The following is a 140,564-nucleotide window of genomic DNA, read 5'->3' as shown; positions in this document are numbered from 1 at the left end:
GTGCAGTGTGGCAGAGCAGTACCGCACTCCTAGTCCCCCTGGGCTGTGCAGTGTGGCAGAGCAGTATGACACTCCTAGTCCCCCCTGGGCTGTGCAGTGTGGCAGAGCAGTATGACACTCCTAGTCCCCCTGGGCTGTGCAGTGTGGCAGAGCAGTATGACACTCCTAGTCCCCCCTGGGCTGTGCAGTGTGGCAGAGCAGTACGACACTCCTATTCCCCTGGGCTGTGCAGTGTGGCAGAGCAGTATGACACTCCTAGTCCCCCCTGGGCTGTGCAGTGTGGCAGAGCAGTATGACACTCCTAGTCCCCCCTGGGCTGTGCAGTGTGGCAGAGCAGTATGACACTCCTAGTCCCCCTGGGCTGTGCAGTGTGGCAGAGCAGTATGACACTCCTAGTCCCCCCTGGGCTGTGCAGTGTGGGAGAGCAGTATGACACTCCTAGTGCCCCCTGGGCTGTGCAGTGTGGCAGAGCAGTATGACACTCCCAGTCCCCCCTGGGCTGTGCTGTGTTGCAGAGCTATATGACACTCCTAGTCCCCCTGGGCTGTGCAGTGTGGCAGAGCAGTATGACACTCCTAGTCCCTCCTGGGCTGTGCAGTGTGGCAGAGCAGTATGACACTCCTAGTCCCCCCTGGGCTGTGCAGTGTGGCAGAGCAGTACGACACTCCTAGTCCCCCCTGGGCTGTGCAGTGTGGCAGAGCAGTATGACACTCCCAGTCCCCCCTGGGCTGTGCAGTGTGGCAGAGCAGTATGACACTCCTAGTCCCCCCTGGGCTGTGCAGTGTGGCAGAGCAGTATGACACTCCCAGTCCCCCCTGGGCTGTGCAGTGTGGCAGAGCAGTATGACACTCCCAGTCCCCCCTGGGCTGTGCAGTGTGGCAGAGCAGTATGACACTCCCAGTCCCCCCTGGGCTGTGCAGTGTGGCAGAGCAGTATGACACTCCTAGTGCCCCTGGGCTGTGCAGTGTGGCAGAGCAGTATGACACTCCCAGTCCCCCCTGGGCTGTGCAGTGTGGCAGAGCAGTATGACACTCCCAGTCCCCCCTGGGCTGTGCAGTGTGGCAGAGCAGTACGACACTCCTAGTCCCCCTGGGCTGTGCAGTGTGGCAGAGCAGTATGACACTCCTAGTCCCCCCCTGGCTGTGCAGTGTGGCAGAGCAGTATGGCACTCCTAGTCCCCCCTGGGCTGTGCAGTGTGGCAGAGCAGTATGACACTCCTAGTCCCCCCTGGGCTGTGCAGTGTGGCAGAGCAGTATGGCACTCCCAGTCCCCCCTGGGCTGTGCAGTGTGGCAGAGCAGTATGACACTCCTAGTCCCCCTGGGCTGTGCAGTGTGGCAGAGCAGTATGGCACTCCTAGTCCCCCCTGGGCTGTGCAGTGTGGCAGAGCAGTATGACACTCCCAGTCCCCCCTGGGCTGTGCAGTGTGGCAGAGCAGTACAACACTCCTAGTCCCCCCTGGGCTGTGCAGTGTGGCAGAGCAATACGGCACTCCTAGTCCCCCTGGGCTGTGCAGTGTGGCAGAGCAGTATGACACTCCTAGTCCCCCTGGGCTGTGCAGTGTGGCAGAGCAGTATGACACTCCTAGTCCCCCCTGGGCTCTGCAGTGTGGCAGAGCAATACGGCACTTCTAGTCCCCCCTGAGACACATACTTGCACTGAGTGGGTGGTGGGGGTGCATCTCTGGTTAGTGACTGTGGGCTTCTAACCCTTAGATTCAACTTTTGGATGTTTTACTCAATGTGGGAACAGCACCAGATGTCAATATTACCAAATCTTTCAAAACCATGAGACAAGAATGCCAATTTTATCAACAGAGGGAGGGAGGTGGTTGGGAACATGAGGGTGTCCTCTCCCAAAATGGGCATTAGGGTGGCCTGGCGAGGGGACATGGGCTAAAGGCAGTAGCTGAGTTGTTTTCAGTCCCTTTCAATTTGCTAACTCAAGCCCTTTGATTCCAGGAAGCTGACCTGCGTTACTGATTTCTTAATGTCTCCTCTCGGCTTCAAGGCTTCTGGGGCTGACTGGTGCTTTGATGGTGAGACCTTTATTTTCCATTGTCAATTCCTTTTAGTTCTGTTCTTTCTTGGAGATTTTGTTGGCTTTACTGTCTATTCCCTTTGCTACATTTTTGCTGTTGTTATGACTATATTTTTAACAACCAAGTTACAATTAAATATCTTGCTTTAAAAATCTTTGAAATGTCTCTGGCTCTTGCATCTCTGAAGGTGGATTGTGCTGTCTTCATTGTTGGCTTTAGTTCACAGTCCTCCCCGCGATTTGGGCTTCGACTTTTACATTATGTGCACATCTAAACTGGGGCCTCAGGATGGTGGCGGGAGAGTTCCTACAGGCAGCTGACTTGGGTTCTACTGAGGGGTGACCTGGAAGCCAGCTGCTGTGTTCCTCGGAATCCCCAGCTGGTGGTCTCTGAGGCCACGTCCTCCAGGGCAGGTTGGTCTCTCTAGAGAAGGGACATGCCCTGCCTCCTTGGCTGGGGTGGGTGCTGCTGGCATTTGGGGCAAAAGGGCAGGACTGGAGAGTCTCCCTGTCCAGTGCACCGAGGCCTTACTGGCTGGCTTCAGTCTGGCCTCTGTTGTATCTCTCTCTGCCCATGTCCTTGCAGCTTTGGATCCTCTGGTCTATTTCCCATCTCCCAGGGTGGGTGGGTGTGCAGCCTGGCGGGGGGCTCCGTGTGCAGGTTTGGAACCGTGCCCCAGTGGCAGGTACCCCAGCCCCGGCCTGGTGCAGGACCCACAGTCTTTGGCCCCGCACCTCCAGTTCTGTGGCCTCCCTGAGTCCTGCAGCAGCCAGCCCTCCACTCCTGGGCCTCCCTCCTGGGCCTCCCTCCCACAGGGCCTCCAGTTCCAGCTTCTCTTACCCCACCTTCCTCGCTCTCCCTGCTTCCTGCCTTCATCTTGTGATCTGGTTAGAAATCTTCCCTGGCTTCCCTGGAGGTACGTTTTGGGTCCCTATAGCCCTGCTCTCCTTGCTGAAAGGCGGTTTTGGGGAGAAGATGGAAATGGAAAGTTTCTGCTCAGGAGCTTAAAACTGAAGCACTTCTTCTTCTTCATCTTCTTCTTCATCATCTTCTTCTTTTTCTTCTTTTTTTTTAGTTTAAAATTTAAACTAGGATTCCCCTGGAATCCTCCCTGCTTGGAGGGGGTCTACCGTGTTCCAGTCTGGTCTTGAAGTTCAAGTACAGCGGCTCCTTTCTTCCTGGATCTGGGCAGGTGACCGCCTGCCATGTGGGGCCACCCCCAGGGCTGGCTGAATGTCTGCTCCGTGCGGACTCAGAGCACGAGGCCCTGATCGGCTCCTGGTGGCTGCACAGTTGGCAGACGACGTCTGGGGCTGGCAGGCTGCCGTCCACTCCCATGATGACCCAAGACCCAGCAAGCCAGTCTGGGTCATGGGCATTGTCCACCAGGGTCCTAGGTCCTCAAAAACTGCTCTGGGTAGGGGCCCTTTTCTGATTCACCCACTTTGATTCTGGGGATGCTTCCAGGGATGGGCTCAGGGGTCTAAATCGCCCCCAGCCAAAAGTCCCTCCTCTGGCCCTCCGTACCCCACTCTCTGAGTGTCCTGTGGCCGTCAGAACCAACCACTGCAAACTTGGCAAAGTTCAGGTCCTCCAGAGTTCAGGGTCCAGAAGGCTCAAGTTCAGGTACGGGCAGGGCTTGCTCCTTCCAGGGGTTCCGGGAGAGAATCTTTCCTGACTATTTCAACTTCTTATGGACCCAGTGCTCCTGGACCTCTGGCCACAGCACTCCAATCTCGCTTCCATTTCCACATGATTGCTCTCTTCCAGTGCCAGTGTGATCACTCTTTGTTTTCTCTTTCTTTTTTGGTATTGGGAATTGAACCCTTGGGCGCTTTACCACTGAACCACATTCCCAGCACATTTTGTTTTTTGTCTGAGACAGGGTCTTGCTAAATTGCTGAGGTCTTTGCTAAATTGCTGAATCTGGCCTCACTCTCAGTCCTCCTGCCTCAGCCTCCTGAGTAGCTGGAATTATAGGTGTGCACCACCACACTCTCAGGCTCTTTGATCTCTTATGAGGACAATGCTTATTGCATTTACGATCTTCCTAGGTAATCCAGGAGAATCTTGCCTCAAGATTTGCAAAAGCCCCTTTTCCAAGTGAGGTCACATTCTGAGGTGAGGGGATCAGAATATGGACATATATTTGTGGGGTGCTCTTGTTTGGCCCACCACACTCCCTAAGCTCCTGGAAAATCTCCTCTTCCCACCTAAATCCCCGTGGAGTGGTGTTCCACAGAGCCTTGTGGATGAAGATGAGGGGAGACATCCACCATGTTGGGTCTCCAGGGACTTCCACGCTCCATGACACTAAAAGGAGGGGTAATAAACTGCGAAGGAGGGACCATCTCTCACTCTGTATTCATTTAGTAGGCACAGAGGGTCCCTGATGATAAGTTTTTTTAACTTTATGATGATGAAGAGACACACGCTCAGACGCATGCTGAAAGTGATACAGACTTTGAATTCTGACGCTGTCTTCTCCAGGCTAGCAGTATGTGGTCTGATTCTCCTGTGATGCCAGGCAGTGGCTGCAAGCACAGCTCCCAGGCAGCCCTGCCACCACGAGGGGTTCAACCACAGAGCACTGTGTGGCTAGGCCAGGGCCTTCTGCAGAGGAGGTGTATTAGATGCGCTTTCTGCATGCCGTGTTTCCGACTTGAACTGGCTGCCTGCGACCCTGCCGTCAGTCGGGGAACTCACTCTGTGCCACGTGGAGTGTCGTGGTAATGGGGAAGCTTCTTTTGGACACACGTCTCCACCTCCCTTTGGGTGATGGTGTTCGAAACCATCTCCAGGCTCTGGAGATGGACCCTTGGCTGGACCCTGATGCTGACCTTGATCCCTCCTGGGTCAGTCTTATGGGGTTGACCTGTTGTCTGGCCACCATTGCTATTGTTTCTGACCTCCTGCTACAGCTGACCCAGGGGCTGTCCCTTGACTGCCCAGACCCTGGTGAAGAAGCAGGATGCTTGCTCCTTTAAGGTGGACATTTCTATAGGGCACAGCCCTATGCCAAAGAAGGGCCCAGCATGCTGACATCAGGCAAAGGGGTTGGGATGCTATAGTAATAAAACGCACAGGACTATCTCAAAGCAGTAGTAAAACTAAAGCAGCAAAGACAGTGGCTGAGGAAAGGGGTGTGGGCAGCGGCAGCTCTGCCTTGGTCTTCAGGAGCGCTAGCGTTTTCTGTTTGGGGCCTGTTGCCTAGGGAAATTCCACAACCGGGGCGTCATTCCTACTGGATTCAGACTTTTCCAAAAATCTCATGAGACCAAAGCCTTCTACTATTTTAATATATGGGTCAATGGAAAACAGTTGGAAATCTGGTAGTTGGTTAAAATTTCACTGGCCCGGCCCTTGTTTGAATAGACACGTTTATAATTTAGTTAATGCTCTAATACATTTACACTGTAAGGAGTTCATGAAATTTAACTCAGGATTTTTTGGGGGTGGGTTGGGTGGGGAGTGAGGAGAAGCAGCGAGATCAGAAACACAGAGCCAGGAGGAAACTTAGACCCTCGGGCCCTTCCATGCCGGCAAGCAGGTGACGGGATTGAGCCTTCCCCTTCCCCAGTGGAGGTTACAAGGCCCATGAAACGTGTTTTGTTTCAAACGGAATTTTCTCCAACATCTTAAAATTCATTTTTCACACAACGAGTGAGGTTTTTGGCTCCTTCTGAAGTGCCTGTTCTCTGCAGGGTGACAGGGTGTTCTCTCTAGGTCCTCAGAGTTCTTCCCGCACCATAGCCACGGGGGAGGGGACCTGGAGGGGGAGGCCAGCTGAGGAGCCCCAGACCTGCCCTGGGAGACATGGGTATGCACCCCGCCCCCGACACACACCAGTGTGGATGCCGAAGACTGGGACGTGAAGCGTGTGACCCATCAGCCCAGCTGCCTGGGCTTGGATGCCGTGTGGACCCTCAGGGGCCAGGAGAGCAGGAGCGGGCCTCCTTGGCTCCCAGCTCTGCCACATGTCCGAGCTGTGGGGAAGGGAGTTAGGACCTGGCCAGCTCTGAAGGTCAGGCCTTAGACGCGCCCCTGAACTCCTCCGGGTTCCAGAAAGCTAAGAGATGCCGACCTCAGTCGCTGAGGGAGGAAACGGCCCAGCGGAGACAGTTGAGAGCTGGAATCTGAAGGTCCCCATACTGTGCTAATCAGATGGCTAATTGATTAAGACGTATTTCATGGCGGACTTCCTTTTCTAAAGGGACCCGGGCCTCCTCACTCTGCACATACACACTTCCTCCAAACCGTCATCGGAATAAGGGGAGATGAGACACCCGCTGGGCAGCATGTCACATGATGGGGCCCTGAACGGAGAGGTGACATCTTGAAAGTTGGTTATAGGAAGAATTCTTACAGGGCATCTGAGACCAAGCTGTGGTTTGGACGTGTCTGTAGACAGTGGCCTTCCTTCCCCACTTGCCACTTGGCCCTGAGCTGGAGGCTGAGAACTTGGCAAGGAGCACACTCCAGGGCGAAGCCAGGGAGTCCCTTTGTTTGAGGGGCCTGGGGGGCCACAGGCGTGCAGCTGCCCTGAGGGGTACCTCTGAAAGCCCCCATCCTGAAGAATTGGAAGACAGGAGCTTATACGATATTTTAAAATTCTCCTATCAGTTTGGGATATTAAAAGTAAATTTTAAAAAAAGGTGCGTTTGTTTTACACAGGTGCATCCTCGAGGGCAGACCTAACGGTTCCGTGCTCTTCCGGATACTTTTTGGTGAACTACCCATTAAAGCACCTTCCCCTGATAGGATTGTCAGGTGGGGCAGAGTGGACGGTCTGGGCAGCTTGCTGTCCGGGGAAGCTGGGTCTGTGTGTGTCCCAGCAATAGAGGAGAGGAAATCTTCAGGTGCCTGGTCAGCCAGGCTGAGAGTGACTAAAGTCTGCAGGCGTTGTCCCTCCATCTTTTAACACTAAGCCACCCTGGCAGGGGCAGCCTTGGCTGACGGCACAGAGAGCAGTCCCCGAATGAGGACTGCAGCCCGCCCCATCTGCCTCCTCCCTTTCTAAGGGTGGCTTTGCATTCCTATGGATTCTGCTGTGCATGTCGCTTCCAGTCATTGTGCATGTGGATGTAGGGGAAAAGGCCCAAGGTCCACGCCGCACCTCCTTTGTCCATCCTGGGTTTGGTTCTGAGTTCCACCAGCGCGGGGGCCACGTGTGTGGTTCCCTTGTGCTGTGGGCTCCTGGCCTGTGCTGGTTAATGGTAAATGCTCAGGGAATGTTCAAGAACTCATGGGGGCAGCTCCTTCCCAGCTGGAGAGCCCTCTGGAGCCTGTGAGGGCTGCCCCTCTGGGGACGCCCAGCTGTCATCACTGCCCGGGTTGCATCCCCCAGAGGTGGAGGCACATGCCACTCCATCTGGGGGGCCAGGGAAGAGAGGCCTGCAGCACTGTCCCCCAGGGTGGGCCCCACTGCCCTGTGGCATGGGACAGCCCGGAACCTGCCCTGGGGACCTAGGGACGTGAGTCCCACGACCATACAGGAAAGCAGCCCTCTCTTTGTCAATCTGCATTTTATCCCACAGACAGGTTAGGTTGGACAGAGGGCAGTGAGGGAAGCTTCTAGAAGGCACTCTGAGTCTTGGGAAGACTTGTGAAGTCCCAGTGGCCCCATGCTACGTGGAGGGCTTCACTCATTATCTCCCAGGGTGGTGCAGGGGGATCCCAGGCAGAGGAAAGACCCCTGGAGAGCTGGGGACCGCTCAGAGGCCCTCTAGAACCTACCAGTGTGGCTGTGTAGCAGATGCCCATCGTGGGCATCCACTCACCTTCCACCCGTTTTGTCTCAATAAGGACCTGCCACCAGCCTCCTGTCCCAGCTGCCCCCAAGAGTGTGGGGTTCTCCATACCCACCACATGGCTCCGGGGCCCTCCTGCCCCAGGGCCACGTCTTCACTCACACAGTCTCCTCTGCCGAGGCCCCAGAACTGCCTCTCCACGTGGAGGACTCCTAGGCGTCTCCTCCCCAGGAAGCCTTTCAGGGCCCACCAGACCTGCCTGGCTGAACTGGGGTGGGGAGGTGGGCTGGGACGGCGGGGAGCAGGGTTTCAGTAGGTCCCTGGGTGGTGCACGGGGAGGCCCGGGCTTGTGGCCCTTGCTCTGCTCAGAGCCTTTTGCAAAGGCTGCTTCGCTATCCCTTGAATTTTGCAGGCTCCTTCAGTTCTTCCGCTGTTCTTCCTACTGGGACCCTTCAGCCCCAGATCCTGGAGAAGGCACCCCACAGTGAACCTGCACTCCTGCCCCCCAGGTAAGAGAGCAGGAGCTTGGCGCCATCTGACTACAGTGGCCTCTGGAAGGAGGAGTGTGGGGAGTGCATGTCTGATGGCAGCTCAGGGCCGACCACCTGTGATCACTGGCATCTTCAGGCACTTTGATGCCCGTCCCCTGTGCCCTGGGAGACATTGGTAAGGCAGTGAGGGCCTCAGGCAAGGAAAGGGCAGGACCAGGACGGCGGCCAGGGGTTCAGGGGGAGAGCAGCCACGAGGGCTTGCACGTGGCTCAGAGCCTTGTAGCGCTCTGCCCTCTGCCTCTGCCAGCCTTTGCCTTGGGCCTCCCCTCTGCAGGGGACATAACTTCCTGGCTCTTCTGGGGAGGTGGCTCTTATTGCTCCGGAGCATCCCCCAAGGTGAGGCTGCAGATGTGAGCCTTTACCACTAGCAGCTGGGAGATGGGCTCTCCTGACCTGAAATGGACCCCCAGGTCTGGGTGGCCCAGTGGTGTGCTAACCACAGTTCAGCTCTGAGCCTAGCCTAGGCAGCCCTCCCAGGGGCGGCTTCTGGGTTTTGTTCTGTGTTGCCGACTCTGGACAGGTAGGCATGGGCGGCACGATTACAGGCACGTTTCTGTGAGGGTACTCCTTGGGACTTTGAAGGTGATAAAGGGGGCAAGGGATCCTGAGGCTCCAAAAGCCCCTCTTCCACATCGAGGACCACGTGCAGTTGTGCGGGTTTGTATCCTTTGCCCTGCAAGTCCGCACGCGGTGCCCTCAGGGAGGACTCAGGTGTCTGAGCAAGTGAGTGATGAATGGAGGAAACCCAGCAGCCGCCAGGCCCCCAGCCATGCTGCTGCCCAGAAGTCCTGCGGGGGGACCAGGCTCCCTACCTGCTCCTCCTCAGTCTGTCTGGGAGACAGGCTGCAGACAGGGGTGTGTGGCAGGTTCACTGCACGTCTGTGTGTCTTTCCAGGTGATCCTGTTTGCTTCCTGGGGGTGGGAACTGCAGGTGAGAAGTCAGAGGGGGTGCCTGCCCAGGGCGGGAGAGGGGCGCCAAGGAGATGCTGAGGTGGGGATGCTCGCTCATGGTTACGGTCACTGTTTACAGCATTGTGGCCATTCGTGACTGTGGCCAGTGGAAAAAGAACTTCACCGTTGCTTATAAATCCTGACTCAGTGGCCGCCCTTGCTGGCGCCTCTCCCGTGGTCATCATTCACCTCGCGGCTGGGGGCGGGGCTGCGGGAGCAGCTGGAACAAGGTGCATCTGTGCCAGTTCCTCCGAGTGCTCACTTCACCATGCCCGCTCGCCTCCGCCCTGCGCTCCTGCCCCTCCTGTCTGGCTGTGGTGGCCGGGTGGGACGGAACCTGGCCCTCCTCGGCTTGCTTCCCGGGCAGTTACTCAGTGCTGTGTCATCTACCCGGGCTTGTCCCCACCCACCTGTGGATGGACTCCCTGTCCCTGCAGTCACTGCAGAGAGCCCACATTCCTGTCTGCAGCCTCCAGGAGCCGGCTCTGTCTGTCCCTGGCATTCCCCCTCAGCGTCCTCTCCCCACCTCAGCGTCCCCTCCCCTGTTCTGCACGAGGTTGCAGGAGCTACTGTCCTGTCCACGAGGGGCTCAGAGTCACCCCACAGTGCACAGAGGGGGCCACGCATGAGCAGAGAGCCCAGACCTGCTGGCTGGCGGAGGTCTGCTCTGTCCCGGACACCAGGGAGGCGACTGTGCAGAGAGCTCCAGGCAAAGAAGGCAGGACTCGGAGAAATGCCAAGGCTCCCTACGTGTGGCACCTGCTTGAACGTTCTGTGGCCTCCAGAACTCTTCTGCTTACGCCTTTGAACCCATCTCTGTGACAACCTGAGTCCAGAAAGGTGGGGTGTTATTTCATTGTAGAGAAAATTGGGCCTCAGATGGAGTAACCAACCCAAAGTCCCAGGGCTAGTCTCTGAAGAGCCGTGTGTACAATCCAGTCCCCTCCTCAGGCCAGGGACAACCCCCGCCTTGCACCTGCCCTGTGCTTCTCTGCTGTCTGGTGGATAGACAAGATCTGCGTCACGTTGTCACCTTCTCTCTCCTCCCTTCCCATCCGTCCCACCTCGTTCTCCCACCCCCTGCCCCAGCTCTGAGCCGTCACTAGTCTTTCTGCCTCGGTCGAGTGGCCTTCTCAGCCAGGCGTGTAGCGAGCACTCACCGTATGTGGTGGTTTCGGGGTTCATCGTGCTGTTCCGTGTCACCGTCCTGTGACCCTCTGCGCAGCCATCCCATGCCCTGTGCCTCCTCAGGGCTCGACGGGCATTGGCTGTTCCACTCTTGGGCTATGAACATGTGCGTAGAAGCTTTGGTGTGAACACGTATTTCCAATTCTCTTGGGAATGTGTCTTCCTAGGAAAGGCCGAGGCACTCAGTAAGTCTCTGTTTGACCTTGGGAGGAACTCACTGTTTGGAGAGGTGCGCTACTGCTTCCTGTTCCCCAGCAGAGTGTGAGGATCTTAGCTCCTCTTCCCGCCGGTACTCACCGTGTGATTGTCCCAGTGCAGGTTCCGTGGTGTCCCTGTGGCTTTGATCTGCCTTTCCCTGGGGCTGGTGATGCTCAGGGTCTGTTCATGCACTTATTGGCCATCTGCATATCTTCTGGCACTCCTCCCATGTCTTAAGTCAGGTTATCTTTTTATTGTTGAATTGTAAAAGCCAGTTGTATAGGCTAGCTACAAACCCTTTATCAGATCTATGATTTGCAAATATTTTCTCCTGTTATGTGTTTCTCCTCACTTTTCTGAAAATGGCTTGTGAAACATGACTTTTAAATTTGATGGAATTCAGTTTATCTATTTTTTTCTTCAGTTGTCTCATCTAAGGTTGTGACGATCACCCCTTATTTTTCCCCTCAGCATATTATAGTTTTAACTTTTTCACTTAGGTCTTTGGTCCATTTTGAGTTGATTTCTATTTGGCTTCCATTTGCCTTTGGATGTCTAGTTGTCTCGGCAATATTGATTGGAAAGACATCTTTCATTTTGGGATGGTTTGGAGCCCTTGCCAAACACAATGTAAGGGTTTTTTCCTAGACCCCGTTGGAGTCCATTGATCCAAGTGTCCCTTAAAAGGCAAGCCCCTCACTGCCTCGACGGCTACTGATCACTGTAAGTTTGGAAACCAGGGAGACCTTGTTCTGCTTTTTCAAGATATCTGGGTCCCTGAATTCTTATGGGTTTTGGAATCAGCTCGTCAATTTCTGCCCTGAAGTCAGTCTTCCTTCTTGGTGCGGGTCCGGGTTTCTGGTATCCTGGTCTTCTCCAGCCTGGGGGATAAGTGGGGGCTGGCAGTGGAGGAAGCACCAAGAATGTCAGATGCTGTGGAGACAGAGTGGGGAGCGAGGGCCGGGCGGGGGAGCGACGGGGCGACGGGCTGCGGTGGTGCCCAGGGGCAGGCTGGCTTGGGTTGGGCACGTCCGTCCTGTGATGGGGTGGATTAGGGCATCAGCGCCCCAGAGTCTAGCAGGGACACTCAACTTTCTATGCTGGAAGTTGCCACTAAGCTGGGACAACATGCTTTGGGGACTAGTGGGGAAGAAAATTTTGTGGCCAACCCTGTGCAGAGAGCCGTGGGGGCACCGCTGCCCTGGACACGCCCCCCGTCAGCAGGGCACCTCCTGTCTCTGCGGTTTGTGCAGGGTTGGAGATTGGCTGGACGGAGGTGTCCTGAGACCAGCACACGGCACCTTCTTTGGGGCTGTTTGATGGGTGTCAGCTCCAGTATTTGAAGACACCAAAGCTGCAGTGGGTTTCCTTGAAAAAAATAGACATACATTTTGGAGCAACTCTTAAAATGATCTTTTGGACTATTGTAAACAGAAAGAATTCCAGAGAACATAAAATGGCAGTTCATTTAGAACTGATCAAGCAGGTATTTACTGTGATATTTAGAAGTTTCTGGAACCTTTCCTTCATTAAGGCCCCTGTCTCGGAATGCTTGAAACAGCTCTGAAGGCGTTGTGGCGTGGCACAGGCCACCCTGAGGTATGACGGGTCTCCGTGGTGAACACCCGCGTGTATGCTGTGCAGCACCCCATGCCAGCCCCCAGCATGCGCAAGTCACCGAGGGCCAGGCTCACCTACCTGTTTGTGAAATCCGTTCGGCAAAACACAGTCTGTGTGTTCCCACGGCGCCACTCAGCTGTGGAATAAAGAAGAAAGTTTTCCATGAGGGCTCTTCCCGCAGCAGGCTTCCTCAGGGCAAGCCCTGGGGACCCACAGCCAGACAGGGACTCTGCCTGGCCACCCACACCGTCCCCTCTGTGGCGGCTTTGAAGGGTGCTGTGGATTTGGAGAACATGCCGGGCTTTTCCTTTCTCCTTCAAAGGATGAAACTGGAGCAGGCATGCATATACAAATTGATCCCTGAAAAATTTTAAGCCAAAAAAAAATCTATTTCTCCAAAGTGAAAGTAGGACTTTGGGACAGATAAGCTTGGTGCCATCACTGGAACCCCCTTTTCAATTTCCACCCTTTAATCATCTTCAGAAAATTGAAAATGAACAGTGAAACCAGGAGCTACATTATTTGATTTTAGTGAGTTTGGCTTTCTCCCTTTTCAGAAAGGGATACTCTGTTTCATACATGCAAACCCACATCCAGCAATTCCACCCGCCTTCCCAGGCCACTTCCAGGCTTCTAGCTCCTTCTGACTCTATCTCGTGGGATGCGCGCCTCTTCCATTCTGCCTGTTATGAGCATGTTCTGACATTCTTCTGTGGACATGGGGGCTTCTGACTTAGGCCAGCCCCTCCCGCTCCCTCATAACCGAGCCACGAGTTTTGGTTAAATAACCTTCTGTGTTCACCATCGTGAGTGTGCATCCGTGCTCTGCATGATCCCCAGACGCCTTTCCCTCAGCATCAAGCACAGCTGTAACCTGTTTCCTGAACTCCCCAGCCTCCCTTTGGAAACCCTGCCCGGCCTGCTGACCTGGACTTTGACCTTGAACTTGACATTCCTGAAGGTGCTGTGGTCTTACCATCTGCCCGGAAGCCTCTTTCTGCACTTCCTGTGGAGCCCAGCTCCTGGACTGGTTTCCCCCTCCCTGGTTTCTCCCTCAGTTTGGCGGGATGCATCCTTTAGTGGACTCCTGGAATGTGGCGGCTAGGAACTCTCTGGGCCACTCACCAACAGTGTCTTCATTGCACCTCTGCGTCCAGTTGGGGATACCACCCGGCTCTCAAGGCACTGTCCGCTCATCCCTTGCCTCTGGTGCTGCCTCTGGCTCCTAGGCTGTCTCACTTCTCATCCTGTAGGTGCCCCTGCCATGAACGAGGGGTGCCAGTGAGGGAGGCCACACACTTCCTGCCCTTCCACCATGTCAGAATTGATCAGGTGACAATAAACGGACAGGCTCAGCCACTTCAGCAGCTACAACTACTGAGTACTCACGGGGCATCGGAGAGCCATAAACCCGGCAAACACAAGATTTTTTATTCCAATCTTAATTTCTAATATCCACAACACTCAAGTAACACATCGTCCTGCACACAAGGGTATGTTAAGAGGCTACTGACAAACTAAGGGAAATTTAAAGTGGCCGCAGGGTCACAGGATGCTGACCAAGAGCACGGGCAGAGAGAGCCGAAGGCAGAGTCAGCGCCACGGCAGGGGATCAGACGGGGCTTTAACCCATCAGTTCTGCAGAGTGGCCAAGGCAGGAGTCCAGATGGACACTAGCTTCAGTGTCAGCTCAGGTGTCAGCTTGTAATGGGCCACATGAGGTCTCCAGGAACAGGAGAGACCACACTCTGTGGAAGCCCAGAAGGACAGGGAGCAGGAGGGCTTTTGCTGGGTGATTTTCCTGGGCAAGGCTCGTGATGAGGGTCCAGATGACGGGGTAAGAGGGTCGCTGTGTCCTGTTTTGGGGGCTCTTCTTTTTATGGGTCTCTAGTGAGGAGGTTGAACTGGTGAGGTTGATGAGCTCCAGTGTTGGTGTTCCCCATGTGGCTGACCAGGTGCTCCTTGATTTAGTTTGAAAAGGTGGTACATAGAAGTTAATTACCCATTCATGCCTGCAGTGGTGTGGGGCAGAGGGTGGTTGTTCACTTGGACAAACAAGGTGTGGTGTCATCTACCTCAGCACCTGGACTCGAAGTAGCTCTTGACAAACTATTGCTTTATGAGATGGAGGAGCTCAGGATTACACCCAGCCTGAGGACTGCTGTTCCACACACCATGGAGTCACTAGGGCAGGCGCAGCCTGAGGACTGCTGTCCTACACACCATGGAGTCACCAGGGCAGGCACAGCCTGAGGACTGCTGTTATACACACCATGGAGTCACTAGGGCAGGTGCAGCCTGAGGACTGCTGTTCCATACACCATGGAGTCACCAGGGCAGGCACAACCTGAGGACTGCTGTTCTACACACCATGGAGTCACCAGGGCAGGCACAGCCTGAGGACTGCTGTTCTACACACCATGGAGTCACTCAGGGCAGGCACAGCCTGAGGACTGCTGTTCTACACACCATGGAGTCACCAGGGCAGGCACAACCTGAGGACTGCTGTCCTACACACCATGGAGTCACCAGGGCAGGCACAGCCTGAGGACTGCTGTTCTACACACCATGGAGTCACCAGGGCAGGCACAGCCTGAGGACTACTGTTCTACACACCATGGAGTCACCAGGGCAGGCACAGCCTGAGGACTGCTGTTCTACACACCGTGGAGTCACTAGGGCAGGCACAGCCTGAGGACTGCTGTTCTACACACCATGGAGTCACTAGGGCAGGCACAGCCTGAGGACTGCTGTTCTCTACACCATGGAGTCACTAGGGCAGGCACAGCCTGAGGACTGCTGTTCCACACCATGGAGTCACCAGGGCAGGCACAGCCTGAGGACTGCTGTTCTACACACCATGGTGTCACCAGGGCAGGCACAGCCTGAGGACTGCTGTTCTACACACCATGGAGTCACTCAGGGCAGGCACAGCCTGAGGACTGCTGTTCTACACACCATGGAGTCACCAGGGCAGGCACAACCTGAGGACTGCTGTCCTACACACCATGGAGTCACCAGGGCAGGCACAGCCTGAGGACTGCTGTCCTACACACCATGGAGTCACCAGGGCAGGCACAGCCTGAGGACTGCTGTTCTACACACCATGGAGTCACCAGGGCAGGCGCAGCCTGAGGATTGCTGTTCTACACACCATGGAGTCACCAGGGCAGGCACAACCTGAGGACTGCTGTTCTACACACCATGGAGTCACCAGGGCAGGCGCAGCCTGAGGACTGCTGTTCTACACACCATGGAGTCACCAGGGCAGGCACAACCTGAGGACTGCTGTCCTACACACCATGGAGTCACCAGGGCAGGCACAGCCTGAGGACTGCTGTTCTACACACCATGGAGTCACCAGGGCAGGCACAGCCTGAGGACTACTGTTCTACACACCATGGAGTCACCAGGGCAGGCACAGCCTGAGGACTACTGTTCTACACACCATGGAGTCACCAGGGCAGGCACAGCCTGAGGACTGCTGTTCTACACACCGTGGAGTCACTAGGGCAGGCACAGCCTGAGGACTGCTGTTCTACACACCATGGAGTCACCAGGGCAGGCACAGCCTGAGGACTGCTGTCCTACACACCATGGAGTCACTAGGGCAGGCACAGCCTAAGAGCTGCTGTTCTACACACCATGAAGTCACCAGGGCAGGCGCAGCCTGAGGACTGCTGTTCTACATACCATGGAGTCAGTAGGGCAGGCACAGCCTGAGGACTGCTGTCCTACACACCATGGAGTCACTAGGGCAGGCACAGCCTGAGGACTGCTGTTCTCTACACCATGGAGTCACTAGGGCAGGCACAGCCTGAGGACTGCTGTTCCACACCATGGAGTCACCAGGGCAGGCACAGCCTGAGGACTGCTGTCCTACACACCATGGAGTCACCAGGGCAGGCACAGCCTGAGGACTGCTGTTACACACACCATGGAGTCACTAGGGCAGGCACAGCCTGAGGACTGCTGTTCCACACACCATGGAGTCACTAGGACAGGTGCAGCCTGAGGACTGCTGTTCTACACACCATGGAGTCACCAGGGCAGGCACAGCCTGAGGACTGCTGTCCTACACACCATGGAGTCACCAGGTCAGGCACAGCCTGAGGACTGCTGTTCCACACACCATGGAGTCACCAGGGCAGGCGCAGCCTGAGGACTGCTGTTCTACACACCATGGAGTCACCAGGGCAGGCACAGCCTGAGGACTGCTGTTCTACACACCATGGAGTCACCAGGGCAGGCACAGCCTGAGGACTGCTGTTCTACACACCATGAAGTCACCAGGGCAGGCGCAGCCTGAGGACTGCTGTTCTACATACCATGGAGTCACCAGGGCAGGCACAGCCTGAGGACTGCTGTTCTACACACCATGGAGTCACCAGGGCAGGCACAGCCTGAGGACTGCTGTTCCACACCATGAAGTCACCAGGGCAGGCGCAGCCTGAGGACTGCTGTTCTACACACCATGGAGTCACCAGGGCAGGCGCAGCCTGAGGACTGCTGTTCTACACACCATGGAGTCACCAGGGCAGGCACAGCCTGAGGACTGCTGTCCTACACACCATGGAGTCACCAGGGCAGGCGCAGCCTGAGGACTGCTGTTCTGCACACCATGGAGTCACCAGGGCAGGCACAGCCTGAGGACTGCTGTTCCACTCACCATGGAGTCACTAGGGCAGGCACAGCCTGAGGACTGCTGTTCCACACACCATGGAGTCACTAGGGCAGGCACAGCCTGAAGACTGCTGTTCTACACACCATGGAGTCACCAGGGCAGGCACAGCCTGAGGACTGCTATTCTATACTCCATGGAGTCACTAGGGCAGGCACAGCCTGAGGACTGCTGTTCCACTCACCATGGAGTCACCAGGGCAGGCACAGCCTGAGGACTGCTGTTCCACACTGTGGAGTCACCAGGGCAGGTGCAGCCTGAGGACTGCTGTTCTACACACCATGGAGTCACTAGGGCAGGCACAGCCTGAGGACTGCTGTTCCATACACCATGGAGTCACCAGGGCAGGCACAACCTGAGGACTGCTGTTCTACACACCATGAAGTCACTCAGGACAGGCGCAGCCTGAGGACTGCTGTTCTACACACCATGGAGTCACTAGGGCAGGCACAACCTGAGGACTGCTGTTCTACACACCATGGAGTCACTAGGGCAGGCACAGCCTGAGAGCTGCTGTTCTGTACACCATGGAGTCACTAGGGCAGGCACAACCTGAGGACTGCTATTCTATACTCCATGGAGTCACTAGGGCAGGCACAGCCTGAGGACTGCTGTTCCACACACCATGGAGTCACTCAGGACAGGCGCAGCCTGAGGACTGCTGTTCTACACACCATGGAGTCACTAGGGCAGGCACAACCTGAGGACTGCTATTCTATACTCCATGGAGTCACTAGGGCAGGCACAGCCTGAGGACTGCTGTCCTACACACCATGGAGTCACCAGGGCAGGCACAGCCTGAGGACTGCTGCTCTACACACCATGGAGTCACCAGGGCAGGCACAGCCTGAGGACTGCTGTTCTACACACCATGGAGTCACCAGGGCAGGCACAGCCTGAGGACTGCTGTCCTACACACCATGGAGTCACTCAGGACAGGCGCAGCCTGAGGACTGCTGTTCTGCACACCATGGAGTCACTAGGGCAGGCACAGCCTGAGGACTGCTGTTCCACACACCATGGAGTCACCAGGGCAGGCACAGCCTGAGGACTGCTGTTCTATACTCCATGGAGTCACTAGGGCAGGCACAGCCTGAGAGCTGCTGTTCTACACCATGGAGTCACTAGGGCAGGCACAACCTGAGGACTGCTATTCTATACTCCATGGAGTCACTAGGGCAGGCACAGCCTGAGAGCTGCTGTTCTACACCATGGAGTCACCAGGGCAGGCGCAGCCTGAGGACTGCTATTCTATACTCCATGGAGTCACTAGGGCAGGCACAGCCTGAGAGCTGCTGTTCTACACCATGGAGTCACTAGGGCAGGCACAGCCTGAGGACTGCTATTCTATACTCCATGGAGTCACTAGGGCAGGCACAACCTGAGGACTGCTATTCTATACTCCATGGAGTCACCAGGGCAGGCACAGCCTGAGGACTGCTGTTCTACACACCATGGAGTCACTCAGGACAGGCACAGCCTGAGGACTCTGTTCCACTCTCTATGGTGTATCTCAGGATGAGCCTATTCCTCATACCCAAGGTTGTTTGTCTTTCTTGTGAACATTGAGTAGAATTTCAGGGTCCTCTCTTGCTCTCAGTATTGTAACGTGCCACAGTGGTGTGTCCTGTTGGGGGTTCTCCTCTCTGCGTTCCGCTGTTTGGTTGGAAACTCATGCCCTCCTCTCAAGTCCTGCTATTTCTTTTCATATTATTTGCCCGTGATTTCCGCGGTGTGTTTTCTGTTCTCCTCTCTGTCTCTCCTGGTTCTCAAGCGCTCACCTCCTGATGCAGTTTCCTCTGTTTCCTGCTTTATTATTTCTCTTTGACTTCTTACTATTCTTTCTTAGGGAATTTTTTTTGTTTGTTTTAGTGAATCTTGCATAAACTTCTATTGATTTCACCTTTTGCTGTGGCGAGTTTAATATGTAAAATTTCTCATTCTTGTTAAAGTCCCTTCTCTTGTTCCTGTGTGCAGTACCTTCTTTGGGTCCCTGGTGAGTGTCCCTCGATTCACCTTGCGTTTCCTCTGAGTTCTCCTCTCCCTTCCTCCCTCCCTTCTTTTCTTGCTTTTCCTTCTCTCTTGTTTAGGGATTTAAGGATTTTATTGAATGAATTGATTGGCTTCTCATATTTAGGAACGAGGCACCAATGTGATCACTGGAGGCTCGTCATTTGTGGAATCATCTGTTGGTGAGCAGGTTTGCAGTCAGGTGAGGACATGCCTAGATTTTTCTGGTAGACTATCTATTAGCACCTTCTGTCTTTTCTTCAGGCCCAGTCTGTTTCCTATGCTGGACAACTCTTCCATTTCTGCTAGAAGGGTGTTCTGGATGGAGTTGTGTCCTCCCAAACATGTGTCAAAGTCCTGACCTCCCAGTACCTTGGAATGTGACCTAACTTGGAGATGGGTCCTTGTAGATGCAATTACTTAGATGGTGAGTGGGGTGGGCCCTCATCACATATGACTGGCTTCCTAATGAGAAGAGCAGGGACAGACACAGAGGGGAACACCACGTGACACAGGCACATGGGAGAGGCCCGGCAGCAAGGAAGACAGAGACGGGCAAGAGGGAGCACAAGCTGAGAATGGCTGGAGCCCCGGGTGGAGGGGCTGGAAGCACCCTCATGTGCAGATTTAGGGGGTGTGGGGCCTGCTAGTCCCTGATGTCAGACTCCCAGCCTGCAGAACAGTGAGAGCACAGGTCTCACCCGTGGGTGGTGCTCTGTTGCGGCAGCCCTGCACACAGTGTGTTTGCTGCTTGTGGATGTTCCTGTGGGCAAGGGGCCTGCGGCAACGTGACCTAGCCCTTCCTCCACTGCCCTGGTCAGGGTAGGATCTCACCCTGGTCCTTCTGTGGTTGGAACATCTCTGGGTTAATTTCTCTTGAAATTATGGGGTGCAGATCTAGGGTCCTGTTCTGCCTACTTAGACTCCCAACTACTTGAAGTTTTGGCCTCAGGTCACTCTTGAAAAATAATCAGAATCTCCAGTGCCGAGCATCTGCCTCTTGTCTCTGCATTTTAAATTTCTATTTTCAAGGCCTTCAGCCAAAGAAGCCCCTTAATTCAGGGAGCCCCTTAATTCTCCCAGTGGAGGTGGCCCCCTGAGCACATGCACTGCCTTTGCCCAGGCCTCCTTAGCCCCGTCTCCCAGGATCGCAGCAGACCCTGGAGAAGAGTCTCCATGCCCATCTTCTCGGCATCACCTCCTCCTCCTAGGCCGCTCTTCCCCACACAATGGCCCCTCAGTGCACATTTGGTGAATAAATGGAGGGATGAAGGAACCGAGATGACTTTGAAGCTAAAATGAGTAGATGTCTGAGTTGATGCTAAAGGAAATCAATCCCAAGGCTAAATTATTACAGAAAGAACCGGTCCACCCATCCTTTACAAATGGAAATTTATATTTCAAACAGAAAAAAAAGAAGATGGAGTTGGAGCTTCAGCGTAGTCCTATAATTATATATTCAAACATCTTGTTCACATTTTTGAATTCCAATCAACTACAAAAAGTTGCTTGGCTCTTCTTACATTTGGGTTCCACATCCTTAAAATTAATCAGCTGAGCACCATTTATAGCTCACAAAATTCTAGGAAGAAGGCTGTATTTTTAACCAGGCAAATTTACACCAATTTTCCTAGGGCCAGCTCAGTGCTGACGTATTTCTTCTAGCTTAGTGTAGTCATCTCATTCCACCCCCATGCGGGGAGGGGTTAATATGTCCCCCAGTGTTACTGATTCAGGATAAATGCAGAATTCCGCGTTAGGCTCTTCTCTGCAGAATACATGTTGTTTTACATGAAGTCACAGGTCCACCTCACCACTCCCAAGTCCTTACTCTGTCTCGCTGTTTGATGCTTTGGGGAAAGCATCTGACCTCTGGTTTACATTTCAGGTTTTCATGTCCTTGGCAAAAAAGACTTCACTTCCTGTCTGTTTTGATTAGAAAAATAGCTTTAAGGAAAATCACCGTCGGGGGGCGGGGGACATATTTACTATGGCAGAATTAGTCACAGGATTTCAGTGGGGACTATGGTGATGGCCTGGTTGGTCTGCCAGCTCAGGACTTACTTCAAAGTGTGGCCTGTACACGCTTCTGTGAGTGTGTCCACCAGCACTCTGCTCCAGGTGTCAGGAGCCAGACTTGAATCATGAAGACAATGCATGGTTTTTGGCTCACAGGACTGGAGGCAGAGTTGGATGGAACCATAGGCCAGTCTCTGGGGCCGGTCACCAGGGGGTTGGGACTGGGGAGGTAAGAGACCTTCTCTCTGTCTCCAAGAGGGGGCAAATATGGCAGTTCCTGGTACCACAGTGGAGAGGGCCCAAGGCTGGCCCAGGGTGCAAGTGGAAACTGGGGGAGGGCTCTGACTGGGTCACTCCTGTCACATGTCCATCCCTGGACCACCCAGTGGCCCCGTGGAAGGGTGCTGGAAGGATCTGCTGGAAGATGGCAGCTCTCTTTGAGCCCTTGATGAAAGTAGGTGGAGCATGTTTCTCAAGTTGAGGGAAGTAGGTCTGGGCACGTGACCCAACCCACACCCACTCACTGCTGGCACCTGGGGTCCCTTCCTAGCCTGCTGGGCTCCAGGAGCTTGAGGTGAAATGCCATTTGATGGTCCTCCCCAAAGTGGGAAAGTCCAGCATGACTTGTGCAGCAGAGTAGAGAAAGATTTGCACCAACACGAATGTGCCAAGTGCTTAGGGAGCCGGAGCGGGCAGCTGACCCACGGTATCTGTGTCCTTGTCCCTCAGCCAGGTACAGCTCAGTCCAGAGGTGGAGAGAGAAGGGAGGGGTGAGGAATGGTGGAGGAAGCCCAGACCTCGGGGTGGGAGAGGGTGATGCCAGGCTGTCCGGGTCACAGGGAGCCCAGCTTCCTCTCACTCTGTGCATGGGCACACTGCGTCACAAGCTGTCACTGGCATGCCTGAGACCTGGGCTGGTCAGCAGTAAGGCAGGCATGGGGGCCTCATTTCCAGACAGCCCGTCAGTGTTCCACCTGCTACTTGGGGAGGCTCAGAGCACCAAGCAGATCCGTTTGGATCACTGTGCGTGCGGACCTGCTAGGAAACGGCATGTGGTGGCCTCAGTGCTGGGGATTGAACCCGGGACTTTGCACATGCTCAGCAGGTGCTCCACCGCTGAGCTGCATCCCCAGCCCAAACTGGGTCCTTCTTGACCCTCCTGTTCTGCTGTGGTCTCCACATCTGCTCGTTCTTTGCCAAACCTGTTGAAGGACAGGGAGGTCCTTCAGGTGCCAAGCCACATCCCCAGGCTGAGGTTCCGTGTGGCTGTGGCTGGAGAAGGCCTTTTGAATACCAGAGGAGTCCTCTTGTATTCAGGAAGGGACCATGAGCTCAGAGCTTCAGGTCCCCAAGTCACATATCCCTGACCTGGGGACAAAGGTCACAATAGTGGTATTTGTCTCCCATCGATTCTGTTAGTGTTATCAGTGCTTATTATGGGATTTGGGTTATTATGGCAACGGTGCTGGTGGTAGTGGTGAAGAATGACCTGGGGCAGCATTATTAAAGATGTGAAGTGGAAAAGGGCCTCGATCATGTGGACTTCCGGAAGCTTCTTCTCATGAGCTGGTGATTCATTCAATTCCTTACTCCCAAGGTGTCTGCCAATAACATTTCCCAAGGCTCTCACAAGGTCATGGTCTCCATTCAACCCAGATGCCATTTACAACTTTGTAGTCACAAAGAGGACTGAAGGGCACAGCCCGCCTCCCCTCTCCATCAACGTAGGCTCATTATGCCGAGAACATTAACGGATGATATGCTGGGAGAAATCAGTCCGCATCTCTTTGAAGAATGGATTCAAATTCCGTTTTGGTGCATTCTTCCACGTTATCTCCTGGCAGAGATGAAATGCTGCCATTCACCTAACGAGTCTGCATCTGTGTGGGTCGACTGTGCGTCTGCTAGTTTGATTCAGACCGAAAACAAAGCCACACAATAGAAGAACAGCGATAGCAGCTGGCTTTTTAGGAGAAGCTCAAAGGTGAGAGGCTGGGCTGAGGCTGGGGCTCAGGGATCAAGCGCTTGCTGAGCAGGTATGAGGCTGGATCTGGGTCTGATCCTCCGTACCACACAAATAGGCAAGATAAAGGTATCGTGTCCATCTACAACTAAAACAGTGTATTTTTTGGGGGGCGGGGGGAAGGTGAGAGTCATCTGGGCGCAGAGAACCCTTCACACGATGGACCCAGATCTGATGAAGCGCAGTGTCTACAGGCCATTAGGGACCTCTCGTCCCTCTTGGTCAGCTCTGTGGGAGTTTTAAGCATGGGCTGGTAGAACTGAGGCAACTGCAGCGCAGAGGTGACATGCCTGTGTAGCCAGGGCTCCCAGGAAAGAGACACACTCTGCTATTGTGAGCACCCGGCTTCATCACGGGAGCTGGCTGGGAGCCTGGAGGCGTGGGCTTGAGCTGGGCCTCCAGGGACAATTCCCAGGACACCACAGCACTGCCCGATTCTGGAAGGTGGGCCAAGGATTTGCCTGGCTTAGCCGGGTCCTCCACTTGGGCTCTAAAGTGTGAAACCCGTGCGCTGGTTGGGACTACTCTCCTTTCTGGAAGTTGGGGGTCTTCACAAGGCTCCTGGAGCTGTTAGCAGACTCCAATGTCTCTGCCTCCCCGGGTGTTGGCTAGGGGCTGCGCTCAGCTCCTGGGGGCCCGTATTTCCTTCCTCTCACAAGCTGTCAGTGGACCTCTTCAAGGGCAGCCTATCTGGACTGCTAGAGCAGACCTCCGCAAACGGGGAGGCGCAGGATCAACAGGATCCTCTCAATCTCTTGCAGTTCCAGGGACTGCAAGTCTGTGATTGACACCGGCAGACTGGGCATCCGGTGAGGCCTGCTCCCTGGTTCATAGACGGTGCCACCTCCCTGTGTCCTCAGGTGGCGAAAGGGGGGAGGGACCTTCCTCTTTTTTAAGGATATAATTCTCCACCCTAATGATCCAATCACCTCCCAGAGGCCCCACATCCCAACACCACCTTGTGGGGAGTTAGGATTTCAACACATGAATTTTGGGAGGATGCAAACATTTGGACCGGAGCAGCCCGCAAGAGAACCGCTCTCCCCAGTGCTGTCTCGGGGGACATCAAACGTCACTGGAGTGCCTCTCCCCCTACTTTTGCCGTGTGGGGTGTGGGGGAGCCAAGTCAAGAGAGGAGCACCCGCTGCCTGTGCCGTACCCCATGGGCCAGGCCAAGCTCAGGTCCCACCTGCACGTGGGGGCCAGACAGGGGCTCCCTCAGGCTGCCACGCTGGGCTCTGCTGTCCACACCCCGCATCTCCCAGCGTCCACAGGCAGGACCCCAGGGAAGGCACGGGGTGCGCCACTGTGAAGGGACACTGGGAAAGGTGCCTAGGCTCGCACACTCTGCCTGCCCCCAACAAAGGCCAGGCACAGCGGAGAGACATGACCAGGGCCTCCCGTCCACCTTTCAGACACCACGGCAGTGCACCAGAGTGGGGAGACCCGATCCCTGTCGGTTCTCCGGCTCCAGGGAGCCTGGGAAAAGGGCTTCTTAACTGTCTAACTCTGCAGCTCAGGACGGGACCCGGGGCAAGGGGACGACGACCAAGGGCCAGTTCAACGCAGCATGAAGGGACACTGCGCTCAGAGGCTCTGTGCCCCACGAGGTCCTTCAGGAAGAATTTGAGAGCCCAGTGGCCCATGAAGTCCCAAGGGTGGCCAGTTAGGTGCCAGAGGTGGCCTGTGATCTCCCTCAGTGTCCTGTGATCTCCCTCAGTGTCCTATGAGCTCCCTCAGTGTCCTGTGACCTCCCTCAGTGTCCTGTGATCTCCCCCAGTGTCCCGTGACCTCCCTCAGTGTCCTGTGGTCTCCCTCAGTGTCCTGTGGTCTCCCCCAGTGTCCCGTGGTCTCCCCCAGTGTCCCGTGGTCTCCCCCAGTGTCCCGTGGTCTCCCTCAGTGTCCCGTGGTCTCCCTCAGTGTCCTGTGACCTCCCTCAGTGTCCCGTGATCTCCCTCAGTGTCCCGTGGTCTCCCTCAGTGTCCCGTGGTCTCCCTCAGTGTCCCGTGGTCTCCCTCAGTGTCCCGTGGTCTCCCTCAGTGTCCCGTGGTCTCCCTCAGTGTCCCGTGGTCTTCCTCAGTGTCCCGTGGTCTCCCTCAGTGTCCCGTGGTCTCCCTCAGTGTCCCGTGAGCTCCCTCGGGTGTCCCGTGAGCTCCCTCGGGTGTCCTGTGAGCTCCCTCGGGTGTCCTGTGCGCTCCCTCGGGTGGCCAGGCGCAGACCCAGGGGTTCTTGACGTCTAGGCCAGAGCTGACTTTTGAGATGCTTCCTCCTGGGACGAGGTGGCCGACAGAACCTGGAAATTTCAGTGAGAATCTCAGATGCTGGTGACTGAGTGAGAACACCATAGGAGCCAACGTTCTCGCCAGCACAGGAAGATTGGCCACCACTTTCCGCAGTTTGGAGAGGGCCTGGATTGTGTTATGAATGTTAAGAGCTCAGCTCCTCAGGGGCAGGGGGGCCTGTCTTTACGTCTTGTTCTCAATGGCTTTCCACCCTCGCCATTTAAATAACAGTGACTTCCAGGACCATGTCCAGGCGCTCCTGAGGGGCCCATCCCACACCTGCGCGGTGGAGGGAGGACTTGGTGGGGGCACTGCTGAGCCCCTTGCAGGGAATGCTGTCCCACCACGGTCACAGACAGTGCCTTTCTACCCTGGGACCTGGAGGTGGTGGGCAAGGCAACCCCACCATCCAGGTCTCCATTTCCGCTGCCCACCCCGACATCCTAACTGGACAGACAGCCTCCGGGAAGGAGGGATGACTTCTTCTCTCTTCAAACTTGACTTTGGAAGGATTTCAAAAATGTCAAAAATGTCCTTTGGATATTTTAGCAGACTTTTCACGCGGTGAAGTGAGAAGTTTGGGGCTGTCCAAGGCTCTAGTCTGAGCTCTGCTGCTAACCCCAGGGACCATGACGATGTCACTCACCCAGTCTGCAGATGGCTTTTCTCTTCTGTAGAACGGGACCACAGTTCCACCTATGGAAAAGGCATGTGCCCATCAAGGAGGGTTAGGATTGCTGAGGTTCATGATGTGCTAGCTAGGAGAAGGTTGGTTCCTATGGTTTTCCCACTTAATCACCAGTATTTGAAAGGGCTGCCGACGTCTATTACTGTGGTTTGAAAGGTGGCAAGCTTTGCAGGAACTCCAGTTGTCCTTCAAGAGCTGCGTTTCCCTGATATGTGCCCAAGTGAGACCCAGCTCACAGCTTTTTTAAAAATGTAGTTTCCTTTTTTGGCAAACAGAGCTTTGGTCAGCAGAAAACTGAGGCCGTTTTAGTCGCCAGTTTTTATATTTGAAAGGGGAGATTATTAGGAGAAGTCTCAATTCAGAAACTTCAAGAAGAAACAGGAGGGTGTGGTGAGGGTGGGGGGTTGCATTTCCTGTTTTCCTTTCAGATGGTGTTGGAAAACACGGCAGGAAAACCATGGAGACCTACAAAAAAAATTCCAAAATTCATTCTTTTTGCCACCAGGGGCTGGGCCCAAAAGGTGATGGGTAGAAGTGGTCATTTTTTTTTTTAAAGAGCTGGGGTTTGCAGGAGTCCAACTAAACGCTTGTCAGGCGAGCGCCCCGTTCAGGGGGTGACGTCAGCTCGCAAGAGAGGCCAGAAGCAACAGAGCCTGGAGTCTGGTTTTCATTTACAGTTGGGCCAGTTCTGCAGTGAGGAGGGGGAGAGGAGGGGTCTGGAGGAAGGAGGAGGAGGAGGAGGAGGAGGAGCTGAGGAAGCCTGACTGTACCCCTGGACCCCGTCCAGTGTGGAGCTCAGTCTTCTACCAAAGGCCGTTCAGCTCACAGGCTCAGCCTCCACAGGCACCGCCAGGAGAAGCGGCCTCCTCTGCTCCCGGAGCCCCCTCGGGTGGAGAAAGGCCGGGAAGAGGCCGCAGAGCGTGGACTATGCATCTGGCCAGACAGAACTGACTCGGGAAGCGCAGGGACGTGAGGCCAGGTTTGCTCAGGGTAAGTGCGATTTCCCCGCGTCCAGGGGCAAGAGGGAGAAGGCTCTGTAAGCAGGAGGTGGCTGCTTCTCGGTGGTCCGTGGCTGACACTCACTCTGCTCACCCGTGTTCCATATGTGTGTCAGGTCTCTGGAAGATTCCGAAGATCTCTCTTTTTCACTGTGGCCACTGGGTTTTCCTAACGTGGTGAAGGTCGTGGGTTGCCTGGGAGAACACGGTTTCCTTTCCAGCTGGGTGTCTGCAGCTGTCCACGCACCCTGCTTGTCCCTCACAGAGGGCTTCGGCTCACGGTTGATTTGGAGTGACTCCTCCTTCAAGCCCAGCTGGAATCTGCTTTGTTTGCAGAAGTGTCTTGCTGGGGATCCAGAGCTACCTGTTGAGCAGACCCATCCATCGGGGTATTTTCTCTGGCTCTCTGAGGAGGACACCAGGTCAGGGTGTGCCCAGGGACCTTCTGCTCTGGGCCACCATGCAAAGGATCTTGCATGGGGTGACCCTGATGCCTGGGCTCAGAGCCAGTCCACAGTTCCTCAGCCACGATCAGGGATTCTTCTTTTTAGGAGATTTTGTCCTCTGGGGTTGCTTGAGGGGCTGCTGGGGTCAGAGGAGGAGAAGGAATTTGGCCGAGTGGATAAGGCAGGGCTCCTGGGGCCGAGGCCGCCTGTGTTGTCCAGATTTCGAGGTCAGGGCCAAGCTGGGAGGCCCCAGGGCTATTCCCTGGGTGGGAAGATGCCGGGTGGGGTGACCCTCTTTCATTGAGGATGGCAACTATCCACTGATGGTGGCCAGCCTGTCTGGGGACCCAGTTCAAGCCAACTATGTTAGAAAATCCACTTAGGCAGGGGTGGGGTCACCGAGAGGGCCCTGTGGAGTGTTGGGGTGTGGTCAAAGGAAAACCAGAATTTCACTCTGAAAAATCAGCAAGCTTGGGGGCAGATTCACAGGCTGGCCTGGACCCCAGGAACAAAGTGCTCTGAGTCTGGGGGAGTACCTGCACCCCACACCAGCCAGCCTCCCTCCCTAACCACGGGGACACTGATGAGAACCACAGGGACTCAGAGCCTTAAGGGGGCTCAGGGCACATGTGGATGGACAGTCTCCAACTTCCAGAGGACCTATTCTTAATGCTGCAAAAAGCTGAACAGAAACGGCTTTGAAATCAAAGTTCTATTGCTCCCAAACACAGTGGTCTTGAGAACGGGTTGGTGGGCTGTTGCTGGTGTGATCAGACCTTCCAAGTTCTCTGCGGGGCGGAAGGTAACGGAGAGATCCGAGGCTGGAAGCCTCTGGGGCACCGCTCGCTGGCTTCAGAGAAGAGGAGGCAGAGGCTCCTGGATGCTGGGTGGCTCGTGAGCCCCGAGGGCACCGCTCACCCAGAAAGCCCAGCGCACGGGGGGGCCCCACCTGGTGTGTGTCGAGATTTGGAAGGCGCTGCCTGACTGGTCCCCATGGGAATTCCTCCTGTCACGTTCTATCAGAAATAGCAGGGACACTGGTTTAGGCTCCCTAAGGGTCTGCCGGCTAAGAGAAGTGCAGTGGACGGCAGGGGGGTGGTGGCCCTGCCTGGACCACCCTGGCGGTCCTCCTTCAGGCCATCTCTAGGTGTGGAGGCCTTGGAGGCCCGAGTTTGCTCCGTTCTGGGAGGGGCCGACTGTGGGGCTGAAGGCGTGGGGCTCCAGGTGCGGCGCTTCTTTCACAGAAGAGAGACTGTGTCTGGGCGTCTTTGTTTAGACAAGGCGTTTTGTGGCTGTGTGTCTTTCTCTCTCCCTCACTCATGACACTGAGCAGCCACTGAGTGGCCTTTGGGTGGGGAGGAGAGCTGGGGGGGACACCACGCCTGCTTGGGTGCTGTCGGTGGCTCTCGGGGATTTTTCCTCTCTGGGAATTGGGGGGTGTGGCCAAGATACCTTCCTGCGGGGGCAGGGCATGCCCTAGTGAGGCGCCAGGGGCCAGCACCCACCTGGAGTCTTCATGATACTTTTGAGAAGAGGCAAGTACCTGAGTAGGAGCTGGCCTTACGTCTACATTTTGCTTCATTCCCGTGCATCTCCCTGACTTATGCTCTGTGCCTTTTTTTAGTTCTGACGTTAGAACTTAACAATCACTTATGGTAAAGAGGAAGAAGGTCCTCTGCTCTCTTGCCTAGTGATCATTGATTTCGGTTCAGACAAATCATCTTGATCTTGGTTCTGGTTGTGGAGCTTAGAGCCAGTTTGAAATGAGATTTCCTTCATCTCTGGAAGCTGGTGGAGGGCTTTTGCCACGGGGCCTTGGCTCGTTTCCTTGTCGCTTCTGAGCATTTAGTCACGGGGTGAAGTGCAGCTGTAATAGTGGACAGTGCCTCCCCCCACCCAGTTTTGTTGTGAAATTCCACATTTACGATTTAAAATGCTCCAGCAAGTCATGGATTCTGTTGTGTGAGACTTTCTTGCAGGCATACTAACAACTTCCGTAATAATTTTACTCGAAAATTAGTTGTCACTTCTCTGTAGAAGAAGCTGGGGAAGAATGGCAGGTGGTGTCCCTGTCTGAATGGGACATTGTGTCCCAGGCGGGCTTTCCCGTACTGACCTTCGGGGGAGCGAACTTTACACAGTGTCCTGTCTGCGGAAAGCAGGCAGTAAAAACACACCGCTGTGGCACAAACAGTTGATGATTTGGGGAGTGACCTGACATTTAGAAATTCTATTATTAGCTAAGGAAATCAAAGCCCTAAAAGATTCAAATTTTAAAGCAAGGGAGCTTCACAAGGTTTCCATCAATTCGGACAGCTGTACCCTAAAGGAAGGTTATTTCTATTCCCCGGTTTGTAGATGAAGTTTTCCTCTTTCCACTGTAAAAATCCTAAGAGACAAATCTACACTTTAAATACAAGACGTGCTTGCCCCGTCAAGCCCATAGTAATGAATGGCTTATTCTGAGTGGGGACAAAAATTTTGTAAAGAGAAATTCATTATTTTTTTTTTTTTTTTTTTAATGTGATTTGCAAAACATTCTGGTCTCACAGTCTGTTCTCGGGAGAAGATGAAGTTTTGAGTAGGCACAGGGACAGCAGGGCCTGAAGGTGTAGTTTGATATCTTTCCTCTAGAGGGCGGTGCACTCCTCTACAGGCCAGAAAAATCTGCTGGTGTATGGCGTTTCTTAGGGTGGGGTTGTGCAGGGAGTCAGTTGATTCACACCCCTGCAGAGCTGTGGGCAAGCTTAGGAAAGGCATAGAACCTGTTTCAATATGTTATTACTGTTATCAATGTGACTGTTCATACTACCTGAGGTGGACATAAGTTTAGAATTTTATTTTTCACCTATGCACATGTGTGAATGTATAGCGATGAAATGGTCTTGGAAGGAGGTGCTCTGTGCTCAGAAGCCACTGTGCTACCAGAGCACTGAGCAAAGGAGAGCTTTTGAAGGAAGCATTTCACTCGCATCTCATTACAGAAGTTTAAGTGAACGCAGGTGCTTGGGAACCAAAGTGTATTTGCATATTTACATCAGATGCTGTTCCCACATAGAGCTATTACAAAGTTTAACACTGAAAGAGATATTTAAATTAGCCAATCTTGTAAAAATTCCTAAAACATTCCTTTCCTGCCTTTTACCATTTTCTCCAAATGGGCAACGAGTTTTAACATTTTTAAGGAAGTCACACAAGCTGTAATTATGAATGTTCCCATTTAAAGTCTTTGCTAATTCAAAGATGTATCACTGAAACTCAGACTTAAGACTTTAGCCTGAGTTAACTGCTTTAGGAACCCGAGGTACAGAATTCCAGCTTGGAGCAAAGCAACGTGCCTGGCGTTGGTCTGTGTGTTCTCATAGTTATTTGGCTTAGTAAGATCCATCGGCTCTTAGGGCACTAGTTTCAAGATCAGGGGAGGGGGAAAAGTGACTGAGACGTAGCCCTTGCTCCTCAGGTTGCTTGATTTCTGCTTGGTTATTTGAAATACTGAAAATGATGGTCTTGGTGGGTGTTTCCTCCTTACATTTATACTCCAGGCGAGAACTTGGGCTCAAGGAGGCACATGGCTGGTCTCAGACCCAGTAAGTAGCAGAAGCAAACCTAGCATTTCCTGAGTGTTCTGCGCTGTCTGACGTTGCAGATATCTGGAGCTGGTACCCTGATTAAGAGTATGTTTTTGAGTATCTGGTGGAGAAAGGTACTCTTTGCGCTTACTAGTGGAGCAACATCTTTTAAATTGATTGAGCAGAGGAGTAACTGTTGTTTAAAAAAAATATGGAAAGAAAAAAGAAAAAATTGAAACAAATACAAAAAGTTCTGCCAAACCCTCTCCCACAGGCAAATAGTCTTGAAGGGGTCTGGCTGCATTTAGCAGAGTGTAATCCGCGGTTCTCTGAAGTTTCCGACGCAAGGAATACAGAGAAACGCTGGAGAATTGGGAAGGGCAGGGAAAACTTCAATAGGAAGTACTTCTGTGAGATCCGCTGGTGTGTGCCACACAACCGATTGCCGTCGGCCCGGTGTATCAGGAATTGGCCGCTGGACAGAAGACCCATGGGTCAGTTTAACTTCAGAATTAAAACTTGAACAGCAGCTGGAGATGACTCAGTGCTCAAGGGAAACCATTCCAGGAAACCGGTTTTTTACTTCTGGAATGTTCATTAGTTGATTCAGCAGTCCAGCATCCCCAGAGCTGCAGCCAGCTTAGCTGAACCCACAGATGGCCCTGAGCGGGCACCAGGTGGGGGGTGGTGCTGGTGGTGAGCTGGGCAGAACACCCCAGGGCCTGAGCCCCTGGCTACAGAAGGAAGGTAGAAAGCTCAGGCCCTCTGCCCGATCCAGTGATGGGGCTTAACGGACACATGAAAGTCAGGCTGGGAGAGATCAACGGGCTGTTACCTGCCGAGACAATAAGGAAGTAGAATTTTGCAAGGTCTCTATTTTAGAGACGAATTTTCTCTTTTGCACTTGATTATGAATCAGAGAACAAAAATGTAACTTTCTCATATGATGCGGGAGACTTTTAGCTACTTCACTTTAGTAATTTATAAAAAAACACCATGGTTTCCAAGAGGCCACTGCCCCCTAAATTCTTGGTCAAGAAAGGCAGAGGTGGGGGTCAGTAGGAAAGCGCCAATCTGAATCCACAGCCGGGGGTGTCCAGGTGGGAAGGCAATGGGTGTTTGTGCCGTTGCTTTTGAATGGCTGGTGCTCTCTCTTACGGATTGAGGTCTGCCTCGTGGTTATCGATAGCAGGATAAATGGAGAGCGAGTCTTGTGTGGCTGCTACGTATTTAAGAATGCAGAATGCTTTCGACATCAGCTGGTGTCTAGCTTCTCAAGCAAAGCAGCCATGGGCTTTCTGTTTCGTGGTCATTATCTTGGGTGCTGGGAAAGTGTTTTTAAGCAAATTTTTGAATATCTGGGCAATTAATCTGAAGCCTCTTGGGCTGCCTCTGTAGAGAGAAGGACACTCACTGTGCAGGACCTGTGTCAAGGCACAGCCATCTCCCCCATGGGGAGGCTCCTCTTTCTGCGTGGCTCTGTGGTGACACTGAGTTGCTTCACGTATCACTGTATGGGATTTTACCAGAAAGAGTGGAAGGTCTGGAGTCAGCTACTCAGTGTTTAACAAGAATGCCAGTAGGGGACAGGGTGGTGAGACCACCCTGCATGATCAGAAGAACTTTTAAGTTTTGCTGTCACAGGACATGCACTCAGAGCTGGAGTCTGTTTCTTTTCTTTATTTTTTCCCCCTAGAGTGATTCCATAGGAGAGAAATGCAAGACCCTAGCTTTAAAATAGAAGGTAGAAAACCAGCTTCTGACGAGTTTCTTTGGAGAGGTTTTCCTCAAGTCCTTCCACATCACTTGCTTTCGAGGATTCCCCAAAGGTCTGTCAAAGGGCGAGCCGTATTGAATTCCATCCTTCTCCTCCCTGCTCTGGGAGAACTCATGTTCTCCTCTGTCCTTGTTGGGACTCAGGCAAGAGAGAATGGGAAAGAGAGAGAACCAGGGGATTGCCTTCCCACAGCAGAGAAAGGCATGTGGCAGAGACGAAGGTTCTGGGCGTCCCAATGAACGAAACCCGAGTTCTCATTTGCAGTGGGGGTGTGTGTCTGGTGTGGTCTTTGTTTCTGCGGCCCCCATGTACACAGGGCAGGCAGGAGTTAACCCCACGTCTAGAGAGTTGGACAGCCTGGTTTTAAAAATCGGTGCTGGGAGGAAACCAAATAAAAGTCTTCAGAATGGGAGCTCTGGATGCATTTAAGCCTTTGTTTTAAAATGACTTCCTCATGTGCATGTGTGGGTCTCCTTCTTTAAAAAGATTTCCAGACGGGGAAAATGGCAAGCTTTTGAGTAGGCTTAATGAAAACTAATTTCACAGAATTGCAGAATGGCCTGGGAAAGTCTTTGGAATATGATTGAATGTGATTTCAGGGCTAAGGGTGACCTTCATAATAAGAGATGGCTTTCACGTTCCAGTGGATAGCAGCTAAGTGGAAAGAGCTGCCCCGAGTCTTTCTGAGAACGAGGCAGGGTGAAGATGGAGGAGTCAGGGGGCCCACTGGGAAGACGGGTCGTCATGAGCTTCTCTTCCTGAATCTGCTGCCTGGGGACAAGGTCTCCTCCTCCTCCTCCATCTCTGTAAGAAGAGCTCAGACATTCGCCACCACCAAGGAGTCTCTTTCCCCTGGAGACCCCGGGAGCCTGTGGGTTTCCTGGCTTCTTCGCTTGGGCTTTGGAAGTGCAGCTCTGGGTCCGGGTTCTGCTTCTGTCTGAGCTCTGAATCATTTTGCCTCATCTGGTTTTACAACTGGGTCTTGGGGGGAGGCACGGAACCCCCCTTGGGGACAGAAGCCCAGGCTGTGTGGTATGTTCTCTGTCCTTCCGGGGGGGGGGCGATGGGGGAAGGACATGGGAAGGGGAAGGAGGGGGATGGCTGATTCATTCCCCCTTATTAACTGGGTGAGCTTAGTGATCATTGGGAGGGTGGTTTTTGACATCTTTTACTAATCTAAAGGAAAAAATTCTCCACCATTTGTTGCCAGGAAGTTTGGTTTTAAAAACTGAGGTTCCAGGACATGATAAACAATAGAATAGATTTAATTGCAAACAAAAGCATTGACAAATATGCCTCAGCTGGGCAAGAGCCCAGGAACCGCTCGGGGGGGCTACTCAGACGGTGGTGGGCGTTTCTCCCACCTGGGAGCTCAGCAGCAGCAGACCAAGTGGCTTGGTCATCAGTGGGCCGATGACTCAGAGCCACAGGGGCCTTGGACCTGCCTCTCAGCTGGAGCTGCTGCACCCTGTCCTCCTTACCCTACCCCCCTTTCTCCCAGGACCTGGGTGGATTCCAGAACAACGATTCCTGTGTGTTGAGTATTCGTCTCATTGCTTTGGGTCCAGTGGGAAGCCCTTGGCTCAGGGAGCTGGCTACTCTTCTAGAGATCAACTTGGGGCAAGAAGCATCTTCACACGTGAATACAGACCCACGTGAAATTCACTCTCCTTAGAGAACAGTTGAAGTAGGTCGTGGCTTAGCAGGATTTTACAGATCTCATCCTGTTACCGGTTGATTTTATTGAGCACCGTTGAAGACTAGGAGAGTCTGTACAGAGCCACGCAAGTCTAACCTATGACAGAACTGGTGGATTCAGCACGTGAGGTACAGGGAGGGCTAAAAACCCAGGAGTGGAGACTGCTCTGTGCATGCTTCACCCACATGCTGTCCACACTGCCTGCAGAGGCTGTGCTGTGCTCCCGTCCTGCACCCAGGTCCAGGGTGATGGCCCAGGGCCAGGGTGGTCGCCCAGGCCCAGTGTGGTCGCCTAGCCCTAGACCCAGGGTGGTTGCCTAGAGTCAGGGTGATGGCCCAGGCCCAGCATGGGCACCCCGACCTCATGTTCTGTTTTCTCCCACACGGATTATTATATAGCACAGTGCTTTGTAATGAGACCCTATAATATTCTTGTGTCCTAATTCTTGAACAAAAATGCTACTTAAAATCTTGCATCTCCTGCATGGGTGAAATATTTTAAAATAATTGAACAGGATCTCCCAAAAGATTTGCATTAAAATCTTCAGATGATTCTAAATTTTATTTTATTTTTCTATTTTTCTTTGCTTTCTTTTTGGTGCTGGGGCCTGAACCCGGGGCCTTAGGTTTGCTAAGCCCATATTCTACCACTGAGCTGCACCCCTAGATCCTTGCCTTAAAATTTTTGACTGGAGTTATGATGCTTAAACTTTGGGGTAGGTGGGCAGATAGTAGCATAGTTGCCTTTTAGAGTCACAAATAACATGGATCCTATGCCCGGGAAACCCCTCATTCACAGATAACAGTTTTGTACACAATTGTGGGAGAGTCACAGATGCTTTGAATCTGTGGGTACTATATTAAAACATTGGTCTAGACCAATTACAATGTCACAAGCAATTTTGGAAAGAATAGACTATATTCCTGGGAAGATCTCAGCAAGATGCTTATTCATGACCAAAAGTCAGCAACTTAGCGAGGCCCTGTTTCTAAAAGAAAACCTGATGATCATTTTTTTTTGGGGGGGGGGTATTGGGGATTGAACCTGGTGCACTTAACCACGGAACCACAACCCCAGCCCTTTATACGTTTTATTTTGAGACAGAGTCTCTCTAAGTTGCTGAGGCTGACTTTGAATTTGCCATCCTCTTGTCTCAGCCTCTCAAATTGCTGGGATTACAGGCATGAGCCATGGCGCCCGGCCTGATGATCAGTTTTAACAGAAAGAATCAAGACTAGCACAGAGTGCAGTGTGCTTTCATGTTATTTAAAAGTGTACATCATTCATTAATTGAGGGCTCACAAAAAGCACAGACATTCTACTTTCTTTGGGTTTTTGAAGAAACTCTCAGGAATGGTGTCTAACAGAGTGTGGGGAGAGCGGCAGAGCCTGAGGGAAAGGTCCAGAGGTTCCCAGGCCAGAGCGTGGGTATGAAGGGTGTCCAGAGTGAAGGGGCACAGACGGGCTGTGGGCATGGTCATTGGTGGTGGAGGGAGAAGTCCGCCAGCCATGCAGTGGGCTCTGGGCTGTGTGTGGGGAGTGCCTTGGGCCCACGGTGGCTGGGACATCGCTGGAACTCAGGATGGCTGCCCCGCCAATGTACTGACCTCCGGAGATGGGGCCGCTGCTCCTCTGTGTCCTACGCATCTGTGCCTGACAGGCCTCGACCGTTTCAAGCCAAGGGTTAGGCTGAGCCTTCCCGTTATCACCACTCACTGCTGTCACTAACTGCAGGAAGAAGCATGCTCCGTGGGTGACTGCTTCTGAGCTTGTCGGACAGCTTTCCCTTCTCCTCACCGATTCGGTTCCAAGAGGAGGGTGCCTTGAAGGGGCTCTATTTCGGCTGCTGAGAGGCTGAGATCTTGCTTTCCAATTCCCGAGTTGCAGCACAGGGAAGGGTGGTTTCACCCCAGGGGTTGCCTCTCCTGGGAAACCCAGAGTCGCAGCGCGTCTTGGAATTCATTCGCTGTTCAAGGTTCATTCTCCGTCCCACCAACTCTGGCAGGTGGGGCCCAGGCCTGCTCCCTCCACACGCTCTTCCCTGGGGGGCCTGACTGCACTCAGGAGGGGTCGATGGCAAGTCCGTGGCTGAGCTTCAGGATTCCTCTGTGCCTGCTTTGCCCCTGTCCCTGGGTGGCAGCCTCCCTAAGGGGCTTGGCCCTCCCTAAACCTCCCTGCCATCCTGGTAGCAACCCATCTGGACCCCAGACTCCTGCCTTGCTCATGGCAAGCCACATGGTCATCCACCAGTCACCCATCCACCTGCCATTTCTAGATGGCCAGACGAGGACACGAGACTCGCTACCTTTGGCCTCAGTAACTGTGTGGGGAAATGGCACTCTTGACCACTGGGATCACAGGCCCCAGGGACCTGTGGTGGGAGGAAGTAGCTGCTTGGGCTTGGCTGGAGCTGTTCCCTAGCTCAGGGCTGCTGGTCAGGGCAGGCGCGGCCCTGGCAGCGGGTCTGAGTCTCCCCTTCCTAAGGCTCAAGCCTTGACCAGGCCTCTCCTCTCCCTCCCCCAGGGTTACTTAGAGCAAGAACAAAAGTGGAATCAGAATCCTGTTTTCTCCTTTTAGTTCTTAAACTAAAAACTAAGCTCCCAACACCCATTCCTGCTAACTCGGTGGCGGCATGCTAGGGTCCATACTTACCAAGCTTTTGAAAACTGGCAGGTGGTTTCCTGGGCCTTATCTTTTCATTTACTCCTTTCATTGTAAAAGCACACAGCATAAAATCTGCCATTTAACTGCTTTTCAGTGTACAGTACAGTAGCATTAGCTGCATGGACCACAGATCTCTGGGCTTTCTGATTTTGCAAGATAGTTCTATGTGCAGAGTAGCAGCTCCTTTGCCCCAGGCCTGGGCAGCCACCATGCCTTCTGCCCCTAGGAGTCTGGCTACGTCTCAATACTCTTATGAGGGACCATGCAGTGTATGACTTTTGTGACTGATGGATTAGCACAATGTCCTCAAGTTTCTCTGGTGTTCTAGCCTATGACAGGATATCCCTAAGGCCGGGTGTGTCCATTGTGCGCTCACCATACTCTGTCTATCTGTTGACGGGCAGTTAGGTCATTTCTACCTCTTGGATATTACAAATAACACCACGGTGGACACGCATGTGGGAGCTGCTCTTTGAGATTCGGTTTCCTTTGGGCATATACTCATAAAAGGAAATGGCTGGACCATATTTTTAGTTTTTAAGGAACTTGCCAACATTTTGCATAGCAGCCACACCATGTTGCATTCTTGCCGACTACACCAGACTTCCGGCTTCTCCCCGTCCTCATGGAGATATATTTTATGTTTTCTTCTTTTGATGGTGGCCATCTTAATGGGAGTAATATCTCCATGTGGCTTTGATCTGCCTTTCCTGATGACTGATGTGTGGAACATCTTTTCATACACTGGTTATCCATCTGCAAGTCTTACCCATTTACAAACTCTAGTTGTTACTCCTGTTGTTGTTGAGTTCTTTATATATTCTGGATATTAAGCCCTTAGTAGATATATGGCTTGCAGATATTTTCTCTCCTGCTCTAAATTGTGTTTTCAGTCTGTTGATTCTTTACTGGGCAGAAGATTTTCAGTTTGATATAGTCCCACTTTCCATTTTCTGCTTTGTTGAACTGCTTTTGGTATTATGTCCAAGAGCTGGTGGCCAACCCAGTGTCATGAAGACACCCCATGTGTCCTTCTAGGAGTAGTATAGTCTCATTTGGGCCTTTCATCCATTTTGAGTTTACTTTTGTGTGTGGTGGGAGGCAAGAGTCCAGCTTCATTCTTGTGGGTGTGGACACTCGCTCCTCACGGCTCTGTTGGTTACAGAGACTGTCCCTTTCTCCTGCATCGCCTTGGTGCTCCATCAAAGACCCTTTGACCCTTTGTGGGAGTTTCTGTTTCTGGGCTTCTGTTCTGTTCCATTGGTCTTTATTCCAGTGCCATATTATTTAGATCCCTTGAGCTCTGTAGTATGTTTTAAAATCAGGAAGCGTGAGTCTCCATCTTTGCTTCTCTCTCTTTATTGCATTGGCTATTTGAGATCCTTTGCAATTCCCATTTTAGTATTTTTTACTGTTTCTGAAAAGTTCCTTTGACACTTTGATAGGGATCATGCCGAGTCTGATTACCTTTGACTTTGCCTGGGGTTTTATGGACATTTCCACATCATTGTGACTGAACATGGGGATGCCATTTATTTATATGTTTTTAAATTTCTATCAGCACTGTTTTGTGGGTTTCAGGATACAATCTTTTGCCTCCTTGGTTAAATTGATTTCCATGTATTTTATTCCTTTTGATGCTGTCATAAATGGGATTGTTCATTTTCTTTTTGTATATTTTGTTGTTAGTGTATAGAAATGCAAATGATTTTTGTGAATTGGCTTCATATTCAGCAACTTTGCTGCATTCTATTACTAGTTCTAGCAATCTCTCTCTCTCTCTCTCTCTCTCTCTCTCTCTCTCAATCTGTGTGTGCATGTGTTTTTGCAATCTTTAGGGTTTTCTGCATATAAGGTCATGTCATCTGTGAACAGAGATAATTTTACTTCTTCCTTTCCAATTTGGACGCATTTAATTTTATTTTCTTGTCTAGAGCAGGATTTCTCATATTATGTTAATAGAAGTTGTGAGAAAGGGTATAATTGCCTCTTTCCTGATTTTAGAAAGATTCCAGCTTTTCACCATTGAGTATGATGCTAGCTGTGGGTTTTTCCTACATGGACTTTATCATGCTGATGCAATTTCCTTTTATTTTGTTGAGGGTTTTGTTAAATTATTAAAGGTTGCTCAATTTTGTCAAATGCATTTCTGCATTAATTGAGATGATCATGTGATTTACACCCTTAATTCTATCAATGTGATGTATCACCTTGATTTTTATGTGTTGAACCATCCTTGCATTCCTGGAGTACAGCTTGCTTTGTTATGATATATAATCCTTCTAACACATCCTTGAATTTGTTTTGCTAGTATTTGAGAATTTTTCATCAATATTCTTTTAAGGATGTGGGTCTATAATTTTCTTTTCTTATAGTATCTTTGCTTAATTTTGTTTTCAGGGTAATGCTGGCTTCATAAAATAAGTTTGGAAGTATTCACTCCTCTTTAATTTTTTTGGAGGAGTTTGAGAGGGTTGGTGTTAATATTTCTTTAAACGTTTGGTTGAATTCTCCAGTGAAGCCTTCTGCTCTTGGGCTTTTCTTTGTAGGAGGCTTTTGATAACTGATTCAAACTCCACCATAGTTATAAGTCTGTTCAGATTGTTAAACAAGTTTTTCATGATTCAGTTTGATGGAGAGTATATTTCTGGAAATGATTTCATTTTTCTAGGTTACCCATCTTGTGGGTGCATTTCTGTCCTCACTTCTTCCAGTTACTGTTGAGTCTTGCTCATCTTACAACTTCTCAACAGTGGGAATGCTGTGCCAGCCAGTTCCCAGGCCTGATTTACTCTCATCTCTCAGCCTGCTCAGGAATAGTCACAGCATCTTCCAGATGGGGATGTTAAACAAGGGTGCAGGCATTTGGGATTTGGGGATACCACAATTTTAAAAAGTGCAATTGAAAATCCAACAGGTATTTGCAAACCAGAGAGAAAGAATTCAGCATCAGCATTCACATTGATGCTGAGTGTCTTTATATATTGTAATTCACTACAAGACCTTCTTTAAACCTTCATACTGTAACAATGAAATATAAATTGTGATGGTAACCCAATCTCCTTAGAGTAAATGCATTTCAGTTTCTTCAACCAAATGGAACTTCTTATGTAACTGTGATCTACCTCATATCATTTGCAGTATCAGTGTGCCCAGTATGGGAAAAAAGTGCTCAGTATGAGAAAAAAAGAAATGAGAGTTTTAATGGATGCATGATGCTGATGATGAGATTGGCTCTGGCCTCTCCTCTGGGACTCTTTGGAGAAACTATGGCCATCTTCAAATTCCAGCCCCCTGGCTTGGTCACTGGGAGGTGGTGAGCTCTGCCATCAAGGGACATGGGTCCACACTTGCAGTTAATGGAGTCCAAGAAACCAGCATGGCCCAGGTGCAGTAGATGCCAGGGCGGATGGGGAGGACTTCAGCTGGTGCTTCACAGAAGCAAGGACTCAGAAAGACCACACTCAGTCATGAAGAGACCGCTGCTCCCAAGCTGTGCACCTGGTTGCCTGGGATAAAGCACGTGTTTGGTCAATTCTGAGTTTAGTGAGTGTGGATTTCTTTATGTTGTCTCTTACTTCTCAGAGCTGTTGTGTGTTCAGAGTATTGTATTCAGGGCATTCCAAACTCTGTTGCCTTTCCCCCTAGAACATTTCATGGATTGAGGTTCCATGGCATCTCCTTTTGGAAATGCTGAAAGAACCTGCCTTGGAAGAGAATGGTTCTTACTACTCTTCTGCATCAGGCATTTAGTAAGCAGGTGGCTGTATACTCCTCACAGGAGCGGTGTTAGCCTCGTTCCTGAGTTACAGATGGAAGATGGAAGTTAAGATGGAAGTTAAGATGCGAGCAATTAAGTGACCTTTCCAAGGAAGAGTGTGGTAGATCCAACGTCCAGATTTATCTGATTCCAGGCACCTGTCTTCCCCATACCATTGGCTCCTTATCTGAATCCTAAAAACCAAAATGGAGGCTATTAAACTAGACTGACAGCTGTCATGTAATCATGGAGTTGCCATGGAGAAAAAAAGAACCACTTTTTTCTTATCTCCATCTCATTAATCTTCAGATGCCATTTACCAGGTGGCTCATTAGTTGTGTGACTTTGGTCATTTAGGCTCTGAACCCCAGTTCTTCACGGTAAGCTCGGGGGTAGGCATCTACATAGAAGGATCAGGCGAAGATAATGAGGTCAATGAGGACAAGTTGGCATGTGGTGGCTGAACGACTTTGATAACATTCAAAACAGTGGCTTGATGACATTCCAGACTGTGGGTGTTGCCAATGCCCTTCTCCCTCAGCACTGTCACCTCAACTCCTGACCAGGGAAGCCCTGACCAGTCTGGGAAAGACGTCTCTGTCATGCAGGCTGCAGGCAGGATCAGCTTCACAGCTTCTGGGACCAGTGCCCAGTGGGAAGGAGGGTCTCCTCTGAAAGTTCTTAAGAATTTCAAGACAGACACAGCCAGGTGTGAGGCCAGGTCCTGGGGCCTCTGAGCACAGGTCGACAGGAGACACCAGAGCCTTGAGCTGAGAGGAGGAGAAAAGATGTGCCGACCTGGCCAGGGCACTTGAGCCTTGGCAGAAAGAGCAGGCAGCTCTCTGGAGGGGAAGTTCTCGGCCCCCTGGACGTTCTCTGGACTGGGGAGAGGAGGACGAGGGCACCCATGCGAGGCCTTGAGGTAGGCGGGAGGATGTGGGCAGGGGGTTCTGATGACACGGCTCCCGAGGCCACATGATCCCGAACGTCGCTGCCTGGGAGTCACAGAGCAGCCACCAGCTGGTGCGCGGTGTAGGAGACTGTGGCAAGCAGCTGGCCCCCGGGTCTGGCTCTGCAGCCTGGTTAATTGAACCTCGCTGGCTTGTTCCACTGTGCGGTGGCTGTTGGCGTCCAGCGGGGCAAGTGCTGGATAGCCTCAGGGAGAGGGCAAGGTTTGAGACCATCCCGGGCCATGCTGGGCCTTGCTCACGCTCTGACTTGGACAGAGCCCCTGCTCTCCTGAGCTGCAGCGTTCCTCAGTGACTCCTTTATACATAGTTTATAAGCAGAAGCTGCCGTCACACCCTGCCACCTTTCTGTGAGTACCTGTGCTCCTGACCAGGTAGGAGCCTTTTCTTCCCACCGTTTGCTCAGGAATATGCTCTTTCCAAATTCTGCCTGCCTCGGTTTGGGAGGAAGAAGGCAGACTCCTTAACACAGTCAAAATAATGTCATCACTAGGTTCAAAGACGCCCATTCATATGTGTAAATAAAACTGCTTTTCACAGTGGGAACAGTCTGGGTTCAGTGTTACTGATGAGTATAAAGAGGGTGTGCTTTCAGCTTGTGGTGAAACCACTGTCGGCGTCCATCAGAAAATGGGGCCGTGCACCTCACCCTCTGTAAGAACGTCCAGGCAGGAAGTCAGCAGCTCATTCCAGGGGGATCCGTGACCCGTCTGCAAAAGGCATGAGGTCTCCTGGGACAGAGCTCCACCTGGTCACCTCTACACGCACTGCCCTCCCTGCCTCCCTCCTCTCTTAAGGCTTCCAAGACAGAGATGGCAAAGCGTCCAGCTCTGGTCCCTCCCTGTGTGTGCCTGCAGCTGTATGTCCCTGAGCCACGAGGTGCATGACTGTGTATCTGTTTTTGTCCATCCGTCCGTCCATCCAGCCATCTACTCACCTACCTACCTATTTATCATCTGTCTATTCTTTGCTGGTTAAAAAAAATGGATCAGATACAAAGCCCCCCTGGGAGGTCTAAAAGGACCTAAAAAGTACCATATTTTGGGAATTTTTAAGCATGAGAATTAGAAAACTCAACCATTCTCTTCTGCCCTATTTTCTCTTTTAGGTTCAGACTTGGTGCTTAGACAAATCCACAATGAGGAAGCATCGGCATTTGCCCGTAGTGGCCATCCTTTGCCTCTTTCTCTCAGGCTTTTCCATGACCTATGCCCAACAGCAACAAGCAGGTAAGGTGCAGAAGTGCCCTTCACTTTATAAAAAGGAGTATCCTGTTCGGATTTTAGATCTCAGCCATCACAAGCTCCACAGAGAGCTCAGGCCTGTTTGTAGACCAGCCATTTGTCGTAGGAGGTGGATTCAGCTTACAGACCCCTTGGATGCTCTTCACCCTTTCCTAAAACTTGAGTTTGATACCGTGGAGGTGGCTTGAAAGAGGCCTGCTCTTCCTGAGCGTGAGCGGAGGTTGGCGTCTCAGAAGTCCCACCTCCGGGGGAGCACATAGGCAGGGAGGGGACAGACACTGAGGGGGAGAGGCTGTCCCTGGGGGAGAGGCAGAGCCCTCCCGGTATCCCTGGGCACAGAGGGAATTTGCCTCTGGCATCACGGGATCTTTACACATCTGTTTCCTAGAGCCGTTTCTTATGAGGTCCATCCTAGAGATCCTATTCAGAGTTTGCTTTAGAGTCTTAGAAAAGTGAGGAAAGCGTCCTGCATTGCCAGTTGTGAGGCACGGACTGGGTCCCCTTCCTTTGCCTGGAGAGCAGGCCTCTGACGGGCCTCTCCCCCGGGGCCAGCTGCTCTAGATGGGCAGGTGAGTGCCCCTCCATGGGAGGGGAGTGGCTGGGGCCTCTGATCAGCCCCAGATCAGCAGAGTCCAGGAGCCTGCCTGGTGTGTGGGCCAGTCTCTGGGCCACTGATGGCCGGCTGCCCCGAGTCCCTACCCTCGAGGAAGAGCCAGATCCCCCTGTGAACAAGATCAGTGCCCTTCCGTGTCTGTGAAGCCTTTTGCACAGTAACTAGTTAGAGAAGCTTTCTCCCTGCTCAGAAATCTGAGAAAAAGGAGCCTTTTCCCTCTCTACATTTACACAGTTCTTCGCTACTTAAAAAAAGATGTACTTGTTTATTTTTTGCAAATTAACCACAACATTAGGGGTCAGTTCAGGTAAAACAGTGTAGTAGTCACATCACCTCCTTGTCAAGGCCCGATTTTATGCCCCAGACGGAGGAATGAGCCTATAAGGCCACAGCTGGTCACCATGGTAAGAGGTCCCTTTGGTCTGGTCAAGAGGGTCTTGGGGGTCCAACTGTGGCGAAGCTTGTGCTTGAGTTCCAAGACACCTAGGAGGTCTCTCCCACTCTGGAGCAAGCTGCTGGCCCTGAATGTGGTCACTCAGTGTGGAACTCGGGCTGTGACCGGGCACCACAGCTGTTGATTCCATGGGGCTGGGGCCCTGCTCCCCAGGTAAGTCCACCTGCCTGAATGGCACCAAGTGTGAGTCCTTCAGTAACAGCAGAGCATCAGCTGGATTGTTGAGGAAGTTTTGCACTGATAGGAAGTGATTTAATTGCTTGAACAGTAGAAAAATCTAAACCAATGTCTTTTTTTAAAGATGTCAAAAATGGTGCCGCTGCTGATATAATATTTCTAGTGGATTCCTCTTGGAGCATTGGAAAGGAACATTTCCAACTTGTTCGAGAGTTTCTATATGATGTTATAGAATCTTTAGCTGTGGGAGAGAATGATTTCCATTTTGCTCTGGTCCAGTTCAACGGAAACCCTCATACCGAGTTCCTGTTAAACACATACCGCACTAAACAAGAAGTGCTTTCCCATATTTCCAACATGTCTTATTCTGGGGGAAGCAATCAGACTGGAAAAGGATTAGAATACGTAATTCAAAACCACCTCTCTGAGGCTGCTGGAAGCCGGGCTGGTGACGGAGTCCCCCAGGTTATTGTAGTGGTGACCAATGGACACTCAGAGGACGGCCTTGTTCTCCCCTCAGCGGAACTTAAGTCTGCTGACGTAAACGTGTTTGCCATTGGAGTTGAGGATGCAGATGAAGGAGCGTTAAAAGAAATAGCAAGTGAACCAGTCAATATGCATGTTTTCAACCTAGAGAACTTGACCTCACTTCATGACATAGTAGGAAACTTAGTGGCCTGTGTGCATTCATCCGTGCGTCCAGAAAGGGCTGGGGACACGGAAACCTTTAAAGACGTCACAGGTAACGGCAACATCGCCGAGCTGCTCCTGTCCTGCTGTCCTTTGCAGCTGAGCTTGGCAACCGCTGGCCTTAAAGCAATGCCCTGGCTAAGAGACGGTGGGGAGTAGGAGAGATGACTGTTGATGGGCTTAAAAACAAAGGTTTGCGTACCTTCTGGAGCCGCTTTCTCAAACACGGCACTTGGCCACATCCAGAGGAGGCCTTTGTTTTTGAAACAGCTGATATTTTAGCTAAAAGCCGAATTCCAATAGATCACAAAAGAGACCTCAGCTTCCTTAGAAAAGCATCTGGTGAATAGCACCCCCAAAACTGCTCTGGGCACAGTGACCTGTGTCCCCAGAGGCAGCTCCATGCCAGGAGGGGCATGAACAGAGAGGGAAAGAACGTCCACCTTCTGGTCCAGTGGAGAGCAGAGAGCTCCTCTGTTCTGCCCTTTTTCTGAATTCATTTCAGAGAATTGATAGAATCCGAGTGGGAATAACCCTAGAAGGGATGGAGTATGAATATGTTTGGAAGAAATTGAGTCCTAAAGGGCAGGGGGCATGCTGGGGAAGTCCAGCCGGGGCAGCCTCGGGCTCTGGCCCTGCCTGGAGGGTGTCTGTGTCCACCATGCCGTACCTGTGGCCAGGCCCAGAGACGCTGTTTGGGTTCTAGTGGCCCTCACTGGCCATCCTGGAAGAATCCATAATGCATGGATATCACCTTGCTGTGCTGTTCACAGTGACGTGGCAGAGCTCATTGCCACCAGGTCGTTGAGCCCATTAACTATCCTTCCAGTGCTAAGTGCCCTGAAGAAGGAATTTGATAAGTGAAATTCCAGAAGGTACCACAGCAGCCCTGATGAGTGAGTGGGACTAGGTGTCTGCAGTGGGGACAGCAGGGTGGAGGGACACCCTGCATTAGAGCAGAGTCCAGAGTCCATGTGGCCCTTTGACAGCCGAGAGCTGAGCGTTCTGGATGGAGCAGACGGGGGTTAGCGGGGAAGGAGGGAGACATGCAGCTCCACACGGAGGGCAGGGAAGAGGAGGGGGCTGTGTCCTAACATTCTGAAGTGGCAGCGAGTGCCAGCAGGGCTGTCGTGGATCACCCCCATGAAGGAGAGGGTGCAGAGGGTGGCCTTGGGCTTGGGTGCTGGGAGGGCTCAGGGGTGAGATGGGCCCACACGATGCTCAGGAAACAGGTGCGGACTTGAAGTGTGGCCGAGTTGCCGTCAGAATTGCTGGCTGAGGGACCCTCCGTGTGCACCCCGTTAGCATGGACCCCTCGGCGGGGTACCTGACTTGCTGCAGATGCCGCAGGCCCTCTCAGAATCAAAGGGGTTCCCAGGTTTGGAGCTGGCAAAGAGGGAAAGGCAGAGAGGAGGGGAGAACACTCTCTGGGGGAGGAAGTGCAGGGATGGCTTGTGAGCTCCTGCAACAGCCGGCATGGCGTCCTGGAGAGCAGGAGCAGCCAGCAGGAGTGCGGAGAGCCACCTGTAGAGAGGGGACTTCTGGGGCAGACAGTGGGACTGGTGGGGTTTCAGGTGATGCGCACAGTGTGGCCACACATGCAGAGACGTGTAGACAAGCCCACTGGGGAGAGGAGGCTGAGAGACTGGGGCTTAGTGGGGTCACCCACACGGACTTCAGAGTCTCTGGAGATGACCTGAGAGCAGAGTGGACACTGGTGGAGCCTGATGGATCCGCGGTCATTTAGGAAGATGGGGAAACTCTTGAGTGTGCCTAGCTACAGAGCGAGGGGAGCATTCTCGAATAAAGAAGGAGTGAAGGGACAGCGGGGAGCAGGTAGGCACAGCATGGAGAAGGTGGCTGGAGGAAGGGAGACCAAGGGGCAGATTCCTGCTCAGCCTTGGAAAGTGGTCACCGCAGGAGGGCTGCAGGACAGGGACAGGGCCGGGGGAGGTGACCAGGGGCAAAGTCAGTCTCCTGTCCACCAGGGTCCTGGAAGCAGCAGGAAAAAGAGAGATGAGGCTTTAAGGCACACGTCATACCTCCGGGGGCCACGGGGGGAACTAGGGCAGGGCAGACGGAGCAGAAGAAACCTGGAGAAACGCAGTGCTGTCTTTACTGTGGTCAGAATCACGGGGCAGCTCTAGGGAAACATCCCAGACACGGCTTTTCATAGCAGACTGGGAGAGAGATGGAGGTGAGCAAGCAGGAGAGCTTGGGTGACCGGGGGCTTCAGAGCCAGCCAGCCCTCAGCCTTCCAGAAGGCTCTTCTCACACGGCCTGCCCTGTGGTCCCCAGATTTGGACTTGGTAGGGGGGAAGAGGAGCTTCCTGGCGGTGGGTGGGTCTGCTTCCCAGGAGAAGGGATAAGAGAGTTGGAAGGTCCTCCCTGCCTCCGCCCTGGTGGTGGTCCCAACAGTGGTCCTGCTCGGTGGCAGGAAAAGAGGGTGGTGTCCTCAAGACGACCCCAGCGGAACGTCGGATTCCAGGGGCATGGCAAGGGCACCTTGAGCGACCTTCGCTGCCGCAGCAGTCAATGTACACTCACGCATCTCGCGAGGCGTACAGGGACGCAGCAGCCATGTCCAGGGCAGGCGGGGATCAGTGGAGAAAGGGGCACTTTTTAAACTGATGCTTTGGCAAGCTCACGAGAAGGCATAGCTGAGTTTGCCGGCATGCGTAGCTGTTCCGTAGATGGACAAAACCCAGGTCACCACAGCAGAGGCCGAGTGGGCCCCTCACACGGTGCATTTCCACACAGAAGAGAAAACCTTTGTTTTTACGCCAAGCAAGCATCTCTGCCGTCTAGTGTCTTAGCCCCTAGCGGCCCAGGTGGACTCTGGATCTGTTTACGTCGTCTTTTCTAATTAACTGCACTCTGCCACGCCTCTGGCATCACGCCCACCGCATGCTCCACAGCAAAAAGTAGTAAAAATTAGAGACCTACAGCGTGGGACTGTCTCCGCTTACCGAGCTGGGAAAAGGCCCGAGGAGGGCCTTCTAGGCCTGCTAGCAAGCAAGGGCTTTTCCCTCATTTCTGGTCTATTTGGGAGCTTTTCCTACTACGGTGTTCTTGATCATGAAATAAGAATATTTTATAGGTAAAATGTTAATGGTTGCCACTTTCTAGATGAATTCTACTCAGTTAATCGATCTTCACTGGTTATGTTTTAAAAAATCCCTTCACCAATCTTTTTAGAGCCCGACTAAAACAAAAGCTGAAGGCAGCAGTGAGGATTTCAGCATAGAATTCTTTTTTTTTCTGCAAAATATGAATATTTCAAAACTTCATGAAACTGAGCTACAATTTCATGTTTGCTTTATAGGAAATAAAAACGTGGCTTTTTTCTTAGAAAGGGGAGCATCACATGAGCTAAGAGAGGCACTCTGCCTGCAACACAGTGCTCAGGAAAACTGTGTCTCCAGTTGGGCAGAAGGAGCCAGGGATTTTTCCTTGGAGACTGTGAAACTTTTCCAGAGAAAATGCCATCAGGGGTGGGGATCCATGAGCCATAAAGACGAAAAACCAGACATGCTTGAATTTTCAAATTGTCGATAGGTCTGACTTCTCCTGGAGTTACTGTTGGTTGTTGGTATACCTTACTCTCCGTAGTGCCCAGGGCTCCTGGGTCTGCCTGAGGCTTTGGCTCTCCAGATAACAAAGCATGCTCTGTGTGTCCCGTTACCATGTGTGTAAGAGTATGGGGTTTTATTCAGTGATGACAAATTATCCAACGTTTTTATGACCTGCTTTTGCAGACGTTCAGTCTCTAGGAGAGAAATTTTCACTTACTTTCCCCCAGGGATCATTTCTCTTATTAAACTATTATGAGTGGCAACCCAACTAAGTAATAAATGAAGAAGGAAAAGTGTCATGCTATGACTTAGGTGTCATTTTTTTTTTATTTGCCATACCGATCACAGGTACGTTTCTTTCAAATGCCACCATGTGCTGAGTAAGTGGCAATTCTTTTGGTGTCCTGCAGGGCCATGGGTTTCAACCTGGAAACGTTGAGGAAGCTTGTGAGGTGATGTGCAGAGCATCTGCTTTTTGCAACCACCCGGCCATTTCTGTGGCCCGCTAGGTGGTTCATACTCCCTGGCTCTGCCCCTGCCCAGGGGCCTTCAGGAAGCTTTTGCTCGACGGCCCAGTCTTATTTGATGATTTTGTGCAACAATTTTGGAAAGCACGAGATCTTCATACATAGCAAAACAGCTCTCCTCTCCTTGTATCTTAGGAGTATTTCCAAGTTACCACAGTCACCTGTGCAGAGGATAAACTTGCAGGGTGCTATCAGGCCCTCGTGAATGTAGGGAAGAGGAGCAGTTCCAGGTTGGGCACTTCTGCTTTGGTATGGCCCGTGGGCAAGCTTGGGTAGAGCATCGTTTCTTTAGAGCAGAACACTTCAGTTCTATGAGACAGGATTTGCATCCTTTTCCACAGTGAGGATAAAAACAATTCCACTGCACAAGGAAAAAAAAATTAAGCGTACAGTGTTCATTGGCATTAAAATGATCAGAACAAATGGTCTTCTATATAATATTACAATTATATCCCTAATATAGCTTTCTAGAACTCCAGAATGTAAACATTTATGCACACATAAAGTCTCTTCCAAGTTATAGAAAACATTTGCTAGAACAATTTTGCTTTTCCTCTAGTTTAAAGCAGCCTGATTATATGTTTTAAATGAGATCTTGCAGTATTTAGCTCTGATTGGAAGGCCCATTGGTAGCCAGTTTTTGCTCAGTGCTTCTGTGTAACCCCCATTCTCCACAGCAGAATGGAAGGCTCACGGCCGCCGTGGTGGGGAGAGGAGGAGGTCTTGGTCAGTCCTTTTTACATCCTTTAAATGATTCCAGAGCTAATTCTGAGTAAGGTTTAGCAGATGCTTGTGGTCCTGCTAGAAATCAGTTTAGGATGTCATAAAAATAAGGTTGGATAATTATGTCATGGCTGGTTTCATATCACTCTGCTTAACATTATTCTGCATTATATGACTGAATACAGAGGCAATGGCAAGAATAAATGAGTAAAAATCCAGCCCAATTCCAGGTCTGCATTTGAGTTTCATACAGATAAATGGCTTCAGGGCAAGAAAATCAAGCCCCCAATCTATCAGAGTATTTTAAAATTAAAACTCTAAAAGCAGTTTGAATTCTGACCCACAAGGTTGCAGGTGCTCCGCCATTTTGATTTTAAGGGAAGAATGATCAGTAGCTATTCAAGGAATCACTTAACATTCCAGAAGTTTGATTCACAAATTTGTGAAACTGGGATTCTGTTTACGGCTGTGGATTCGCATAAAAATCCTTATCCCTAGAGGAGGCAGGAGAAATAACCAAAAATTGAGAAGTCATCTTTGGATTCGTGACTCAGCTCATTAATTTTCTCCTGCAGGGATGGCAATCACAATCCCATGCTATTACATTTCCCTCCAAATTTAGTAGAAATTTCCAGAAGATATAAATGAGATTTCTTCCTCCAAAAAGTACATAGGATGTTTTGAAATTTAATTACAAAGATGTCACAAATGAGAATTTGTGCATGTTCTACACTACTAGTTCCAAGAAGTTGCCTCTTATCCATTCAGAATGCAGAACTCAATTGGAATTTCACGTTCCTTAATTGACATGTGGTTTGTTTGTCTGTATTTCGTGTTTCTTATTGGTTTCCAAAGAAACATGTGAGAACACCGAATGATGCATGTGTCACTTGTTCTAACGCTTTCACGTTTTTTTTGCATTTCTTTCTTTTAAAGCACAAGACTCTGCTGACATTATTTTCCTTATTGATGGATCAAACAACACCGGAAGTGTCCATTTCGCAGTCATTCGAGACTTCCTTATAAATCTCCTTGAGAGACTCTCAATTGGACCCCAGCAGATCCGAGTGGGGGTGGTCCAGTATAGCGATGAGCCCAGAACCATGTTCTCCTTGGACACCTACTCCTCCAAGGCTCAGGTTCTGGAGGCAGTGAAGGCCCTGGTGTTCGCGGGCGGGGAGCTGGCCAACATTGGCCAGGCCCTTGACTTCCTGGTGGAGAGCCACTTCACCAGGGCAGGGGGCAGCCGAGTGGAGGAAGGGGTCCCTCAGGTGCTGGTTCTCATAAGTGCCGGGCCCTCTAGTGACGAGATTGGTGACGGGGTGGTAGCGCTGAAGCAGGCTAGCGTGTTCTCGTTCGGCCTCGGAGCCCAGGCCGCCTCCAGGGCAGAGCTGCAGCACATAGCTACCGAGGAAAACTTGGTGTTTACTGTCCCGGAATTCCGTAGCTTTGGGGACCTCCAGGAGCAATTACTGCCCTACATTGTTGGCGTGGCCCAAAGGCACATAGTGCTGCAACCGCCAACCATTGTCACACAAGGTACGTATGCTCTTCTGGCCCTCTGTGCGGGGTGGGAGGTGCTGTGGGTCGGTTTGATAGAAGTAAGGTGGGCACCAGTGACTCCCCGGAGGAGAGCTGTAAGTACCCACGTCCTGTCCTGCCCCGCAGTGAGTGGGAAGGTCTTCCTAGAGTGGGAGGCACGGCGACAGTGCTTGGAGAGCTGGGAGCTCATGGTACTCTCCACTCTCAGCCTGGTCATCCTGAGATTGGATCTGAGGTTTCACCCGACTCTGAGAAAGCGTTGACCCCTAAGTCAGCTTTAGAAGTGTGTGCATAGGCAGTCTTTTTCCACAAAGTGACAAAGGAGCGCCATGTCCCTGAAGTCCTTCTGTACCAGGGCATTGAGAAGCGCACTTACGAAGGTAAGGGACAGCACAGTGTCCATCCTGTGGACTGTTTCTCAGACATTTTCCCCTGCGCTCATCAAGATTATGATATGTACTCAAATGGAAGGCGTTTGGCAAGACAGCCACCTGGAGTCATTTTAAACAAAATCCAAATCATTTAGGAAATGTACATTCAGTCACCATGGGAGACACCTCAGAGGCCAGACTTCCCCGTGTCAGCCCCTTGTTAGACGAATCTACTTCATGACCTTGGCCAGGCCAACCGGATGCCGTTCAGCAAACTGGGGCACGCTGGCCCCCAGTGCCTTCTAGAAACCCCCAGGCCCTTTCCAGCGTCACCCACACACTGGGAGGCTCTCATAAGAAGAGTCTTTGGATAAAAGACCTGCCCTCATTCCCCTGCAGCGCCTCAGCAGAGGACAGGCTAAGGGAGAGTGGGCTTGGGTGGCCGTCCCAGTCAGGGACGGAGACGCTCCTGTGTGGCTAAGTGAAGGCACAGGTCTGAGGCTGCAAGATGACCGTGGTGATAAAACCCTGCTTACCTGTGTCGCTGGGGCACGAGGTGGGTTTTCCTGGGGAAAGGAGTGGCTTCTGGGGCGCAGGAAGGAAAGGAGGCCGGGAGGGGAGGGCGTGCGGGTGGAAGCACCAGGCAGCCTGACCCTGCCACAGAGGAGCGTGGCCCCTTCCCAGGACCTCCCACGAGCCGCGTGCCTGGAGGAGAGCCGCGGCCTCACTGTGGGCATCCCAAGGGTGGGGCGAACGCCAGGCAGTAGGGGATGACACATATCTGGGTTCAGATGACACATATCTGAGAGGGAGGAGGCTTTGGGGTGGGCGTGGCTGCAGAAGGAAGGCCTGGGGACCAGCCGCCAATCACAGCTGGACAGCTGGGTGACAGAGGGGCCTGGGAGGCCTAGTCAGCACCCGGGAGACACAGGGGTGTGGGTGACAGGTCAAGGAAGGGGTGTGGGCGTGGGGAGGGAGACGCTGACAGTGATCCAGGGGACCAGGATTAGCCATTGGACGGTCCTGGTGGAGGGCAGTGTCCTGGAGGTATTCTGGAGGTGGAGACGGGGTGCTGGGAGCAATGGCAGTGTGGTGGTGGGGCGGGAGGAGACCCAGCGAGGATGGGGTGGCCTGCTAGGAGGTGGAGACGAGGTGCTGGGGGCCGAGGGGCTCCCTCCCCTTCAGTGGTGGTTGAGGTGACATCTCACAAGGCAGTCGCAGAGGACTGAGCAGAGAGAGGGGTCGGAGATGACCTCTGGGGAATGGGAAGCGTTGGAAGGTGCAGGCTGGCACCGGCTGCCCGTGTGCCTTCGGGGCACCGGGTGTGGAGTGCAAGCTTCCCTGTGGGGGGATTTTTCCAGGAGCGCCATCTTGCTTGGGTGATGCCTGGAGAAGAGAGGGGGACAGGGTGGAGTCTTTCTCAGGGAGATGGGAAAATGTGGATCAGAGAGCCCGCAGAGATGGGCGCAGGGAGAGGTGTGAGTTAGCAAGGGCTGGATGACAGGGTGAGCATCAGAGACCTGAGAGCTCGCACGGTAGGAGACGTGTGCAGCACTGGTGGGCTGGAAGGACGGGGGCTGGGCAGTGTGGGTGTGTGAGATTGCAGAGGTGGTGTGATCTCTGGTGGCCCTAGAAGCAGTGCTGTGTGGACAGGAGGACACACTGTGTGGGAAGTCCTGAGGTGTTCAGGTGACTGGTGTCTCCGAGTCGCTGAGGTTGTCAGGGTAGCACGGACAGGAAGGCAGCTGGAGGAAGGGTGGTCTGGTAGGATGCTTCAGGAGGGCTGTTGGACACAGTAGCCTGGAAGAGTGAGGACACCCCAACTCCTGGGCTCTTGGGGTACAGGGGAGGAGGCCTCCTGGGGGTGTCGGGCTCAGTGTTGGAGATGAGGGCTGAACAGTATCCAGCAGCAGAGCTGACTGATTAACAGGACCTTCAAGTGCACCTCCCTAGGAGGCACGAGACCAGCAGAACCGTGCCATAGAGCAAGGACGGCTCTGAAGAGCTGGCATTTCAGGTCAGGCACAAGGAGACACTGAGGCATCCATGACGTGGCTTCCCATGAGGCAGGCGTGAGAATCCCGGTTTGTATGATGGGCTGAGGAAGTCCATGAACAGCCCTTTCATCTCACAGAAAAGCAAGCACCCGACCAACCTGGAGGAGCTACCTGATTCTGTGGGGGCTGGGGGCTCGTGGTGGAGCCAGGAAACCCAGGCAGGAATGCAGCCAGTCTTGGAGCCATGGTATTTTTCTGTGTGGCTGCCCAGGCAGAGGTCCAGGCGTTTGAGTTCCCAGGGCCTCAGACACAAGTCGAACCTCAGTGGCCTCTTGCTCAGGGAAGGGGACTTTTGGCACAGAATCAAGAGTCCCCGCGTACATTTGAGTTCCCAAAGACAATTCCCAGCTCTCTGGGTTCCTTGTCTGCCACGTCCGGACATCTGTCCTTCCCACAGGCCCGTTGGTGGGATGTCGAGTGACACTGTGGAAGGAGGTGTTCAAATTCGTACCACACTTAAAATGAGGGTGAGACATCACTCCCCCATTCTGCATGCTGTGCCACTGCTGTCACTTATGAAGAATAACAGTAACTGGGGCCACTAGCTGCAGGGAGGCACCTCCTGGCTGACGGCTGTCATGAAGACTTGTCCATTTACCTGCTGTATGTGATAGACGTGATCAGTGCATGTGACCACAGATGTGGGGCATCCCATGTGGACTACGTATGTATGTGTGTGTCACCCACAGCACCCCCGATGGTACCAGGGCATGAGAACTCCACTAGATAGCTACCCATCCAGGTTTATCCGCAAAGATATTTCAAGCCAGAACCAGAGGAGCAGCTCAGGGAGCTAGCAAGTTCTAACCTGAAGGAAAAAAAGCAGGCCCGAGTGGCTCTCATGACCATGACCAGGTCAGTGAGGAGAGGTGACATGTTGTCCCGCACATTTATGCCTGAGGGCAGCTGAGTAACTGCATAAGTCATTGGTGCCCCAAGTGTGCCCCTTTCTGGGGCCAATGAGGTGTGGCTGTCCTAAAACCATTCCTTAACATGTGCCAACCGTTCTGACTCTCGCCATCACGGTCCTGGCATCCAGTCCACACACCCGGGAATGAGCTGTGTTCCACACACAGCGTCACCTTCATCCCAAACCTTTCCTCCGCTGGGTGTCACAAAATCCACCTCCCACACAAGCTGTCTGATGGAAGGAGTGACGGGGGCCCTTTTGCCCCCCCCATCAGGTCCCACCAATGGCACCCTTACCCATCTTGGACACCCACCAGGCTCCTGGCGTGGTCCCTGAGGTCTAAGAGAGTTCTTTGCCAGGGGAGCAGGTTGCACTCCTTCTGAAACAGCAGCTGGACCAGAGTTCACAGGCAGGGGTCCCGTGGAGGTGTTTTGATTTGTGGTTGGTCTTTGAGTCACCATCGTCTTAAGATGTGACTCCAGACCTCTGCCACCCAGGTCTCCTGAGTGAAAACTTGTGTGGCACTTGCTGGTATTGATTTCCCTTTTTAGGTTTTATGATGTCAAGTCATTTTTTTCCCCTGAAAAAGGACTCCTGGAGTAGAGAGCTAGAGGGACTGAAGATGTTTATTTTCATAGAGCCTTCACAGTTGGTGACGTGTGATTTTGAAATTAAGACTGTGATCCAGAGGGCTCTCTGAGCAGACGCAAGTTGTTTCTTCAAGCTCTGGCTTTATTCTGGCCAAATTAGTGACAGAATGCTAAGCAGGTGGTTGCTGAACCTAAATTTGTTTTTGTGCAATTATTTTGTAAAATGATTAGGAGTAGCAGGGTGGGAGGGGAGCCAGCCTGCTCCCCGGTAGGAAGCTGATGTAGCTAACGTGTGTGTGTGTGTGTGTGTGTGTGTGTGTGTGTGTGTGTGTGTGGACACATTCCTCCTGAGGTGTTCTCTGACATCACATTGGCCAGAGCCAATGGGGAGCGTCCTTTGTAGGCGGAGGTGTTTGCAGAGAGTCGTTGTAAGGTGTGCTTGGTGAGGCTGTTCCACTCACCTCTCCATGTTGCTACCTACAGTCATCGAGGTCAACAAGAGGGACATAGTCTTCCTGTTGGATGGCTCTTCCAAGCTGGGCCTGGCCAACTTCAATGCCATCCGAGACTTCATTGCCAAGATCCTCCAGAGGCTGGAAATCGGACAGGATCTCGTCCAAGTGGCAGTGGCTCAGTACGCAGACACTGTGAGGCCCGAGTTTTACTTCAATAGCCACCCCACCAAAAGGGAAGTCATTGCGGCCGTGAGGAAGATGAAGCCCCTGGACGGCCCGGCCCTGAACACGGGCTCTGCTCTGGACTTTGTTCGCAACAACCTGTTCGTCAGCTCGGCCGGCTACCGGGCCACAGAGGGGGTTCCCAAGCTCCTGGTGCTGATCACAGGTGGTAAGTCCCTAGATGAGGTCAGCCAGCCCGCCCAGGAGCTGAAGAGGAGCAGCATCATGGCGTTCGCCATCGGGAACCAGGCTGCCGACCCAGCAGAGCTGGAAGAGATCGCCTTCGACTCCTCCCTGGTGTTCAAGCCCGCTGAGTTCCGGGTAACCTCTCTGCAGGGTGTGCTGCCAAGCCTGCTGGCGCCTCTGCGGACCCTCTCTGGAACCACTGAAGGTATGGTGGCCGCGCTCAGACGTGTCGCAGGGTCGCTGCAGGCAGAGCCCTTGAGAGAAATGGCGTTGTTGGAGTTTAGTTGAGAGACGCTTGTTCAGTGGTGAAAACAGCTGTAGCCCATGAGATTTATTTAGACTTCCTTTTCCCCTGGGTTGAGAACGGTGGGGTTTACGATGTTGAACAATCCGCTTGAGTAACCTGAACTTCAGAGCCAGGGCCACCTGTTTGTGCGGCTTCTGGCCAAGGAAGTCACGTCTCAGGTCTGGGGCCTAGTGTCCTTCCCTTCCTACTGGTGACCAGCCTCCTGTCCCCCTCCACCAAGGGGGAGCCTGGGTCCCTCCTTTCCTGACTGACCGTGCTGACCCTAGGGGATGCAGCGGCCTCACCTTTTCACCCTGTCTCCTCTCTCCCCTCAGGACCCCCTCTGCTGGGAAAGCATGCTGAGTGGGTGGGTGGGAAGACCAAACCCCACGGGTCCTCGAATCTCCCAATTAACATGATCCCCAGTGCAGATGTTGCTAAAGACAACATCAAGGCCTTGGAGCCCATGGGTTGGGCCTATGCAGTCCTCTGATTTAACAGAGAAGATGAACATCTTGGAAGCCAGCTCTCCCACCTCCCAGCCTTTCCACGACAGGGGTGCTGGGTGCATGACCCCTGCTGCATGGTGCCTACTTCTCCTCCAGACTCTCCAGCTCCGGAAGTCCTAAACACCTCTCTCTTCTGTATTCCCAGCACTCCTGATCCCCTCTTTCATAGCCAACGTTCAGCTTGATGAACATGGAATAATATTAGTTTAGATTATAGTGAGGCTTTGGGGGTAAATGGGAAAATATACCTGTGAAGTCTGTTGGAGAAGAGCAATCATCTCTCAGTATCCACGAGGGCTGGGCGGATACCCAAATCCTCAGATGTCAAATGTGCAGTGTTTGCATATAATCTATGCCACACTCCCTGTACTTTGTGTTCTCTCTAGATTACTTATAGCACTGCACATAATGTAAATGCTGTGTGAATACCTGTTCTACTTTATTGTTCAGGAAAGAATGGCAGGAAAAACAATCCATACTTTGCCCAATACAGACATAATTGTTTCCAAATATTTTTGATCTGAGATTGGTTGAATCCACAGATGTGGGACTCACAGATTTGGTGGGTCTATGGGGCTCTCATTTAAGAATGTGGCTTTTAATTGATCATGTGTATAACTTCAGACAAGTATTTTCCTGGTTGCCCATGATCCTGTTGTTTTTTTTGGAGGAACTACCTGGGGGCATGTGGCTGGATTGCTGTCCCGTGCCACTGGGACTCCCTGGCAGGAGAGGAGCTCAGTGGAGAATGACAAATCATGAGAAAGGCTTTGGTTGTTTGCTAGCTTAGGAACCCACCTCCTCAGGTTACGTGAGCTTCCTGCTCCTGAGCTTCCATGGGGATCTCCCTGTAGGAGCCAGAGGTGAGCTCCGAGGACCCAGGCCTGCACACATAAGATGAGACACGCAGCAGCCAGCCCCTTGTAGAACTCATGTCCAGGGAAGAAACGTTCTGTTTCTGGGATTCTGATGACTTTGTGGTTGCCAGCACTCTACTCTGGCCCTGTGTCTGTGAGTCCACTTGGTTTTGTACACTTGGCTGTCAGTGTGTCTCACCAACTCCAGCCTCCGCTAGAGGGAAGTACACAGCCACCTGCCGTCTTCTCTGAGAGGGGCACGCTTCGCCACGCTGACGTCCTCTGTGTGCTAAACGTTGGCATGTGTGTACTCGGCAGGCACACATGGAGAGCCTTCGTGTTGTGTATGTCTCACTTTGTTTTCTGTGCTTCACCGCAGTTCGCGTAAACAAAAGGGATCTCATCTTCCTTTTGGATGGATCGGTCAACGTTGGAAAAGCCAATTTCCCTTATGTGCGCGACTTTGTCATGAACCTAGTTAACAGCCTTGATGTTGGAAGTGACAATATTCGCGTGGGTGTAGTGCAATATAGTGACACTCCCGTGACCGAGTTCTCACTAGACACATACCAGACCAAGTCAGATTTGCTTGCTCACCTGGGGCAGCTGCAGCTCAAGGGGGGCTCGGGCCTGAACACAGGCTCGGCCCTGAGCTATGTGCATGCCAACCACTTCACCGAGGCTGGCGGCAGCAGGATCCGTGAACACGTGCCGCAGCTCCTGCTCCTGCTCACGGCTGGGCAGTCTGATGACTCTTATTTGCAAGCTGCCAACGCCCTGGCGCGCGCAGGCGTCCTGACCTTTTGTGTGGGGGTCAGCCAGGCGGATAAGGCCCAGCTTGAGCACATTGCTTTTAACCCCAGCCTGGTGTACCTCATGGACGATTTCAGCTCCCTGCCAGCTTTGCCTCAGCAGCTGATCCAACCCCTTACCACATATGTTAGCGGAGGTGTGGAGGAAGTCCCCCTCGCGCAACCAGGTAAACCCCTTCCCCACCGGCGCGGCCCCGCCCTCCTCACATGCCTCCCTGGCCGGGCAAGGCCATGGACAATCTGAACTCGGAGCGCTGTGAGCTCCAGAAAGACACTGGCCCACTTTGGTTGAAATGTTTGGAATGGGGTTTAGGACACTGTACCAGCCAGTTTAGGAGGACAGTTAATGAAGGTTCTGTCCATGCCTTTCAGCCTTAATTCAGAAGCACCCCCCCCCCCAAAAGCCTCGGAAGATTCTGGAGTGAAAACCCAGGTGGCAGACTGGGAGGGAGGGTAGCAGGGAGGGAGGGGAGAGAGAAAAGAGAGAGACCCTACATGAGCATGGGGCATGCCTTGACATTTAAAAATTGAAATTGTTTTCTCCATATGGTATCTGTGTGTTCAGACTCTGCTAGATCCAAAAAGTCATCCACGCACCTTGGCTCACTAGAAGGCTTCCCAGAGGAAATCTGCATCATTGTGTATTATTGCAAATTGTCGTGGCAGTGAGACTGCACATGTTTGATCCGCCAGCCTGCTGACGTCACAGAGCTGCGTGCAAAATCAAACCACTGGAGACCCAGTCTAAACAGAACCAAGGGCTGTTTGAACTGGACACAGTATTTATGTGATGTGGAGTAGCCTCCTGTGGGCTGTCACTCATATTTCCCAAGGCCCAGGGATAGCGCTTGGAAAGCACTGGCAGAGACCTGACCCACTCAGGAACGACCAGCGCTATTTAGCTATTAACTATCCCATAAACCCAAAGACACTGAAAAGACAATCCAGTTAGAGCAGGTACATGGCCACCCAGGGACCTGAGGTGCCAACAGGGGATCCTCTGTCACAGACAGGGCAAGTTGTAGCAAAAGTACAGTGAGGACCACCTTTCCCGTAGTAACAGTGTGAAATGGTTCTGTTCTCCTGCAGGGGCCCTCTGAGGCAGAAGAGGGTTTTTCAGGGCTTTGATGAGGAAGCTATGCGGGGTTGAGTAGACCAGCCTAGTTTTTTTCTTTTGCGAATGTGCAAAAGAGTCGCACCTTTCTGGACAAGTGGTGCAGGTGTTCTCTTCTCCTGCGGGTACGGTGACCCTCAGGGGAGTCTCACGGGCCCACAGGTAAACGCTGGCGGTGTGACACTGCCAGGATTGCTTTCCTCACTGCATCCCGATCTACTTCCCTTGCAGAGAGCAAGAGAGACGTTCTGTTCCTCTTTGATGGCTCAGCCAACCTCGTGGGTCAGTTCCCTGTTGTCCGCGACCTTCTCTACAAGATCATCGAGGAGCTTGACGTGAAGCCAGAGGGGACCCGGATTGCAGTGGCTCAGTTCAGTGACGACGTCAAGGTGGAGTCCCGCTTCAATGAGCATCCAAACAAGCCCGACATCCTGAATGTCGTGAAGAGGATGAAGATCAAGACAGGCAGAGCCCTCAACCTGGGCTACGCCCTGGACTATGCCCAGAGGTACATCTTCGTCAAGTCCGCGGGCAGCCGCATCGAGGATGGGGTGCTGCAGTTCCTCGTGCTGCTGGTGGCTGGGCGGTCCTCGGACTCCGTGGATGGGCCAGCAAGTAACCTGAAGCAGAGTGGGGTGGTGCCTTTCATCTTACAAGCCAAGAACGCAGACCCTGCCGAGCTGGAGCGCATAGTGCCATCCCCTGCCTTCATCCTGGCTGCCGAGTCCCTCCCCAAGATCGGAGATCTTCAGCCACAGATTGTCCATCTCTTGAAATCTGTGCACAGTGGAGCCCCACAACCAGGTAGGGCAGAGCATTGGGGGTGGCTTCTGCAGCTGGACTCTCCAGTGCCCAGCCCAGGGTCCTCAGATAGCCTGGAGCCCTCCTGGGGCCACGGGAAAATGGGAAACCACAGGTGGCCTCTGCAGGAGCCAAAGAATATGAGTCTTCTTTCCACACTTTACTCTTTTATCTGTTTCGTAGGGGAAGACAAGAGAATTCAGGTGATTATTTTAAAGGGCATCAGAATATCTCATAATAAGATGCATTATGAAGCTTCAGATATCAATAGTTAAAATCCCCCTGCTTGAAATTTTTTTACTATCCGCAGAATAGAAGCCATATGACATGGTTATATCAGAGCTAAAACTGTCTTTGTCTTCCTGTTCCTCCAATGCCGGTGTCTAATTCCTTCACTGTTTTAATCCCTTGACTTCATTCATTCAAAATTGAAAGTATTGGAAGAGGCAGATAAACTCCCCCTGTGAAGGCTGCATTTGAATTTTCAACTGCTGATTTACATTACCATGGCTTTGCATTCAGCCACTTTTTTATTTGATGATAAAAATGCAGCAAGAAAGAGTGAGTAATTGCAAAAGTATCCCTTTGGTTAAAAACTGAGTTTTTGGAGCATATGCACTGGTGGTCGGGTCCTGCCCACAGTGGATTTGGGTGGCTGCTGACTCCTGGGCTGTGTTTCTTCCATGATCCACCTGTACCTGGGCCCAACCACCTGCCTTCCCTCCTGCACGTGCTCCGGTGATGTGGCCCTGCAACCCCCATCCCTGTTCCTCCTCTGCACCCAATCCTCTCCTCGAGTTCACCTGTGAAATTAGGAGCTCTGCCCGGGTGGAAGGGCTCTGTACAGTGGTGTGTCCCTCTCACTGCTAGCATGGCAAATCAGCTCGTGTTTAGTGGCTTCTGATAAAATGAATTTATTATCTGACAATTTGGAGGTCAGGAATCGGAAACCAGCATCCCTGGGCTCAGCCAAGATGTGTATTCCTTCTGGAGGAACTTGGAGGTCATTTACTACCTCACCGTCTCCAGCTGCCAGACGCCACCTGTGTCCCCTGGCCCATGGCCACGTCTCCATCCTGGGAGCTGGCGGGGGGTGTCTTCCCTTCTCTCTGACCTCTGCTCCATCCTCTCCTCCCTCACTCTCACCTCCTTCCTGGTTCTGTGCAGAACCAATCCTTCACTGAATCCCATGGCAAAGTTCTGTTGCCCTCTCAGGACTTTGGAGTTGACCCTTCTTGGGGGCAATGTGCAGTGCCACATGGGTGTGAAGCTGCTGCTCCCGTCCCCGGTGAGCCATCAGATGTCTCCCTCCCAGTTTTAGGTGAAAAGGACGTGGTGTTTCTGATCGACAGCTCTGAGGGCGTCAGGAGCGGCTTCACCCTGATGAAGGAGTTTGTGCAGAGAGTGGTGGAGAGCCTGGATGTGGGCCCTGATCGCGTCCGCGTGGCCCTGGTGCAGTACAGTGACCGGACCAGGCCTGAGTTCTACCTGAATTCCTACATGGACCAGCAGAGTGTCATCAGTGCTGTCCGCAGGCTGACCCTGCTGGGCGGGCCGGTCCCCAACACCGGGGCCGCCCTGGACTTTGTGCTGAGGAACATCCTGATCAGCTCTGCAGGAAGCAGGATAGAAGACGGTGTCCCCCAGCTTCTGATCGTGCTCACGGCCGAGAGGTCTGGTGATGACGTGAGGGGCCCCTCGGTGGTCCTGAAGAGGGGCGGGGCAGTGCCCATCGGCATTGGCATTGGCAACGCTGACATCTCAGAGATGCAGACCATCTCCTTCATCCCAGACTTCGCTGTGGCCATCCCTACCTTCCGGGAGCTGGGCACTGTCCAGCAGGTCATCTCTGAGAGGGTGACCCAGCTGAGCCGTGAGGAGCTGAGCAGGTTGCAGCCGATTTTCCCGCAACCACCGAGCCCAGGTTAGTGGAGAATTCTGTGGGCCCTTTTTCCTTGAAATCATCAGGGATCCGTGTTTAGACTGTGGGCCACAGGGTACTTTCAATCTTCCTTCCACCACCTCATAGAGTGACAACTAGAGTCACGTGAAAAATGAGAAGCCATGTGCCTTTTTAGGTCTCATGGGAGAAGCCAAGATTCATGTTTTTGGCCAAATAAAAGTCTGCAGGAGGACGTATCCTGGCTGAGGCTCAGACTCCCTCATCTGCAGGCCGCCCCTCTGCAGCTGTCTGAAGGGGCTACGGCCACACCAGCTCAGCCTCGTTCTGCGTGGTCCCCAGGAGCCTGGGGGCAGCCCTCCACTCTCAGAAGACAGTCTGGTCACAAGCACTCTGCTGTCAAGTGTGGGCAGAGCCTCTGCCCTATTGGCCTCTCCTGGGCCAGAGTGCAGACATTAGTTTTGAATTTTTCTTAAAAACGAGAAGCGTCTGGACTGGAGGGAAGGCCCCCTGGCCCCTGGGCCAAGGGGTGTTCTATTTCTTCCTCGCCAGACCTGGTACAATAAGCCTGAGAATGGCGGGAGCCCTGGGGGCCGAGAGGAAGGGGACTAAGAAGAATCCTCCCTCAACACAAGCCCGCCCAGTGCCTGCTGTCCCTGCTCCTGGGCAGGGGCAGTCACAGTGCTGAGGGAGCAGAGTGTCCCTGAAGGAAGGTGGGGTGAGAAAGAGACAAGGGAGCTGGTGGCAGGGTGCCTCGTCCTGCGGGGAAGGAGGGAGGGAAGGGAGGCTGGTGGGCACGGGGTCAGCTTCTGTAGGACAGCAGAGATGCAATAAGATAAATTTGGGAGACAGTGGGACAAAGTGAGATGGTTTCCTCTCTCCGACTGGAGCACCTGTGCATCTCCGATGCAGCAGGCGATGCACATTCCAAACCTTGACTGCAGGAGTCTCTGTTAGGGTGCCCCCGAGGTGCCTGGTGTGGGCGAGGATGCACCTTGGAAGCTTGTGTGTTCAGCTTCTTACTTACTCCACACACAGATGCTGTTTCTGCAGCCTTTGGTTCCTGGTCCACTCCCTCTCCCACTCCTCAGAATGGCCACGCCCCTTCCTCTCCTTTCTTCCTACCCTGTTTCTTCCCCCCTCTCCTTTCTCAGCTTGCTCTCGGCTGGTGGCCTAAGTCCTGTTGCACCAAGAAAATACAAGTAAATCCAAGAGAAGTTCCAGAGGCTCCCCTGACTCTCACTGGCCGTGATGTCCGTGTCTCAGTGGTGGCCTGTCTGGGATGGTCCGTTTCTGTCTCTGTGGCCACTTTCTCCTCCCCTGCCCAGGGCGTCCTCTGCAGTTCTCTCTCCTACGCCACCCTGTACCACCATACGGCACGATTCCTCTCGTGGTACCAGTGTACTGCTTCCTTCTCTCTTCAACACTCTCTCTGTGCCCCTGTGTCCCTCCAGCTGCACTGGACATCTCCCCTCAATCCTCTCTGACCACCCCCAGTCTGTGGTTCACCCTCACCCTCCACAGGAAACACTCCTATCTGTCCCTCCATCTGCTGAAGCCGGATGCCCACTCTGGTGCCATCTTACCCAGTCTGTGAGAAGCACCTGCCGCAGCTGAGATTTCCTCCTTCTGGAAACGTCCTTGTCACAGCTTCTGCTCCCTGGGGGCACTCGTCCTGACCTTGCCTGCTCCTCCTCTTGCCTCTCATGTACAGACACTGAGGGGCGCAGGGCTTGCTCCTTAGACTGATATTCTAATGTGCTTCGTTAATGCTAAAGATCACGTTTGGTTCACAGGAACTGGGAGCAAGAAGGACGTGGTCTTCCTCATTGATGGGTCTCAAGGTGCTGGCCCCGAGTTCCAGCACATACGCTCCCTCCTCGAGAGGCTGGTGGAGTACCTGGACGTGGGCTTCGACACCACCCGGGTGGCAGTCATCCAGTTCAGCGAGGACCCCAAGGTGGAGTTTCTGCTGAATGCCCACGCCAGCAAGGACGAGGTGCTGAACGCGGTAAGGCGGCTGCGGCCCAAGGGCGGGAGGCAGGTCAACGTTGGAAATGCGCTGGAGTACGTGTCCAGGAACATCTTCAAGAGGCCGCTGGGGAGCCGGATAGAAGAGGGTGTCCCGCAGTTCCTGGTCCTTATCTCGTCGGGCAAGTCTGACGACGAGGTGGAGGACGGTGCTGTGGAGCTCAAGCAGTTTGGGGTGGCCCCTTTCACCGTGGCCAGGAACGCAGACCGGGAGGAGCTGGTGAAGATCTCTCTGAGTCCTGAGTACGTGTTCTCCGTGAGCACCTTCAGGGAGCTGCCCAGCCTGGAGCAGAAACTGCTGACCCCCATCACCACGCTGACCTCTGAGCAGATACAGCAGATCCTGGCAAACACCCGCTACCCTCCCCCGGGTAAGACTGGTGGGTGGTGGTCTCCCTCCGGGTGTTTCTGATGGGGAAGGGAGCAGGCTCGAAGGCCTGGCTAAAGGTGACAATTTACAATAAAGGGTGCTCTTCCACCTTGACACCTCCAGCCAGGCGCCCCCAGGATGGCCAGCGACTGGACAGGTTGACACTGTCCCTTGATGTCCCATGGGAGGATGGGCGTCTCAGTCATAGGGCCCTGGGTTTGAGCTTGTGCCGGGCCATTTTGTGGAAGGCCTCAGGAAGTGGGACTTTGGTGTGGACTGGGTGTGGCCACGCGGTGGAGGTAGTTCTTCAGTGGGCTACCTTAGGAAGACAGGGTAAAGATGGAAAAGAAGCAGGTCACCCCTGCCCACCCGGACAGCAGTGTGGTCACCTTTGTGGTTTGGACAGTTCCCAGGTTTTTGTCTGTGTTCACATACGATTACAGCAGCCTCATTTCTGCCTTCTCTATGGTGACCAGAGTGGCCTTGTCTGATGCTGATGTTCTGTGGGGTCCTTTGGGCCTGGCAGGGGACCCCCAGGTTGTGTGTGCTGGGCCTGCTTCCCAGCATGAGAGGTACTTTCTCTCTCCCAGTAAATGGCTCGGTGACGGTCATCTCAGTTTCACTGTGCAGCTCTTCCAGGTTGGATGAGACCAAGCCAGGTGGACATCTGTCGAGTGGCAACCTATTAGTTCACTTACATGACATCTGAGAAACATCAAGGTTCTAATAGGAAACTGTAGCTCATCTTTCCCAAGACGTTTTTGTTAATTTTGTACCAGCTGAGTGTCCCTAATCCAAAATGCTGGGGACTAGTCGTATTTCAGATTTTGGATTTATTTGGGTTTTGGAATATTTGCATGTATGTAATGAGATACCTCGGGGAGGAGACCAAGTCTGAACATAAAATTCACTGATGTTTCTTATACACCTTATGTGCATCGTCTGAAACTGATTTTATTCAGTTAAAAAATAATGTTGTACATGAAACAAAGTTTCAGTGTGAAATTTTCTGTGTCCAAACAAACAAACAAACAAACAAACAAATTTCTGTTCAAAAAATTTCAAATTTTAGATTTCTGATCTTTGGTTAAGGGGTGTTCAATCTGTAGTTAAGAACCAATTCATGTAAAGAATTGGGGCAATAATCATGAAAATAAAGACTTTGTATAAATCCTAGGGATACGTGGCCAAAAGAGATGAGGGTGTCTCAGTTGGTGGGGGTTGTTAATGTGACAAGTGGCACTCAGGGGACTGGTGGTCCCTCACAGAGACCCGCCCCGAGGGCTGAGTCAGCAGCAGTGCAGGCCGGGGTCAGGGGTGGACCTGGGCCTCTCAGGACTGTCACAGTGATGTCACAGTGACCTCTGTCTTTCTCCTCTCCAAGGACGCTGTTCTGCGGCTCTGTTTCCGACTCTGTAGAGGGTGCTCTTCCAGGATCTGTTTCCAAATGCTGCTTACGTTTTTAAAACTAGTAGGAACTCAGACCACAAAGCCAAGATGAGAAAAGGGTCAACCCGGGGAGGTTTGGGGGAACTTGAGGTATCTTAAGAGAGGAAATTTAAAAGGCCCGAGAGGCAGTGGCCGCAGTGGCTGGGCGGAGCCCCAGTGCCGCCATCGTGCCCAGCCCAAGGAGTGGGGCCGAAGCAGAGGCCGGAGGAGCTGGGCAAGGGCAGCAGGGCACTGACCTCCCTCTCCTCCCTGTGCCCTCAGCTGTGGAGAGCGACGCCGCGGACATCGTCTTCCTGGTCGACGGCTCCGAGGGCGTGCAGACGGATGGCTTTGCCAACATCCGGGATTTCATTACCAGGATCGTCCGGAGACTCAACATCGGCCCCAGCAGAGTGAGAGTCGGGGTGGTGCAGTTCAGCAACGAGGTCTTCCCTGAGTTCTACCTCAAGACCTACAAGTCCCAGGCGCCCATGCTGGAGGCCCTCCGGCGCCTGAGGCTCCGCGGCGGCTCTCCGCGGAACACGGGCAAAGCGCTGGAGTTCGTGGCGAGAAACCTCTTCGTCAAGTCTGCGGGGAGCCGGATAGAGGACGGCGTGCCCCAGCACCTGGTCCTGGTTCTGGGCGGAAGGTCTCAGGATGACGTTTCCAGGTTCTCCAAGGTCATCAGTTCCTCGGGGATCATGACCTTGGGAATAGGAGACCAGAACGTGGACAGGGCCGAGCTGCAGACCATCGCCAGCAACTCAAGGCTGGTCTTCCCGGTGCGGGAGTTCAGAGATCTCCCCAACATAGAAGTGAGGGTCATGAACTCCTTCGGACCCTCTGGGGCTACTCCTGGGCCTTCCGTGGAGACACCGCCTCCTTCAAGGCCAGGTAGGAGCTCTCTGGCCCTCTACTACAAGTGCACCATCAATGACTTTTAAGTAAAATATCATCGGCATTCTTTGTAATGATTTTCTTTCAGGGCCTTTTCTGCAGATAATATTAGAAACTAAACACTGGAAAAAAGTTGAAATAGAGGGAAACATATCCCCCAAAGCACATGGTCACTCAGCCTTGGTCACTCCCACGGTTAGAGGCAGCCCACGGCGGGCTCTGTAGGGGTGCACTGGGGGCTAATCTAACCGCTGGCCCTCAGGAGAGACAGCGTCTCGGAGTCAGACACACCATGCCCCACTGGCTGCCACTTTGAAATCAGGGCCTTCCCAGAGATGGGACGCTCAGCACAGTCCGCCCGGGCCTCCTTCCTTGGCCTTCAGGTGTGTCCACCACCATCTTCTTCCTCGTGCTCCTGGCCCTCTCCTGTGGAGATGCCAAGAGCACGTTGGATGCCTCCACTACCCACCCTTTCCTTGCCCTCCTCTGGGCAAATGGACATTCAGATCCCTGGTGCATGAGCAGGACTGGGCTTCTAGAAGGATCTGCATTCCATTTGACTCTCCCTGCCTCTTAGCTTGGCTGTGCCACATCTGTACCTCTCACATGGCCTCCAGCTTCCTCTCCTTTTCAGTGGACTCTCTGCTGCTTGATTAGGACCAGAACCACTGGTTTCAGCAGACTCTCGCGAGGCTCTGCATCGTGAATGGATGGGCCCCCTAATCCTCCCCAGGGTCTACTTTCCACTTTCCAGTCTGTCTCTCTAGCCCTTCCTTGCCCTGCCCTCCACCTGTCTCCCCCGACTCCTGACAGAGACTTACTTTTGACCCGAATTAGAAGGTTTCATGGCATTTCCTAGACATCGAGAACCAGACCCCTGTGGAATTCCTGGCACAGTGCCCTCTTTTGCATGTCTTTTTTTGATTGATGTTTTGTGCCTTTATGTTCCGGGTACTGAGAACAATCTCTCCCCATGTTGGTTGTGACCCCTATAGAGAAGAAGAAAGCGGACATTGTGTTCCTGTTGGACGGGTCCATCAATTTCAGGAGGGACAGTTTCCAGGAGGTGCTCCGGTTCGTGTCTGAAATTGTGGACACGGTTTATGAAGACGGCGACTCCATCCAAGTGGGGCTAGTCCAGTACAACTCCGACCCCACGGATGAGTTCTACCTGCGGGACTTTTCCACCAAGAGGCAGATCATTGACGCCATCAACAAGGTGGTCTACAAAGGGGGTAGACACGCCAACACCAGGGTGGGCCTGGAGCACCTGAGAATGAATCACTTTGTGCCTGAGGCGGGCAGCCGCCTGGATCAGAGGGTCCCTCAGATCGCCTTTGTGATCACCGGCGGGAAGTCGGTGGAGGACGCTCAGGATGTGAGCATGGCGCTTACCCAGAAAGGCGTCAAAGTGTTTGCAGTCGGTGTAAGGAACATCGACTCGGAGGAGGTGGGGAAAATTGCGTCCAACAGTGCCACGGCCTTCCGCGTGGGCAATGTCCAGGAGCTGTCGGAACTGAGTGAGCAGGTCCTGGAAACACTGCACGATGCGATGCATGAGACCTTGTGTCCTGGTGTGACCGACGTCTCCAAAGGTAACCCCGTGGGCACATTGATCCCTGGTGTGTATGTTTTCAACCTTTTCCCTTTGAAGTTTGCAGGTTTTTTTCAGCGATCTGGATTACCCAGATCCCAGTGCTGGCTATGGTGGCAATTGGTGGCTCTGAGTATTTACTTATGTCAACATGTGTGGGTGGGCCCTGGTACTCCTCTGACCACTGTGGTCTGGTGTCTCCTCCCAGGATAATAGATGAAGTCAACCTTCTTTGCCCTTATAAAAGATTTACTTTTTCTCTTATTTATTTATTTATTGTGGTGCTGGGGATTGAACCCAGGGCCTTGAGCGTGTAAGGCAAGAGCTGTACCAATTGAGCTATACCCTCAGCTCCACTCCTATTATTTAAATTCCACAAATAATTCAGATGTGTTCATCTTTGGTTTTGATTGCAGGTTGATTGGATCAATTGTTTAAGATCAGTGGATTTGCTTTCTGAAGTGCTCCTAGTTTCGTGCACAATCTTGGTGCACAAATGCCAGCTGTATATCATCACACCCAAAATAGCACCTTCAGAAGTGCGAACTTTTATTAAATGGCCCCAGACTTGGGTTTCTTGCAGCCACTCTCTTGTTTCCCTGTGTGAGGCAGGCCTCTTGCTTCTCAGAGCTCTTACACAGAGGATCTTTGGCTCGTGAGCCAGTGTCCCGGTTCCCTGGGCCAGGACTAGGCCTATCACAGGTAGAAGTAGAATTCTTGGCAGCTTCAACTTAGAACTGTGCATTTCTCCTTTTCAGCCTGTAACCTGGATGTGATTCTGGGGTTTGATGGATCAAGAGATCAGAATGTGTTTGTGACTCAGAAGGGCCTGGAGGCCAAGATGGACGTCATCTTGAACAGGATCAGCCAGATGCAAAGAATCAGCTGCAGTGGTGGCCAGCTGCCCACTGTGCGGGTATCGGTGGTAGCCAACACACCCTCGGGGCCCGTGGAGGCCTTTGAGTTCCAGGAGTACCAGCCAGAGCTGTTTGAGACCTTCCGCAACATGCGCAACGAGCACCCCTACATCCTCACCGCCGACACGCTCAAGGTCTATCAGAACAGGTTCCAGAAGTCCTCGCCAGACATCGTGAAGGTGAGCGGGCCACACTCCCTGTGCAGCCTCTGGAGTCTCTGGGAGCAGGGGCCCCAGTTCTTCTCACATTCACACTCTGCACAGGACTGGGTTTTTCGTGCCCAGGTGGAAAAATTCTTCATTGATTGACTGGTCATAATTTCATGTCAAATTCTGCTAGCTTTACTTAAGCTCTAAAAAATACCCTTGGTATCGGTAGTGAAGCTTGAGTGAGTTGGATTTCGGATTCATTCATGTTTTTTTTTGTGGTGCTGGGGATTGAACCCAGGGCCTTGTGCATGCCGGGGAAAGTGCTCTACCCACTGAACTACACCCCAGCCCTCATTCATGTTCAATGACAGTCCTGCCCATTAAATAAGGCACGTTCTCAGCTTGTGTCTCTCCGTGTGTACGTGTTCCTACATATGTACATACACAGGCACGAGATGTGCACACACCATTTGTTTGTCAGGGATCTCATTACAAAGTACTGCAGGCTGGGTGGCTTGAGTAACAGAAATTTATTGTTCCCTCTTAGCGAGGAAGGCTGCAGTCTGACCTCGCTGTCAGCAGAGTGGGTTTTCTCTGAGCCTGGCTCCTGTTGGTGCACTTGGCTGCCCTCTGTGTTACTGTGCCCTAAACTGGAAAGGACACCAGTCATTGTGGACTAGAGGCCACCTGAGACCTCGCGTCACTTTCTCGCCCCTCACCTCCTTCTGAGCATAGCACATTCTGGGCACTGGGGTTAGGACCTCGGTGTGTGGGTTTTGAGGAGAGCACAGTTCAGCCCCGGACAGAAAGACAGACACACACCGTTGGTAGATACCACATCTGAGAAATAGGAGATGAGAATGAGGTGAGCTGATTGATTGTCATTACTATTTGTGTTTTTAAAAATTAACGAAGCACTAAACTGTGCTCATTTATTTCAGACCTCTTATTGTACCACATCCTAGACCACGGCCCCAATTTCCTCAACTGTAAAATGAGGAGTTTGATTTAGACAAGACCCTTTTAGGCCCCTTCCCCAGCCTGGAGTCTCTCTCCTGCTCAGGTGGGGCCTGACTCCTCTCTGGCCTGCAGGTGGTCATTCACTTCACTGATGGCGCAGACGGAGATCTGGCCGACCTGCACAGAGCTTCCGAGGCTCTCCGGCAAGAAGGTAGGTTCAGGGGCTTCCTTCCCGCGAGAACCAGCCCCGGCCAGGCAGGGCTTGCTGCTCTGCTGAGAGAAACCGCTGGTGGGAGTCTTCGGGGCGCGGGCAGCTTTAGTTGGAGGACTCTCCCTGGCATCTTGGCCTTTCCGTGCCGGCCTGGGGCTGTGGGATGAGGCTGACAGGAAATCTTTCTGAGCCAGGGATGGCTTTATCCCCAACCCCTGGGGCAGGCCCTCAGGCTCTGAGACCCATGCAGACGGCAGAACACCTAGAAGGGGGATGGTTTGAATCAAGTGTTGGGTTGTCCCAGCCCGTTACATCAGCTAGAAATGCTTGTGCTGCAAAAACTCCACAGCTCAAGGACACTGCAAGATTTAAGTTAAAAAAACACTGGAATAAGACAAGATAAATGATATATGTGAACTTAGCAAGTCTCAGGGGCAGGTGAGCAGACAGGTGAACGCCAGGGCCAGGTGAGCAGACACACCTGCAGTCAGGTGCTCATCTGCTTTGAGTTTGGCAGCGCTGACTCTCAGAGCAGTGGCTGTGAGGGAGGGCTCAGGGAGCGTTGGCGGAAGCAGGATTTATCTTAACAACCTTCTACTAATGAGCTTACTTCCCCAGCTTTGAGAGGAGACTGTGCTACCTGACCGGGGGCCGTGGTGGTTTCCCCACGGCACACCCCTGCTCGTAGGAGGGGCTTGAGAACCTGTGAAGACCCTTCAGGTTGCCATTTCCTGTCTTGAAAGTAAAAAGTTTAGCTAATGACACCTTGGAAACAGCAGCTCAGAGGAGTCTGCAGGGTCGGTTTGATCAGGCATGTTAAAGCCAAATTTATGCTGAATTTGCTTAAAACAACCACCACCACCCAGCCAGGAAAACCATGTGGCGGCTCTGACAGGCCTGGGTGAGCTGGGTGCCCGTCTCTCTCCAGGAGTCCACGCCCTGATCCTGGTGGGCCTGGAGCGGGTGGCCAACCTGGAGCAGCTGACGCAGCTGGAGTTCGGGCGAGGGTTCATGTATGACAGGCCCCTGCGGCTCAACCTGCTGGACTTAGATTATGAACTGGCGGAGCAGCTCGTGAGTTTCATTTCCAGGTCTTTGCTGTGATCTAGGTACGGTGGTCTTGGCATCTCAGCACCAGGAAGCCAGTTGTGGCCTGGGGAGCGGGGACAGGGCTCTGGGTGGATGGTTCAGTTTGTTCAGTCCACTTGGGACCGGCCTTGTGGCCCTGTGTGTGGACCCTTGAGGAGGCAGCTTGGAGCTGGAGCATCAGCAGCTGCAAGGTGGGTCGGTGGGTCTGCAGACCCGCGGCCGGGAAGTCCCCTGTGCCCAGGAACAGTGGCTTTTTTGCACCATCCCCAGCCACCCCCGGCCACCCTTCCCCCCCCCCCCCAGGGCTGAGGACCAACTCAGGGCCGCGAGCTCCTCAGGCAAGTGTCCTGCCACTGAGCTAAATACCCAACCCCCCCTTTTTTATTTTTAATTTTTGAGACAGGGTCTCACTAGGTTGTTTGTAGACTTGTGAAGCTGTGGGGCTGGCTCTGAACCTGTGATCCTCCTGCCTCAGCCTCCCAAGCTGCTGGGATTCCAGGCGTGTGCCACGGTTCCTGGAGAATCGTAGCTTCTTATAATGACTTTCATTCGTGAGATTGCTGGGAAGGCAGAAGCTTGCCACCGACCAGCCCGGGACAGGCAGCAGCCCCCACAGTATCTGAGAATTTACGTGATGAAAACTAGATGTCACCTGAAAAGGAAGGCCAAGGCCCCTGGGGGGGGAGAAGAGCTTTCACTGCCTTTCCCTGAGGCTTCTCTTCTCCGAGCGAGCCCAGCCTCTCTCAGCAGGCCGAGTTGCCTCGTGGCCTGGGAGACGCGGGAGGCAGGCCCCAGTGGAGAACTAGGGTTCTTTGGTGGTGGCAATGGAGAACCAAGTGGCTGGGATGAGCTGCCTCGGCCCCTCCTTCCCTCCTACCCTCTTCCGGGCTGGAGTTAGAAGTTTTTACTGGGTCGAGTCAGTTGACGAATCTGGGACGGGGAGAAAGTGAGAGCTCCAAGAAGCTCATTGCAAGAACACGCGTGTGGCCTCCGCTGGCTCAGCAGATGGAAACGCATCTGGGTTGCGCCCTTGCCTCTTCAGGTCAGGCGGGCGGTAGGGTGCACAGAAGTGTGAAGTGTGTGTGTGGGGTGTTCCAGGCCCTGGTGACCTGGAGTTGGCTTGTGGCCTTTGTGGCTCAGCGGCTGGGGCCACTTGTGTCTGCTCCAACCCACGGTGGCTCCAGGGTCCCCTCCAGGCTGGTGCCGTTTTCTCAGAGGACAGCTCTGCAGAAGCCATGCCTTGCCTCTCTGTTTTGGAACCATCTTCAGTCCTGGCCAGATGCAGTCTGTTGGTTAGGTTTGCACTGGACTCTAAACGTGGGGTAGTTATACTTCAGATTTGAAGCTTGGCTGTCTGTGTTGGAAGCTTTTAGAAACGTGGCCACTCTGGGGACCTAGTGGAGGAAATCCACCTTTTCTTTCCTCTTGGTGACTCCCTCCCCCCGTTCGTGGAGCTGAACCCTCGGCCAGGCCTGTCTTTGCGGGGGGGACTGCCCCTTGGGTGACCACGTCTCACACTGCGAAGCCCACATGTGTCAGCGTATTCATGACTTTCTGCTCGACGCTTCTTGCTGTCTGAACCCTGTGCTCTCCTTCACTTTGGCAGGACAACATTGCTGAGAAGGCTTGCTGTGGGGTTCCCTGCAAGTGCTCTGGAGAAAGGGGAGACCGCGGGCCCATCGGCACCATCGGGCCAAAGGTGTGTGGCCCACTTGACCCTTCCTTAGACTTGGGCCTACAGCTGCCTCAAGGCCGACCATGACTCAGCTGGGCCACTTCTCTGATATCGTGGCAAGGAGGGGGCACTGCTTAGGGCCTGCTGGAGCAGGTGCGGGGAGGTCCACGCGTCTGCCAGTCTCCTCTTCCAGGGGATGGGGGACTCTCTTCTTTAATAGACTGGTTCCTCATTTCCTAAACTACTGCGGACGCTGTGGCACTGCGCCTGGTGGCCTCCCTGTGCTGGGCAGCCGGGTTCTTAGCTCGGGCTTCCTTGTCAAGGGACAGCCCGGAGGCGTTAAAGTCTAGGCAACACCCGAAGCCCTGCTGGGTTTCAGCTCCACCCCGCCCAGCCAAGGGCTCCCAGGGAGGGGTGCAGAAGGAGGAGCCGGGGTTAACAGGGACCGTGTGCTGTGTTTCAGGGCATTCCTGGAGAAGACGGCTACCGAGGTTACCCTGGTGATGAGGGCGGACCCGTAAGTGCACGCTGCCCTGTCCCTTAAGCTCTTGTCTCCTGTCCCCTCTGTGCGGGGTGAGTTGTGTCCATCAGCTGAGCCCCCAGCAGGGCCTTTGGGGGCAGGGCCTGGGCCAGATGTGGGCCTGGGCCAGATGTGGTCCTGGGAGGCTTTGGGGCCCTAGAACAAGGTCCAGCCCTGGAGTAGGGGACAAGAGGTCGTGGGGAGTAGGTGGGTTCTCTAGGACCCCTGCAGAGATGCCGGCCTGGCCCCACTGGACAGCTGGGGACTAAGACCATGCAGAGGAGTGGCGAGAGGACAGATCCTCTGTGAGAGTCCAGCACCTTCCCTGGGCCACCTGGGGGCCAGTAGTGCCCTTTGGAGCTGCATCCCTCCCATAGCCTGTTCTCTCTAGGGCAGCTACAGGTCCCTCCAGGCCTGGCTCTGGCTGCTGAGGTCCTCTGGCTCCCCGAACTGCCCAAGCATCGTTGCCGGGAAACCCGTCCCTGGCCTCTGTTTGCAGGGCTGGGGGACAGGACGAGGGCTCAGCTGGCCTGACGCCTTCCTTTCTCGCAACAGGGCGAGCGAGGTCCCCCTGGTGTGAACGGCACTCAAGGCTTCCAGGGCTGCCCGGGCCAGAGAGGAGTGAAGGTACAGTGCGGGTCAGGTTGGTGCTTGTGGGGTGACACACATTCACAGGGTGACCGTGCTCAGGCTGACGCGCCGGCAGGAGGACACCAGCCCCTCCATCTCAGTGCTGGCAGCCGGGGCCTCATCAGAAGGCAGCCTGATGGGTGGGTCAGGAGCGTGGAGCTGGCCCCAGCTGGAAGGGAGCCTGGGAACTGAGGAGCCGTGGAAATACACAGCAGTCAGGAGACAGTCACGAGGGCGGTGGGAGGCCAGGGCCAGGTGGCCTGGCGCCCTGGGCCTGGGAGAGCCAGGAAGCCCAGGATGAGCCGGTGCTGCCGGAGTCTCTCCTCTGTGCTGAGCTCCCGGCAGGTGCTGAGGGAGGCCCTTCGCCCCGCAGTCTCTGAGTCGGCCTTGGCCTTGAGAGTACTGTCTCTGCTCTCGGGGCCACTCCGCCTGCCAGGGAGCCAAGACCAGCAGTGTCAGCCCCAGGCACATCAGTTCATGGCCCCCACATGACGGAGAGAGGAAGCCGAAGCAGCAGTTTTCAGACACTAGGGGTTCAAGGGTGGGGGGGGGCCTCGGGCCTCCTCTGCCCCAGCCTCCCAGCCGGGCAGGAAGAACTCACCTCCCCGTCCCTTGCCTTCCAGGGCTCTCGAGGATTCCCAGGAGAGAAGGTATTTGTGCTCGTTTTGTTTTGGGGAAACTCCTCCCCCGCCGCCCCCGTCTGTCTCCCGATCTCCCCCGACACTCACCCGTCTGCCTTGCTCCCTCTCAGGGCGAATTGGGAGAGATCGGCCTGGACGGTCTCGATGGGGAAGAGGTGAGTGATTTTACTTGTTGACTCAAACCACTCCGGGTCCCAAAGGTTCTAGGAACGAACCCCCTGGTCCACAGTGGAAGCTGTGCACCAGGTGATTTTCCTGTTGTCTTTGGCAGGGAGACAAGGGGCTGCCGGGGTCTTCTGGAGAGAAGGGGAGCCCGGGGAGACGGGTAGGTGAACTTCCATGGTGCTGCGCTTGTGGAGAGAACACGAATTCCCCTCTAGGGCCTAGGTATTTCCTTTATTCATCTGCGATAAGCCCACTTCCTCCAGGCAGCCTTCCCTGACCTCCTCCCTGCAGGTGCGCCCCGGATGTCCCTCAAGTCCCCAGCCATCTCTGACACAACACACAGCATCTCCTGGCTTGGAGAGCACGTCCCACAGGGCAGGGACTGAGTTTCTTTTGTTATAGATAAGTCCCCGGTGCCTGGCTCCCCAGTAGATTTTTGTGGGTTCACTAAGTAATTCAGAAACATGTAGAAGGGGTTTGCACTCATGTCAAGTGAGCACATGGTGACGCCGTCCCAGTCGAGGGGCAGGAATCGGAGCCTGGGATATTCAGGGCGAGACAGAAACCCGGCGAGGAGTGTGGGGACCTGGTGTTCAGCACCACTGTGGCTGGTGGAGTAGGACAGTGCTGGGGATCCGGGCTGAGTAAGCGGATTTCTTCTGCTCTTGTCACGAAAACAAAGTAACTGTGAGTGACAAGAAATGTCCGTTTTCTTCACTGTGGACCTCGTTTTGCTGGCTACGTATATCCCATAGCATCGTGCTGTGAACCTCGAATACACTCAATAAAATTCTTTTAAAAACCTCCAAGACACTAAGTTTTTAGCTTCCACTTCTGCGTTAATTTAGGGTGACAAAGGACCTAAGGGAGACAAAGGAGAGAGAGGGGACGTGGGGATCCGCGGCGACCCGGTAAGGTTTCTCATCTGTCCTGAGCTGCGGGGAAGTGGCGGGGCCTGGGGAGGAGGGACCTCACTGGAACCCTGTGACGTGTCCCTGTGCCTGCTGTGCTCCTCCTGCCACCCGGGGTTGCTGGGTGACGTTTGTCCCCAGCCACAGAGAGGAGTCACAGGGAGACCTCAGAGGCTTTCCACAGTGCTGTCTCAGGACACTTCAAATCTGCTTTTGGAAACCATTTCCCGCTTTCCTTGTTTTATGGCTCTGTAAAAGGGTCCACTTCTGACCCGCCTGTCCCCTGGGACCCCAGCCTCTGTGGCGAAGGACAGGTTCCAGGGACCTGGGCATTCTCCTCCCAGAGCGGCTTGCTGACGCCCTGCTCGGCTCCGTCACAGTGGATGGATGCCATCTGGGTGGGATGTGGCCCTGTGCTGCAGAGCCTTGTGCTCACGTCACCGCTGACACTTCTGGGCCCTAGGGCCGTGGCTTTCCTGATGCACAGACTCATTCCCTGGCTCATGTTGTTCTCAGGGTGAATCAGGACGGGACAGCCAGCAGAGAGGACCCAAAGGAGAGACTGGCGACATCGGCCCCATGGTACCGTGCTCTGTTCCTGTCCCCCTGAGCTCGGGGCTGAAGAGATGACTCTCACGCTGGCTCAGCAGCAGCTGCAGAGGCCATGCTGTGGCCTTTGACGTGAGGGTCATGTGGACCCCACAGAGGCCCCGTGAGGCTGGCGAGTGTGTGCCGGCCCTGAGGGATCTCCAGGGCCAGAGCAGCCGGTGCCCGGCGGGCTGTGCCTTGGCAGAACGCATGCCCCTTAGGTATTTGTGGAAGTGTGGGTCAAGCCAAAGGCTCGCGGAAGTGGGGACAGACCTGGGCTGACACTTCCTCCTCCTGCAGACGGGCTCTTCCCCGGGACTGACCCTTCCTGACCCCTTCGGGCACTGTGCCAGGGTTAGAAGCTCATCTCTGAGGGTCAGCATCTCACGCCATTCTTTCCCCCACACCAGGGTCTCCCAGGGAGAGACGGCGTATCAGGAAGTCCAGGAGAAACTGGGAAGGACGTGAGTACCTTCGGGCTTTGGGGACCCTGTGGTGATTCTCAGCAAGTGCCACTGATCTGCCCAGCACTGCCTGGTACCCGGGCACTCAGCGGCGCTTCATTGAGGAACCCAACAGGGATTTCTGAGGCCATCTTGACCTGCCCGTCCTGGGCTGTGCTGCTAGAAGACCACAGACCGGGGCATTTACGATGGCCTAGGACAGGTCTCTGCTCTGACAGGAACCGAGGATGAAAGCTGGGCCTGGGCAGCTGGGAATGGGTCCCCAGCCACCGTGGGAGTAGCAGAAGCACATTCAGGTCCCAGTGGCCGACTGTGAGGGGCTTTCTCAGGGACAGGCTCCCTTGTAATCAACTGAACACTCGTCATGCTTCCCAAATCCACAGGCCCGCAAATATCGAAAATGTTACCTTAAAGATTTGAACATTATAATGCTGTAGAGTTTCACAATGAAAAACAAACGTGGAAATGTTCATTTCTGGTGGCCATAAGCTCTCACGACTCAGTTTGTAAGTAGTTTCCTGAAATGACTTAAAGCGCAGGGTGCAGACAGTTGGTTTCAATTCTTTGCACGAGGCAGAAGATGGATTGTGTCCCCCCAGCCACTGGGCGATGTGACTCTTCACACACCTGCCTCTGGCCTGGCTGACGAGTCACTGGGCACTAGGGCCTCACACCAAACTCTAGGGTGTCCCCTTTGGGAGGGGGCCTTGCACAGATGATCCAGGACATTCCCGAGCTCCCGTCTTGAACCTCCGAGTTACCATGGGCGAGGGCACGTGTCTGAACCAGAGCCACCTCTGGCGTGTCCAGGAACAGGTGTCCCAGGGACAAGCCTGATCTCAGTGCCCAGGACGCCCAGGTTCAGGGATGGGTCGGACCTGGACGCAGCGAGTGTCGTCCTTGTCCCTGCTGCTCGCTGTGGCTGAGGAAGGGCAGGAAGCGAGGCAGGTCGCTGTCCCGCCGTCCTCACTGCACTTGGCTGGGGACTCTTGTGCTGCTTGGCGGGTCGGAAGTGATTCGAAACTCCCCTTTGATTTTAAGAGTGACCAGGAAGCAGGGCTCTCTGTGGTGCGGGTCCCCCCGATGCCTGGGCATAGTTTCTGACCCTGGGGCCAGCAGTGGGGATACCCGGGCTGGGCTCAGGGGCCCCGGGTCCATGCCAGAGTCCCCGTCTCCTCTCACAGTGTGTGACTTTCCACAGGGCGGCTTTGGCCGAAGGGGACCCGCAGGAGCTAAGGTGAGTCCAGGCTGGGCATCTCTCCTGGAGGCACGCTGCCCCTCACTGCTGGATGATCCAGCCCAGTGGTCAGATGCCCTCCTGGGCTGTCACGGCCACTGTTTCTGCCAGCCCCTCGAACTCAGCCCCTTCAATAGGGGAAAGGTCCCCAGGGGAGCGTGGGGGTGGAATGAAGGGGACATGACTGATCAGGGGATGTCCCTGACGTGTCCCTCAGCTGGTCCTCTGGCCTGTGAGGGACAGGCGTGGGACAGGCATGGGTCTAAAGCGTCCTCATTTCACAAAGCCCTCCTGAGGATCAGGTGAGGCAGGGTGAGAGACGTTGTAATGTGCAGAGGTGGCTGCCGTGTGTGTGGTGTCTCGTCCTGGGGTGACCCTGTCTGTCATCTGGGCTGTGGCCCTGTGAGCCAGGCTGACTCCTCTTCTCTTGTCCCAAAGGGCAACAGGGGCGGTCCAGGCCAGCTGGGCTTCGAGGGAGAGCAGGGCACCAGAGGCGCACAGGTGGGTGCTCCTGCGGTCACAGGCTTGTGACTCTGCCCAGGTTCCCTGGTGTTTCGTGGCTTTAAGATCAAGGTGGTATGCACACAGGATTGGCTTTTTGACAATGTGTAGTTGGGGGCACGATGTGCCTTTGGTCTTGTGCAGTGGTCTCAAGCATTTTTATTAGCCCCCAAAGTGACTTTGTACAAAGTCACCCCCTAAGCCCCTGGTCACCATCAGTCCTTGTTTTTATGTATTTGTCTATTTTGGACATTTCTTATTAATGCAATCATTTCATGGGTGACTTTTGAGTGTGGTACCTTTCACTTAGTAAAAGATTTTTGAGTTTTATCCATGTGTGGCATGTGCCAGAATCTCATTCCTTTTCATGGCTGAGTAATGTTCCACTGCGTGGACATGACACAGTGGTTCTATTTGTCAACTGTTGAGTGATTGGGTTGTCTCCACCTTTGGTGACTGTGGGTAAAGGTCACATGGGTCCCCTCAGCAGGACTTACAATGGTCTTTCACTCCTCAGGGCCCGCCTGGTCCCATTGGTCCTCCAGGCCTGATGGGGGAGCAAGGTATTTCTGGACCTCGGGTAAGTGTCTCCATCTGACCTCCCCTCTGTAGCTAAACAGATGGCCCAGAACCTGGCCAGGCTGGGACTTCCTGGGTGATGGGACTGCAGGTGGGCCTGTCTCTCAACTCTAGACTGCAACACAAACCCTGGGTCTATCTTTGGCCCTCTCAGTGGGAGAAAACGAGACCCCATTTCTTAGTGATCCAGTGACCTCTGCGTCCTGATCTGTTTCTCCCAAATGTGAGCCCTGGGTGGCAAACAGGAGAGGAAGTGCCTCTTCTCGGGAGTTTCAGGATGGAACTGGATAAAATCTAATTAAATCTACTAAAATCGGTAGAAACGCCAATGTTAGCAGACACCTCACGCTGGGCCCCCAGAGAGAGCCCCTCTAATTCAGCTCTTAGTGTGGGGTCCCTCCACCTGCAGTTCAGAGCAGAAGGTGTGAGCTTGCTGTGACCGCAGGGTTAGCATGTGTCGCAGCTGTGGAAGAGCAGAAGCAGGGTGCCATTGTTGGGTGGGCTCCAGTGCTAGGACCCCACCCCATTCAGGTTTCTCTCATGTCCAAGATGATAGGCAGGGAGCCATGTCGTCACTGGCTGCAGGACGTGGCCGTGGCTGGTCAGCTGGTGGCCCTGCTCGTGTACCTACCAGGTGTGCAGGAGTGTGTGGTGTGGAGGCCACTCGGTGACAGCTGTCAGTCATTGCTTAGAAAGTCCTTTATCTCTTGAGAATGGATAAATAACTAGTTTTTAAGTTTCTGGGTTGTATTTTTTTAACATTTGTTGAACTTCTGGTTAACCAAGAATTCAAGGGCACAGGTGCAAAATTGCTGTTACCAACAGCCCAGAAGCATCCATGAGACTGTGCTTCCCATCAGCTCCTCCAGGGCTGTTGCTGGGTTGTGTAGGCTGCACCCATTGTAAGGTTTACTCTCATTCACTGATTTACCCATTCACTCAGCAGACACTTAAGTACCTCTGGATACCAGCTGCCCATGGTGGGGTGGAGCGTAGAAGGGGAAACACAGTCCCATAACGTCAGGGGCTTGTTGGGAACCTAACATTTGCATGTGAATCAGCTGCAACATGCAGAGTCCTGACCCAGGGCTCTGGGCGGTCATGCTGATATCTGAGACTGGCACCAGCCATTTCTGTGCACATCAACCTTTGAAGGTCAAGTGCCTAGGATCCGTAGGCAGCATAGTTCACCTGCCCTTGGGCTTGACCTCCACACAGGGAGGAGCTGGAGTTCAGGGCCCGTGGGCTTGGATGGTGAGCCCTTTGTGACACACCCCTTTTCTTGTGCCACAGGGAAGTGGAGGTCCTGCTGGGGCTCCTGGAGAACGTGGCAGAACCGGTCCCCTGGGAAGAAAGGTTTGTCTGGAGCAAGGAAGAGCTTTTCCGAGGGCGGGGACTTGGGTGGAGGCACATGTCCCCTCGGCCTCACGAAGACTCTGCTTAGTTTTCACATGCCTCCTCCTCCCTGCTGCCCTGCGGACAGCACTCACCAGCCCCCTCACGGCGCTCACCACAACCCGCCCAGTGGGCTGCTCTCTCCTGACCAAGGCCCCCCCCCGCTGGCTGGTAATCTGGTCCATTCTTGCCTGACGCAAGCTGAGGGAGCAGTGTCCTCCGATTCCCCAGAGCAGCTGGGCACAGCTCCGCGTGGTCTCAATACCACAGGGTGCCAGGATTTTTACATCTGGGCAGAGCACACGCAGCAGCTCTGTGCACTGTGAAGTCATAGAGACCTAGACCCCAGGGACTTGTGCCACAAAGGCCGAGCACCTGCCTCTGTCGGCTTTGAGAAAAAGGACTCTTTCTTCCCCAGAAGCCTGTTCCCGTGCCCTGGGGGAATAAGCGCCAGCCCTCTGCCTTCTTTCTCATGCTCCACATGAAGGCTGCAGTTTTAAACAAGACGTGTGACTTTTTAGATTGACGTATGATAACGATGTGTCCGGGGTACGGTGTGATCTTGGATGTGGGTATACAGTGCACCGTGTGTCTTCGTGGTGGGAACCTCGGGACTGACTCCTCCAGTGTTCTGGAGATGTCCGATGAGGTCGAAGCTGGACACCTGTGCCACACGACAGGACGCACTCCCCTTCCCAGTCGCGTGGGTTGCTGTGGCTCAGCCTCTCCGTCCCCTGCACCTTCCCAGCCTCCTGACCACGGCCTGCTCTCCTCTCAGTTGTTCTCCTGGCTTCTGCACTTCAGGGAGGACCCTGGGCGCTGTCTTTCTGCGCCTGCCTCATTGCAATCATAAATGACCTCATAGAACCTGAGCTTTCAGAGGCCCTGGGGGACAGTGGCCGAGCAGCAGCAGGGCTGGAGCCACTGCGCCCCAGCCTCACTCACCATGTCCCCCCGTCCTCTCGTGTCCAGGGTGAGCCTGGAGAGCCAGGGCCAAAGGGAGGAGTCGGGAACCGCGGCCCTCGCGGGGAGACGGTAAGGCCCGGGCACTCTGTGCGCTGCTGATGCTGGGACCTCGGTTCCCCCGGGAGGCGGCTGGGCATTGCTTTTTGTATTACTGGGGATAAGACGGAAAATCCTGGAATCTGCTGCTTGTAACCAGCCAGTAGGTTTCAAAATGTCTCACTTAATTGGCGACGAGGGAGGGAGTGCGGGAGCCTCTCTGCTAGGTGAAGGCGGGGTTTTCCAGAGCTTGAAGCAGCTCTAGACTCCACACCCTTGACCTGCTTTCCTTCAAACAAGTTCAGGTGCTTGGGTTAACGTGGGATTGGATTAGGTGAGTCTCAGTCCGAGGGAGACGTTTCTTCTGAATGAGACATCCTAGGAACAGAAATCATCATTACTCATTTTTGAGACGGTTATCTAAACTCATCCAAGTCTCGCTAACAGTGGTTTTGTCATGTATGTTTCTGTGTAGGAAAAGGAGACCTATGATTCACTGGGAATTTTCTAAAATGAGTCACTACACCTGAAAACTCTGTAAAGACCGTGCTCATCAGACGTTATGAACCCCAAGTTCTAAAATATTTCTCTGTATTTCTTGTCTTCGGCTAATTGAAGTTAAAAAAATCCTATTTCTATTACTTTTAGTCTCAGAAGCAGAGGGAAAAATCAGACTTTAAGATCTATTCAGATCACTGAAAGCAACCTCTCCCTGAGTCTGCTTCCGGACATTTGGGGTGATTGCTCTTTAGCTCTTGGTGTCTATTTAAAATTGTAAATTATTGGAGTGTTGATTTTAGATGTATCAATGTAGATTTCATGTAAATTGTTCTGATGCTTTTCGAGGAGTTGACGGTGCCCGTTCTGAATGTCCCACAGGAGAGGCCTGGGGACAGGTGCTGGGCATGGAGAGGAGGCGTTTGGAAGGAGAGTCATCTGGACATGGTGCCTTGGGAGGACAGGAAGGGGCTCAGAGAGGGGGAGTGAGCTCTGGGCCCAGGGGAGCCAAGAGAGCCCGAGAGTTGGGTTCATTGTCCCTGTTTTTAGTAGCCTCGAAGACTCCTGGAGGATGTTCGTGAGCTGGCCCCAAGATTCCTTCCAACTCTAGGATTCCCTGGTTTGCCGAGCTCTGCGTCCAGCAGTGCTTGATGTTCGCAGGCTGCACTTCTCGAGGGCGAGCCGCTCATTCAGAGCACTGGTCCTTCTCCATATTCGCAGTCCTCTGCCCGGGGTTGCTAAGGGGTCCTTTGTGCCCTCCGCCTCTGGACACGGCTTTGTTCACCCACCTGTAGGATGGGGGAGGGCGGGACGCATTCCTTCTCCTGGTCCTGCTCTGGGGACATTTCAGGGCCTCAGGGACTGTCTGCGCAGGACAGCAGCAGGGCAGCCAAGGTGGCCTTCAGTGGCCACGGGGGCACCGGCAGTGATGTTCCCTTTTCCTTCTAGGGAGATGACGGGCGAGATGGAGTTGGCAGTGAAGGACGCAGAGGCAAAAAAGTATGTCCTGTGAGGCTCTGGGAAAGTCCCTGTTGTCTCATGACTTAGAGAATTCTCTGTTTAAATCTTATTGTATTTTAGTGATAGATGTTTATGTTTGATGATTCTACAGACCTTTTTTTCCTTTCAAGGTCAATTTATTTTAGGTGATTTTAAGTTGGTACCCAATATTGAGTCACTTATTTGTGTTTTACAGGGAGAAAGAGGATTCCCTGGGTACCCAGGACCAAAGGTAAATCTTCCCTGGAAATGGAGCCTCAGCACGGGGTTTGCAGGAGTCCGTGTGTCTGTGAACCAAAAAGCACATCATCCTGGCTTCAGTCGCCACATACTCACTCCACCTCCCTGGGAAAGACCCCACCCTCTCCGGGGTACTCCCTCTTCTAAGAGCAAAAGGAGGTGACAGCACAGCGCTTGTGCGGTTCCCTGGAGTGAGAGTGCAACCAGAGGACTTCAGAAGCTGTAAGATGCGTAGCTTCCGGGATTCTCTCACTGCTGATTCAATAACCCAGGCTGTCAGCAAGTGCCACCTGGACACTGGCAGCCCTGGAGAAGCCAGTCCGTCACCACCTGGCTGTCCTGGAGAGTGTGGTCGAGACGCCTCACGGCAGTCCTGCCCGCGGTCCCCAGCTGGACCTTCTGTTCCAGAGCTTGATGTGCTATTTTTTGGTTCTCTTCCAGGGAGTCCCTGGTGAGCCGGGGGGAGCTGGAACACCTGGGCCCAAAGGCATCCGAGGCCGAAGGGTGAGCTCGCCTGGGCCTGGGCCGTGGGTTGGGAATGGCTCCGTGCAGAACAGCATCACCAACTGCCGAGGCCCGGGAAATCGCCCTTCCCTGGGCCTGGCCAGTGCCACCACAGGGTGAAAGAGCAGGAGCCCCAGGTCCTAGGCCAGTGTCTCATGGCCCCCTGTGGCTGTGGTCTGCGGCCTTCCTCCTTGCCCTCCTGCCCACTGGGCAGTCCTCAGAGCCCCCTCCCCTAGGATGCCTCAAGGTGCCCAGCCCCCAGGTACCCCCAGTGGGGCGTGAGGGAGGCTCAAGTCGGGGGACTTTGGGAGTCCGTGCAGTCACATTTGGCCAGGGCCCTGGACAGTGGCAGCAGGGCTTGCTAGGTGTCGGGGCCATTACGAGGGCTCCTGGTTGGGCCACAGGCTCTGCGGCTCTGGCCATGAGCCTCCTCTTCTGTTAGCTGCTCCCGGATCTGGATTTCTCTCTTCAGTGGACTTTCCTTGCCCTCCTAAGACTGCCCCGGGTCTGGAATTAGGGACCCATGCTCTAGGTGGAGGCGAACATGGCCAAGACTAATCTGCAGCCTGCAGTGCAGTTGGGCAGTGAGGGTGATGGCGCTGTACACGTGGTCAGCGAAGGCAGTCAGTGAGGCATTTTTACTCAGGGTGGAGTTGGAAGCACCATCAGTCATCCACACGAGAGATCCTCTACTCGTTTGCGGTTACCGAATCTCTTGGGCATTCGAGCTAACCCTTTGGTTGGTTGGTGGGCAAGCCTTTGTCCCACCTGAACCTGCCAGAGAACACAGTCATGTGAAGTGACACCAGAGTCCAGGTCCCCTGTTCTGCACTTGACTTGTGGGGCGTTTGCATCCCTTGAGTGGGGACTCAGTGGGGGTGTGGGACGTTGGGTCGATCGCCTTCACCATCCTTCCCGGCTGCAGGAGCTGGGAATGAACAGGGTCTGTTCTACCCACTCTAGGGAAATTCAGGACTTCCGGGGGCCGTCGGACAGAAGGGAGACCCTGGCTACCCGGGACCATCCGTAAGTACCCATCTAGCTCCACCTGAGCCCAGGGGTGGGTAGGGCTGAGGGCTTCCATGGGTCCCTAGAGACTCCCCATGTTTTCCTCACAAGAATGGGCTGGGTTTGGTTATTTTTTGAAAAAACACTGCCCTTCTGATATTATAATGGGGAAAAAAAACCTTTGAATTTTGGAATAACAAGGAACTTTAGACAACCTGTTTCCTGGGAGCTGGGTGTGGCTAGGTGCAGAGCCTATGCTGAGGAGGCACCGGGTCCTGATCTGATCCCCAGCCTGTAAACCAAAAGCAAGCGTTTCCTGAGGTTCTCTGCAGTCCAGGGAACGCTGTGGTTTGCCTTATAATCTCCTGATATCGGCCTGAGAGGGGAAACAAGAGCACACTCAGTGCGTCTTGTTTGCATCTCATGGAGTGGTCTACCTGTGTCAGGTCCTGGTGTGGGGAGTCTCCCTCTGCCCACTGAATCTCCATGGGATCCCCAGAGGAGTGGCTGAGAAGCCACTAGCCGTGCTTCCACCAGGAGCCAGGAGGACTCTTACTAATATCGCTGTGTCCTTATTTTACTTTGTTTCTGATTGAAATTGATGAGGTTCACAGGTGACTTTGGATTGTACAAGTGACTCCTGGAGGGACAGATGAAGGTCTTGTTTGGGTGGAGCAGGGTGGCCGTCAGGGTGTGGGGCCTTGGGGTGAGCTGCTGAGGCAGCCTAGCTCTGTCCTTAGAGCCGGGGGTAGGTGGGGTCAGTCCAGTGGAGACGGGAGGCTGTGGACGCCGAGGGCCTGGGATGGCTTAGTGAAGCCTCCCCCCAGCTCCTGTGTGCCAGCTCTCCTCTCGGGGGAGAAGGTATCCAGGCTCAGGCTCCGGTGTGCACTGGCCATTCATGGGTGACAGGCCCCTAGGATGAGGGTCTGCAGCTACTCTGCAAGCCGGCTGCCCCCCAAGGACGCACTGCTGTTCTGGGTCTTCTCTGCTGTGCGGTCCGAGCAATCGAGGCGAGTTTAGAGCGAGCGGCTGGAGTGGCCAAGGTTACCAAGGGTCTGCCTCGCTCCGTCACGTTAGCGTGGGCCAAAGGCAGTTCCTCTGAACGCCACATCCGCACAACAGCTGCGCCCCTCAGCCTGTCCTCCCTTGGTTTTACAGGGTCACAAAGGCAATCGAGGCGACTCCATTGACGTAAGTTGCATGCGTCCAGAGCAAACCGTTGTCCTGCCGGCCTTGCTCCCGCTCTCCTCACACGCTCTTCCGTTTTCTTTTAAAGCAATGTGCCCTGGTCCAGAGCATCAAAGACAAATGCCGTAAGTGCAGACCTCCTTGGCCCTGACACGGCTATCTTTACCTTTGAACCCTCAAGCCGCAGAGCCGCCCTTCACCATTTCTCCTCCTTCTCCTTCTAGCTTGCTGCTATGGTAAGTGACTGCGGTGGCCGCTCTCTTCTGAGGAGACAAGACCCTTCCCGTGAGTACTGTCTGCCAACCCGCCACTCTCCACAGGGCCCCTGGAGTGCCCCGTCTTCCCGACGGAGCTAGCCTTTGCTTTGGACACCTCTGAGGGGGTCACCCAGGACACGTTCAGCCGCATGCGAGACGTTCTTCTGAAGGTGGTGGACGGCTTGACCATTGCGGAGAGCAACTGCCCCAGGGGGGCCCGTGTGGCTGTGGTCACCTACAACAGCGAGGTGACCACAGAGATCAGGTTTGCCGACTCCAGGAAGAAGTCCGCCCTCCTGGAGAGCATCAGGAACCTCCAGGTGCCACTGACGTCCAAGCAGCAGAGCCTGGAGACAGCCATGTCCTTCGTGGCCAGAAACACGTTTAAGCGTGTGAGGAGTGGGTTCCTGATGCGGAAGGTGGCCGTCTTCTTCAGCAACAAGCCCACCAGGGCCTCCCCGCAGCTCCGGGAGGCCGTGCTCAAGCTCTCGGACGCGGGCATCACCCCGCTGTTCCTCACGAGCCAGGAGGACCGGCAGCTTGTCAGCGCCCTGCAGGTCTGGGCTCCGCGGCCGCTGCGGCCCCCCTCCTCCCGCCCCGGGGAACTTCTCAGCACACCCCGCTCGCTCTCCAGGGTGGACTCGCGTCCTGGTGAGGCCGAGCTGAGGACCTCTGGAGGTGTCCGAGGCTCTGGCACCGGTGCAGCGCCAGCCACCCCTCCAGGTCCCTCCTCACGGTCTGCAGCTCTGACCCGCTAGTGAGGCTCTGGGCCTCGTCACCGAGTCCAGCATCAGCGTTGGTGGATTCCCTCTGCCTCCCAAGAGGGTGGTGTGGCTGTGTCCCTTCTGGTCCCAATGTGCACGGCCAGGCCAACCTTCCCTGGGCCTCTGGGACATGTGCCCTTCCCAGCTGATACTAACGTTGACTTGCTGTAATTGATGGGTTAATGTTTATCCAGGGCCACTTCTGCTGGGTCTGTCCAAAGCATGTGGTCAAGGGGTGCGAAAGGCAGGACCCCCTGACCTGGGTCCCCTCCTGGCCTGCTTGCCCTCACAGGGCCCTAGGTCTCTCTCCTGTAAGGGGAGGCTGGGGTGATGGTGTCCAGTGTCCTCCCTTCAACATGGTGTTCTGGTGCCCTCTGCCTGCATGGGCAGGGGACAGTGGCCATGGCCACCGTCCCTCAGTGCCTTATCCTGCGGGACTGTGTGGTCCAGTGTGAGCACAGGACCCTGGGCCTGGGGTCCAGTTGGAACTGTGTTTGTGTGAGGGTTCCCTCTTCACGCCTCCTCCCTACGTGGGCGGAGTGACCTGGCGCACCTGTGATTCTTGACAGTGGGGTTTCTGGAAAGAAGAAAGGATTCTTTTTTTGTCCTTCACTCTCTCACTCGAGTTGACGAGTAGTGACAGCCTGCACGCCAGCCACTGTGATGGGCAGAGCTCTTCCCTCTGCGAGTGATGTCCTGTGGGCTTGGTCACTATCGAAGCCTCAAAGGGTGGGGACCGGATGGGGCTCACATTTGCCAGCTGCTGCTGTTGCTAAAAGTGATCCAATATCTAAGTCCCCGGTATCTGTTAGAGGACACACCAGACGTTTGACTTACATGATCTCATTTAATCCACCAAATAACTCCTTTAACGGGAAGGTACCACTGACCCTGTAATATGGCGGAAGAAACAGAACCCCAGAGAGGTTGAGTAATTTCACATGAGGCCCAGCGGAAGGTGCAGGAGGAGGACCTGAACTCGGCCCATCCCTTAGAACAAGCCCTGGGCCTTGCTCTTGGACAGCGCCGCTCCCCTCCCCCGGCCCAGGCGGGAAGGTTCTGAGCCCCTGGGAAGTCGGTCCACTGATGTGACCTGGATTTGTTCCTCTACGTTCAAATAGTTCCCTGTCGCCAGCCCTCCCAGACCAGGCTTCTCCTTTTGTTTAAACAGATCAACAACACAGCAGTGGGGCACGCCCTCGTCCTGCCGGCAAGGAGGGACCTCACGGACTTCCTGAAGAGCGTGCTCACTTGCCACGTTTGCCTGGGTAAGGTCTTCTCCAGGCGAAAGTCCATCCACTGCGATTCAGGACCACGGCCACGGGGGGGGGGGCACCCCAGTGAGACTGTGAGCTGTCTGAAGCGCTGGAGTTGAGCTAAGAGGCTCCTGGGGCCAGTGGAATGCCGACGAGGGGCCTCCGTATTTAAAGTGGACCTCCCCACCAGGGCCTCTCTTCTGGAGGGAGTCGGAGGAGAAGTGGCCCCATTCCAGTTACAGCCTTAAAATCTGGCATTAAAATGCTTGGCCAAAGTGACCTTTTAGAACCTATTTCTTCAAAGAGTGGCACAGAATGGAGATAACGTTCCCTTTTCGTTTGAAATGATGGTCTGGTGATGACAGAGGGAGTGCTTTACTGATTGGTTCTTCTCATGAGTTTTAGGGGGTGAGTGCTGATGTCTGGCCACAATCAAGTTGAGAGATCATAGGTCTCCGTCTTGGGTGGCAGTTCTGAGTGCCCAGACTCCCAGCAGAGAGGCCCACAGGGCTGCTGCGGGAGCCCCAGGATAAGTGGGCTGCCGTGCTTCTTTGCAGACATCTGCAACATCGACCCGTCCTGCGGATTTGGCAGCTGGAGGCCAGCCTTCAGGGACAGGAGAGCAGCAGGCAGCGATGAGGACATTGACCTGGCTTTCATCCTGGACAGCTCGGAGGCCACCACTCTGTTCCAGTTCAACGAGATGAAGAAGTACATAGGCTACCTGGTCAGGCAGCTGGACCTGAGCCCAGACCCCAAGGCCTCGCAGCACTTTGCCAGGGTGGCCGTGGTGCAGCAAGCCCCCTTCGAGTCTGTGAGCAACGCCAGTGTGCCGCCTGTGCGGGTGGAGTTCTCCCTGACGGACTACGGCTCCAAGGAGAAGCTGCTGGACTTCCTGAGCCGGGGCATGACGCAGCTGCAGGGGACCCAGGCCTTGGGTAGTGCCATCGAGTACACCATAGAGAACGTCTTTGAAAGCGCCCCCAATCCCCGGGACCTGAAGATCGTGGTGCTGATGCTGACGGGCAAGATGCAGCAGCAGCAGCTGGAGGAGGCCCAGAGAGCCGTCCTCCAGGCCAAGTGCAAGGGCTACTTCTTTGTGGTCCTAGGCATTGGCAGGAAGGTGAACGTCAAGGAGGTGTATGGCTTTGCCAGCGAGCCCAACGACGTCTTTTTCAAACTAGTGGACAAGTCGACTGAGCTCAACGAGGAGCCTTTGATGCGCTTTGGGAGGTTGCTGCCATCCTTTGTCAGCAGTAAGTCCTGCGGAGCCCTGCACTTGTCTGGCCATGCTCTTTGCTGGCCCCAGAGTCCAGGCCACTGGGGCAGGCAGGGAGCCACAGGAGAGATACCAGTGAGCAGACATGCACGTGTCCCTTTGCTCAACAAGTAGATGTGATGCCTGTCATATGCTAGAGATGCTCTTAGGAGCCAGCGTCATCAGGGGACACACAGACAACAGTCCTGGTCCTCTTTTACTCATTTTTAATCCCAAATTTGATGGGGACCTCCTTGCCATAAGATGCTATTGGTGTTCCAGAGGTTTGCTGGGTGGGCACGGGGGTCAAGCAGACATTCGTTATTCATGCCCCAATAAGCTGATGCCTTACAGAAGTGTATCCTGTGGGGGCATTGATCTGGGATTAGTCACCAAGCCCACGCTTGCTTCCCCTGCATCTTTGCCACTGGGGATCTTCCTCCCAGGAATATTCCCCCACCTTCTTCTCAAATGCATCAAAACTCACCCTGTCTGCCCCAGATCACTGTGGGTAACCCTCTCCCAAGGCCTGTGCTTGGTGAACCTGGATGCCAAACTTGGGCCATGTGTTATCTGGACCACTGGTCATTTTTTTGGTGGGTCTGGTACCATGCATAGTCAAACAAGCAGAGGCTGTGTATCAGCCCAAGGGGGGCTCTACAAAGTGTGAACACACAGGGCCCCGCTGAATATTTATGGTCCAAGGGAAAGTCTGTGAAGGCCTTTTCCCCAGAACATACCAGGGAAACGAGAAGCAAAGGAAAGCCACAATTCACCCAGGGATCGCTGTTCCTGTCTTCAGAAGGTTAAAAACAAAAGTGTATCGAGCAACGCTCTGAGAAAATGTTAACTGTAATTGGACTGTAATTTGATGTTTGGAGTTTGGAACTTGCTAAGCTCTCCTCATGAGTTTTCTTCTATTCCCGTCTTCTTCCTCACATTGAGTGAATACCATCCTTAACCCACTCACTCAAATACCAAAAAGAACCTACTGGCCTGAGATGTGGTCTGAATCTTGTACCATCACCCTTAATGGATAGCATCACTGGGCTTAGCTTGTCTGGAAGAACCAGTCAATTTGATAAATATTTATGGCCAACTAAGCATTATCTCTAGTCATATCAGACTGATTTTAATTTTCATGTGACTCATGTGCAGTTAAAATATTTTTTCTTGTTTTTCTCTAGGTGAAAATGCTTTTTACTTGTCCCCAGATATTAGGAAACAGTGTGATTGGTTCCAAGGGGACCAACCAGTAACTGCTATGAAGTTTGGTCACAAACAAGTGTAAGTGATTATAATTATTTTTGAAAAACTTGTGGTGCTATAGGTGGAATGCAGAGGTCATCCTCTAACTTTATGGAGGAGGACATTAAAATTCAGATAGTATGATGTCTCAAAGGTAATGTAGGATGTTCTTAAAGAATTTGTTATATTGGTTAGCTTTTGCTGCATAACAAACTACCTAAAACTCAGTGGAATGGCTTACAGCAATGATTATTTATTTCACTTAGAATTCTGGCTGGGCTCAGCTGGGTGGTTCTTCTGATCTCTTGAATGTGCTGTGGTCAGCCATTTGTAGATATGAACTGGCAGGTCCAGAATGGTCTCCACTGGATTGGTTCACCTCTATTCCATGGGTCTCTCATCCTCCAGCAGGCTAGCCTGTTTCTTTATAAGGTGACCAGGCTGGTACCATGGAAAGACGGTGGCAGTGTGCCAAGAATCTTGAAACCTAAGAGACCTGGCACACTGCTGACTTCTACCACATCTGTTAGCCAAAACCCATGTCCAAAACCTGGCTTAGATTTAAAGGTGGAAAACTAGGACAAGAGAGTACCTGGCGTGTCACATTATTCAGAGTATGGACACAGAGAAGGTAGATGTTTGAGGCCGTATGTCCAAATAGTGTATCGTACCTAGTGTGGCAGGATTTCTTTTCTTTTTTTTTTTTTAAAATAGTTTTTAGTTGTTGATAGACATTTACTTTATTTGTTTTTATTTCTATGTGGTGCTGAGAATTGAACCCAGTGCTTCATGCATACTAGGCAAGCACTCTACCACTGAGCCACAACCCCAGCCCTGTGTGATAGGATTTTGTAAGAACTGAATACAAAAAAGGATTAAGCAAAGCATTAATAATTGTAATAATCTTACAGTTATTAATGCTGCAGTAGCGTGTGGAGGTGGCAGCCCTGGGAGGCAACATGTATGCCTTCCAGGAAGAGGGACGAGAGCGGGGAGACTGGAGGACCACGGTACCGTGGTGCTGCGGCTTGTGGACCTGCTCCATGGCCCATGCCCTGCTCCATTTCTGGTGCCAACTCTAGGAACAGAGAGGAGGAGAATGTGGCCACATGAGAGGGCTAGGTGGGGTGGAGGGGGACATGGCTGCAGGAGCTGAGCTCATGTGGGTGTCAGCCGTTTGTGCTCCTTAAGGGACTGCCACAGTATGTCACACTTAAGTGGGGGTGGAGGTTCTTTGCACCAGATGAGAAGTGAAACCATCCTTGGAAAATGAAAGTCAGTTCCCCAGCTGACCTGGGGGTGCGGGAGAGCCACCTCTCTCTGTTGCAGACCCTCTCTCTATCACCCTGTAAGTCCTTCAGCTCCTGCCCCCATCGTCAGAGGGAGTGGTGCCAGATCCCTGCCTAGTGAGCTCAAAGTCATGACCAAGGCAGCTACGACCCTCCCCAGGCACTGGGATGCCCGCCCAGCCGGATCCAGGGTCACAGGCTCTATGGACTCTTCCAGCCTTCCATGGACCCCATTTTTTTCTGAAATATTCTCTAAAGTTGGCTCAACTGTCTCATCTTTAGGAGAACTGAATGAACAAAGTAACAGTATTTGTACTTTTATGATATCAGCTTGAAAATGTCCTGCATATGATTTGTAGCATGATACAGCTGTAAAGTAGTTGAATTTTCATCTAAAAGCAAGAATGAAGCATGGATCTGTGCTGCTGCATTGTTTGATGCTGTTGTAGATTTTTTAAAATTTATTTTTTAGTTGTAGTTGGACACGATAACTTTATTTTATTTATTTATTCTTTTTGTGGTGCTGAGGATCAAACCCAGGGCCTCGCATGTGCTAGGCGAATGCTCTACCGCCGAGCCACGACTCCAGCCCACTGTTGCTTTGTACATATACACAAAAATTGACACAGACAAAAGATACACACATTTTCAGCCAACAATGAGCCATAGGAGCAAAATGTTATATGCTGACTTAACTTTCTAGTTCAACATGGCATTTTGATGAGTGGACACCTTTTTACAGTGAAAATAACTAATTACTAATTTTATTTAATTTGAATGTATGTTTCAGTTTGTTAAGTGTTATAATTAGAACACTATTAATATTATTTATTCTCTTATATCTTGTTTCTATCTTTTAAAAATAAATTGAAAATAAGATGTCAGATGTTCTTATAGTACCATGTAAGCTTTATTTTTAAGGATTCTAGTTTTAGATGCCATTCAATATCTTTAATTAGTGTTACAGATTCTAAAATTAAGAAACTTTGAACATGTGCAATACTATGCCTAATCTCTAAAAAAAATATAGGGCAAGCATTTTTGCTAAAACAGCACATTTCCCATAGATCCTTGGGTTGATGTCGTCGCCTACTTAGATAACATGCAAAGTTGCAGGCGGAGGTAACCTTTAATCTGTTTTAACAGAAACATTCCAAATAATGTTACATCAAGTCCAACATCCAAACCAGTGACCACAACGAAGCCAGTGACCACAACAAAGCCGGTGACCACCACAACAAAACCAGCCACCATTGTGAACTTGCCGCCTGCTAAGCCAGCTGCCGCACGACCTGTCCCTGCTAAGCCTGCGGCTGCCAAGCCTGTGGCCACCAAGCCGGCCACGGCACGACCTGCAGTGGTGGCTAAGGCAGCGGCAGCGGCAGCGGCAAAACCTGCAGCTGTGAGACCCCCTGCCCCTCCTGCAAAGCCAGCAGCCACCAAGCCCGAGGCTCCTAGGTCCCAGGCCAAGCCAGCTGCCACCAAGCCAGTTGCTGCCAAGCCCCTGGGTAAGAAGCCCAGCTGGGGCTGCCTTGCTACACGCTCCCAGGCCCCTCTGGGGGTGCCCTTGGAGGCCGGTTTGCAGTCGGAATGTGGTTGGTGGTCGCCCTTGGTGATCGTGAACTTTGTCCCTGCGGTGAGGCATATGGTCACAGAATAGGGTCTCAGGCTGTGCACTGTGGCAACATTACGTATTGATTACGATCTGGGTGATCATCCCCGCCCAAAGACTACCCTGCAGGCTCCTCCTGAACGTAGGAGAGATGCGTGTCCGACTCTGACAGGTACGAGAGGTAGCTGGGTTGGAGGCGCCCAGCGTGTATGGGTCATCTTCCTCCAAGTGGATACTAAAAGATGCTAAGAAAGTCACCCTGTAGAGGAACATCAGGCAGAATATGTGTGCTCAGGAAAGGTGGGAATTGCTTTCTGTTCATGAGCAGAGTGGAAGCAGAAATCCCTTTAACAGAGTTTCATGCTGTGCCCTGAAGTTTCGTGACTTAGATTTTAAATGGCAAGGCTCATTTGGTCCTGAGCGTCTTCCTGTAGCTCTCCAGATCTCGCCTTTTCAAAGTATCCCCTTAACAATGGAGATTTTCAAAAGGAGGTCATGTACCTTGCTGGTGAGTAATGAGGCTTTTAATTATTCTTAATTAGTGAACTTCATGTTTCACGCCTGCTGAGGGTGACAGTATTTCTCAGGAGCTTGAAGGAGAAATTAGTTCAACTTCCGGATCCATTGTGCTGACTCATGGCTTTCAGGTGTCCTCCTGGCTGGGTGGCACAGTCCCACGGGCCCTATTCTTTACCTCCGCGCTCTGCTCTGGTCTGTCTTTCAGCTAAGGCGTCCCGAGAAGTCCAGGTATCTGAGATCACCGAGAACAGTGCCAGACTCCACTGGGAGAAGCCTGAGCCTCCTAGTTCGTATTTTTATGACCTTGCTGTCACCTTGGCCCACGACCGGTCCCTGGTTCTGAGGCAGAACCTCACAGTCACCAGCCGCGTCATTGGGGGCCTGCTGGCCGGGCAGACCTACCATGTGGTGGTGGTCTGCTACCTGCGGTCACAGGTCAAAGCCATCTACCAAGGAAGCTTCAGTACCAGTGAGTACAGGTGGCCTCACGGGCAGCTGGGGCCTGCTTTCTACATGGGATACCCAGAGGGACAGGAGGGAGCAATTGTGATGGCATCTATCCTGAAGTACCAGCCACGTTTAAATGGAAAAATAAGAATCCCGGGTGCTTTGGTCACACCCTGAGTTTATAGAGCAACAGAATAAAAGAGGGTTCCATGTGAATGTGCTCTGGCTCTTGGGTTCTGGCTGCTGCACGCAGGAAACCAGGTTCTCTGTGCCTGAGAGCAGCCTGCTAAGGTGGGGGTCTCTGCTGCCCCACCTGGCCCTGGAGAGTAGCCGCGAGTCACCACCTTCTTAGGGAGCAATGGAGAGACTATGAGGACTCGCTCCCAGGGCAGCGAGGCCAGCAGCCTCTGCCTCCCTGGCCCCCCAGTCTCATGCTCTGCCAGCTCGGCCCAACGCTGAAGACTGCCTTCCCAGCCGCAACCCAGGGGCCCTCTCTCTCTTTCTGAGTTCCTTCCTCTTGACCCCCACTGCTCCAGGGAGGTGGGGGCAGGCAAGGTCCCTCTTCTTTTCAGGCCAGTGTGACTCAGATGGGGGATCACAGGGGAGGGGGGGAATCACAGGGCGAGGGGGGTGATCCCCTTGGCAGCCACTGGTCAGGCTCAGCATCCCCAGGAGTCAGAGACCTGCCCAACCCTGGCCTTCGGTTTTCTTGGATGCTGTGGAAGAGGTGAGTGGAGGTGAAAGGGTTTCCTCCACCTGCTTGGTAACCCATGTCACCTGGCAGACCACAGCCTAAGCAGCACATGGGGACTTCGGAATCCCGTTTCCGTGGCCCACCCTGAAGGCCGCTGTGCCTGGATTGCTGAGGCGTTCTCGGCGGCTGGTTTCTGGTCTGCCTAGGTTTGCACGCATTTTTCTTTTACAGAGAAAACTCAGCTTCCACTTCCGCCTCCACAACCAGCAAGGTCAGCTTCTAGTGCGACCATCAATCTAATGGTGAACACAGAACCCTTGGCTCTTACTGAGACAGGTAAGCTAAAAAATGAGGTGCTCTGGGGGCACTCGGGGGATTCTTCCAAGAATTTTAAAGTTTTCAAAGTCTTGATTCTAGCTCCTCCCCTGGGTCTAGTTCCCATGACCTCTATGGGCAAAGTTCCAAGTTGGCTCCGAGAGGCCCGATGGTGTCAGTCTGCATGTTCCCAGCTGTAAATGAAGCTGTACCTTGCCTGCCACCAGATTTGCAGAGGAAATTGAGTGGGAGTTGCTTCTCTGGCTCCAGGCCGAATCCTCTGTGCCTTGTTGGAGACTCAAGTTGATGGTGGTCTATGGTGGTGTGAAGAGCAGGCTTTGTCCCCTCTACGATTCACTCCCATAAATGAAACTGCTTGGGAGAAAACAGGATGGTCCAGATTGGAGCCATGAGATGCCTGGGTTTGAATGTGACCCCTGGGGTGCTGTGGTCCCAGGTCCTGAGCACACAGCCTGGCTTGCTCTCGTGTCCTGCTCTCTCGGGTGCTGAGCCCAGGTGTGCGCTCAGCTAACATTTATCGGCGACGGGGCAGCCATGATTTGGGTACACACAGCTGTTGCTGGCCTTGTTCGTCCTTGAGAGATGATCACTAAAGAGGTCCCTGTTTTGCCTAAGTGTATGCAGCAAAAGATTTGGTAGTAACATAAAAACAGTGCCAAACTCCACTGGGAGAAGCCTGAGCCCCCTAGTTCTTATTTTTATGACCTTGCTGTCACCTTGGCCCACGACCAGTCCCTGGTTCTGAGGCAGAACCTTACGGTCACTGACCGTATCATTGGGGGCCTGCTGGCCCGGCAGACCTACCCCGTGGTCTTCCATGGGATTTTAGGTATGACATTGTTTTACAGACCCCAAAGCATAAGTTTCTGCTACATATGAGAACAGATGAGAACAATTCAATCACCTTTGCTGTGTCACCCCATTCAGGAGGAGGACCATCTTGGGTTACAATGGGTACTTCTGTAATGAATTCTGATGGAGGGTGTTTGTGGCTGGTTTCATGCTGTGCTAGATTTAGGAGCAGCTGAGGCTGTGTGACAAGTCAGCAGGTGGCATAGATTTACTATGCATCGAGAGAAGCAACAGCACTTTATTATTCTGAACTATCTTGTGTGGCTCTTGGATCTGTCTTGTATATTCCTCATTTTACTCTTTTCCACTGTAAGTCTCTGAAATGATGCTCATTTCTCTACCTCATGCTTCTGTCGTGGATGCATCCCATTTCATCTATTCAAATCAAATTAGATGGTTCTGAGCATTTTGTAACTCCACACCCGCCTCTTTGGGGCTGCTGGGCAGTGGAGGCCTCCCGTCAGAGTGCTTTCTTCCACCGACAGACCTTCCCCGTGTCTGCACACACCAGCATGTTCACCATCCCCGCACACAGGACCGCCCATAGAGATGCCAAGCACAGAGTTACTAGGAGGGTCAGTGATTCACGTGGGAATTGTGGCTGTTACACACTGGAGTTTAATAAGGGCTGATGAGTGGCCTACTTTCAGAACTGAATTCTGTTGAATTATAGTTTGCCTTTGGAGACAAGTTGAGCAATCCGTCCGTCAGAATGGCCACGTGTCTTTTAAATTTCTTTCACCTTTTAAAAGGAAAGGCTGGTAGGAAACTAGGACAGTCTCTCCTCACTATTAACTTATGGAAATAAGCCAGGTGTTCTAGTAGATGGGGTAATAAAGTTTTAGCTTCTCAGAGATCGTATAAAAAGACTGGACAAAAGATTTTGATGCTGTGGTTTTCAGCTCAAGCGAAGAAGCTGGAGGTAGGCACACGTGATGTCGGTAGGGCTGGGAGAAGGCTCAAGTTTTGATTTCTGTTCATAAGCAGCTTCGTGAGTCCTGCAGCAAAGGACTGTCCTGCAGCCACTGCCCCTGTCCTGAAGCTCCAGTTTCTGAGCCCCACAAAGGCTTCCCAGACAAGAGGATTGACCTCAAAGGGAAGTTGCAAGGAATACACCAGATTCCTCCAAAACATGAACCAAACGGGCAGACCCAGTGCACTCTCCACCCCAAGCCCAGGGCTGACTCCATCCCTGGTAGTGGAGGTTGTAAAATGTCTCGCAGACTTGTGCTTCACGGAGAGAACATGACTTGGAGTGACCACAAGTCGGCAAGCCTGGGGAAGTTTCTGGTTCTCGTATGTGTGGTCCAGAAGGATAAGCATGGATAAACAGCGCTGAGCTAACATACACAACCTAATCTTGAAACACAATCTGAGGGGGCCGTTTTTGTTTTTTCTGGTGGAGTTGCAAGTCTCAGAACTAGGAGACTGTCTTCCAGCCAGACTCCCAACGCAGGCACCTCCTCCCCACATGACAGAGAGGGAGGAGGTATTGAGCTGGCAGCCTGGGCTTCTCTCGGGCTGCAGGGTGTCTGACACACTGCACCCTTGACACTGGTGGGTCCCGTCACTCAAGCGCGTGTTCTCTGACCTTGTCACATGTGTTGTGCACGTGCCTGCGTGTGGATTTCCCACTCAGGGATTCAGATAGCATGGAGACGCAAGCTCCCTGCCTTTCTCAAGAGCAAGGCCCTGCACCCTTGATCTCTGCAGCCCGCACAGAGGTAGAACAGCGCTCGGCCGGGAGAAGGGACTCAGTTCATGGCCATGACCATTGGGTGTGCCCCCACATGCATGCCACTCTTGGGAGCTTTTTTTGAATTAAAATAATTGGGTGTTTACTTCAAAATGATTGAAATCCAAAATGGACCGCAACAGCAAGGAAGGGGTAACTAGAATTAAAGAGGCGAAAGCTGGTCTTCCCTTCTCCCCAGCCTGGTCCCCTGCCCGGCTTATCCTCTTAGACACTTTCTTCAGCAGAAGTAAAATATTTAATAATATTTATATTTTTTAGAGTTGAAGAAGGGAGTGTCAACTAATCACTCCTTATTAAATAACTTTAAAAAATAGAGTAACTACACTCTATAGTTGCAGGTACAATTTGTATCCAATTATTAATGATCACAATATGCATTATTTCTTCAAGATGTATTTTCTAAACAACTCAGGCAAAATTAAGTTTTAAAACCAGCTTTTCCAAATGGACATGCATGCATTTTGATTCATTTTATCTTTTGGACCATTAACTTATTACAAACTCAGTTTAGATTCACAAATGTGTGTCTCTTTCTCAGTATGAAATGTTAGCAATTCTTTACTTCCATGAATAAAAGATTCCACCTGACAACCTGCATTTTTTGCCCTAGTTTACCAATTTGGACCCATGTTTGAGTCCATTTAGAAATTGGTGCAAGAACACAAGGAAATGAAAGGCCCTGGCCCTAGGCATCCAATTCAGGGGAAGGAGATGGCCAGCAGTGATATTTGAGCTTTCCATTGTGTATATTAACGTTTTCCTGTTTCAAAAGCCACATTTTAAGAGAATCTTGTTTTTGCTTTGATGCTAGGAGTTGAGTTCAAGCTAAACACAAGCTTTACATTGAGCTACACGCCCAACCCAAGAGATGCCTGCTTATGGAGAATTTGACAGACACGGGCACATATGTTGGACAGAGTGGCTACGGGATTCTTTGTCTCCCACATAAGTCCTGGCCCTGTTTGGTCTAGAGGGAAATGGCTTCCTGCAAGACCCTGAGTGTAAGACCCTGACTGGCGACAAGGGTTGGTTCCACTAGTGGGACTACAGCCTCATTACCTGCCATTTAGGATCCTAGGTTTCGCAGTACTACATGATTCTGTTTGAAATGGTTAAAGTTTTTTTTGCAGTACTAGGGATTGAATCTAGGTGCCCCACGGCTGAGCCACATCCCCGCCCTTTGTATTTTTTATTTTGGGACAGGTTCTTACTAAGTTGTTCAGACTGATCTCCAATTTGCCATCGCCTTGCCTCAGCCTCCCAACAAGTCGCTGGGATTATAGGTGCGTGCCACTGTGCCCAGCAAAACTTGTATTTTTTTTTTAAACAAAATAAAATTAACCCTCTTCCTCCATCCAACACACACACACACACAAAACCCTTTCTATCTTTGCTTTCTTCAGCACCTAAAAAGGTCACACCCCAGCCCTTTCCTGGGGTCCATGTGTTGCCTGCAGATATGGCCATTAGCTAGAGGTGATGGGAAGATCCCTCACTCGCATCACAGCCTAAGAGCCTCAGCCTGACAGTACCATGTGCTGTCAATTTTGGTTTTAGGGTTTGTTGCCACCTCTCCCCTCCCCCATCTAATTTTGGCTAAGGAGACTTTGTATAGAAATTTAGATGTTACCAAAGGCACCTCACTGAGGTGTCCAAACAAAATCAAAGCCAGGAGGTTAACATTATGCAATATTGCAAAAAGAGTCCTAAACTATTGGCTTACCCATATGAGTTAAGGAAGAGTCCAACGCAGAAACTCACCAAAATAATTAACATTCTGTATTACTTGTTCTAGACATTGGCAGTCTGTGAACTGGTCACGTTTTGTCCGAGCAGACGTCACCGGGCCAATCGTCCAGCTCTGGAGGAGCTCATTTTTGTGGTCACTCATCTTTTACTTATTTTATTGACTGTAAGGTGCACGTTTCCCCTCATTGTAACACTTCTGAAACTGAAACGTGACTTACAATTGACCACATATCCTGCCTGGCTGGTAGTATTCTGGGAACAGAAAATAGCATTGCATCTTAAAATTAAAATTTCTTAGTCCTGACGAAGCACAGTATTTGGTTAGCCAAGTTCCATTGTGGATATAGATCATTGTTTAGCACAAGATGAAGTAGTGGGGGAAAATCTGACTTTCAATAATAATTTAAAGAACTGAACCTCACAAGTTCAGATAAACAGCTATAAATATTTGCTCTGCTTGGTTGAAGAGAAGCTGCTGTCTTCAAGATGGTCTGTCCATCTCTGCTTCGGAGCGTGACCATCAGTTGCAGTGCTCAGGCCAGATGCACCCTGAGGATATTTGGTTTTCTTTCTTTCTTTTTAAAATTGTGAATAAATGTGTGCCATTTGGGGCGTCCTCAAGGAGGACAGAGAAAGCCCGGCAGACAGCTGGCCTGGCTAACAGGCCTGCGGGGCGCCACGGTGAGCGTGGAGCTTGCCCAGTGATCCACAGTGTCGCCTTGCTCAGTTCCCTGCACAGCACCCTGGAGGCCCCTGGCACATTCGAGAGGAAGAAGGTGGTGGTTGTAAACTGTTGCCATTTTATTCTGCGTCTTTGGGCCTTGAAAGCTCTTGGGTGGCCCCTGGCTCTCTCCACCTCTGAAGGGGTCTGCACCTAGGAGGTGTGGATGAAGCGCTGGCAGCCCCCAGTCTTGGGGGACAGCCTCCCCTCAGCAGCCAGGGTCATTGGAGACACTTCTGAGCCTCGGTGCTGTGTAGCTTAGAGTCTGCTGCATCACAGCTGACCCGAGATTTGATGGCAACCCCGAGACTTTGGCTTCTTTTCCCCCTGGTGCTGGTCACAGCTGCAGATGCCCACACTGCCCCCACCCCACAGCTGTGGATCAAGGACAGTGGGATGGCCGCTGTTCTGGGCAGAGCTGGGAGATTTAGGCTCATGAGCTACTCACACAAACACGCAGCCTCATCCACCCCAGGGAGTTTTGTCCCAAGGAGGTTGACATTTTTCAAACTTTCAGATAACAGTTGACATCTGTGTATCTCCTCTGGAGTTTGCCAGAGAACTCTGTAAACAGACATGGGGCGTGCCTGAGCTGCCAGCCCTCCTCTGCAGGCCCGGAGGGACGTGGCCGCTTGACTTCCTCAACAGGAGGAAGATGCTCCTCGGCCGCGTCTTCGCGGTGGTGGATTCTCCTCAGTGGTAGTTGTTTGAACTTGTTTGATTTGGCAGGTCTTGAAAAAGCTCAGCTGCACACGTGTGTGAGCACACGCACATTCTTACAGGTTCTTCATTCCCACTTTGCCTTTGATTTCCAGTCTACTTGGCTTGCAGCGAAGTGAGCAGCTTTAGTTTTGAGCTGTTATTTAAATGCCGTTTTCCCAAGGAATGGGGAGCTCCACGTGGTTTAAACCAGTTTCTTCTCTGAGGAATTAGCATAGAAGGAATCAGGGAGTCGGCGGTCTCGTGAGTGGGAAGAGGATGAGCCGTTCATCTTGTTTCCAGTTTCCGAGGAGGAGAGCTAACATTTGGGATTCCAGCGTCCTCCGTGAACCATGGGGAAGCTTTGTTCATTCCTTGCAAAGCTGGGTGATTATTCTGTCCCCATGTCAGCGAGGACACAGGCTCAGTCAGGGGAAGGGGCTTTTCCTCGTGGAAACTGACCTGTGTTCTGGTTAGACTGCAGCTGGCCGTGCTGCAGCCTAATGGAGCCTCATGGAGGCCCTTCTCCCCTGTCACTGCAGATATATGTAAGCTGCCCATGGAGATAGGCACCTGCAGGGACTTCACCCTCAAGTGGTACTACGACCCAGGCACCAAGAACTGCGCCAGGTTCTGGTTCGGAGGCTGTGGTGGAAACGAGAACAACTTTGAATCACAGGAACAATGTGAAAAAGTTTGCGGTCATGGTAAGTGATTCTCTGTGGTTGGCTGCCGCAAATAAGACACCAGGTCAATAACTGCCCTTGAGGAATATTTGAATTACAGTGATTATGATACAAATGAAAAAAGGTAAACTGTATCCTCAGATAAGGATACAGAATAAGCACAATTTAAAATTTTACAAACAAACCTCTGTGAATTTGATTTTTCAAATTACATTTTTTTTCTAGAAACATACTTTCTTTTTTTTTTTGGCCAGTGGAGAGACACATGGCCAACTACTTACCACTCTTCAGAAATGTTACCAAATCCCCTTTACTCAACATATTGCACCAAACATGATTATGAGAAAAATAATATCATGATCAATTAGAAACAACACCAAAGATAAATACCCCCATATGCTTATCTTTAAGTAATTTTGCTTTCTGTAAATAACAATGCTGACTCTGGGCCCACCCAATATATGTCCATCCCCTTGGGCAACGTACTTGGTATTTGAATTAAGCAGCCGGGCAGAGGCCTGGGGTCAGTGCACAGTGGGCAGAGTTCAGTTGGCATGAAGTCCAGGTAGATGACTTGGGGAGGGAGTGTGGACTCTGAGGGCACAGACAGCCCCAGGGTCCAGCCCAGCAGGTCACGGGGTACCAGGGACGTTCCTGAACAGGCAGCGTGAAGGGGTGAACAGCGTGGGGTCATGTCCCGGTGAGTGCACGTCCTTCTTGGTCAGTGATGTGCTTCCTCATCCTCTTCTCTCCCCCATGCTCAGTGCTCACCAAACCTGGAGTCATCGACGTGGTTGGCACCTAAGCGCGCTGGCGCGACGCATACCTCTGAGACGGAGCGGCCTTTCCAGCTGTCTCTGCAGAAGCTCCGGGGAGCCCGGCACTGTGCTATTTCATGCTTTGAGTGACACTCGAATCTGGAGGAACCTTCTGCCTTGCGACCTGTCTGTCAATATGGTGCTAAACGAGTCTGGGGACCCTCGCTCCTCGTCTCCTGCAGTGACGTCTGCACTTGGAACTTGTGACAGCTCTCCACCGTGGGCCACGTGTGAACATTCCTGGTGCAGCTGCCCTGGGGCTCCAGTGGCCTAGAGCGTCACACCCCACGCCACAGCTGCTCCACCTGCTTACGCTTGGTTCATCTCCTCCTTAGTTAAGCGCAACTTTAGATGCAGAGACAAGAGCCAACCTTTTCTTCCCCAGTTTCCTGGATTAGGCTTTGAGCTAATTTCTTCTTCTCAGCCCTCTAACAAGTGCTCTAGTTGGAAGAAAGCAGAATCCCCTGACCTGTGTGCACTGTTGGGACCAAAGCCTTAATTAAAGAATTAAAAGCAAGCCATGATAGGGAATATTTTTGGCATTCCTCTGATGTTGTTGTTTTTATTTTGAGTGAGGGGTGGGGTTTAATTTTAATTTTAAAATGTTTAGGAAATTTATACAAAGAAACTTTTTAATAAAGTATATTGAAAGTGTTGTGCTTTGGCCCTTGGCTGTCTTGTGTCCAGAGCAAGGATTGTCAGACTCACCCCAGGGTCATAAGGCACGGCCCTGCCTGGCCTCTGGTCCCAGGCACCACCCTTTGGTTCCAGGCTGTGCTGGGTGCTGGGCCAGGTGGGCAGCTGGCACAGGTGGATCCAGCCACAGGTGCACAGCCAGGGGCCCTGGAGCCTTCCCATCTCAGGAGCACAGGCCGCCATGCTCTCTGTCCTCCACCTTTGGGTTGACCAGAGCCTCAGCCTCCTACCCGTCCACATCTGCAGTGACTCTTCCCTGGGCTGGGCTTGCTCTGCCTCAATGGCTGAGAGAAGGAGGTTCCCCTGGGAATCTTTTCCTCCTACCTTCAGAAATAACCCACAAACGCACACACACATGCTCGCGACACCTGAGTCCCCCGAGGAAGAAAAGGGAATGTGTCCAGCAAAATGCCTGCAGCCCGAGGGTGCTACAGGTGGACTCCAGGACCTTGGCGAGCAGAAGGAAGGTGGCTTGAGGGTGGTTTTGCCTCGTGACCTGTGGGAGGGCAGACAGCAGGAGGGAGGGTGCGGCATGCGGAGCTGAGGGGTTGCAGGATCCCCAAGGCCCAGGATGCCCACCAGGATCCTTGAAGGAAAGTTCTAGACTCTTGGAGTGGGGGCACCTTTGTAGAAACTGGGGAGGGATTGAGCTCTGTGGCCACGTCAGTGGGTGAGAAGCCAAGGATGCTGTGGGCTGAGCTCTCCTGGAATTTGGGGGGACCTGGGAAGGACTCGAGGCTTTGTGGCCCGTGAGGTTGGGATTTGAGTGTGTCTCATTTCGTTGGGACTGGAGGGCCCAGAGGAACCCTGGGGTAGCTCCAGTGGAACGGAAGCTTTGGGGGCCCTTCAGGGGCCCTCATGGGCAGGTGGTCTCACCTGGTCTTTGAAGCATCCTAGGATGCCCTTCCCCAGCACCACTGAGTGCCCGCACCAAAGCTGCCCCTTTATTCCCATTGGCCCTTCCAGCTCTGGGTCAGCCCTGACCCCTTGTCTTTGAAGACCCCTATTTTAGCATCCATTGGACCCGCCAGGGCCCCTCAAAGGATTTTGGTGGTGGGCACGAAATGGGCGTTTGGGGACTTTCTCAGGCCACCCCCACAGTACCTGAGCCCCCAGGTGAACACGCCTGGAGCCTCCCTTGGGCTCTTGGCCCGAGCCAAGGTCTGAGTGAGCAGGTGGGGTGCAGGGCTCGAAGCTGTCTGCCTGGGTGGGCAAGGGCTGCCGTCACAAAGGGCCCCAACCTGGTGGTTTAAGACAAATTCCCTTCTCACTGTTGTCACGGATGGAGGTTCACAACCAAGGTAGGTGTGAGCTGGGCCCCTGAACCGCAGGGGGAGGGTCCTTCCTCGTCCTCCTTCCATCCCCGTCCCTTCCTTCTGGTGGTGGCTGTCCCCTTGGTGCCCCGGGGCTTGCGGTGGCAGCACACGGTCTGTGACTTTGAGGTCACGGGCTGCTCTTTGTGCCTCTGTCTCCACACGGCGTCTCCTGTGAGGATGCCAGTCAGGCTGGATTGCTCGCACCCCGGCTCAGCATGTCCCAGTCTCAGTTACCCCTGCACTGACCATGCTTCCAATAAGGTCCGATCCTGAGGAATTGTGGCTTAGGACTTTTCTCTAACCATGTCACTATTCGGCCTTTGGCACAGCCTCAGCATCCCCAATGTCAGCTCCCAGCTCTGCTGTGCCCATCTGTGGCTGGCAGGCTGGTAGCAGCCCCATGGTGAGCTCTTGGCCAGATCCTGCCACCCCTCGTCATCCTCAGTCCACAGAACTGTCACCACTGGACCTTCAGGCTGAGTCCTGTGCGTTTCTGACACCTCACATGCTGCTCCCAGCACAGGCGAGACGCGCCCTTCTCCTGCAGGTGGTGGAGTGCCACGCTGGGCCTCTGAGCTGCACTCCCAAGGCCAGGGCTGAGCTGGGCCACTGTTGCCGCTGCTCTCTTGCCCTGCTCTGCTCTGGTCCCACCTGCGGCAGGTGGCCGGAGCCGACGCCCTGGGGAGGTACATTCTAGTTCTCTGGGGAATCAGCAGGGGCCTAGCCTGGGGGAGCTGACTGCGGGTGAGTCCTCCCCCTCCTGTAGGTCGCTGCCAGGGAAGCCCCCACAGGCTCCGGGCACTGAGTTCCTTCCCCCAGTAGCCCAGCCTCCGGAGGCAGGGGCAGTGAGAAGCTGGCCTCCAGCTGCTTGTTGGCTCCCTGGGAAATAAACTTGTCTCGTGGCTCCAACCCTCTGCTTAGCCACTGCTCTCTTTCCACGGGGCCAGCGGTTGGGTGGGCACAGCGTAAGCTGGTGGTGGGAGGAAGGAGGCAGACCCTGTCCTGCCACGGGCCCTGAGTCTTTGAGGTGGTCTTAAGGCCTGGTAGGGTCTTGGCTTCAGGGAGAGCATCAGCTGAATGTCCGTCCCTTTCCACTGGAGGTGAAGGACGTGTGTGGCCTCTGCCATTTTGAGGCCACGGGACCTTTCCCTTGTCGTCGTCTGTCTCAGCAGTTACTGGGGAAGTGCCAGTTCAGGGCTCTGAGTTGTGGCCCTTGGGGATCCACAGAGAGAACAGGGTCCCCCAGGCCCCCAAGGTCAACCCTGTGGAACTTCAGGAGCAGAGAGCCACGGGCCGAGCCCTGTGCCCCTCGTGGTCTTCCCTGACGACTGATCTGCCTGGACGTAACGTGGCCCGCGTTATCAAAACCTGCTTCCCCCCAAAGCAGACTCTGATCTGGGGATTCAGCTTCCTGGGAGGCGCGAAGAAGCCACTGAGCGGCCAATTCAGGAGTGAGATGGGGACAGGGAGGCCACTGTCACAATGTGCGGGAGCTTGACTCTCTGTGGTGCCTTGGAGCTCAGCGGAGGGATGAGGGAGCCGCGGTCTTTTGCACCCACTGCCCCTGGTGGCTGGTGGCCCTGGAGTATGGCCATGGTTCCTCTGCTGTGCGGACACTGGCCCCAGGCCTCATGTGAGGAGAACGCCCGTGGCCCAGAGGCCCACATACGCAGCCTCCAGAGCCAGGGAAGTGGTCAGACCCGCTGACCTGTCTCCATGGCACTCTGAGACCTGTTCCAGGCGTGCCACAAATACGCTGGACTCACTTGAGGTGCTCCAGAGACAGGCCCTCTGCCACCAGCACGCCACCCCACCCCCGATTTCAGTTCACTTCGCCTGTGCTCTGCTCTGTCCCTGTCCCCGGGCAGCTCAAGGCTGCTGGAGTCTCAGTTGAGTCAGAGAGTAGGAGAAGACACACTCCAGGTAGATGGCTGGGTGAACTGGCTGTGGGGCAGATAGGGCACTGGGCGGTGGATGGGCAGGGGTTGTACAGACCCAAGAGCGTCCTTGGGGGCTGCTGTGCAGAAGGTCTCTGTCATGCCACATACCATGGGGCCAATACCCAGTGCAGGGCTGTGCCACTGGGAATGTCTGATGAGAGAGGGGAGACTCATGGGGTCAGGGCAGAGTGGCCCCCTGGAGACCCCCCTGCTGAACCTGAGGAGGGACGAGACGGAGCCACAAGTGAAGTTCCACCCTCAGAGCAGGCGAGGGAGAGAGAAGGTGGACAAAGGCCCTTTGTGGAACTGGGAGCGAGAATGTGACAAAGCTCTTCTTAGGGCTTGGAACTCTTCAGGGGAAAGAGGGACAGGCCAGAGACAGGGACAGCAGGGGTCTGGGGAGGGAGGGGCTCTCACAAGAGCTCTTGGCGGCGGGAAGTGGGGACTTGCTGGGAGGTGAGCTGGCGTGGAGGCGGACCCGCGGGGGCTGGTGGTCACAGGGCCTCTGGGCCTCCTGGGCTTTTTCTGTGGCGGCTCTGACGTAGACACAGGAGGGCAGGCAGCTGGCCTCCCCAGGGCTGGGGCTTCTCCAGGTGGATTTGATAAAGAGAAGGGCAGGTGTGGGGTCTTCCAGGGATGGTCACAGTGGTGGATCTTGGGATCTGGGAGGGGAACGTGCTGCAGTGGAGGGGTAGGGGGACTCTGGTTACCCGAGGGGACAGGCGACGGAGGTGGAGTGGAGGCTAAGAGGCCCCAGAACTGAGGAGCGAGGGTGAGTGGATTGTCCTTGTGAGTCCTGGGATCGGCTGGGATGGACTGGGGGGACCACGGTAGACAGGGGGACGGGCAGGTGGTGGCTGACGAGAAGTCGGTGGGGTTCACCCAATGGCAAGTTTCAAAGATCCTGAGGTCTGAAGAAGGGCAGGGGTGGGCTTGGAAGCAGGAGTGGACGCAGAGGACACGCATCCCTGTGGCTGGTCTTCCCAGGAGGTGTTGTGACCGAGCCTGGGGTTGCCGAAGAGGTCACAGAGCACTGCCTGTGGGTGGCGAGGGCTGTGAGGGGAGAGACGGGGCAGCGAGTTCCCGGGGAACTGCCCTCCGCCTGGTGGCTGGCTGGGCCCGAGACTGGAGCCCACTCTTCTCCCCTCGGACCCTCACGGCTGCCCTGCACCTGGCTCCACACCATTTCCTGCTGCTACCTGCATGTCCCCGACACCTTCTGCTGCCTCCTCCAGGCCCTGGCACCAAGGGTGCTCCTCCTGGGCCACCCCAGCAGCTGGGAGCACCCAGAGGGTGATGCCCCAGCCTTCAGGAGGGCTTTGGCCGCCATGGAAGGAGGCGGTCCTCCTGGCACTTCCCACCGGGAAGGACTTACTTCCGTCTCTGTCATGTTCTACCCTTGTCAACCAGGTGCTTTAAGCTAGAACATATTTTGATGCGAAAACCACACTCTTTGTCAATTTAAGCTACTTTACGGTCTGCACTGAGCCGTTCGGTCACTGGTCCCCAGCTCCACAGCGTTAGTCTCAGGGTCAGCACGTGGGGGCACTGGAGTGTCTCACGGGACTGAGCCAGGTGGGCCCCTGTGGGGCTGGGCGGGCGGCTGAGAAGGACGTCCACGCAGCCTCCCTGGTCCTCTCCCTCTTTGCACTTGGTGCCTGGTGGCCCTGAGGAGGGGAGCTCTTATGACCAGGACCAGACCCTCAGTCCTACCCAGGGAGGCTCAGACGTGAGAGCCGCAGGCTGCAGGAGAGAGACCTGAGCCCTGAGAAGCCCACTCACCCAGAGCGTCCTCCTGGCCGCCCTGGCCTGCCCGCGGGCAGCTGCAGTGTCTCCCGTCCCGGGCATCTAGCCCGCCACCCAACCTGCCTTGTACCCCAGCGTGAGTTCTCCCCCGAGTGGAGGGCAGTTGTGGGCCAGCCACTCCAAATCCACGTAATTCCATTTTGTTCAGTGATGTCTGGCAGCTCATGGGTGGCCTCAACCTGCGCAGCCGCGGCTGGCACGGGCTCTGTGCCGCTCTGGGCTTTGGGAGGAGCCCAGGCGGAAACCAGACCTGGACCCCACCCTGGGGCGGAGGAAGACAAAGCCCAGTGGACAAAGGGCAGGCAGCTGTGGAAGACGATGAATGAGGGCTGTGGGAACAGGCAGGTGACCAGGGAAGTGGTGGGCAACACTCACAACTGTGTCACCGGGTCTCAGCTGGGAACCACAGAGGCCTCACAGAGAAGGCAGCTTTGGCCAAGCAGAGGAAGGACCCAGGGAGCTCTGGGCAGAGGGGACCCCACAGTGAGGCACTCAGTGGGGCAGACGGAGGCTGGGGCTGGGGGTCGCAGGACAGGGAGCTGCACAGGGCCGTGAGCTGCAGAGCACCCTGGCTGCCGTGTGTGGACCAGGTGCCAGGGCAGCCCGGTCTGCTGCAGACACTCCTGGGAGACCAGAATGAGTGACGGCAGAGAAGTGTAGCCGGGGTGGGCCTGGCCGCGTTTAGGTCCCGTCCGTGCACTGGCTGGCATGATCTTTGCATTCAGATTTTCATATTTATTCCCACAAAGCAAATAAAGCCAAACCCTTTGTCAGTTCATCCGTCCAGCTTAGGGCTCAGCGGGTGCCATCTGAGCCCTGCAGTTCGCACCCCTGACAGCTGGCTGCTCTCTCCTTCCAAGTCCCCTCCTTGGCCAGACCACGTGGAGGACTCCATGTACTTCCTTGATCCTGACCCTAACGCTCACCCAGCACTCTCTGGGTCTGCCTCGGGCTTGCCGTGTAGAAGGAGACTGGCCAATCAGGAACGCTGCTTTGGGTCTTGAGATAAATTTCTACCAGGCTGAGGCCCTGAGGTGTTGGGCTGTTCTAGCAGCCAGTGTGACAGGGTGAGGTCACGCCGTCTTTATCTCGTAGCTCTGGGCGCCAGGCTCAGCACCAGGTGCTCACACATTGTCTCACACGCTGCTGTTGACCAGCAGTCATTGACCTAGTTTTACAGATGATGAAACAGAGGGTCAGAATGGTCCAGTTTGTGACCTGATGGGTGTGTTGTGACCCAACAACTCTCCCCAAGCTCCAAGGGCATACTCCTTTCCAAGGCGCCCTCAACGTCATTCTCTCGAGGTTTCTAGATGTCCCTCTGGAGGTTGAATCTGAGACGTAGTCTTCTGAAAGACCCTCCTCTGTCCCTTCCCAAGACCTTCCGTTCCTGCCTTGGGGACGGAGAGGGTCTTTCTGGCCCGTTCCCTCCTTGTAGCTTTCCATCCCTTTTTTGTTAGACTGAGTGCCTCTGCCTTGGGCCTTGGGGAGGAAGCTGAGAGCCCTGGCCCCTGTCCAGGCTGTCACAAGGGCTCTGCGGATGTCTGCTGCAGGCCCTCCCAGTCCTCCACGTCCATCTACATCCGACTGGACCATGGAGCAGCTGCGCTCTGCTTTCCATTCTTCTTTACAATTTTCTATAGAATTAAAAAGAAATCACAGCCATGGAGCGGGGCCAGGCTTTTTGTAGGAAGCTCGTGTTATGAACATTGAGATCCATCTTAAATTTCTTTCCCTGTGGTGACTCATTTTTAGGGGATGGTTCGTATTTCCCTGCCAAATTTCCCTTGTTGGACTTCCAGCTGGACCCTGCTGCTCCCCAGGAGCCAGTCTCAGGGCCCCACCTCGCTGGGTGCGGCTTCTGGGGAAGTGGGGAGCTGGCGGCGGTGCCGGGCGGCTGGGCCCAGGCCAGGCGCGGCCCTCTGGTTGCTCCTTGTTGGTTTCCTTTCTGGATGAGCCTCGAAGCTGCTGGTCTCCCCCCTCCCTTGGGCTGACTGCAGCTGGCGAGCAGCTCCAAGGCCCGCTGGACTCCCAGGGCCTCCCTGTGTGCCTGGAATCACATGCAAGTGTGGTCCCACCCTCCCACGTGGGGCCCATTCGGAGACCCCTCTGGTGGTACTCAGATTCCACAACTCACATCGTGGGCACGGTGTTGCCGAAGAGCAAAACACGGAAGGAGGAGTGTTTTAAGTCTAGTTCTTGTGGAAGAAGACGTGGTGGTGAGGGACAGGAAAAAGCAGGGCCCTGTGTGCACAGAGGATGCTCTCCAAGTGGCTCCTGCCCATCCAGGGGCCTCGGAGCCTCCACCTGCTGTTACAAAGTCAGCTGGGACAATGTGTCTGGACCTCCAGAGGAAGCTGGCCATGCACGTCTGCTTTCAAAAGATGATCCACCTCCACAGTTGCACGATTTTCCAGGAGATACTGGAAACAGAACCAGCACCAAGGAAGAAAGAGAAGCCCAGGCACCACTCAGGGTTGCCTGCTCCTGGAGACTGGAGTGAGAGCAGCTGCTAGCCGGCTTAGGTCGGGAGGCGGACTGGTCATGGTCCAGTGGTGGCCCAGTCTTAGTTTGGGTCCTCCAAAAGCAGGCCCTGGGCATGTTTGGGCAGCAGGTAGTTCTTTGGGGGAAGGTAAGAGAGACACACAAAGGGACCATTGAGAAGTAAGACAAAGAGTGAGAAAGTCAACAAAAGTGTATTAATTTAGAGAAAGTGACGACTGTGCATGCCCAGAGCTCAGTCACATTGGGGAGCCCTGGGGAGCTGGGGACATGTCACAGGGAACAGGAAGCTGGTGCTTATCTCTTGACTCTGTCTCTCCTTGTGTTAAGTTCCTGCATTTCTGGGCTGCCCTGTGCACACTGCGGTAGGGAAAGTCCCTGAGCGGAGAGATGTGGGTCACGGAGGCAGAGAGGTGTGGGCACACCTGGAACCGTCCCCTGGAAGTCCAGGTGACCCAGAGGTGGGATGAGGAGAAGCCACAGACAGCATTGATGACCAGGGACATGAGCCTCTAGAGCTGGAAGTGGAGACCAAATCAAGTGACGTGCGAGGGTCTTCCCAAGGACGGTGGCCAGACAGACTTTGTTGTCCACTCCTGGTTTCTCTAACAGAAAGAAGGAGGGACTCACAGACAGCGCAGATGTCCTGAGCTCTTCCTAGACGATACTGTAGCCCAGGACTGCACTGAGGGTGGTCCTTTGGTTGAGGACCCCACCTGATGTCCGGTGGTCCAGGGACAGCTACAGTGGCCACGAGCCTGGGACATGAGTGCACCTGGTGGTTCTGGGTGCCCAGTTCTCTGCCACTCTTCAGTTTGGGAGCTGAAACTGGCTTTGAGCCACTGTCACAGCTGTCAGCCATCAACCTCCTTCTGAGGAAACGGTCCTCCCGTCTGTGGCAGCTCACAACCTCACGCGTACGAGTTCATCGGAACCCTCATCCAGTAACCGCCTCACACATGCCCGGAGTTAGATCAGGCCCCTCCAGCGGGACACCAGCAGCTACCCCTGCTCCTGTGCAGCCCACGTGGCAGGGCAGATGGAAGGCAAACTGCAAACCCTCAGTACACAGGGACACGTCCCCTGCAGGGGACTCTGATGAGCCCTGGGGGTGAAGGCAAGGCCTCTTGAGTTGATTTATGGACTGAAATTCAAAAGGCAAGACGGTCCCGCCAGGTTCCCTGAATCTTCCCACTGGAGAAGGAGCTGCTGGTTCTACTCTATGGCATGATAGGAAGGCCCTGGAAACTTGAAGCAAGGGCGTGGCATTCCTGTGGTCAGAATCAGGTTACGTGGTCTTCCCCATGCCAGTCACCAGCAGGATGGATGGGCTTCTGCGTGGGTCAGCGGGGCTCTGGAAAGGAGGGCATGGCTCAGCCACTGTGGCACTGGGTGCCCCCGTGACACACAGCCATTTGTGTCATTTAACAGGGATGGCGTGGTTCATTCAGCAGTGTGTGCTCCATTCTTCTAAAGCAACTTTCTTGGTAGTTTACCAAGAAAAAGCAAAGCCACAGGAACAGAGCTTTGCAGTTTCGTCAGAAGCAGACACTTGAACTAATGGGATGGCATTGAGAGTTTACTGTGACTCCCTGTCTGCGATCCAGGAGAGCCAGCTCATTGTGTGACTGTCCACGGTGGCCTCAGCCTTGCTGAACCCCTGGAGTCAGGTGTTGGTGGCTGCAGCAGACACCCCAGGCCACACCGGGTCCCACCTTCTTCACTTCCTGGTGGTCTTCATTAATCCCTGGGCCAGATCGAAGGCTTGTGACCTATGGTGGGGACTGGAGGGCATATGGTTGGGCATTCGCTTAAGGCTGTGCAGGAAGACCTCAATCATGTCTCTATCTTTGTTTTTCTGGAAAGCAAAAGAGGACTTTGGCAACAGAGAGCCTGGTCTTCATCCACACACAATAAACAGTCTGTTGTATTTCCCCTTCGTCAAGGGAATCGATGCTACGCATGGAAAGACACAACTTCAGGGTAACAAAAATAAATACTCGCCCTTTCCAGAAACAGCAACAAATACATGATTTCTCTGATTCAGAATCAAGGTCCCAAATTACACTCTATTCTGCTCTGCTTCAGAATAAATTCAGAAACCTTCTTTCTGTGAGGCTGCCCTGGGAAAAGCCTGCATTCAAGACCGGGGCTGTTAGCATCAATGGCCACCAACTGGCCAAAGGCTTCGATTTGGCAAATGTCGGCAGGGAGTCTATGTGAGTGGCTCCAGGGTCCCTGACACAAATGAACCACACAGGACAGTCCTTCCCCAGTGCGTTCTAATTATCACTTAAATCCTTGTTTTTCTTGGAGTTTCAGATTCATCTATTTTTCCCGTAAGCACATTCATAGGCAGGTTCTTGCAAATTTGCTTGTCCCCAGAGATCTCCAGGATGGACACGCGTCCCCTGGCCTCCCTCAGCCATTCCGTCCACGTTCTCCTGCCTTCTAAGGAAGCTCGCTCTCCCTGGAAGCGCTTCAGGGGCTGCATTCCTCCCTGAGCACACGCAGCCCATCGCCTGCCACTTAGCAGGGCGCTTCTGCCAGCGTGGCAGAGAAGAGCGCTAAAAATAGCTGGTGCCCTCGGCAGCCTCTGCTGCAGCAGCCGGTTTTCATCGGCTGTGAAAATAGAGGAACCGTCTGCCGGGTCTCATGGGCTCTCAGAACTCCCTCGCTTGGCAGAAGCTGCTGCCTGAACCCCACCCAAACCCATTGTTTGGGGCCCCTTGGGTCTCCCTCTTGGAATCTCCCTGACCATGAGGCTCCTGCATCCTTGGGCTCCCAGGGCCAAGAATCCTCTCCAAGAGTCTCAAAAGAGCAAAGGGAGAAGGAAATGTGTTCGTCAAGGCAATGTCTCAGTAATACCCAGAGCCACTCTGCGGGTCTCAGGGACCACCTGGCCTCGGTCCCTGGGGCCCTCTGGGACCTCACAGGATGCTTGGTCTAGGTGGGGCTCAGAAGGCTTCGAGAGCTGAGCAGGCTCATGGATGAGCAGGGCTGGGGAGGGCGAGCCATCAGGGCAGCCAGGGCCTGAGGCAAAGAAGGAAGAAGTGCCCATCTTAAAGGCATCCGAGTTGGAAGATTTTAATGCAATACTTCCAAATAAATGCCTTCCTGGCAAATATGGCATTTGGGTTGCTGGTTTGCAATCTGTGGTTTATAGATATAAAGTTAGAAATATTTCCCAAGTAAACGTTTCTGTTTGATCTGCTGCAAGTGATTGTGTCAAGGTTTGCAGGCTGGGCCGGGGGATGGACTGCCCTGACCTGAGGATTACATACGGCCTAAGCAGAAGGACCACACAAAGGACAAGGCCTAGCATTTATTGTACATTTGTGACTGAGCACGAGAGACGCCAAGTTGTTTGAAGGTCTGGTTTGGTTTACAAAACTGTTTAACAACACATTGTGCCTAACCCAGAGCAGTGAGTGTCGGGTACACCAATGACTTCAAGGCCAACCAGGAGAGGAGACAACAAGCTGCGATATGACCCAAGAGCTAGAGAAGTTTTCATTTATGAAATGAATGACCAGCTTGAGAAAGAAGCTTCCAGAAATAACAATGCAGGCTGGTACTTCTTCTCACAGTGGCTGGGGGGATTTGGCTTCTGGTCATCCTCAGATCTGGTCACTGTCATCTGCAAGAAGACTAGGAGTCTTCCTGCCGGAACCTGGAGCCTAGCAGGAGTCTCCCTGTGAGACTTGCAGAGTGGCTCTCTGGCATGAACCCCGAGAGCCATCTGTGGTAGCTAACAGCTCTGTGTGTCATGTGGTGTCACGGTGCTCCGCCCCACATCAGCAAGAATGAGCACGTTCGTCCCTCTCTGGTCTGGTAGGGGAACACCTATAGACCATGACTTCAGTGCAGGGGACAGAGGCCCTGTGGAGCCAGCCTGCACAGGCCCCGGAGAAGGAAGATCTGGAAGCCTGGCCCGTGCTCGCTCTTCAGCAGCGTTTAGAGACTGGTGTGGGCTCATGAAGTCTTGTCCTGGTGGAGGGGAGTCTGCACAGGAGGCTCTGACCCAGCAGTTGAATGGCACAGCCTGGAAGGACCAGCCTTCTCCGCCTGGTGAACCCCTGAGCACCTGCAAAGGCCTTACGTGACCCCATGAGGCGGGTGAAGGAGGGACGAGCCTTCTCGGCCACAGGAGTCCGGGCTAAATGACTAGGTGCAAGGTGGAACCTTCCTGAGACCCGGGACAGGTGACAAGCTAGAGGATGAAGAGGGAATATGGACGTGGGCTGTGAGGTCCCTGTGGAGCATCAGCTCATTAGCGAGCAGTCACGGGTGCATCGGAGGCAGGAGAGGAAGCCCGTGGGGCCACCCCAGGTCCAGTGGCCCACTAGTGGAGCAAAGGAGCAGCCACAGCAGTGGTAGCTCCCTGGTGTGACACTGCATCTGTCCCCAGCCTTGCCCCTCTTGTGACAGGAAGCCTAGAGCATGGCCTTCCCTCCTCTCGTGGGTGTGGGGCAGGAGAGGAGTGGCTGCCAGGGTGACCTCTGTCTTTGCTCTTGGGGATTCTGACCCTCCAGAGTCTGGGTTCTCCCCCCTGAGGGTGTGGGAGAGGGCCTTACCTGGTGGAAGCACTCTGGGTTTAGGGGATTGAGAAAGGCTACCTGTGAGTTCTACCAGCAGCTCCAGAGCCATGCTGCCAGCCCTGGTCTGGTCAGCCCAAGGCTACTCCCAAGGCTTACCCAACAGAAGGATCCATCGCCCACCACTGCCCGGAATCTCTCCCGGCTCCTCCACACCCTCTGCACTCCCTCCTTCCACACCTTCCCAGTGCTCCTGACTGCCCTGGGTCTCTGCTAGATTTTTTAAAATGATCTTCCCTCTTGCTTGAAAGCTGGGTTTCTGCTCTGGCGAATGCCGTCTGCCGCAGCCCTGGCAGGATTTGAGGCTGAACCCCTGCAAGAGCGGGGCCACTGAGCTCCTTGGCGCCCCTCCCAGAGCTGCCCCCCACCCCCACCCCAGGACGCCGCTGCCTCCCCTTTGCCTGCGCACCTCTCCACCTCTGTTAGGAAATCACAGCCTCTGTCCCCACCCCTCCGTCATGCGGCAGAGGCTTGGATGGCATCCCGTGACCTGAGATCCCTTTATCAGCACGATGTCCCCCTGGGTTCCACTCTGTCAACCACAGGCACCACACACCTGCAGCACACTTACCTTCTAAGAACCCTCAATCACCCGGCACAGCACCCTCTCCCTCTTGGGTCCTGTTTTCTTGTTCCAGGGCCCCAGCAGAGACCCTCACACCTGGTGCTGCCTCCTGGGGCCACGGCCTCTCCCTTCCTTGTCACCCCTGCTGGCCCAACGCAGCTTCCTTGGTCCATTCCTCTATCATTCCCTCTGGGTATCTGTGAAGTTTGCAGGGGCACGTGCAGTACCCAGTCCCTCAAAACCCCCAGTCCCTCCCCAAGCCCACTCTGGCTGTCCCCGGGGGGCTGCACAGGGTGCTGTCTGGGACCCAGGCTGTGGGTGCTGCCTCCATCTGAGCCTTTTCTCTCAGGGAAGGGACCTATGTCCCTGCTGCCCGTGTCCTGTGGGCAGACGGAGCCTGGTGACAAGAAGACACTGAAGCACCACCCTCCACTAGACGGGCTGGGGGTATTCAGAAATAAGAAGGTGGTCTGCTGTGATGGGTCCTGGATTGTATTTGCCAGACTTCTTGTTCCCATGTCCCCTCCCTCGTGCAACCTACTTGGTGACACTGCCCCCATTTACCTGGAGACCTGCTCTGGCAGAATCCAGCCCCGGATACCTGCCTGACTCCTGCTGCCCCAGGATGGCTGGGGGTTGGTTCCTTGGCTCCCGCCCTGCCTGTGGGTCACCTGAGCCGTTTGGTGAAGACGTCAGCTCCTATCAGCCCTGGTGTGGCTGAGCCACTTCCCTGCTGCCCCGGTGGGTCTTCCATGGGTATCCTCACCCTCCTGCACATGTGGACGTGCCCCCTGGGTGGACAGCAGGCATGGGTCTCCCGGCTCCTCCAGCCTGGTCTGCCTCCTCCCGGCCCTGCAGCCTGTGTGGCGAAGCTCCCAGCCTCCTGAACGTCTTGGGCCCACGTCCTCCTGGTAGTAACCAGAAAGGAAATGGCAGTGGCTTGGCCCAGTGACATTTTCAGTGTAGGCAAGAAGTGGCAGAGGTGAGTCTGGGAGCGGCAGCAGCTCCTAACTGGGAAGAAGCCAGATCAGAGGGAGAAGATCTGGGCTCTCCAGAGAGCATCTCCGCCCAGTCCTGGGCCACAGCCTGGCACGGCCAGTCGACTCTGCCCCGAGACAGCCTGTGTCTAAGGAAGGCAGAAAGCGGGGAAAAGTATACAGAGAAGCATCTCTGGGGAGGGCCGGCCTCCTGTTCTTCCATCTGTATTGTAATTTTAAATGACATTTTATGTGGGGAATTTGTTCCTGCAAATCCAGACAAGTTCAGCTCACTGCACTGAAGTGCTCACACATTACACAGGGTTTTATTTTAAGGACAGGTAGCTCTGCTGGGGTAGCACCTCTGCGAGCTCTGACCCCAGGGTAAATGGTGGGCAGAGGGCAAAGGTCACCCTCAGCCATCCCCGGAGGCTGGTCTGGTGTGGCTTAGCTGGGGCTCATTTCATGGAAGACGTCCACCCTTGTGCTGGTCACGCAGTCCTGCAGCTGAGCCTGGCTTTGTCCTGCAATTTCATATGCACCATTTCATTCACCTGCCACCCTGTGCGGAGGGTGCAGTGCTGGGGGGGTGCACAGCGCCCACCTCCAGACGAAGGACTCAAGCTCTGAGCTTGGACTGGCGAGTCGCTGGGCACGTAAGAAGTGCTGGTCCCCGCACGTCACATTCCACACCCCTCCAGTGGCCATGGTGTGTGACAGAGGTCGAGGGGACACAACCATATGCTCTGTGCTGCTCATGTCTGGTTACTGACTGGCACCACCTAGTAGGTGTGACTGTTCAGGCACAAGATCTGTGACAGGCCTTATGAGACCGGGGGAGGGCTCAGCCTATCCTGCCTCTCCGAGTGCAGCTCGTGGTGAGGAAAGCAGCCCCACGGGTCTGTCCCGTGCCAGAGGCCAACTCCTTTCCTGGGGAGGACGTCCCAGAGATGCTGGGCCATGGCTTGAGAACTTTCCTGGAATGAGTTGTATTGTGAAGCATGAAACTTGTCCCACGGAAACCAGGCAGGGTTGACATTCTCCTGGATCAGTGCTGTTCTCGTTGTCAATCATACACGTTGTTCTTAACCTCCAAACCATCCGTGTGTAGTACACTTGTTTTCTTCTTTTTTGCAATTTGGGGAACCAAACCCGGGCTGTGCGTGTGTGTGTCAGGCGAGCACTCCACACAGACCACACGCCCAGGCCTGGAGGGCACGTTTTTAGGGAGCTACAGCAGCTGGAACTTCCCTGAGCTTTGCCGAGCTGGTGGAGGAGGTGGAGAGGGCCATGGAAGGTGAGCTGGGGACTCTGTGCCTACCTCACACTCGGTGTTGGCGGTACGCCCTGATCTACGTGGCACAGGTCCTTACGTCCAGCCACACGCTCTGTGCTGTACGTCACACAGGTAGAGTGGACACAGCGTTCATTTCATTGACAGGAAACTGAACCAGCTCCAGCCCACGCCCAAGGGTGTGTAAGGCAGACCCAGTCGTGTGACTGCTCTTCCTGTTCCTCGTCCTTCTGTGGCACAAGAAAGAGAGGTGTGACTTTGTGTAAGGCGACTAGTTGGAAATCTCACCGCTGTTCACCCTGGGAGAAGACGCTCTCTAAGGCCAGCAGGCACTGGTGCCCCCTCTGCCGTCCGGCAGGGCGTTGGACAGGCTTTTCGTGGTCTACTGAGGACACTGGGAATGTGGGTGGAGGCTGGTGCATTTAGGTGCATACTAAGTGGCTAGTGGTGTCCAGAGGGGTCAGCATTGTTGGCTCAGCAACCCACAGGGTTTAGTCCTGTACTGCTGAATTCTGTCCCCGATTCTAGACTGCTGGCCATTGTCATCAGTGCCATGGACCGAAGTAGGGAAGTCAGTATTATCACATTTACATCACGTCATGAAACCAGGAGAGAGTGGCGTGACCTTGATTGACGAGGACTCAATGTATAAAAACCAAACATAAGACGTGAGAGTGAGTCGTGCACGGTGACATACTGCTGTCATCCCAGCGACTTGGCAGGCCAAGTCAGGAGGATTGCAGGTTGGAGGCCTGCCTCAGCAACTTAGGAAAGTCCTAAACAACTTAGTGAAATCTCGTCTCAAAACAAAAAATATAAAGGTCTGGGGGGTAGCTCAGTGGTAAAGCGTCCCTGGGTTTGATCCCCAGGACAAAAAGAAAGATGTAAGTGTAAATACTTGTTTAGGTCTGCTGGCCCAGGCCCCGGGTAAACTACCTTCCACCTTAGGATAACCAGACAGTAGTTCAGCAGAGCATGCTGCAAACGTCTTGACGCACATCCATGTGGATCAGTGGTATCCCAGTAAACAGAGATTCCCTCGTCTGAGGAGCACCTCCCAGCAAGCTCAGAGGCCCAGGCGTTTAGAAGGCTGTGGTGCCCAGGACGAGGACCTGCTGGACGGCCCAGGGAGCTGCCACTCTTTCAGCTGAGCAAGGTAAACTGGAGCAGCCAGGGACTGTGTGCATGAGAGTCGGGAACTGCCCAGCTGCAGTCCTGCCCGGGCTGTGTAGACGCTCGGAGGAGAGACTGCAGATGGGGATTCTGACCACGTGAGCCTGGTGCTCACTAGGAGCGCTTACTCAGGACATGCTCCGTGGCAGAGATAAAGTCATGCTGAGCTTTGAAGAGCAGGGAGGCTCTGCAGGGACACTTGTGCCTCGGTCTCCAGAAGCCACTCGCAGGCTGGAGAGACTGCATGGCGACCAGGCAGAGGCTGGAGAATGCCAGGCCAAGGATGAGGTTTGCACTAACTTGTGCTCAAATACAAACTGCCACTCGCTGGCTTTGCAACCTTGATGTTGTGCGAAGAAAAATGGCCCCCTAGGATGTCCACAGCCTGCACTTGGAGCCTGCTTCGTTACACAGTGGAGGGCACCAAAGCTGCGGATGGAAATCAATTTGCCTCCAACAGATAAAGAGGTTATCTCTGACCATCTGGTGAGCCCAGTGTAATTGCAAGGGTCCTTAAAGCAGAAGATGAGGGAGAGGATCAGGTCAGGGTGAGATGGGAGACAGGAAGCAGGTCGGGGTGAGATGGGAGGCAGGAAGCAGGTCGGGGTGAGATGGGAGGCTCCTGGGCATGCAGAAGCCCCCATGGGAAGCAAAGGAGGGAAGCAGATTGTCCCCAGAGCTGTCAGGGACACAGCCCCATTCACGTCCTGATTTGCATCCGTTGGCACTAATTTTGGACTTCTGACTTGAAAAACTGCAAAATAATAGATTTTTGTATCATCTGAATTCATTAAGTCTGTAGTATTCCTTAAGCAACAATAAAAATCCAACACCTTTGTTTTAGTTTGGCCTCTCTGAGCCAGTTTTTTAAATATGAAAAAATAGAAATTTTAATATCTACTTCCCACAATTCTTGCAATAAAGTATCTAGTTCTCTATTTGATGTATGGTGCCGCAGTCTGGCTAGGCACAAAATAACCGGGCCGCCACACAGCCCTGTAGGTTCAAAACAGGAACTCCTTTATTCTCCTCACTCCCGCGAATGCCACGCACGCAGCCGTCTCCTGGGACACACCACACACCAACCGGAAAATCCTCCTTCGGGCTTCGCGCACACTCACTCTCGGAACCCCGCAAGAACTCAATGGGAACTCCAAAGTAGCGGGCGTCCGACGCAGCAAGAGCCATCCTATTATGGGACAGGAAAGGTCTAATATACAATTGAATCAATCCAGCATCATCTTAATGGCTCGCCTCTCAACCATTACTTCTGGCAAAATGCCACGTGTCATTCTGAAAAAGAAAATTTGCTTAAGCTCATTTCCCTCCTTTGGCACAACTTTCTTGGATGTCTGCTATGTCCTGGGCATTGTTCTGCATCACGAATATAACTGCAAACAAGAGAGACAGAGCTGCTATTTTCAAGCAGGACAGAGATCACAGGTCTTAGCAGGAGCCAGGCCCCTCGACCACAGTCACACACCCTAACTCTATTCCCAACTTTCCTTGAAGTTATGTCAAGTCCTTTCCAATCAAATGAGCAAAGTAAGACGTCCCACTGTAGCATGGAGGGTGGACAGGTAGCTCTGAGAGTCATGAATTTTAAGAATGAAAGTCACAGACACGAGGGTGAAAGCAAAGAAACAGGATTTACGAGGGCGACTGCAGCCAGGGCTCCTGGAGGGAGGGCTCCCAGGAGAGGGTGGCAATGGGTGTCTGACGCTTGTCTCTCTAGTCCTCTCTTCTTCCTTCTGTTTTCTCCACGACCCTTTTCCTGGCTACCTGTGGGTGGTCCATCCTTCTGTCTCGCCAATCCCAGGCTGGATCTGAAGCTTCGTGTGCATCTCTCCCTGTGGGATCATCTCCTGCTGACTGGCGTCAAGACGAGGGAGCCTCAGCAGGGAAGGAGGAGTGTGGATCCCCGAGTGACCACACGGAGGACAGCGGAATGGCCAACTGGAATCCCTGCCCTGGTCTGGTATTTGAGCATGAATCCAAACCTTTATCACCCTGAAACATGACCTGTTTCAGTCTGTTTGTTACTACATCAGTTAGCCCAGCCCAAGTAAGAGGCAGAGGTAGGCAAATGAGTATGCAGTGTGTTAAGTGGTGATAAGGGCCAAGTGGGAGAACTGAGCGTGGTGTGTGTGTGTGTGTGTGTGTGTGTGTGCGTGTGTGTGTGTGTGCGTGTGTGTGTGCGAGCTGCAGAGATGACTGGAGAAGTGGGGATGTGAGCCTGTTGGGAGGGAAGGAGCCACCACGTACACCGCGCTCAGAGGGCAGTTGTGTGTGGCTGGGACCTAAGTGGCCTGAGTCCCTGGCTCCTCTCCGGTTCCTCTTCCCACCTGGAGGACCTCCCGCTTGCCTTGACGGTGCTTCAGTTTTCACTGTGGACATGGAATCGTACCCAGTGGCCTCTTCTTCTGAAGCTCAGCGGCACCGCGGTGCTGGAAACAGGGAGGAAGAGCTTCCCTCAAGGTGGGAGCTGGCGGTCATCATCGCTGCTGTCTTCTTCAGGGGTCAGCAATGTTCTGCACTTGCCCTCGCCCAGCAGTGACCTCGGAGCGCAGCTTCACCCTTGCCCAGCTCCCCACTCGGGGCGCGAGGGGGTGTCAAACATCCTGACACCTGGGGCCAAATGTCCAGCCCACCACCCTCAGGAGGACGTGGGTGTGGTCAGCTTTCCCCCCAGAAGGCGGGGCACTTGGGGATAACAACCCCCGCAACCAGGTCCACAAGGTGGGGTCAGCTACTTGCAATGAATTTCCGATTTTTCTTCATGATACATCTTTTGTTCACAAATAACAGAGGCCACTAAACGGTAGGGGGCTCTGGGGGGATAATTAGTGAGCTGACGGGAATTCAGAGTCTGGTTCATGGTCCAGATGCCGTCTGGATAGTCCCAAACAGACAAACAGACAGATCCACATAATTCTGCTTTATCCTGTGGTTCCTTGTTTCATGAGGCTAGGTGCTTGCACCTGGAACACAGTAAATGTATCACAAATTATATTAAATAAACCAGACCAACAAAAGGGTGTTTGCAAAATAAGAGACTTGAGTGACTTGAGTCACTAGAGCCACTCTGTGGAGCCGAAGTCCCTCTGTCCTATAGGAGGTGTGAGTAAAGGCCACACCAGGAGGTACAGAGCTCCCCGGAACTTGGAGTTGTTGGTTATTGCAGGCTTCCCCAGCCTCCCGCCCAACTTGTCTACTTTTCTATGAGTAACAACGGACAAGAATCTCATTCCCATTTTTATGGCTTCTGCTCAGAGTCACTTTTTTGCAGAGAGAGAAATGATCTAATGTCTCTTTTTTCCAGCAACTGGCACAGTGTTTAGTATGTAATAAACATCAGAAATGGTCATTGTATATCCCTTGCTTTAATTATTCCCAAAGGTGTGACTTGAGAACTAGAACAAGACACAGTGGCCTCTACTTAATTCAAGCTTTTATTCTTAAATTTGAATTTCTGTAAAGCCTTTGATTTTATGACCATAGAAAAGATATCCGATTGGGTCAGCTTTCATGTAAAAATACTTGGACATTCGCTTACTGCTCCTAAGATAGAAGTCAGTTGAGGGAAGTCTGCACATCACATGCTTCTATAAAAAAACAAACCAAAAAAAAAGGAGCTTGTGATATTGTGATTTATCTACTTTGGTGTTCATCCAATGTTCCCGGCTCATAAATTAGAATTTTATAGCAGACCGTAAACTGGAATTGCTCTTCTGGGTTGGAGCGGGCCACAAGGAAACTCTGTGACCCCTGATTTGTCTGTGGTAGGTGCTAAGACTTCCATTTGGAAGGCCGTGCCCCCCGCCCACCCTTGAGGAGGAAATCCTGAGGAACAGACGGGCCAGCCCACCCACCAGCGTTAGGGCATCTCTTTTTGCCATGCCCACAGGATGACATCTCCAAAATGACCCCAAAGGGCAGGGCTTGGGATCCTCGGGTGGCTGAGCAGGTGGGGGATCCTGGTTGGTGGCCCAGCAGAGAGGGCATGGAAGCTGTGGTCCCCCACCCACTCCTCACCCCGTGTGCCTCTCCACCTGTGTCCTTTGTGACATCCTGGATAGTGAGCGGCTCAGCTTGTGTCCCCAAGTCCTGTGAGTTGCTCTCGCAAGTCACTGGACCTGAAGAGGGACATAGAAACCCTGGTCCATAGCGGGTCTACCAGGAGCAAGGACACCCCCCGGGAATTGGGATGGGTCTTCTGAAGGGGTGACATCAAACGATCTAGCCCTCAGCCTGGGGCAGCCAAAGCCACCTCTGGGAGAGTGTCAGAAAACAGCCATCACAGCTTCATTTGCTAACTCCTGTGCCTCAGTTTCCCCGTCTGTGAAACGGAGCGACTTTATAGTTAAATCTCGGGTGAGGCAGCAGAGACGCCAGCTCGTTTCCCAGGACTGTCCCCTTCCAGGTGTCCGGTCAGTGCCTCATCTCTGCTGGGCCTCAGGCTCCTCATTCACAGAACCGTAGTGTGGAATCAGCGTTTCTGCTGTCAGCTGGCATGTGGCTATGAGTATGTGTCAACCACCTCCACTTGGGAAAAGTTTACTTGAAACCTCAAGTGTTCTGCCCTCTCACTACCCTGCACACTGACCCCCAGGGCTCCTGCGGCTGATGGTACAGACTTTGGTGCTTCACCCCGCTGTTCCTTTGATGTAGTTAATGTAAGTGCCGGATCTAAGTGAATCCTCCTCTTGCCCAGTTTCAAAAATAAAATCTAAGAAAAGGATCTGCTTGGAAGATGGCAGCCCCTCTGGAGCCACGTGGAAGGGAAGCCATTCTTCTAAAAAAGGAGATATGCTGAATAAACACCGCGAGGAGCCCTGAGTGCGTTCCAGATGAGTAATGATTTATGAACGGGAAATCTGGGTCGGCCGGCTGCAGTGCGCCAGTGTGGGAGATGGAAAGCAGATGTCCGACCTCCATCCCAGAGGCCTCCAGTGAGCTGTGAGAGGAGGGGAGGGGAGAGGCCAGCGCCCTGGAGGGCCGCAGCACACAGGGGGGGGGGCGAGGGGGAGGAGGGCGCAGCGCGGCATGATGGGAGTCAGACACCCACCAGGGCCAACTCGTCAGACCTCTCATCAGCAGAAAGCCCTGCGCTGGCCTGAGATGTGCGTTTGTTTTCTCATATGTTCCCAAGGAAACTGGCTGAAAGGTCCAGACGTTTTCGTAGACCTCGACTGCATGGAGTGCAGAAATGTGCTGTGTGCGGCACTCGGCAGGTTTCAGAGTGCATTTGTTGAAATGCCTCCCCTCTTCCAATTAGATGGCTCCAAGAGTCCAGTTTCCTAAAAGCTGAAAACGAGGCTGACTTTGAGTGTAGCTCTAAGAAAAGAAAACAAGAGTGTGTTTTCTTCCTTACCGACAAACAAATGGAAAGACCGTCACGTGGAACGGGGGTGACGGACGATGGCCGTGGACCCATTCTGGCCCACAGACTGTTTTTGTGAAGTCTGCAGATGGGTGCAGCTCCTAAAGCCCAGTGAGTTTACCAGCGGGTGGACCTGGTCGTTTGCAGGACCTTTGCCCTGCTCTAGACTACGAGGCCACTGTGGGTGAAGGCAGCACATGATCACAGGCCAGCGTGACGATGACTTCTGTAGGAGAACAACTAGTAGAAATATGTGACGCACCCACAGAGGGCCAGGTGGGCCACAGAGTGTGTCCTATGTCTCCTGGCCAGGCACAGTGCATGTCGTGAGGAGTGGGGACCACCAGGAGCAGCCCTCGTCGGCAGAGGCGCTCTGCCTGGCTGCCCTGGTCTGGGGAAGCTGGGGCTGCGTCTATGTGCAGAGCTAGGCTGGTCTTTCAGGGCAATGGGCCGTGGAAAGTCACGGATGACCGTGTCTTGGCCTTGAGAGAGGCCACAGAATGAGGTGCACAGAGGAGGTCGTCAGTTAGCACACCTTGGCCCGAGAACAGGACTCCCCATCAGGGAATCAGAGTATGATTAACAAAAGCCACGATTAAGCTAACGGCAACCCAAGTGAATTGTGTGTCCGTAGAGTGCAGTCCTGGTGCTGAGTGCGTCCTGTGGACTATCCTGCTTAATCGCCCCCTGGCCTCCCGAGCATGGGGAGACTAGAGTCAGAGGGAGAGTGACGTTTACAGAGTCAGATAACCATGAAGAAGTAGGGTCAAGATCTGAGACCTGAGTCTTTTTATCTAAAAAAAAATTTTATACTGGGGATTGAAGCCAGAGGTGCTTCACTAATGAGCCACATCCCCAGATTTTTTGATTTTTTATTTTGAGACAGGGTCTGGCTACGTTGTTTAGGGCCTCGCTAAGTTGCTGAGGGTGTCCTTGAACTTGCATTTCTTCTGTCTCAGCCTCCTGAGTGGCTGGGATTGCAGGTGTGTGCCACCTTGCCCAGCCTGAGATCTGATTCTTAACTGTTGAATTTATTGCTCTCTAAAGGCAGGAAATCTCAATGTGAAGGGTATGGATGTAAATATGTAGGATACCGTGGAGTTGAAGAACTGACCTTGATCATTTATATTTTACCTGCCTTTTCTTTGAAAATCCACCATGATAAAACCAAGCATTGAGGCTTCCCAACACACTATTCTAGACTGTGTTTCCCGTGGAGCTGAGAGGGGCTGGTCAGGCCAACCTCAGCTTTCTGGACTCCATGAAGATGGCTCCTTCCCAGACCCTCTTTTCCTTGTGTGTTCCTTTGCGCTCAGGTCAGCTGACTACACAGTGTACCTTGACTTGACTTGGCTTGGAGATAACATCTGTTTGCCAACATATGCATTCTCTTCTGTGACTGCCTCAGAATTGTCAGTGGTCCCTTATCAAAGAGTCTGCAAACATCCAATATGCAGTGTAACAGAGGCCTTGCATAGGACATGCGGAGTGGGCTGGAGGAAGGGCAGATGTGCCCCTGCCACAGCCCAGAGCCAGCCGGATGCAGAGCTTTGCTCTAACAAGGAGGTTGGTGGCTAGCTGGGCTGGTCAGGAGTCTACCTCTCTGTCTCAGGAATTTAGTTTGCATAGTTTTAATTTTTTTAAAGGTCTTCTTTAATAGGTCTTCTTATCTTTGTTCTCATGTTGGTAATATGTCTGGGTCTTTTCAAGATTATTTTCTTTACTTTGCTTTTAAACAGTTCAAATATGATTGATTGGAGGATTATTTTTCCCCCTTGGGGGCATCTCCAAGTTCCTTGGATCTGTAGTCTTATGTCTTTCATTGCTTTGATAAATTCTTGTTTATTATCTCAAATATTTCAAGTATTTGATTTGGTTCTCTTTTATTTCTGGGATTTATGTTAGCCTTTTTTTTTTGCACTTACAAGGATCATATTTATTTCACATAAATGAGAGAGCATTGAACATAATTTTGAATCTGTTTTTCACTTAAAATAATACATACTAGTCCCTCCAAAAACATTTGTTTTATTATTTTTTTTTCCAAATAGTTTCAGATTTTTCCAGTGTGTAGGCCCATACTGATTTATTTAACCAGACTCCTTGTTTTTTAAAAAAACTGAGTCAGCATCTGTGTCTTAATAAGTCCAAGGAGAACAATTACAGAAGTACACAGGCTTAAGTCAGTCTGGTGGGCAGTAAGAATGAAAGAGATTTCTTTTGCATCATAAGAAAGTGAAGAAGCTCCAAAGAAGCAAGAGTTTAATATAAATAACTCATCTTTAGAGCCATGTAGTGTATGTAATTATTTGAATTTTAAGTAGTTTAACCAGACCATTTTTAACAGATGTTCATATACTAAGCCTATTTTTGACTTTTGAGAAAAGCAGAACTAAATATCTTTGAATATACAGTGATATACAGATGCTTTTATTTTTATGGGAAAGACTCTTGAAATAGGATGAGGGTCAAAGATACGTACATTTAAAAAAAAATTGGAATGGCCATTGAAATACCCTTTTGAAAAGAAGACAAAAATCAAATACCTGAGAGCAGCGACTTCCTTAGCCCCTGAAGTGCCTCTGGTTTGCATGTTGGCTGCTCTGCACTGTCATCACGTGGACCTTTCATGTACCTGCCCAGAGTTCTGGGCTGCATAAGAGATAGGGCTGGGCACGGGCCATTCTCTCAGGTCTGGATCCAGATGTCTGTCATTGCAGTTGCTCTCTTGAAGAACATCCTTTTATTCTTATTTTTGTGATCCATATTTTATCTCTTCAACAATTACCTACATTAGGCTTCTGATATCGTCCCATGGCTTGGGACCTTGTCCAGTCCAGTGCTTCCTCGGCTGACCTGGGTCTAGTGAGGATCCTGTCGAAGCCTTTCTTCGGCGTTTCCACGGGGTTTCTTCTATAGTCTCTCTGCTGGAGCTCTTTATTTGCTCTGGCTGGTTGTCCACCTTTTGCACTCAGGTTCATAGTTCTTTAAATTTTTGTTTCTGATAGATTTGATAGATAACAGGCAGAGGCCATGGTGGGCACGGGGGAGGGACGATGGTGTACACTGGTCCCACTGTGCGCCTCCCACGTGCTTTCTTTTTAAGAGCAGCCTACCTGCAGCCTTGCCTGGCGGAAGTCATGAGAACATGTCATGTTCCTTGGCCAGTAACCTGCTATCTGAGAAGTCCCTGTGCTGCATGGTTCCAACTGCGTGACGCCCTAGGAATGTCTGTCAGTATCAAGACCAGTGTTGCCGGGGCTGGGGGAGGCCGGGCGCAGAGGGCCTTCAGGGCGCTAACCAGCAGTGGAGACCTTACACCTGGGTCCGACTCCCAGAATGCACGGGGAAGCCCATGTAACTAAGGCCCCGTGGCGACGTGTCACTGCAGGCTCACTGATCTCAACCAACGGCCCCTCCTGGGGCAACCACAGGGGGATCTACAGGAAAGAAGGGGGAGCATGTGGGAAACCACTATATCTGGAGATCGATTTTAATATAAAGTTAAAACGACTCCGAAAAGTAAAGTTTAAAGAAGAAGGAGAACTGAAAGCCACGTGGACTGTTTGCCGTGGAGAGCGCTGTGGGGCGGGGGCCGGGATGGGGCTGGGGCAGGATCTGAGCACTAAGGATCGTGGCTGTGCCTGGAGAACGGGCCCCAAGGAAGGTTTCCACCCAGGGCCGTGACGTGGCCCGTGCCCGCTTCAGAAAGATGACAGATGTGAGGGCGAGAGGATTGAAGGGGCAGGGATGGCGGCTGGGAGGCCATGGCGGCGAGGGGACAATAATTCCAGGTTCACAGCACAAATGGAGCCGTCAGGATGTTCCCTCCATCGACGGCGTCTCAGGGCTCGCCGAGCAGAAGCTCCGCCTATAAATGCACAACTCCCACCTGGTTATACCAAGCACGGACCTTGGCCTCGGGAAGCTGTGGGACACAGGAGGGAAGTCCCGAAGGCAGTGCAGCAAAATGTGACCGCCGGCCAGCGCCTGCCCAAAGAACCCTCAAAACTCCCGGAAGAACTCACCAACGCGCCTGGTGACTCTAAATGCAAAGGGCTCTCGGTTTCAGTTCCTGTGAGATTGGTGGGACAGGGATGGCCACCAGGGGTGCTCAGAAAGACCCTCCCTCTGAGCCTCCACCTTGGGTCCACACCCACAGGGGAGTTTGGGGCTGGAACAGGGGACACCAGTCATCCTCAGAGGCTGTGCCACCTGTCCCACATGTGCCCCAGAGCAGAGGACGATTTCTCCTCCACCTACACAGCCCACCTGACTGCATGACACTGGCTGCCACCAGGAGGTGGCCCTTCTCTCTCCTCGCCGTTCCTGCTCCTCCATTTAGCTGAGGGTTAGACATCTTCCCCTCCCCCCAGTCACCCATTCCCTTATTGTCACAAACATGTGGACATTATATTGTACCCAGATGCCAGGGATATGCCAGTGGACAGATAAACATCTCTGTCCTCGATGGAATTCGCATTCGACTACAGGGGGAGGTGATTCAATAGGATCATCAGGTAAACTACCCCCAAGTGACTTTTGCCCTGTAGTGAAGCCTGGAGACCCCAGTTTGAAGCTTCAGGTCACTTTCTGGGTGATTGGTTTCGCGTCTCTGAGCCTGAGTTTGTAAATGCCCAGAGCCCTCCTCCTGGAGCTAGACCGGTCCAGGGCATGGCAACGGTGGCTGGGTCTCTCCACCCTCTCACCCTAGACCCTGTGTGTGGGCTCTTTGGTCTTGAGATGTGATGGGTGGTTTCCAAATTGAGGCCAAAAAACCCTGGAATGTGTTTCCTGGGCTCGCCCCCGGCCAGCCTGGCTTTAAGGAGCCTACCATTTAGCAGGGCTGCGGTCACAGGGCTGTGGTCACAGGGCCTCCAGTTCTGTGGCATTTGCTCTGCTGGGGACAGTGCCAAGACTCCACCGAGGCCTTATCATCCTCATCACTGCTCAAGTTCCCATGAGTCAGAGCCTCCAGGAGCCCAAGTGATCTTACATTTCACAGGGAACCTTTGTCAGCAAAAGGAAGTGTAAGTAGCTCGGAGGCCAAGGCAAGAGGCCAAGGCAGGAGGCCAAGGCGGGACTCCTCGGCCACAGCCTCCAGGGCAGGGCTCTTGTTGGGCTCTGGTTGACTCAAAGTGACGGTACGACTCTGGCCGCGTGACCTTAGCGGATGGAGGTAGTATTCTTCAGGGTTCTAGAACTGCTTGCGGACAGACCCTCCCTGGGCTTTTCTGGCCTTCACGTCTACCCCTCCCAGTCTTCCCAACAGCACCCAAGCCCACGAGCCTCGGGGTCTGCCACCATGCTGCCAGACATTTGGACTCACCACTTTAAAACTGTTCCTAATTAATTTCAGGCTTTGATTTCATGTAGATGGAGCAAGGGGCGTTCTCTGAAGATTGTGGTTTTCCATCTGAAAACAATTATTCTTGTGTGGAAATGATAAAACTCTAAATTATTCCAGTCAATGAAGATACCCATTGTATTAACTGTCCTCTATTTGGGAAGAAAAATAAATAAAAAAAAACGGGGTTAACATTGGGGACATTTTAACGTAGTGTATACTGTCATACTGGACACAGACTGGGGTGCTGAGGATCCTTCCCAGCATGTGACAGAGGTGGCTGGCCTGCAGGACCGACTTTGATCAGAAATGAGGTGAATGTTGAATGGGCCCCGTTCCCTTCGGGCCAGCTGTGACCTCGCATGCCTGACCCGATCCTCAGGTCCTCTCCACGGGGGCCGACACGGTGCCTCTCATGGTGTCACCAGGAACAGAGTCAAAAGTCCTTTAACATGGATCCAAACGTGTTTAGTTAACAGGAAACCCAGCCCCCAGTTATTCCAGCTAATTGAGGGGCCCCTCGGTCCTCGGAAGGGGACAGACACACCTTTGGAGGACTCCTGTGCCGGCAAGACGGCACATTTCCTCCTGAGGGTGACCTTGCTCGTGCCCTGGGAGCTCAGCAGAGCGGCAGTTACTGGTCCCACTTGATGGTGGGGTGGAAACATGGCTTTGAGAATTTGCTGTGTGCAGAGTTCTGTTCTAGTTGTGGGGCGGCGGGAATGGGGTGGGGAGTGGGGGTTAAAAATGAAGATTTGAAAGTGATGGATGGTAGATTGCTGAGCTGCAGAAGTCTCAGTGGATTCAGAGCACAGGATGTGGCTGTCCAGAGGCAGCTCCCAAGTGGGGCTTTTTGAGCTGCCTCCTCCAGCCGCTGTGGGCCAGTGGGTCTTCTGGGGCCGACTTTCCATCCCAGGTCACTGCTGTGGGTGACCGCGGAAATTCCTGCAGATACGGGCGATGGCCGATTCTCATGGTTTGAGTGACAGCCACTGAAGACATTTCCTTTCTGGGTGACTCACTGGGGGAGTTTAACAGACACGGGTGGGGGAACCGCTGGTGTCTTCACTGTTTGGACTTGTCCCCCAGATATTGTACGAGCTTCAAGTCCCCCTTACTCCAGAGGCACCCTGAGTCTGTGGGAAGCTCAGGGCAGCAGTCCATACCCAGCCCTTTAAGTTCCATCTGATCAGCTTTGGCTCACTTCCTGGTTTCACCCCATAAAACGAGCAGCCCAGTGCCGAGCGCCAAAGCCTTTTTTAGTTCTAAGCCCTGCGGCCTCGTGTTGCTGGGATCCCGCAGGCCGGTGGCCTGGGAAGTGCCCAAGAGCCCCGTAGAAGCCTCCATGGACCCACCATTGTGTGGGGACAACAGAAACCCCAGGGACTGGAATTACGTTTTGTTTTTTCTTTGAAGTGTGGTGAAGTTTCTGCCTCAGAGTGAGAGTGGGGCGGGGGTGCAGACCCCAAAGCTGGCCCTGGGAATGGGAGGCCACCCTGGAGTTCCCTCCTGACTCGGGACCCCAGTGAGTCCCCAGACCTCTTCACCCTCCTTCTACCCAGGCCTGGGGTCTCCTGGTGGCAAATGCGGGGCCCTCCTGTGTCCTGGTCCCCGTCCATGTTCCTTTTCAGGGCCTGGGCCCCGGGCGTCTGCCATCTGTGCCCACCCTCCACACCACGTCCACCAGCAGCCTGCAGCCTGGCACCTCCTGTCCCCTCACAAACACCAGCCAAGCAAGCCACACCGGCACCTTCTCTCACGCCAGGACTTCGTCACCGCCCACTCCTCAGGTGAATGGCGGCCACACCGCTCCTCCGGCCTCTCTTTAAAATGCAAGATCAGGCTCTGTCCCACTGAGATGGTCCCTTCTCTGATAATTGGTGTCCTCCACTTGCCAGATCCCAAGGCTGTGCCTCTGTCATGCCTATACCGCCATCGGCCTCTGTAGAGACCCTTCCCCTCTCAGCCCCTGTGACTCCTCTCCCAGTTCCCTGGATGTCGGAAGCCCCCTCCCAGTTCCTGGATGTCGGAAGCCCCCAGTGGGTTTGTGGAAAGGCCCCCTGTGCCTCTGGCCTTGTCTCACAGCCCCCCATGAGCTCCCACTCCTATGGAGCACACCTGGGGTTCAGGGGCCTGGGGAGGGCACCGAGGAGCCCACCATCTCCCACTGGAGAGGCAGCAAGAGGTCAAAGGAAGGCCCCCCCAGCCCCGTGTAGGTGGGATAGTCCAGCCAGGGGAGCAGGGTGCAGGGTGCAGGGAGCAGGGAGCAGGGTGCAGGGAGCAGGGAGCAAGCCGGATGACACTACTTGCTGTCGGTAAAGGCCCCCTGGTCACACCAACTCTGAAGCAGCGTCACGGTCGTGATCAAAGTGAACACACCTGCCGTTCCTTTCTTTAGATTTGTTTGCCTGACATGGGTCTTTGCACGAGTCCTTGGTCAGCAGTGGGGACTCACTCTGCTGCTGGTCAGCGAGAGGCACCAACCCTCCTCTGTGACTTCATTAGAGCCGAGCCAGGTGGCCTGTTGGCAGCCGCGGTGCAATACCTGGACTAAGGCGGCGTCCGTGTCCTGTTAGCAACCGTGGGGCGCACTCACGCGTCCTGTGGCACTGATGTCTTGTCCCCGGGGCCTCTGATTTATGCACCTGTTTAGGCCTCCTCTTCTGCTGGCCGGCTATGGCCACGTTCAAATCCACCTCAGGTGGGACCCTGTGGAGGCTGCTCTGCGGGAGCTCCTGGATCCCCTGTGTCACTCTTTTCCTGTCCCTCTTAGGCTCGGTGTTTTATGAGGCTGGTGTTCATCTTTGGAAAAAGGAATCAGGCTGGAAAGAGATGGCAGCACAGAAATGCTGGCAGATGATGAGAGAGCGAACAAGGTCACAACTGTCACCCAGACACAGGGCGCTCCGAAGCCTGTCCTTGGAGATCCCCGTCATTCAGTCCACATGCCCCCTCTCTGCAAGGGTTCTTCCTGGCAGACTTATCCATCATCCACACCTTGGCTCAAGAAAGCTGCCTGGTGGGCTCCCTACCCACTTATAAGTGGGGGTCGGGAGCTTCAAACACCTTGACCACACAGCTGTGTGCAGGGACTGTCCCTTCCTGGGCTGGCTCCTCGCTCCATACAGCTCTCGGTTGTCCTGAAGGTGGCCTGCTGCTCTCTGAGGGTCCTTCAGGGCACCTGAGAAGCAGCATTTGGACATCAGGGGACCTTTCACTGTCCCCGGGCAGGCGAGCTAGACGCTTAAGTTTGCAGAGAGGTAGGGAGGGCCCAGTACACGTGAGTTCCCTGAGTATCGGAGGAGTCTGCTATCGGGTGGCCACGGCCCAGCTCAGCAGGGGCCCCAGGCTTGGGTTGGCTGTCCATGTAGCTCTAGAGTGTGCCTTCCCCGCTACTGGGCTTCTACCCTAAGGTGAAGACAAGTCGAGTTTAGTTAGCAAAGTCGTCCCATCTCCCCCGATCTAGACCACTGTGGACCTGGGGTAGACGGTCAGGATCTCCGGACAGACAGCGGCCCCCTCCTTCTGCTGCTCACAGTCTGCCCAGGGTGAGCTCAGGGCTTCCCAAGACACTGCGAGGGACAGATGGAGGCCCCCGCCCTCCTGGACAGTAAAGGCCAGGTGACACTTGCTGGGGAACGGTGGGGACACATTGAGCCCCTACTTGTGCCGTGCCACTGTACCCGGCACAGACAGGCCGAGGGCCAGGGTTGGCTCCTGTTCCTCAGATCCGTGTTGGAGGCGAACAAGACGGGGTGTGGCGGCCAGGGAGAAACGTGGAGCTGGGTGGGCGTCCAGAGCCCTGCAGCCCACGGCCACTGGAGACCTTTGAAAGGAGCAGGGAATTATGTCAGAGTGGGGACAAAGGAAGATGTGGCGGCAGGTGGGTCCTGGAGATGGGGAGAGCTCCAGGGGGGCTGGGATCACACAGTCAGGGGAGTGGGCTCCTGGCCTGGGAGCACAGACTCCTGGGGTCCCCCGGGAGGCACAGCCGCCTCCCTCCCCAGGAGCCGAGAGCCAGGCCTTGTCTGAGGGTGGAGGGCCAGCAGCCCACCCCTCCCCTGCCAGACAGGACGCCGCTGCCTCCAGGGGCCCTGCCAGCAGGCAGGGGGACAGGGCTCTGGGCCCGTTCCTTCCCCACTTGGCAGTGAGCTCTGCCATGTGGAAAAGAATCCAGGCTCTGACTCGAGTTTTGCAACCAGCCTCTCGCTCACAAGGCAATGGGAAGTCCTGAGGGCGTCGGGAGCCTGTTCATATGGAGGACACTGATGGGTACTGGTCCCTCCAAACACAAAGCCGGGCTCCTTCCTGGTGGCTTCTTTACGTGTGCTTTCCTGGGGTTTTACACAGCTGCAGTCACTTACTAGGCAGGGACATGCAGCAGACTGTGACGCTGATCAGAGGCAGGGCCTCAGCCCAGTCGACGGCTGCTTTGAGTACTTGTGCCCAGCAGAAAGCTGGGGAGGACAGGTGCCATCTTTACTGCTGACTTGAAGGACCAGAGAAAGAGGAGAAGAGCAGCGCTTGCTGGGCTGCCCCGGTCTTGCCATTGGGAATGCAGGCGGGAGGCAGAGCCTCCGGTCATGTGGGATCTCAGAGCCTCCGTCTCAGAGGTCCCCTAAGAGCTGGGAACGCAGGGGCTGCCTACGCGCAGGCCCTCAGCACATGACGCCCGCTTCACTCCAGCCAGCCAGCGAGGGTCCGCACGGTCGCCTTCTCCCCTGAGCTCTGCCTGGGTCCTCCCCGTGCCCTTGTGCAGAGAAGGAAGTGGCTCCCCCTAGTCTGCGCCCTGCAGGGGCTGAGCTGGGATCCAAACCCTGGAGTGAAGCCCTCTGCTTCCTTGGGGGCACGTGCAAGCAGGGTCCTAGCGAGGGACAAGACCGTCTGTCCCCTACAGCCTCCCGGAAGGAAAGGGGCAGCGGAAGGCAGTGGGGCGTCCAGAGGGAGAGAGGGGGCAGGGGTGAGGACAGGGTGCCCGAGGAGAGAGGCCACCTGAGACCTGAGCGCCTGGGGAGAGGGAACCAGGGTGTGGGGACAGCACAGAGGCCTGGCAGAGGAGGAGATGGCGTCATCAGTGTCCCCCAGACTCACCCAGTGCATGCCACGAGGAGGCCTCACGAGCTCCGCACACCAGAGCGGCCTGCTGGCGGGAGCTGATCCCAGGTGTCCGCAGCGAAGCTCTGTGCAGAGCTGCCCCGAGGCTCTGGGGTGAGCCTGGGCACGGGGGTGAGCCTGGGCTCGGGGGTGAGCTCTGGAAACCCTCCGAGAGCCGGCTCACCCCGCGAGGCAGCCGCTCAGCTGTTTTCTTTGGCAGATGGCGCTTTGTCGGTGATCCAGACTCACCATCACTCGTTCCTACCATTGGAAGCAGGGCACCAAGCACAGAAGAGACATTGAACCCGGGCTGCCCAGAGACAGAAATAGACCCTGCCATAGAAACTGTGAGGTCACTTGAACGAGACAGAACTCATTTCAGAATGAAGTCACCGTCCGTTGTTAAGAGTAAGACTTCTGTTCTACGTATGGGGATAAAGCCCACGAAGCCTCACTACCCTGCGTCCCCAACCATCTTGCTGCAGAGGCATTGACCACGTTACTGCCCATGAATCATACCAGCCAAGAATCAAGGAAAACGGGGTTTGTGATTTACGGCCTGGAAAAGCAATGTAAAACTTGGTGAAGAGAAAACCTATAAACTTATGAGCAGTGGAAGCCCTTTCACATGATTATGGAAAGCCGGGTCCTCTCACTTTATTTCCATAAAGAATTTCAGACGAAAACCGTTCTTGACCATGTTTTTGTTGTCAGAGTGATAAACGGTGCTCAAGGAGGAACAGAGGGAAGTGTGAAGGGGAGAGGAGACCAGCCTGAGGTTGACCGAGATGTGATTTTGATGTCACTCTTTTTCTCATCTTATTTTTAAACAAAAGTACAATGTTCATGCAATTTCTCTACTTTTTCTTCTGTTAAGACTATACTTTTTTTTTTGCCTCCACCCCTTTATTGTGGGTTAGATTCCCTATATAAGAGAAAACATTCGATCTTTGTTTTGGGACTGGCTTATCTCACTTAGCAGGATAGCCTCTGATCCACCTATTCACTGACAAATGTTTGAAGTCACTCTTCTTTATGGCTGAGTGATATTCCAGTGTGTATATGAACCACATTTTCTTTATCCATTCATCTGTTGAGGGGCCCTAGATTGCCTCCAGAGCTTAGCTACTGAGAATTGTGCTGCTATCAACAACATCTGCAAGAAATTGATTAAAACAGTGGGTCAATGGCAGAAAGATCAGCAGAGTAGAGGGAAGAAACAGGAGTTGGGGGAGGGAAGGGGAAGGAATGGAATTAGAACAAGGTATATTCTACGTCAAAATGGATTCTACCATCCCACATAACCAAAGAGAACCAGTATGAGGAGAAGAGGTACAACAACAACAACAACAAAAAGACTGTTCTCTGCGAACACGGATATGTCTTTTGCTCTTGTTTTTTAAGCAAAACTATAATGCTCTAATTCTCAACACCATCAAGACACTACTGTGTGCAATGGTGTGGAGGTGCTCTGACCCTAGGGTTCCTGGCCTGGAAGCTCGGCCCCCAGGTGGCCGTGCTGGAGGTGGGCCTCTAAGACCTGGGTCTGCAGCACTCATCTGCTGCCTTCAGAAGGCAGTAAGGCAGTTCTCCTGGGACCCTGACCAGTGCTCTCAGCAGGGAGTGGTTATAAGAGAGCCGCCTGCTCTCTGGCTTCCCATCCCACCAGGAGACCTTCACCAGAGCTGAGCTGAGGCAAGTGCCATGCCCTGCACCTCCAGACTGTGAGCTAAATAAACCTCTATTCTTTGTAAAGTGACCCAGCCTCAAGTATTCCATTGTAGTAATAGAAAATAGCCTGATACATCACAATGCTTTGTAAACTTGGTGCTCTTCACATGACTTTAACATAGACATATCTTTCCATGTCATTAAACAGGCTACAGCCCATCACCCAACCACAGCCATCATTAACATTTGGTGTAAAATATTCAAGTATCTGTGCATCCGTGGTGGACATGGCAATGCACTGATTTTTATCTTGAAGTTAGAGAAACATGTTCTTGAGCCACAGGGTGCTCTTGCTGCTTGGCTCATTAATGGCACCCTGAATGGATGGTGACCCAGGACAGCAATACCTGGTACTTCAGGGCTTTTTTTATTTATGCTCATGTAGGTTTCTTCCAATTTTTTGTTCAACAGCAAAATGATGGACAGTTTTGTTTCATGAATTGGTGCCTTTTAGAGTGATTTTTTAGAAGCCATCCACCGTGCCAGGGAACTCGTGACTGGGTTGCTCTCTGGAAAGCTTAAACCCGACGCCTTGTCCAGCTGGACAGAGTTGGGCCTGGGCCCTCTACCTCTGCAGTGAGGAGTTCCACTAATGTTTTCATTTGCTTATCTGGTATCTTGAAAGTGACAATCTTTAAATTTGTTTTTGTAGTTGTAGATGGATAAGAAGCCTTTATTTTATTTGTTTATTTTAGGTGGTGCTGAGATGGAACCCAGCGCCTCACACATGCTAGAGAAGTGCTCTGCCACTGAGCCCCAGCCCCAGACCTGAAAATGATAATCTTAATAATTTTAAATTCCAATCCTTTTGATAAGTCACACTGTTATTTGTTTATTGATTGATTCTTTTTATTTTTATTTTTAATCTTTCAATCAAATAAATTATCTTTTTTCAATTTGTGTGTATCTTTTACTTAATGATTCATAAATGTTTTTTGATACATGAAGGACATTTAAGCCTTTCCCATTTATTTTGGAACAATCTTTTCTACTTAATTATTTGCCTTTGAGTTTGCTCATGGTGACTCTACGTATGCAAAACACTTTTTTTATTATATACAGCTGATTATTTGCTTGTTGGTTTTTGTATGAGGTTTTGCTTAGAAATATTTTGCCACCCTCAGAAAATATCAACTCAACTAGTCCTTCTGTAGTAATTTATTTTTTATCTTAATACATTGAATTACTTGATGCATTTTATTTAATTTATTTTACGTTAAATAAATAAAGACACGTGTGCAGGTCTGCCTGAAATTGGAACTCCTTGGGCAGCTGTGGGTGCTCTGACAGCATCCTTTACCATCCTGTTTGAAGTATCTCTCTTCTGTTTATGTGGGAAACAAATTCATGCAAACTCGCAGAGCTGGTGTGGACAAGAGCTGCTGAAGACGTGCATTGGGGTCCCAGCACCCTGTATGCACTTCTCTGGGGGGAGGAGAGGAGGTGAGGGAGGAGTTGGGAATCAGGGCTGGCTCTGGAATGGATGTGAGTCTACCTTACCTCCTGGGGAGCTACGTGGCTTTGGACAAGTGGTCCAGCTGTGCTCAGGGGCACCTCCTCACCCAGGGCAGGCCAGGACACGAAGGTAGCTCAGTTCCCTTCCATTTGCAAGACCCAGAGTGCTGGACCTGAGAGGCCACGTGGGGCCTGGAGGGTGGAGCTCAGTGGCGCATGCAGACAGAGTTGTTAACTCATCAGCTCCATGAGTCAGCGCCCTGGTGAGGCCCAGACCAGTAGCTTCAAGGACTGGTGTGAATTATGCCCAGAGGAGGCACCAGTGCAGGGGACAAGGTAGCACTGTGCGGCCCGGACCTGGCTGAGCATCGTGGTCTCCAGCAAAGCTCTTCGAGGGCAAGGTCTCAGGCATGGAGCTTGCCGGCCAGGGCCTGCTTCCCTGGTTCTGCAAATAAAAAGTGGGTCCACCCGCTGGGAATTGGTCTTTGGTTTATCATTAAATTAGTTAAAAGGTTTAAAAGCCACTACTATCTTGATTCTGTGTTTCCCTTTCAACTGGCAAAGTTCTGCAGCCCTGGAGGCACGGTCCGGCACAGCCATAGCTGTTGGTGAGCAGGAGTGAAAGAGGTTGGCTGGCCACTGTCCCCACCACCCTCTGCTGTCCCCACCACCCTCTGCTGTCCCCACCACCCTCTGCTGTCCCCACCACCCTCTGCTGTCCCCCAGCGCTGGGTGTTCTGCCACCACCATCGTCACCATGTGCTGTCGCCCTGGTTTAAGGGGAATAAAATGCTTCTCGAACCCTTTCTGTGCCCTATAATGTAAAAATAAAAGAACAG

At 53.3% G+C, this 140,564-nt stretch overlaps 1 protein-coding gene across 5 annotated transcripts; it reads left to right on the top strand.

Moving 5' to 3' along the window:
• Nucleotides 1-26,740: 26,740 nt before the first annotated feature.
• Nucleotides 26,741-104,504, top strand: Col6a3 (collagen type VI alpha 3 chain). Of its 5 annotated transcripts, XM_013359152.3 has the most exons (44): nucleotides 26,741-26,990; nucleotides 42,990-43,110; nucleotides 44,494-45,111; nucleotides 50,821-51,423; nucleotides 55,838-56,422; nucleotides 58,249-58,848; nucleotides 60,027-60,599; nucleotides 61,912-62,520; nucleotides 64,293-64,898; nucleotides 66,608-67,219; nucleotides 68,218-68,817; nucleotides 69,575-69,912; nucleotides 70,975-71,053; nucleotides 71,982-72,127; nucleotides 73,749-73,841; nucleotides 74,281-74,334; nucleotides 74,893-74,964; nucleotides 75,591-75,617; nucleotides 75,719-75,763; nucleotides 75,880-75,933; nucleotides 76,622-76,684; nucleotides 77,201-77,266; nucleotides 77,683-77,736; nucleotides 78,938-78,973; nucleotides 79,412-79,474; nucleotides 79,992-80,054; nucleotides 81,347-81,409; nucleotides 82,421-82,483; nucleotides 83,897-83,947; nucleotides 84,144-84,179; nucleotides 84,629-84,691; nucleotides 85,655-85,717; nucleotides 86,858-86,890; nucleotides 86,976-87,012; nucleotides 87,112-87,123; nucleotides 87,208-87,701; nucleotides 89,080-89,176; nucleotides 89,722-90,420; nucleotides 91,610-91,709; nucleotides 94,106-94,467; nucleotides 95,296-95,559; nucleotides 96,463-96,567; nucleotides 102,887-103,051; nucleotides 103,795-104,504. In XM_013359152.3, the coding sequence occupies exons 2-44, from the start codon at nucleotides 43,020-43,022 to the stop codon at nucleotides 103,833-103,835; spliced, it is 9,498 nt and encodes a 3,165-aa protein (XP_013214606.2). In that variant the 5' UTR covers nucleotides 26,741-26,990; nucleotides 42,990-43,019; the 3' UTR covers nucleotides 103,836-104,504. The 5 variants fall into 5 exon arrangements, with proteins under 5 accessions (XP_013214606.2, XP_040123996.2, XP_040123998.2 ...); XM_040268062.2 differs by lacking the exon at nucleotides 44,494-45,111 and having other exon boundaries at nucleotides 26,742-26,990; XM_040268064.2 differs by lacking the exons at nucleotides 44,494-45,111; nucleotides 50,821-51,423 and having other exon boundaries at nucleotides 26,744-26,990.
• The last annotated feature ends 36,060 nt before the right edge of the window (nucleotides 104,505-140,564 follow it).

The sequence above is a fragment of the Ictidomys tridecemlineatus genome, chromosome 7, assembly GCF_052094955.1.
Source record: "Ictidomys tridecemlineatus isolate mIctTri1 chromosome 7, mIctTri1.hap1, whole genome shotgun sequence".
In the NCBI taxonomy this organism is placed as follows: domain Eukaryota; kingdom Metazoa; phylum Chordata; class Mammalia; order Rodentia; family Sciuridae; genus Ictidomys; species Ictidomys tridecemlineatus.
This window is presented reverse-complemented; position numbering and strand designations above follow the sequence as displayed.

Coding starts and splice junctions, on each gene's coding strand:
- Col6a3 (XM_013359152.3), top strand. CDS start 43,020: ATGAGGAAGCATCGGCATTTGCCCGTAGTGGCCATCCTTTGCCTCTTT. Junction 69,913..70,974: donor CCTCGCCAGACATCGTGAAG/GTGAGCGGGCCA, acceptor TCTGGCCTGCAG/GTGGTCATTCACTTCACTGA. Junction 91,710..94,105: donor AAGTTTGGTCACAAACAAGT/GTAAGTGATTAT, acceptor CTGTTTTAACAG/AAACATTCCAAATAATGTTA.